This window comes from Akebia trifoliata, chromosome 4 (assembly GCF_017979445.1).
Source record: "Akebia trifoliata isolate Shusen 1 chromosome 4, ASM1797944v1, whole genome shotgun sequence".
Taxonomy (NCBI): domain Eukaryota; kingdom Viridiplantae; phylum Streptophyta; class Magnoliopsida; order Ranunculales; family Lardizabalaceae; genus Akebia; species Akebia trifoliata.
Genome location: NC_141378.1, coordinates 23,202,959 through 23,347,137, shown reverse-complemented (window position 1 = coordinate 23,347,137; position 144,179 = coordinate 23,202,959). Strand labels below are relative to the sequence as shown.

Genomic DNA, 144,179 nt, shown 5'->3' with positions numbered 1-144,179 from the left:
GATCAAATTTTAAAAACCCCAAGTATGGGAGCATTGTCAAGATGACCTAGTTTTTTTTTTATTATTTAGTTGGATTTATTTTATTTATTTTTTCTATTTATTTATTTTTTGTCTTGATTGTAGATGATTTTGGATATTGCATTTTTTTTCCAATTAAGGATCACTTTTTGATGACCCCTAAATAATAAAAGATTCAAATTGACCTATGAAAATGATGGAATGATGAAGGTTGGACAGAAATATTAAAACGTTTTAGAGAATATTCTAGTGAGAATTAAGTCTGGGAGCCTATTAATAAAACATAGATCTCGTCGAGTAGATTAATTTAGAATCTGAGTTCACTCAATTTCGTTATCGGAAGCCTTAGATATCATCGATGCAAGTTCAATCTGTAAATCTGGAATTATTTCTGAATGAAAGTTGGGACAGCAATGTTAAAACTTTTTTAGAGAATATTCTATTGAGAATTAAGTCTGGGAGCCTCTTAATAAAACATAGATCTCGTCGAGTAGATTAATTTAGAATCTGAGTTCACTCAATTTCGTTATCGGAAGCCTTAGATATCATCGATGCAAGTTCAATCTGTAAATCTGGAATTATTTCTGAATGAAAGTTGGGACAGCAATGTTAAAACTTTTTTATGGAACATTCTAGTGAGAATTAAGTCTGGGAACCTCTTAATAAAACGTAGATCGCATCGAATAGATTAATTTAGAACTTGAGTTCACTCAATTTCGTTATCGGAAGCCTTAGATATCATCGATGCAAGTTCAATCTGTAAATCTGGAATTATTTCTGAATGAAAGTTGGGACAGCAACGTTAAAACGTTTTTACAGAACATTCTGGTGAGAACTAAGTCTGGACACCTATTAATAAAATATAGATCTCATCGAGTAGATTAATTTAGAACTTGAGTTCACTCGATTTCGTTATCGGGAGCCTTAGATATCATCGATGCAAGTTCAGATTGTATTTTCCTAATTCACAGAAAATCTGAATTTATCTAATGTTGGCACAATTAATGTTCTTGAGAGTGAGCTCATCTCAACCATTGTCATTCTATCATCAATGTAACACCTATTGGAATCTCGATTTATTTTGGATCACCCAAAAGTGATCATTGATTGGACCTTAAAAATTATAAAAATTATGCCTATTGCAATGTTTGTTTGATCATTATCATATGCCATATTTATTGATTAATTTACCATGATCTTGCTTGAAATACATGATTGATGTTGATCGTAATGTTAATGTGCTTATGTGATGGGAATAATGTGATCTTAATTGAATATTCATATGATTTGAATGATTTTGGTTTTGATTAAATGTATGATTGGTTTGATTGGATCCATGGGCCCATTTGTTTGAAAAAGGTCCCGGGCACACCCCACCCTGTTTTGCACACACCACATGCACGTTTACTGTTTTACTCACTTACACGTCCCATTTAGCCAACGTGGCACTAGTGCGTGGCCCGGTCTCTTCGGAGATGCGACGTCATTCATGAAACCCACAACTCCAGTCACGTACCTTAGGGTATATCAAACTGGGGGCATCAATACCATCTGATCAGGTGATTCTGAGAAGTATGTTGATGCACCCAGGCTGGAGCGACCTGAGCCTTTGACCTATTGTAAGCCACACAGTCACATGTCCCGATTGCCAACGTAGTACTAGTACGTGGTCGGTCCCCTCGTGGGATGCCAAACCATTTATGAAAGCTACAACTCTTGACTCGTACCCGTAGGTATAAAAGATAGTCTAAGTATATCAATTGCACTTCTTGGTCAAAACCGGTGCCTAAGCAAGATCTTGCCCCGCTGTACCCTACTGTACGAGGGGGATAGACTACGTCTATTCTAGACGAGAGGTATTTAAGTGGGCCCTTGCTCAGCATTGTGCGCCATCTCTCAACTGGAGATCAAACTGGCTATTTTTGACTTCAGAGAAGTGAATTGAGGTTTTAGATTATCACCTATACGGTATATCAAACCAAGTCACCACGTATCGAAAGGTATATAGGTATGCTTGGGCAAGGGTGGCTAGATAAAAATGCATTGCACGTAGTAAGCTTAGAGTCTAGAAACCTTCCCAGTAGGTCACGACTCGAACATATCGTGGGTGTTCCCAGGTTGTTTATTGAATGAATGCATGTGATTGATGAATGTATGTGAGTGATGTGAATGATGAGATCAAGAATGTATGGTTGTCCTCAAGGATAAAATTTTTTTTTTTGAAAATTAAAATGGGTGCACCGACCCAATAAAGAATCCATTTTTTGCAATAATTTATAATGACCCAGTCCATCTCGATCCAATAATCATGATGGGTCGGACCATTTAGATCAAAATGGAAATCAAATTCTTTTCTAAATTCGGGTTTCAACCCATTTTTAAAGAAGAGAAATGGTTTACAAAAGGAAAGTATTTTCTAGAAGAAATGTTCTCTAAAAAATATATATATATTTTCCAGAAAAATGTTTTCCATAAGAACAAGATTTTTCAAAAAAAAAAATTTTCTAGAAGAAAAGAGAATGAAGGAAAAATGATTTACAAATGATATATTCAATAAAATCTCAGGATTCTTAAAAATGTTATCAAGGGGTTAATACCGAAATTGACTAAATCTACCTTTGATGGGGTCATATAGGATTATCATTGCGCCCAAACTCAAGCGTCCACCTCCTAGTTGGAGTCGTAAGTCCAGTCGGTTAGAAAGAACCACAGTACCAAGTCAACAAGCAGAGATGGCTTCAGAATCTGAGCTCACAGAGATCCGTAAGATCTTGGCAGCCTTTGCCAATGATATCAGCAATATAAAAGGCAAAGTGGAAATGTTAGAACAGACCTCGGAATCAACGGGAATTCCCCTAGATGACCTAAAGGGGAAAAAGGTTGAAGAGAAACGTCCACGTGAAGTCTTCGAGCTCGACGGAGATGAAGAGTATGTTGATGAGAATCCGGCATTATCTAATAGAATGTCTCAATTGGAGTCAGCGATGAAAAGTATAAAGGGTATTGATGAAATTGCAGCAGGCATTGAAGCTTTAAATCGCATCCCTAGAATCCATTTGCCAGAGAAGTTTGTGATGCCTGAAATGGACAAGTTCAGTGGGACAGGGTGTGCAAAAACACATCTTAAGGTGTATGTTACCAACATGCGCACTATGGGGCTCAGCGACGAACAAATGACATTGTTGTTCCAAAGAACTCTATCGGGATCAGCACTACGTTGGTTAATGTCTCAAGATCCAGTTACTGTGGGTACATGGGAAAACATGTCAAAGGCCTTCTGGCATCAGTATAAATACAGTACTGAGATTGAGACCTCAAGAAGGGATTTGGAAGCAACTAAACAGAAAAATGGCGAGACATTCACTGATTTCATTGGTCGCTGGAGGGCCAAGGCTGCACAAATGTGGGATAGACCTTCAGAGAAAGAACAAGTGGCTATTATCTTAAAAAACCTCTCGCAAGGGTATGCCCGACATCTAGTTTCCCAATACCTTCCTACATTCAAGTCTCTATTGCAAGTTGGTAGCCAATTGGAAGATGCTTTCGCTTCCGGAATCCTTTCCAATCCTTCTAAGTCTAGTACTGATCATGCCTATGTAGCCAATACGTCTACTACACCCGTCCAATCTACTATCTTGCCTAGTAACCAAGTTAACCCTAATCAACCTCGACTGCGTAGGAAATTCACCAATCTTTGGATGCCTTTGAGCATTGTCCTTCAAAAACTATTAAGTAAAGGGCTCATTGCACCTCTTCAACCTCGACCTTTACCAAATCCACTCCCCACTTCTCACAATCCCAACCTATTTTGTGAGTTTCACCAAAATCCCGGTCATCTTACTGATCGTTGTGTCGCTCCTCGTCATACAGTTCAAGACCTCATCGACGCCAAAAAAATTACTGTCCCTGCCCCTGAGCAACCGAATGTTACTACCAACCCTCTACCCAGTTACCAACCTCCTCAACTCAACTCTTGTTTGACCCAATCCTTCTCATCCGATCAGTCAATCATAAACCTCCTAGCCCTCCTTTTACCAAAGTGACGGTCCCTAATGAGGTTTTCACCACCAAATGCAGTCTTGGCCAAGAGAGAAGAAGTAAGTCTGAAGAATGCAAAAAATCTGAAGAAGAAAACTCAGTCTAACCGCTTGGAAATAGTTTCTCGAATTCTCAGTCTGTAATCAAGCCCGTTGTGGGTAATTGTCTTTAGTTGTTTATGAGTCTTGAGTCCGGTTCTTTCTATCAAGTTAGTAATCAAATCTGTCTTTTTATTTCTTATTTTGTTCTAGTCAAGTTAGTTTGTTGAGTCTGCAATGGTGTCAGTCGCCCCATCTAAATTTAATTGAATAAAGAAAATTTTTGAATACCTTGAGCGCATTAACGAGTTAACTAATAACTGGCTTCAAAGAGAAATTCCTCTAATAAGGAACCCCCTCTTGAATGAGAAGATAAATGTCTTGCTCGAGGAACTAAAGGTCATTGACCTCGGAACAAAAATAATTCCCAAGAAATTCATATTGGAACTAACTTATCCCCAGAGGATCACAAAGAGATGATGAATTTATTCAGAAAATTCAAAAGACTTGCTTACATGGTCCTATGAGGATATGTCAGTTAAATTTGGAGTGTTGTTCAACATGAAATATATACCCATCCTATGAGAACACCACATATACAAACCAGAATTGACTAACATAGTCAGAGGAGGGATTATAAAATGTATCAGTGCTGGAATTTTAAAATCGATGGAATAGTTGAAGCAGCCAGTAAAAATCTCAAGACAATCATCGTGAAAATGTGTCAATCACATATCACACCGGGATTGGCCAGAAAAGTTACCATTCGCATTATGGACATATTACACTTCAATACAGTCTTCTACTAGAGTCACTCTAGTATGATATGGAAGCAATCTTACCGGTTAAAAGGGAAAATCCTGTATCTCAAGGTCTTGATAGAAGTTAATTGTTAGAAACAGATTGGGTCTGTCAATGGAGAGGAGTCACTTGCATGTTTGACAAGAAAGTCAAAGTTCATCACTTATAAGTCAAAGATCTAAGCATCAGACTACCCAAAATTTTTTTGAGTATTCTTCTCGATCATAGAAAGTTTGAACTCAATTGGAGAGATTCAATCATCAAGGAAATATTATCTGGAAAAACTGTTAGACTTCAAGATCATGATGGAATCGAATTACCAGAATCAACCAACCTTGACCAAATCAAACGGTACTACATTTAAGGAGGCCATCTTTGGCCGAATCAATTCTCTTATTACCCAGTTCAATATATCCTTTCTCAACCCTTTCGCAGCCTTTTCAAAAAGAAAAAATTATGCCTTCTTCTTTCTTAGCCCGATCACCTAACCTAAGGGAGGGAAAAATATTCGAACTACGTTTTGGTCTGATCCCAAAATTCTGGGGTACGTAGGCAACCTGAGAAGTTACTTCAGGCCCGACCATATCAAAAAAATAAAAATAGATTCCCCGACAAAGAAAAAATCTAAAAAAAAAAATTCAAAAGAAAAAAATTGTCAAAGTGGGGAAGAAAATTCAAGGAAAAAGAAAATAATTTAAAAGGAAATGTCACACAAGGGGCATTTGGGTTTTTTGAGCCTCAAAATCCCTTTCTTTTTATACCTAGTCCTAAGCTTACCAATGAAAGTCCTCCTAAGTACCGTGCGAGAAGTCAAGGAAGATAGCAAAGCATAATCAGACAGCAACTCCAGAAGTTCAGAAGGGAAGAAGAAGAAAAAAATCTGTTAAGTTGAAAACCCAAAAAGGGCGTCTTAGGCAAAAATTAAAGTAAGCTCGCAAGGTTGAAGATCTGAAAGGATGACCTTGGCAACAATCAAAGCAAGGAAAAAAGAAAAAATTGTAAGCTCGCTAGATCGAAAACCTAAAAAGGCGATCTAGGCAAAAGCTAGAGCATGCTCGCTAGATTGAAAACCTGGATAGGCAATCTAGGCAAAACTTAGAGCTATCAAAAAATAAAAGAAAATCTCCGTTGAGTTGAGAAGCTGAAAAGGTAGCCCGAGCCGAAATATCAGAAGTCCGAATGATAAAGTTTCAATACCCAGTTTGAACCAAATATAGACTCAGTGGATACAAGTATCTCGTCTATGATTGATCTGAAGGGTTTCATGTCCCTAAGCGAACCGACGGAGAGAAAGAACAAATTCTATGATGAATTTCAGAAAGAAATATTTTGTTCCAATGTCTTTGAGCCTGACTCAGAATCTTCAATATAAAAAGTCAAAATTAAAAGTTAAACTTTTATTGCGCTTGCGGTAATCAAGGATTTCAAACTTTCATAACAAGGGCACTTCCTTTTTTCTAAAGAGTACAGTTTCCCCCCTTACACTAGGGGCATTTATTTTCAAATTATATTCAATTATCCCTAGTGCAATGTTCCTTGTCAAACTAGGGGCATTTTTGTTCTGATGCCTGGTCAATTTCAACTCCAAAGGATAAGGTTAACTTTGCATTAAAGGTTACCCTCTTGATAGCAATTTTGAAAACTCCTCAGATTCAAAGAGAGTTAAAATATTTACCAAACCTTCATAAAATCCAACTTTTTATTAAAAAAAAGTCAAATGCGAGGTTAAGCCCCCGTTTGTTCCCTCAAAGCTTAGTTCATTATTCTTGCACCCTGGGTAGGTAGAATAGAACTTCCTAAAAAAGAAAAAAATTAGTTTATTACTCTTTCACTCCAAGTAGGTAGAGTAGAACTTCCCAGAAAAAATTAGTTCATTACTCTTTCACTTCGAGTAGGTAGAGTAGAACTTCCAAAAAAAAAAAATTAGTTCATTACTCTTTCATTCCGAGTAGGTAGAGTAGAACTTCCAAAAAAAAAAATTAGTTCATTACTCTTTCACCCTGGGCAGGTAGAGTAGGACTCCAAAATAATTAGTTCATTACTCTTTCACTCCGAGTAGGTAGAGTAGAACTTCCCAAAATAATTAATTCATTACTCTTTCACCCTGGGTAGGTAGAGTAGGATTCCCAAAAACAATTAGTTCATTACTCTTTCACTCCGAGTAGGTAGAGTAGAACTTCCAAAATAATTAGTTCATTACTCTTTCACCCTGGGCAGGTAGAGTAGGACTCTCAAAAAGCTTGGTTCATTACTCTTTCACTCCGAGTAGGTAGAGTAGAACTTTCCCAAAAAAAAAATTAGTTCATTACTCTTTCACCCTGGGCAGGTAGAGTAGGACTCCTAAAAAATTAGTTCATTACTCTTTCACTCCGAGTAGGTAGAGTAGAACTTCCCAAAAAAATTAGTTCATTACTCTTTCACCCTGGGCAAGTAGAGTAGGACTTCTAAAAAGCTTAGTTCATTACTCTTTCACTCGGGTAGGAAGAGTAGAACTTCCCAAAAAAAATTTAGTTCATTACTCTTTCACTCCGAGTAGGTAGAGTAGAGTAGAACTTTCCAAAAAAAAAAATTAGTTCATTACTCTTTCACCCTGGGCAGGTAGAGTAGGACTCCTAAAAAATTAGTTCATTACTCTTTCACCCTGGGCAGGTAGAGTAGGACTTCTAAAAAGCTTAGTTCATTACTCTTTCACTCCGAGTAGGTAGAGTAGAACTTCCAAAAAAAAAAAAAACAAAAATAGTTCATTACTCTTTCACTCCTGGTAGGTACAGTAGAACTTCTCAAAAAAAATTTAGTGCATTACTCTCACTCTGAGTAGGTAGAATAAGACTCTCAAAAAAATATAAATTTATTACTTTTTCACCTAGAGTAGGTAGAGTAGGACATTTAACTTTCTCCCAACTTTTGCTCAGATTTGTCTCAAATATCATTCAAATTTTCTTGAGTTTTGTTTTACTCAGATTTTACTCAATTTCACATAGTGCACACACTTGCACTTTTTAGTTAGGGAGAATTCTCTAAAATTCAAGGATCTGACACTGTCAGTGAGAGCTCTCGCTCAAGGACCTGACAATCTTTTAATTCGGGGAGAGCTTTACCCTCAAGGATCCGAACACCCTGACGAATTGCTAAATCAGGCTGCAAAATGAACTGTCACTAGCTTTGGCATTCAGATATCGCACTATCTACCAAAATAGATTTGCTATCTAGTTTGCTTCAACCCTCTGCCAAAGAGGGGCATCTGTAGACACCCCATTTTTGCACTCGCCTGATTAATCAACTCGTCAATCCAATTGCAATGATTCCCAATGATGGATGTGTATTCCGTTGCTTTATTTTGTTACCAGATGTGTTTCAGAAATCCGGATGAGGTATCTCAAATTGACAAAACCTTAGAAACCACGCTACGCTAGGAAAATACGACCCCAGAAACATAGAAATCATCATCTTGCAGACCAAAAAGAAACTTCACGATAAAATCATTAAAAATTACCAAATTACCAAAATACCCCTAACGTCAAAACAACCCTAGAGCCTACGTTACGCTTAGGAAAACTCTCTCGAACACATAAAATAACAAATCGAAACCAAATAAATCATTTCACTAATTTTAACAGAATTTGACAAAATTACGAAAATGCCCTTCATAAAGTTCACAATCATTTCACACAAAAAATTTCATAAATAATACAAAATAATATTTCCATTGAATTCCTTACGAAAAATCGATTCTAAAACATCCTAGAACATTAAAAACCGACTTAAAACGTGAAAAGTCCTCTCCGGGGGTAAAACGGTAATTTCACAATTTTCATAATTAAAAAATTTCGAAAATAATAAATAAAATATTAAATAATTAAAGTGAAACATTGATGAAATTAATTTAAAATTTTGAATTAAAAAATCGATCAATCGGACTTTCGGGTAAAATTGTTGAGGGTTCGTGGGATATTTCTTTAAGGACCCCTCCATTTGGGGGTCCAAAGAATTAAAGAAATAATGGAAGGGGGTTCTCCAAAAATTTAAAGTCAATCAAGCAAGACTGTAGTCAAAGTATTAAAGTCAATCAAGTGAGACTAAAGTCAAAATTAAAGTCAATTAAGCAAGACTGAAGTCAAAATATTAAAAGTCAATCAATTAAGACTAAAGTCAAAACATTAAAAGTCAATCAAATAAGACCAAAAGTCATAATAGAATTCTAATTAAATAATAACTCTATCTAATAGAGTTCTAACTTAAAAACAATTCTACCTAAAACAATTCTAATTAAAACACAATTCTACCTAAAACAATTTTAACTAAAACACAACTCTAATTAAAAGATCTCTAATTAAACACTAACTCTATCCAAATCAACCTTAAAAAAATTCTATAAATAGAGGTGCTCACACCCTATTTTCGTATCAAATCATAAACCTAAGAGAAGTAGGTCTAGAAGCTCCCTAGCCCCCCATAAACCCTAGTTTTGGAGCCCCAACTCCTTACCTAACATCCCTCCTTCAATTTTAGTCTAGAAAACACCTAAAATCCCTCCAAAAAACATCCTCAAATCCACAAAAAACTTGAAGAGTTCAGATCCAAAAACAAGGAGATACCTTGATTTAGGACATCCGAAGTCAAATTCGGAGACAGAACGAAGCAAGGGGAGTACAGTACAAGGAGCTCTTTTTGTCAGATCTGAGGGAACAAAATCCTTGCTATCGGAAAGGTATGTAATTTTTTTATTTTTATCTAGGTTTTTAGCAATGTGATATATTTGGGAAGTTAGTAGAGACCGGCTTTGGCCGGGCGGGGTTGGTGCCTAACACCTTCCAACCCCGTAACATGATCCCCGAATTCAGATTTTTTGTGGTAGATTAGTTCTTTTTATCCATGTTAGAGTCAGTTTGGTTCCTAGACCACAATAACTAGGTGGCGACTCCCAAACCTCAAGAGTCAAAAGCGGATCCGCGCACCCCGCGGATCGAGGGCGTTTTCACCCGGCGTGAATGTTAACTTTTAATATCAATCTCTATGGAATTGACGCATCTTCTTGATGATTGTTTTGAGATTTTTTTATTGGCTGCTTCAACCTTTCCATTTGTCTGAGAATAGTAATCTATTATGAGAGCTCCTCCATGTTGGAAAGTCCAGCACTGATACATTTTGTAACATCTTTTTTGATCTCATTGGTATTTTCATTTCATCAATGCGACTATCTATTCTGTGTTGGACAACACCTAAGTTTGCACCTAGCATATCCTCATTAGACCATATGAACAAGTCTTTTGAAATTTCTGAGTAAATTCAATATTCCCTCGTGTTCCTCTAGGGATAGGATAATTTCTATCTGATTTTCTCTAGGAATTATTTTCTGTTCTAAGGTCAATAACCTTTGTTTTCTCAATTAAAAGTTAAGTCCAACTCTTTTCTTCTTGTTCAGGAGAGAAATCTATCCTTGAAGCTAAATTAGTAGTTAATTCGTTAATGTGCTCGAGGTATTCAAAAATTTTCTTTATTCAGACAGACGATAGACACCATTGTAAACTTGACAAACTAACTCGACTCAATAAAAAAATAGTAGACTTGATCTAAAGAAAACATGATATTGATAAATTGATAAAAAAAAATTGGACTCGAACTAACCCAAATGAGTCATGAAAACTCAAGACAAGTACCCACAATGAGTTTGATTAGGATTAAGGATTGAGACATTGCTTACAATTGGTAGGACTTGGCACTGTGATCGTCAGGGAACAACTGTGTAATTTTGAAAGATTTTGGGGTTATTGCTGACGATTCACTTGGCGTTGACATTCGTTCTAACTGATCAAACTAGTGACCCTAGCAAAACGGTGAGCGATTGAGCTTAGGTGTAATGATAACCTTATAACCCCATCCAAGGACAAAACTGTAACTTCCTGAACTCAATAATTTATGAAATCCATTTTCAAAAAGCAACCAGGGAACACCACAAAAAATTTCAAGTTGTGACCTATAAAGAGGTTTCTAGACTCTAAGTGTAACACCCCGAATTTTTAATTCGTATCTCGAGGAAAAAATAAATAGTGAAATTTTAAGAAAATCTTGAAAGTGGGATTTAGGAGTAAAACTTTAGGATGTTTTTAATCATTTTAATGGAATCTGACCTCACCATTAGATTCAAAATGATCAAAAAACATAGTTTAGCCTGTAAGCACGCTCAAATGCGAGTCCGAATATAAAAGTTGCAAAATCCTCGATTACCGGGTCGGACCAGACTAAAACAGTGACTTTTTGTTAGAGGAATAATTTTTAAAATTCGATCATACCATTGGGTTCATAACGAAAAATTATTCAACATAGACTATTTATTTGTCATTTTTGGAGATCAGGAAGTCGAATTATCGCCAAAAATGAAAACGACATCAAGTTTAGGGGTCACGTCAGGCCAAAAATGTAAATTTTTGATGGAGACATAATTTGTAGAAATTGACTATACCATTAGATCCGGAACGAAAAATTAGGCGAAATAGTATATTCGTTTGTCAGTTTTGGAGACCGAATGACCAAGTTATCATCGATCAAAACAATAAGCGAAATACCGAATTCGTCCCAAATATTATTTAAATAATATTTTTAATTTTTTTTATATAACTCATCTTCCCCAACGCGTCATTACAGCCGAGCCAAATACGAAAAAAAAAATTCGATTTCTTCCGATTTTCCACCTCAGATCTCTCGCAAACGGTCCACTTTCGACGATCGCCGCAGAAGAGAAAAAGATCCGCAGCTACGTTCTCTACAAAACCCACCCAACCTTTCTTCGTTTCACTTTCTATTTCACCCGATATCGTCAAAAATCAGCCGTATTTAGATACGGAAATTTCGAAACTTTGACCTCGGATTTCGTCCGTTTCGGGGTCAAATCGCTTTCCGACGCAGAAGGGAGAAACGTCCGCAGCCTCATTCTCTACATAACCCAACCAAGTTCCTTCCGTTTTCTCGTATTTTTCATCCCGTATAGTCAAAAATCAGCCGTATTTTTATACGAAGATTTTCGTAACTTCGACCTCGATTTTCATCGGTTTCGGGGTCAAACCGCCTTTCGCCATAGAAGGGAGAAGAGACGAGCACATCGAGATCTTCAAAACCACCAGGTCGGTTTCGAAAATCAGCCGCTTCGAAGTTCGGTCCGTCTCGATTTCCGCGCCGTTCGCCTCGATTTCCGCGCACGTGCTTCAATTCCGTCGCCTAGTGATTGTAAGGAACTCTGAATTTCTATTAATAATCATAGATTGTGAAATTGCATTTAGGATTTTATTGGAAAAATTTGGAAGTATTTTCGAAATATAGAATTCTTTGTTTATTTCAAAATTCACGCCAGAAATTGCATGTTTGATATGTTTAATTGTATTTTTAACAAATTATACGTGGGTAGAGTATTTTAACGGGTTATTGCCATAAATTGGGTCTTGTGCACTGCTCGGACCCCGTTTTGATATGAAATTTGTATTTTTTTTCAATATTATTGATAGAAATAAATTGTATAGTTGAAAAGTGTGATTTAATATTCAATGAACTCATATTGAGTTGATGAATATCAGAAAATGGATATTTTATGAAGAGATTGAAAACTGTAAAAGTCGAAAAAAAAGGGAAAAAGGGTATGAAATGGTAAAATGTCAGAGTCACACCCGAGGGGTGATGTTTGCATTTTACGTTGTTGTGTTGTATGCAGGTTGGTGAACGGATATCCAGGGATAATGTTACTGGTTGCATGTTTATTTACTTTCTGTTAGCGCGAGGCGCTCTGTTATGTTATTTATTTTAGGCCGGGTGGCCACACTTGCATGGTAGGAAACTGGATATCTATTCTCAACCTTGTATTGTTAATTTTTCTTTTGTTTTCAAATGAAAATAATATATATAAGTAGCTATTTTGTGAGCTGTTAAAGAGTTTGTGAATGCCTGAAGGGATAGTGCATCATATCATCCGGAGTGGTGTACTATCCTGGGATGTACGGTAGGGACCACCAAACTCATACGTGGTATGGGACGCGTATGAGAGTGGAGTCACAACTGGAATCCGGGTTATTCCTCTCTATCTTTACCAGTGAACTTGTAATGTAAAGGTGGTCGTATACGAATGGTTTGCATTTGGGAATCACATGTACGCCTGATAGGCATAGACGAAGATGATTGGTCAGTGATCACTAACAATCTATAGTAGTCGAACGTTCTGACACATCGAAAAGAGACCCATTGCTTACGATCACGTCAAACGGCCAGCCTGAGCCGGATAAATGGTCAACCAAACGTGGTAAGGGCAGCGACCGGCCACAAAATCAGGAACTAAAAGCCAGAAAGGAATTGTAACATCATGTCCCGACTGGGAGCGATCCAGTCGTGAATCCCAACTCTCTAATTCCAATACTCCACCATCGTGTATTATCTATCTGTTGCTTATTTTGATATATAAAATGAAATGCATGTTTATTGTTTCCATTTGATCAATTAGATTTGTATAAAAAGAGAATGTTATAGTGAGTACTGCTGATCGATGTAATATGAGTTTTAAAATATTTAGTTGTTCATCCCTGGCTATATGTACCAATTAATCGTAGTTTTCTTCTGTAAAACTTGTTTATTTTAAAATGATTCAGTATGTTTATTCGTTCATGTTAGGAGAGGTTATTGGCAGAAATTGTTGTTTCCTTACTGGGTAACCATTGTTACTAACCCTTTCATCCTCCATTTTTTAGTTTCAGATCCGAAGCTTAGCGAGGCAGGAGTAGAACATGAGTGAGAATCATCTGGTGGGTCAGATAGACAGCCAGAGTCCGTCACCTGGTAAGTATTGGAGTTATACTCCATTTGTCTAGGGGTATTATAGATTTGTATTGAGCGTTAGGACTCTTGTTAGAGTGAGAAAATTTTGTATAATCCCGTAAATTTTTCTTCTTCCGCACTCTGATAATTCGTACGTTATTAGACGTGTATAAGCTTCCGCTAGTATTATATTTTGTATATGTATGCAGGATTGTATGTCGTTTATCAGGTGCAGGTTGAACGCCTTGGAATGCTAACATAAACAGAGGAGACCATGCCGAAATTTCGAGGTGCCACTTAGTACCTCGAGATCTAACATGGGGATTTGTGTTAGCATTCGGCGGGGCGCCACACTAAGTTTATTACATGCAATGCAATTTATCTAATCACCCTTGTCCAAGTGCAACTATATTGAAAACGCCCTCGATCCATTGGGTGTGCGAATCCGCTTTTGCTTTTTGAATTTTACGAGTTGCCACCTAGTTATTACAGTCTAGGAACCGAACATCGACTCCAGATAGATAGAAACAACTAATCTACAAAAAGAAACTAAGTCCGGGGATCACGTTATGGGGTTGGAAAGTGTTAAGCACCAACCCCGTCCAGCAAATCCCCGTCTCTACTATTTCCCAAAAAAAATTACATTGCTAAAATACCTAAAACAAATAAATAAAATAAATAGAAGAAAAATGTACCTAAATGTTCGCGACGATTTGTTCCCTCAGATCTGATGGAAAGATTCCTCGTATGAGATTCCTTACTTCATTTTCGTAATTTAATCTGTTTCTGATATCCAAGATGAAGTATCTGCTTCCTAAATCTAAGTGTTTTCTAATTTTTTGATGGATTTCTGGGTATTTTTGAAGGGTCTCTGGGTGTTTATCAAGTAAAAGTTAGGGTTTGGATGATAGGTAAGGGGTTAGGACTTCAAAATCATGGTTTTGGGAAGGTTAGGGAGGCTTTTTGATCAGTTTTTTCTAGGATTTTCTTTGACCTATGAAATTAGGTTGTGGAGGCTCTATATTTATAGATTTTTTTGGAAGAATTAGGGTTTGACTAAGTCTCCTTTTAGATAAGATAAATTAGGGTTTTGACTTTAGTCTTATGAGATTGAGTTGGTCTTTTTAGATTAGGGTTTTAATTAGGATTTTGACTTTAGGCTTATGAGATTGACTTGGTCTGTTTAGATTAGGGTTTAATTAGAGTTTTGACTTAAGTCTTATGAGATTGACTTAGTTTCTTTAGATTAGGATTTTAATTAGGGTTTTTACTTAAGTCTTATGAAATTGACTTTGCTTCTTGAGATTAGGGTTTTGACTTAAATCTTATGAGATTGATTTTATTTAGATTTTTAAATTAATTTTATTAAGGTTTTACTTTACGTTAATTAATTTTATATTTATTAATTTTAAATTTTAAAATTTTTAAAATTAAAAAATTACCGTTTTGCCCCCAAAGAAAACTTTTACTTTTTACGTCGATTTTCGATGTTTCGGGATGTTTTGAAATCGATTTTTTGTAAGAAATTCAATATGATTATTGATTTGTGTTATTTACGAATTTTTTGGCATGAAATGATCACGAACCCTATGAGGGGTATTTTCATAATTTTGTCAAATTTAGTGAAAATTGGCGAAATAATTTATTTAGTTTCAATTTATTATTTTATGTGTTTGAAAGGATTTTCCTAAATGTACTGTGGGCTCTAAGCATATTTTGAAGTTAGGGGTATTTTGGTAATTTGGTCAATTTTTTATGATTTATATCGTAAAGTTTCTTTTTGTCAGAAATGATGATTTCTCCGTTTTTGGGTCATATTTTTCTAGCGTAGCATGGTCTCTACAGTTTTGTTAGTTTGAGATACTTCATCCGAATTTCTAAAACATATCTAGTAACAAAATAGAGCATTAGAATAATCATCCATCATTTGGATTGACGAGTTGATTAGTCAGGCGAATGCAAAAAATGGGGTGTCTATAGATGTCCCTCTTTGGCAGAGGGTTGAAGCAAACTAGATATCAAATCTATTTTGGTAGATAGTGCGATATCTAAATGCCAAAGCTAGTGACAGTTCATTTTGTAGCCTGATTTAGCAATTCGTCGAGGCGTTTGGATCCTTCAGGGTAAAACTCTCCTTGAACTAAAGGTATGTCAGGTCCTCGAGCGCGAGCTTTCACTGTTAGTGTCATATCCTTGAAGTTTAGAAAATTCTCCTTGACTAATGGAACAAATGTGCACGTGTGTATTTGAAATTTGAAATAAATCTCATGTGGTCTGAGTAAAAACTAAGCATAATTTGAGTATAAACTGATCAAAATCCGAGATAACCCTCGGCAACATCTGAGCAAAATCTGAGATAACCCTCGACGGCAACTGAGCAAAATCCCAGATAACCCTCAATGACATTTGAGCAAAATTCGAAAAAACCTTGGTGACAACTGAGCAAAATCCTAGATAACCCTCGACGGCATCTTAGCAAAATCTGAGAAAACCCTCGGCGACAATTGAGCAAAATCTGAGATAACGCTTGACGACATCTAAGCAAAATCTGAGATAACCCTTGGCGGTATCTAAGCAAAATCTGACATAACCCTCGGCGACAACTGAGCACAATCCTAAAAAACCATTGGCGCTATCTAAGAAAAATCCGAGATAACCTTCGACGGCATCTGAGCAAAATCTGAGAAAACCCTCAGCGACAACTGAGCAAAATCTAAGATAACCCTTGGCGACAACTGAACAAAATCTGAGAATACCCTTTACGGCATCTGAGCAAAATCTGAGAATACCCTCGACGGCATCTGAGCAAAATTTGAGATAGTCCTCGGCGGTAATTGAGCAAAATCTGAGATAAACCTCGGCAGCATCTGAGCAAAATTTGAGAAAACTCTCGGTGGCATCTGAGCAAAATCCGAGATAACCCTCGACGGTAACCGACCAAAATCCTAGATAATCTTTGACGGCATCTCAACAAAATTTGAGATAACCTTCGGCGGCATCTGAGCAAAATTCGAGATAACTCTCAACGACAACTGAGTAAAATCCGAGATAACCCTCAGTGGCATCTAAGTAAAATCTAAGATAACCATCGACGACAATTTAGTAAAATCTGAGATAACCTTTAAAAACAACTGAGAAAAATCTGAGATAACCCTCGGCGGCATTTGAGCAAAATTCGAAAAACCATCAGCGACATCAGAGCAAAATCCGAGAAATCCTTGGCGGTTTCTGAAAAAAAAATCTAGGAAAGAATGGATGAATCTGAGAAAGAATGAACAAATCTGAGAATGAATCTGAAAAAGAATGAACAAATCTAGGAAGAAATTAATGAATCTAAAAAAGAATGAATAAATTTGGAAAAGAATGAATGAATCTGAGAATGAATAAATAAATCTGGGAAAGAATGAATAAACATGGGAAAAACATTAATGAATCTGGCAAAGAAAGAATGTCCTATCTCCTATTCTAGATTAAAGAGTTATAAGTTAATCTCTGGGCAAAATCAGCTATGAAATCAGAAACGCTTCTGTTTGAACTTCAAGGTTTTTCAAAAAATTTATGAATTTTTTTAACTTCTTTGTACCTTAGGGGTTTTTAAAAAAAATTGCTATCAAGAGGGTAATCTTAAATTTGGGGTTCCCATTATCCTTTAGGATTAAAATTGATTAAGTTTGAGAACAAAATATGCTTAATTTGATAGGAAACATTGTATTGAACATATCTTATAAAAAAATGCCCCTAGTATAAGGGGGAAACTATATATCAAAGAAGAAAGAAAGTGCCCCTTGTATGAAGGTTTGAAATATTTGATTACCACAAGCACAACAAAGATTCAACTTTTAATTTTGATTGAAGATTTTGAGTCAGGCTCAAGAGAGCAAAACATTACCTTTTTGAGATTCATTGTAGATCCACCATTTTCCCTCTTGGTTCACTTGGAGAAGTAGAAAATTTTTAGATCAATCATAGACGATGCTCGTGACTTCTGAGTCTTTGCTTGGTTTAAGCTAAGTACTAAAACTTGGTGGCTCAGACTACCCTTTTAGCTTTTCAACTTCCTGGAAGTTTTCTTCTATTTTTCTTTGTTGTTCTAAGTTTTGCCTAGATTGCCATTTCAGATTTTTAAATTAGAGAGCATGCTCTAGCTTTTGCCTAGATCGCCTTTTCCGATTGTCGATCTAGCGAGCTATTTTTTTTTGCCAAAGTTGTTATTTCGGATTTTCAACCTTGCGAACATGCCTTAATTTTTGCATAAGTTGCCCTTTTAGATTTTTAACCTATTAGGCTTTTTTATATTTGCTCTAATTGTTACTAAGGCCGTCCTTTCAGATTTTCAACCTTGCGAGCTTGCCTTAATTTTTGTCGAAGTCACCCTTTCGAATTTTCAACCTAACAGGTTTCTTTCTTTTTCTTCCCCTTATGAACTTCTAGAGTTACTATCTGATCATGTTTTTCTACCTTTTTTACTTTCTCACACGGTACTTAAGAGGACTTTCATGGGTAAGCCTAGGATTGGTATTAAAAAAATGAATTTTGAGGCTCAAAAATCCGAATGCCCCTTAAATTTTCTCTTTTTCCTTTAATTTTCTTTCCCATTTTGACAATATCTTTTTTTTTTTGGATTTTTTTTATTTTGTAGGGAAGTTTATTTATTTATTTTTATGTACCCCAGAATTTTGGGATCAGATCAAAACGAAGTTCGAATTTTTCCCTCCCCTAGGTTAAGTGATCAGACTGAAAAAGAAAAAGGTTTTTTTTTTTTTAAATATTGCAAAAGGCTGAGAAAGGAGATATTGAATTAGATAGTAGGAAAAATGATTCGACCAAAGATGGCTTCCTTGAATGTAGTACCGCTTAATCTGGTCAAGGTTGATTGGTTTTAGTAGTTCAATTCTATCATGATCTTGAAATCTGACAGTTTTTCCCAGTAATATTTCCTTGATGATGAACGGACCTCCCAAATTTGGTTTGAACTTCCCTCTAGGGTCAAAGCTAGGTGCCTGATTCTCTTTGAGTACTGAATCCCCGACTTGCAAGTGATGGGCTTTAATCTTTTTATCAAACGCACGAACGACTCTTATTTGATAAGCTTCCACGTGGTATAGAGCTCTTAGTCATTTTTCTTCTATCAAATTTAATTCCTCATACTGTTGACGAATCTAATCCGCTTTTGACAAATAATTTTCCAACAAAACTTTGAGAGACGGTGTAGACACCCTATTTTTAAAATCACCTGATTAATCAACTGTTAGCCCAATCGCAATGATTCCCAATGATAGACGATATTTCAATGTTTTATTTTGTTACTAGATGTGTTTCAGAAATTCGGATGAGGTATCTCGAACTAACAAAACTGTAGAAACCATACTACGCTAGGAAAATTTAATCCCAAAAGCCTAGAAATCATCATTTTTTAGACAAAAAAACTTCACGATAAAAATCACTAATAAATGACCAAAATACCCTTAATATCAAAACATCCCTAGAGCCTACATTACGCTTAGGAAAACATTTTTCAAACACATAAAATAACAAATCGAAATCAAATAAACCATTTCCCCAATTTTCATAAAATTTGACAAAATTACAAAAATGCCCCTCATAAAGTTCAAGATCATTTCATGCGAAAAAATTCTTAAGTGACGCAAATCGATAATCCCATCGAATTTCTTATGAAAAATTGATTTTAAAACATCTTGGAACATTGAAAAATGACTTAAAACGTAAAAAATCCTCTCCAAGGGCAAAATGATAATTTTATAATTTTAATAATTAAAATTTTTAAAATTGATGATTAAAACATTAATTAATGTAAAATGAAATCCTAATTAAAATTAAAGTCAATCAAGTAAGACTTAAGTCAAAATTCTAAAATCTAGTCAATCAAGTGAGACTTAAGTCAAAACCCTAATCAATCTAATAAAACCAAAGTCAAACCCTAACCCTAATAAAATTCTAATTAAACTCTAAAACTATTTAATTAAACTCTAAAATTATTTAATAGAATTATAAATAAACTCTAAAGTTATTTAATAGAATTTTAATTAAACTCTAAAACTATTTAAAAGAATTCTAATTAAACTCTAAAATTATCTAATAGAATTCTAAGTAAACTCTAAAACTATCTAAAAGAAACATAATCTAATTTTAACTCTATCTAAAAAGCTCTTCAAAAATCTATAAATAGGAGTCTCCACACCCTAATTTCGTATCAAAAAATAAATCATAGAAAAAGTAGGTCAAGAAGCCTCCTCAACCTTCCCAAAATCTTAATTTTAAAGTCCTAACTCCTTACCTAACATCCATACCCCAACTTTCTCTCAAAAAACCAAAAACCCTTCTAAAATACATTGAAATCCATAAAAAATCAGAAAACTCACAGATCTAAGAAGAAGATACCTTAACTTGGAGATCAGAAATCATATCCGGTGACAGACGAATAGCAAGGAAATATTTTTGAAGATACTCTCCGCCAATGCTATGGGAATCGTTGTAATTTGCAAGGTAATTATTTTTTATTTTTTTATTATTAATTATTATTTTTTTGGTCTATTGTATAATGTAATCATTTTGAGAATTAACAGAAACCGGCATTTGCTAGGCGGGGTTGGTGCTAACACCTTCCAATCCCGTAACGTGATCTTCGGACTCGTATTTTCTTTCGTAGATTAGTGTTATTTACCTTTTAGAGTCAATGTTCGGTTCTTAGATCGTAATAACTAGGTGGCGACTCCCGAATCTCAAAAATTAAAAGCGAATCCGCACACCCCTCTGATCGAGGACGCTTTCAGTGGTGACTCCGCTGGGGACAATTTTGAGGATCAAACTTGAAAAATTCTGAAGATCAGTGCATTGTAATTGGCTTAGTTTTCCTTTTTTTTCTTTCCTTTTATTTTTATTTTTTTTCCTTTTGACATGTTTGTGGAATAATTGTTTGATATTTGAGTTTCCCACAACTTTTGGGGGCATGTCGCTGCAACCCTTAGGACGAATGTAATTGCTCTAGTGCTTCAATTAGAATTTCCCTAACAGTGATTTTGTAGGACATTAATAAATTGGGATTTGTAGTAATCCTAATGATGGATTTCTTAGAAAAAAAATAAAAATAAACTTTTTCTCTCGAACATCTGTCCAAGCCTTTCTTTTATATCTTTCTAGACTCTCTCTTCTTCTACCTCTTTCGTTCATTCTTTTTTCAACAAATATCGAACAAGTCGTCAAAAATTGTAGGATTTGTAAATCAAAACCCGAGGTTCCTCGAATCTCAAGTCGGATCCATAATCTACATATCTCTTCAACTCTGTTCTCTATTTCTTTTTATTCGATCAGTTTAGATTCTGGTTTTTTGTTAAAATTCACGATTTCTTCTATTTTCTTCTCTCTTTATAGTGAGAGTTTTCTCTCTTAGTTCTTGATCTCTCATTCTGTTTTTTTTTCTTTTTAATCGAGCTTTGTTAATGGAGGATTTCACTTCTGCGATTGAGAATCCAGTCACGTTGATGACACATCTTCAGGAACTGATCAAAAAGATTTCGAAGATGGTTGTTCTCTCTTTTTCTCTCTTATACTGTTTTGCTCTCAGTCTCGTTGCATTTGAATTTGCCAAAGACCCTTTAGAAACCATTAAAATTTCCATTGTGCCCCCTCTAGTGTTCATTTTCACTCTTGTTCTTGATTCCATTTTAAAATTTAATTAAAAAGGTTTGAAGCTCTCATAAAGAGCCATGGACGAAGCACCGCACAATACAATTATAGAACAGTCGAGGTGGTTCACGCAATCGGGATCTTAGTTCTCATTTACAAGCTCATCAAAGAGAAGACTGGTGCTGGACTTTCACTCAAGTCTCAAGAACTAACGGTTATATTTTTAGCCGTTAGATTGTTCTACAGTTTTGTTATGAAATATGATATGCACACACTTCTGTATTCTGCAACACTGGGTTATTTATATGATTCGTTTTAAATTGAAGTTTAGTTACATGGAGGATAAGGATAACTTTGCAATATATTATGTAGTGGTACCATGTGTTATATTAGCTCTTGTTGTTCATCCATTAACATCACACAATATTTTGATTAGGATTGGCTGGACGTTCTATGTATATATCTGAAAGCCATTTCGGTATTACCTTAGTTGTGTGTGATGCAGAACATTAGAATTGTTGAGCCGTTTACAGTTCATTATATATTTGCATTGGGCGTTGCAGGTTCTTGAGCTGTACCCATTGGGTTCTCTAGGTTCTAGATACCCAGGGATGCTTATTGACCGCTTTGGGTTGTAGATTGTGGCTTTCTATGATTTTTCTCTTAGAAACTATCCAAACTTTCATCTTTGCTGACTTCTGTTACTATTATGTGAAAAGCCTTGTAGGTGGATAGCTTGTTCTACGTCTTCCCTTTGAAGTAGTGTGATTTGGAAGTTTGTTTGTGCAACTTTATCGGCCCAACCCGATGCCCGTAAATAACTTAATTTAGTTCTGCGCTCTTCCTTGTTTCTATTTGTAATTCACGTGGTTCATGTACTTCACTTGCAAACTAGAAATGCTGAGTTTAGTAGGTGATTTTCCTTGAAATGTTGGCTTAAATCTCCTTTATATTGACTTGTCCTATTTGTTTCGAATGATAATGTGGGAAAGCTATTTTTAAAACTTCCGCACAGAAAAAAAAAGGAGGGAGTTGTTTTGAGTGCTATGATGGCAGCAATTCAATAATGTTAAAAAAAAAAAAAAAAAAAAAAAAGGGCCAGGAAGCCTCTTAGAGGGCTGTTGTTAACACATCGATTTTTTTTCTTGTGACATATCAATCTATGTGTTAACAACTATTGTTGTGTTGTAAGTAAATAATGACTGTGCTAATAATATCTCTCATTTTTTTATCTCTTTGTAAAAGACTATTGGCAGCCCTCTCTGTGGCCAAGAGATTTTTTTTGGCACACCAATTTTTTCTAATGTTACCTCAATTATACGCAATTACTTATGTGATTTACATAAAAAAAATTGGGGTGACATTAGTAAAAGGTGGTATGACAATAACAACTCAATTGTTGGGTGAATTTCTTTATTTTAGGATTTTGTTTTTAGTTTTTTTAAGTAGTTTTAAAAAATCACAAACATCATTTTATCATTAAATGTTCTATCCTCAATTCAATATTATTTGAGAATCTCAATTTTGTTTGGGTTACCCAAAGTGATCCTTGATTGGATCATATAAAAAAAATTCCTTTTATTTTTTTATGCACGTTTCAATATTGGATCTAATTGATTATTCCTTGTGCTATATTGATTGATCACCTATCTAACATATCATGATCTTGATTGATATATATTTTTATGTGCATGCCTTGATCTTAATTTTTGATACTATGGATTTTATATTTTCTGATCAACATTTATGATATATCCATATTTTGTGATTTAATCTGGCCTATGGGCCAATTTATTTGAAAAAGGCCTCGGGCACACCCCACCCTATTTTGCACATACCACATGCACGTTTACTTTTTTGCAAGCTTGTATGTCCCAATATAGTCAACGTGGCACTAGTGCGTGGTCCGGTTTCTTCAGAGATGCGACGTCATTCATGAAAACTACAACTCTAGTCATATACCTTAGGGTATATCAAACTAGGGCATCAGTACTGTCTAATCAGGTGACTCTAAAAGGTATATCAATGCACCCAAGCTGGAGCAACCTGAGCCTTTGACCTATTGTAAGCTGCACAGTCACATGTCCCATTCGTCAACGTAGTACTAGTATGTGGTCGGTCCCCTCATGGGATACCAAACCATTTATGAAAGTTACAACTCTTGACTCATACTCATAGGTATATCAAAGATAATATAAGTACATCAATTATACTTCTTAGTCAAAACTAGTGCCTAAGCAAGATCTTGCTCTGATGTACTACAGTACTAGGAGGATAGGCTACATCTATTCTAAAAAAGAAGGGATTTAAGAGTGCCTTTGTTTAAGCAATGCGCACCACCTTTGATCTGGGGATTATACTAGCTGTTTTTGGCTTCAGAGAAGTGAGTTGAAGTTTTAGATTATCACCTATACGGTATATCAAACCAAGTCACAACGTACCATTTGATTGAGTACACTCGAGAGGTATATTGGTGTACTTGGCCAAGGGTGGCCAAATAAGATTGCATTGCGCATAGTAAGTCTAGAGTCTAGAAAACCTCCCCATAGGTCACAACTTGAACTTATCATGGGTGTTACCGGATTGCTTTATTCAATCCAACCAACAGGTAAGTGGGCGAACCGATCCAGGCCATTCAAATTAAACCCACAATATCGATCTGACCCAATAAAATCAATTTAATCGGTTAACTATGCCGGTCCATTGGGTTGAACTTAGTTTATATCAAACCAACCAGTCAGCCCAATTGAAAATAGGTCTTATTGAATTACATTGAATTAATTAGACCGATTGGTTCTTAGTGATAAACTACTTTATTCCTCCCAATGGATTTGACTAGTTCGTAACTAATCAATTGGCCCATTTGAAACAAGCATTTTGATCAACTTTTACAAAATCAAATGGATCAATTGATTATAAGCAAGGTAAAGTCTAATTTAGTCCATTAGGTTAGAACAGTCTAAATAAAACTAACAACTTGATTGGACGTGTAGTTTCATTCATGGAATCAGTCAAATCAATGGGTTCATATTATTAAATTGGTCGCATCACTTTGTCCATCGGACTGTAGGTCATTATTTTAATTTCTTATTTTGGTAAACCTGGTAATGGTAAAGGATGCATCCGGATTCAATAAAGAAAGAAATATTTTATTTGATCGAAATTGCTCTAAGACATTCTACATCATCCTACTTTGTATCTTTACCCCAGTCATTCTATCAAGTTATCTAACTTGTCGTCTAAGCATAATCTCTACTGTTTGGTCAAATCCTTTGCCCTTATTGATCGTGATTTCTAATTTGTTTTCGGAGGATCATCAATTTTCAACACGGCTAATCTATGTCAAATCATACAAGATTTTGTTAACCAGATGAATCATGCTTACCAATGCCATTCGATAGGGACATGCCAAGATAACGAAGACAGACATAAAGGGGATTCAACGATTAAAATCGATACTTTAGAAAAATATGAATTACTAAGCATGCCTAAATACGATGGAACTTCCTGTCCAAAAACTCACCTATGCTCGTATGTCGGGGACATGTATCTTCGAGGTTTAGGGATTGAAAAAATGACACAATTATTTTGCACTACTCTCAAAGGACCCGCTCTTGAATGGCTTATATTGCTAATACAGTCTCGACTTCATACTTGGGAAGAAATCATGGAAGAGTTTATGAAGAATTTTAGTCTAAAGGTCGCTAACTCAAATCCAACACAATCGACAGTTAATGTTGTTAAGCGATCTAAGCCTAGAAGAAAGTTTGATAATTTTCAGATGACCTTGAGTATCTCTTTGAGGATGTTAACAAAGAAAGGACTATTACAGCTTAAGTCCGTACCCAATGCCCTTCAAAGTAATGACGAAAGTCACCAGTCTGCGAGTTTTAACAAGTTACAAGTCATTACACCGACAAATATATATCTCTCCACCATACTATTCAAGACATCATCGACGCGGGGAAGATAACCTTTAAGTGAAGTTTGAGTCTGTTGGATAAAATACCATCTAATTATCCTAGTCTTTCCATTATTTCTTGTCTCGTTAATTTTCAAGTAGTGTCAAGTTTCAAAAAGTATTTCTTTTTTACAAGAGTATTGTTCTAGGTTAATAATGGAATCCTTCCATTCCAATGAAATAAAAAGATTCTTTCGATTATCATGTGTGCAGCAAGTCTTCAAATTTTTAAAAATGAATTTGATTAAAAATTGGATCTAAGGATAATTCTTGAAAAGTGCAGATCAAAACTGTCCAATTCCTAGAAGAAAATGAGAAAATAATGGACTTACTTAAGGACTTCAAAGATGTTTTCGCATGATCCTATGATAATACGCCTAATGTGAGCACTAATATTTTTCAACAATGAATCTTTGGTCTAATGATATGGGTGCGGCATATATCTCTAGAATCGAAGGTTATTTTGACAGTTCGAAAATACATTGCACCTCGAGGGAGTCACGATCAAGAGATAGAAATTCAGAGCATGAATTACACTCAAAAGAATTGAATGTTACCAATGAGTTCAAATACTCAAAGTAATCCATCAAAGTTGATTAAACACTTCAAGATAATGAATTTTCCATTACAATGTTCAGAATTTATCATCCCAGATATCAAGGAAAGGAACATTATATAATGGATGCCAAAAAGGGACATCAAGCAAGGGGCAAAGATTTTTTCCTTTACTATCTCTAAGAATCAGAATTGAAAGTCAACACTATAAGAGAAGGCCAGCTCAAGTACTCAACATTGAAAATGAAATCACTCGTAGAGTTCTACTAAAGAAAGTTTGAGCCCAACTAAGACGGATCAGTTATCATCAAAGAGACCTTATAAGGCAATGTATTAACTAACCTCAATCAAATTATGTGATACCCAATTTAAGGAGGCCTTTCTTTGATAGATGCACTTTTTTCGATCTCACCCTTTTCAAAAAAAAAAAAATTAATTTCCTTTGCTAGCCCCTCTATCCAATATGAAAATATAATCATTTTTTTTCTAAACCACACCAACCAACCAACCTAGGGGAGGGTACTTCGAATTATGTTTAGACCTGATCCCAAACTAAATTGGAGTACGTAGGCAACCTGAGAAGTTACTTCAGACCCAGTTTTTTTTTTTTTTTTTTTTAAAAGATCTCTACTCCCAGAATAAACACAAAGAAAAAATGAATAAAGAAGAGAGTATTTTTCAAAGAAAAATCTTTCATCCAAAGCATAGAAGAAAAAAAAATCAAGAATGTCAAACTAGGGGCATTTTTTTTAAAATAAAAAAAATCAAAGAAAAAAGGTACATAGAAATGGAGAGTACATTAGACTAAGGGCATTTTTTTTGGGATTTTGAATCATATATCCTTTCTTTCTAAACCCTCCTAAGCCCACCTAAAAGTCCTCCTAGGTATTACGCAAAATGGTAAAGGGAAGTTCATGCTATCGCTAATAAGGGTCTCTTAATGAAGAAAAGTAAAAGCATGCTTGGTTGAAAATTTGTAAGGGTGACTTAGGCAGAAGTCAAGGCAAAAAGAAAAAAAATCAAAGCTCGTTAGATTGAAAATCCGAAGGGCAGTCTAAGCAAAAAAGAAGAACATATAAAAAATAAATAAATAATTGATAGCCTGCTAGATTGAAAACCCAGAAGGGCAATCTAACAAAAGTTAAGGCATCGACAAATAAGAGTCCGAGAGGAGAATCTAAGAAATTTCCTTCAAGGTTCATGCTGCAATAGAAAGATCAGACGAAGGACAATATCAAAGTCAAAGTTGATAAAAACTCAGAAGACATCGAAATCATCTTTGATTTTTGAAGGAATGCTCATCTGATTAAATGATCTGAAAGGGAAAAAACAGATTAATTTCAAACTTAAAAAAAAAATTCAAATTTTCAATGTTCATCAAATTTTGAGTTTTTCAAACAATGTTCATCTATTCAAAGTTGCACATATGATACTCTTAAGAGTCTCAGAGTTTCAAAAAAATGGGATCATTTAAGTCAAGCATGTTCGTCTATTATTTGTCATCTCTAAATAAGGACGTTTTTTATCTCAGTAGTAGAAGTTCTTGTTATGTTTCATGTGTTCAAGTTGTCCATTGAGCAATCTTGACCTAATAAAAATTGATCATCTCAATAAATCCAGTACTGTCAAACCAGGTTTATCAAAAAGAAAAAATTCTAATTTAAATATCGATTTGGAACATATGCGCAAAGAGAATGAGATGCCTAATATGTTTTGAACAAAAGTTTTCAAGGTTTTTCTTTTTAGATTTTCTTTTCATTAGTGTTTATTCAAATTTTTGTTTAGGGATAAAAGTATCACCAAACCTATTGATAACTCAGATTTTTCTTAGAGGTTTTCTCAACCTTCAAGTTTAATTCTATTTAAAACAATTTTAAATTCATTCATTCTTTCCCTAATTTATTATTTCCCAGATTTATTCCCAAATTCATTCATTATTTCCCTGATTATTTTCAAATTCATTAATTATTTTTCAGATTTATTCATTCTCATATTCAATCATCATTTTCCAAATTCATTTTCAATCATTCTTTTCCAGATTCATATTCAATCATTCTTTCTTAGATTCATCCATTCTTTCCAAGATTTATTTTTTCTCAGATATCGCCGGGGGTTATCTTGGATTTTACTTAGTTGTCACCGAGGATTATCTCTAATTTTGTTCAGTTGCCGTTGTAGACACCCCATTTTTGCATCCGCCTGATTAATCAACTCGTCAACCCGATTGCAACGGTTCCCAATGATGAATGATTATTCCAATGCTTTATTTGTTACAATATATGTTTCAGAAATCCGGATGAGGTATCTCGAACTAATAAAACTATAGAAACTATGCTACGCTAAGAAAATATGACCATAGAAACATAGAAATCATCATCTTGCAGATAAAAAGAAGCTTCACGAAAAAAATCACTAAAAAATAATCAAATTATCAAAATACCCCTAACCTTAAAACATCCTTAGAGCCTACATTACGCTTAAGAAAACACTTTCAAACACATAAAATAACAAATCAAAATCAATTAAATCATTTCGACAATTTTCACAAAATTTGACAAAATTACGAAAATGCCCCTCATAAAGTTCACGATCATTTCGCATAAAAAAACTTCATAAATGATAAAAACCAACATTGTCATTGAATTCCTTATGAAAAATCGATTTCAAAACATCCTGAAATATTGAAAAATGACTTGAAACATAAAAAGTCCTCTTCGAGGGTAAAACGGTAATTTTATAATTTTAATAATTAAAATTTTTTAATTAAGAAATAAAATATTAAATAATGTAAAGTGAAATATTAATAAAATTAATTTAAAATTTTTGAACAAAACAATCGATTAATCAGACTCTCAAGCAAAATTGTTGATGGTTGCCAAGATATTTATTCAAAGATCCCTCCATCTGGGGGACTCAAAGAATTAAAGATATAATAAAAGGAGTTGTCCAAAAAAATTAAAGTCAATCAAGTAAGAATAAAGTCAAGATATTAAAATTCAACCAAGTAAGACTAAAGTTAAAATCTTAAAGTCAATCAAATGAGACTAAAAGTCAAAATCCTAATAGAGTTCTAATTAAATAATAACTCTATTTAATAGAATTCTAACTAAATAATAACTCTTTCTAAAAGAATTATAATTAAACAATAATTCTCTCTAAAAGAACTATAATTAAACCTTAACTCTATAGAAAAAGAACTTAAAAAAGTTTATAAATAGAAGCCTCCACACCCTATTTTCATATTCAAAAATAAACCCTAAGGAAAGTAGGTCAAAAAGCTTCCCTAACCTCCCATAAACCCTAATTTTGAAGCCCTAACTCCTTACCTAACACCCATACCTCAATTTTAGCTTGAAAAATACCTATAAGCCCTTCAAAATACTCAGAAATCCATAAACAAATCCGAAGAATCCATATCTAAGAAAGAGATACCTTGCCTCGGAGATCAGAAATCAGATTCGGAGACTGAACGAAGCGAAGAGTACTGTACAAAGAGTTACTCTATCAGATCTGAGGGAACAAGACCGTTGTCTTCAGAAAGGTATTTATTTCTCATTATTTCTATTACTTAGGTCTTTTAGCAATGTAGTTTATTTAGGAATTAGTAGAGATCGGCGTTTGCAGGGCAGGATTGGTGTCTAACGCCTTTCAACCCTGTAACGTGATCTCTGGACCGTTTTTTTCTTTCATAGATTAGTAGTATTTGCCTTTTTAGAGTCAGTATTTGGTTCTTAGACCGTAATAACTAGGTGACGACTTCCAAACCTCAAAGGTCAAAAGTGGATCCGCGTACCCCATGAATCGAAGGCGCTTTCAGTGGCGACTTCACTGGGGATCTTTGAGGATCAGACTTGAAAAATCCCAAATACGAGAGCATTGCTAAAGCGACCTATAATGTTTTCATCTGTTTATTTTATTTTATTTATTTGTTGTTATTTTGGGTTCAATTATTGATCATGCGTTTGGACTTTGAATATTTGATATCTTGGCATATTATTTTTATGGTTCAATCAAACATTATTTTTGTGATTCAATTTAGGGTCGTTTAGGGTGACCCTAAATAATGCAAAATTTCTAAAGATTAGTGTTATTAAGAATGGATTAATGGTGAAGTAGGGAGATCGCTGATTTTTTTTAAAATTTTTAATTACGGTGCGTTGATCTATCCTTCGACGATTTAAAAAAAATAATAATAAAAAGGGGAAAACCTTTTGATTTATTTTTATTTGTAGGTGAGTGTTTGATCTTTTGGTTGACAGTTTTTTTAAAAAATTTTTTTGTTCTATGATCGATTTGTTTTGAAAAGAGAATTGTGTTGTCCGTTGACAGCAAGCAAGAAACAAAAAAAAAAGGGTTTTGAGGTTCTGTAAATAGCAACCCACCGTTTGTAATTTTTTTAGGGTGGTGTGCCCCCAGTAAAAATCTATTTTTAATGGGCAAACCCTTAATGTTTTTAATGTGGTGGGTGGTCTGCCATTAGCAAAAGAGTTGTTTTATACTCTCTATCTTCATCTCAAAGGAGAAAGAAGAGTACACCAGCAGACAGACGTCTCTCTCTCTCTCTATCTCTATCTCTCTCTATCATTCTCTCTCTCTCATGGATTCTCTACCATATGCAATCCTCCAATACATCCTCTCTAACATGAAGAACACTAAAGATGTATCAATCTACACCTGTGTCTCCAAACATTGGAAGGATTCGATACCTTACATGCATAGCTTCTACTTCTGTCTCTATCTTTTCGGTTTGATCTTCGGAATCATTTTTAATCCCTCTCACAAAAGAAACTGATTCTCAAAGCCTCCTCTATCAATCTCCTTCCAGACCCACAAAACCATTAATCCAAACCAGTAGCCTCTCCAACCTTTCATTTTAGTTCTAAAACTAACCTCCTTCTTCCCTTCGTTTCAGCACCAAAAACTAGTTCAAGTATCTTCTATTTTCATTATATTTCAATCGTTTAAACCACCTTCATTCTCATTGTCAAAATCGAACTGCACCACACCTCACAACTTTCTCAGTAAACTCATCATACGGATGGCTATGCACCATCTGTGATGGGCTCCGTTGACGGATTGACTGAGGTATCTAGAGAAAGAAATTGGCACATTGCCTAGGAATGTTCCAGGTGGTGGGTTTGAAGGTTGGGTTCATTGTGATTTGGCATCTGGTTCTATTGTGGATAATAAATGTGTGGGGGATTTAAAAAAAATATATAAAAATAAAATCAATTTGCTTAAAATACATAACATAAAAAATGGAACTGTGGGTGGTGTGAGTCGCATGTGCTGGCAGCAACATATAAAAATGAAGGGCAAGTTGTAATTTTTGTGTTGTGGCAGCAAGATAAATAGATTTAAGTGTTGGTTGTGGGTAGCCACGCAACTTTGAAAAAATTGGTTTTCTTTTCTAGCTTCTAGTGTGTGCATGTGTGCGTGATGCATATGTTGGTAGCAACTTAAAAGAGGTAGAAGGGGCTACTAACAGCCCCTATGTGGCTAAAGATTACACCAATTGTTACTAATATAATATCAACTAAGTGCAATTATTTTAATTAACATACATGAGAGTCAATCGGGGCGTTAGTAGAAGTTGATATGGCAATAGCAGTCCTCTTGTCATTTACATAAAAAAATTATGTGGGCAATACTCTGAATTTGAATTTTTTTTTATGATAAAATTTTTTGGATCTTAAGTGAATGTGATTAACTTACTAACCAAGTAGGATTTATATCTTACTAGGGGTCTTTGAGCTTGTATTGAACATGATTTAAAAGACAAATTCTTTTCATTTTTTAATGTGATTTCATATCCACCCATTTTCAAAATCTTGGATCTAAGTATTTTTTTTTTTTTTTAAATTGAATTGTATTCTTAGATCCAAATTCTTTTCCATCAAATCTATAAATAAATAAAAAAAACTATGAAATCAAATTATTAATGAGATGACTATATTGGCTTAATGACCTTTAGTAAAATTTGAAACCTTATGAGTTATTCAAGTTGGCCTATGTTCTCAAAAGATTTGCCATGTACGTCTTTAAAAAAAAAATCAAAAAAAAAGGGGGCATCATAACTTCTTATCTCAACAATTACCATTCTAATCTCAATTCAATATTCATTTAAATCTCGAATTATTTGGGTCACCCAAAGTGACCCTTGATTGGACCATAAAAATAACAAAAGTTATGGCTATTGCAACGTTTGGGTTTGATCCAATTAGTCTATGACATGCTTGTTAATTGATTAGACATCGATCTTGATTAGATATATAGTTGATATGTTTATTAGTGATTTTAATAATATTATTGGATTGGTATTTCTTTTGGATAATATTTATGTGAAGTCCAATGTATGATGATATGATTAGGCCCATAGGCCCATTTGTTTGGAAAAAGGCCCCGGGCACACCCCACCTTGTTCTGTACACACCACATGCACGTTTACTGTCTTGCACGTTTGCACGTCCCATATAACCAACGTGACACTAGTGCCTGACCCGATCTCTTCGAAAATGGGACATCATTCATGAAAACCACAACTCCAGTCACGTACCTTAGGGTATATCAAACTGGGGCATCAATACCATCTAATCAGGTGACTCTGAAAGGTATATCAATGCACCCAGGCTGGAGCGACCTGAGACTTTGACCTATTGTAAGTCACACAGTCACATGTCCAATTTTCCAACATAGTACTAGTACGTGATCGATCCCCTTGTGGGATGCCACACCATTTATAAAAGCTACAACTCTTGACTCGTACCCGTAGGTATGTAAAAGATAATCCAAGTATATCAATTGCATTTCTTGGTCAAAATCAGTGCCTAAGCGAGATCCTGCCCCGCTGTACCCTACTGTACGAGAGGATAGACTACATCTATTCTAGATGAGATGTATTTAAGTGGGCTCTTGCTCAGCATCGTGCGCCACATCTCAACTGGGATCAAACTGGCTATTTTTTACTTTAGAAAAGTAAGTTGGAGTTTTAGATTATCACCTATACGGTATATCAAACCGAGTCACCACGTACCGTCTGATTGAGTACGCTCGAGAGGTATATAAGTGTACTTGGGTAAGGGTGGTCAGATCAAAATGCATTGCACGTAGTAAGCTTAGAGTCTAGAAACCTTCCCTGTAGGTCACGACTCGAACTTATCGTGGGTGTTCCCGGGTTGTTTATTGAATGGGACCTTGTGATTGATAAATGTATGTAAATGATTAATCAGAATGTATGGTTATCCTCAAGAATCAAAAATTTTATTTTAGAAATTAAAATGGGTGTACCGACCCAATAAAGAATTCATTTTTCGCAATAATTCATAATGACCTAGTCCATCTAAATCCAACGATCATGATGGGTCGGGCCATTTAAATCAAAAGGGAAATCAAAGTTTTTTCTAAATTCGAGTATCAACTTATTTCAAAAGAAGAAAAATGTTTTTCCCAAAAAAAAAGGATTTTTACAAAATATTTATTTGTTTGCATGGAATTTGGAAAATTACTGAAATATGTTTTTCTAAAGGAAAAAATTGTTTAAATAAGATATTTGATGATTCAATAAAATTATTTTTCCTTTTGAAATGATCATTGCATGAATGAATTGTTTAATGGCTTGGTGCACAGAATTCAATAAAATCTCAGGGATCATTTAAAATGTTATCAAGGGATAACACTGGAATTGATCAAATTCACATTTGATGGGGACTCAAGGTTATCATTGCACCTAAGATCAATCTTCCATCGTTTTGTTAAGGTTACTAGTCCGGTCAGTTGGAATGAACGTTAATGCCGAGTCAATCCTTTGGAATTTCTCAACATCGCCCAGTGGTTCCCTGAAGATCATAGTGCCTCAGTCATGCCAGTTGTAAGCAATGTCTCAGTCCTTAGTCCTAATCAAGCATGTTATGGGTAGTCTTGAGTTTTTATTAGTCATTTGGGTTAGTTCAAGTCCTTTTTTTTTCAGCAAGGTCATGCCTTCTTTAGGTCGAGTTGACTATTTTTTTATTGAGTCGAGTTAGTTTGTCAAGTCATAGAGGTGTTAGTCGCCCCATCTGAATTTAATTGAATAAAAGAAATTTCTGATTACCTCGAGTGCATTAACGATTTAACTAATAAACTGGCTTCAAGGAGAAATTCCTCTAATAAAGAACCCCCTCCTGAATGAGAAGATAAATGTCTTGCTCGACCTCTAATCAAAAAACAAAGGTCATTGAACCTTAGAACAAAAAATAATTTTCAAGAAATTCATATAGAAACTATCCTATCCCGAGGAACACGAGGGGATAATGAATTTACTCAGAAATTTCTAAAGACTTGTTCGTGTGATCATATAAGGGTATGTTAGGTACAAGCTTGGGTGGTGTTCAACACGGAATAGATACTCGTCTATGGAATCAAAGAAGATGATAGAAAATATATTAGCGCTATCCCCACTACATCTCGAGTTGAAAAGTTCATTTAAACACATGTTATCAATCGATGTGGGGGTACCTTTTGAGCTGATATCTCTGATAATGGGTCGTACTTCAAAGCTTAGCTTATCGCTCCGTGTTCAAAGTTCAGGATTCAATATCACAAATCATCTCCCCACATTCTCAAACTAATGGAAAGGTTGAAACAGTCAATAAAAAAAATCTCAAGATAATCGTTGTGAAAATGTGTCAATTGCACCAAGATTGGTTAGAGAAGCTATCATTCACACTTTAGGTGTATCGTACTTCAATACAGTTTTTCATATGGAAGTAATCTTACCAGTTGAAATGGAAATCCCGTATCTCAAGGTCTTAATGGAAAGTCAATTGTTAAAAGCAGACTAAGTCCGTTATGGGTACGAAAAACTAAACTTAATTGAAGAAAAACAACTTAGATTCGGTACCACGTGCAAACTTATCAAAGAAAAGTCAACGCTTGACAAGGAAATCAAAGTTTGTTACCTACAAGCCAGGGATTTAACCATCAGACTTCACAAAAAATTGAGTACCCCTCATCGACCATAGGAGAAAGTCTGAACCTAAATGGAGGGATCCATCAGTAAGGGAAACACTATCCTGAAAAGCCATCAAAGTTCAAAATTGAGCATCCCTCCTCGACTATAGGAAGAAGTCTAAACCCAATTGGAGAGATTAATTCATTAAGAAAATACTATTTAGAAAAGCCGTCAGACTTCAAGATCATGATGGAAGTAAACTACCAGAACCAACCAACCTTGACCAGATCAAGCGGTACTACATTTAAGGAGGCCATCTTTGGTAGAATCAATTCTCCTATTACCTAAGTCAATATTTCCTTCTTCAACCATTTGCAGCTTTTTTCAAAAAAATAAAAATAAAAAACCCTTTTTATTTCTCAGGCCGATCATCTAACCTAGGGGACGGAAGAATTCGAACTACGTCTTGATCTAATCCTAAAATTCTTGGGTACGTATGCAACCTGAGAAGTTACTTCAGGCCCGACCACATCAAAATAAAAAAATATATTCTCCGACGAAGAAAAAAATCTAAAAAGAAAAAAAATTTAAAAGAAAAAGAAATATCAGCCAAAAATGGGGAAGAAAATTCAAGGAAAAAGAAAATAATTTAAAAGGAAATGCCACACAAGGGACATTTGGATTTTTGAGCCTCAAAATTCCTTTCTTTTTATACCCAGTCCTAAGCTTACCCATAAAAGTCCTCCTAAGTACCGTACGAAAAATTGAAAAAGATAGTGAAGCATAATCAGACAACAATTCCAGAAGTTCAGCAAAGAAAAAGAAAAAAGGCTTGCTAAGTTGAAAACCACAAAAAGGTGACTTAGGCAAAAATTAAGGCAAGCTCGAAAGGTTGAAAATCCAAAATGACAACTTTGGCAACAATCAGAGTACAGAAAAAAAGAAAACTCGCTAGATCGAAAACCTGAAAAGGTGATCTAGGCAAAAGTTAGAGCAACAAAGCAAAACAGAAAAAAAGTTAAGAACGGTCTAAGCTAAAACATCAGAAGTTCAAATAATCAAGTTCAATACTTAGCTTAAATCAGGCACAAACTCAGAAGCTATAATTGTCTTTTCTACGATCGATCTAAAATTTTTTACTTCCCCAAGTGAACCAATGGAGAGAAGGGTGAATTCTATGATGAGTCTCAAAAGGAAATATTTTGTTTAGTTAAGCCTAACTCAAAATCTTCTATAAAATTAATCAAAATTAAAAGTTTAATCTTTATTGCACTTGTGGTAATTAAATATGTTAAACCTTCATACAATGGGCATTTTTTTCCCTCTAAATATGTAGTTTCCTCCTTATACTAAGGGCATTTTTTTTTCAATACCACGTTTATTGTCAAGCTAGGGGCATTTTGTTTTTGAGCAATGTTAATCCTAAAAGATAATGGGAACCCCCAAACTTAAGGTTACCCTCTTGATAACAGTTTTTCGAAAAACCTTGAGGTTCAAAAGAAATAAAAACTCAGGTTTTAAATTCCTAAAACTTTTAGATAAAATCCCTTGAGGGTCAAACAAAAACGTTCCTGATCCCATATTTTGGTTTTCCCCAGAGAATAACTTATTTACCTAAAGTAGAAGATATGACATTATTTCGTTCCCAGATTCTTTTCCAGATCCATTCATTCTTTGATTCGATCATTCTTTTCTAGATTCATTATCTTCCAAACTTATTCATTTGTTCCCCGATTCAATCGTTATTCTCCAGATTCATTTTCAATCTTATCCAGATTCATTTTAATCATTCTTCTCCAGATTCATTCTTTCTTTTTCAAAATTCATTCATTTCCTCAGCCAATTTTACGCAGTTGCCGCCAAGGGTTATCTTGGATTTTGCTCAGTTGCTGCCAAGGGTAATCTTTAATTTTGTTCAGTTTCTGCCAAGGGTTATCTTGGATTTTGCTCAGTTTTCGTCAAGGGTTAACTTGGATTTTGCTTAGTTTCTGCCAAGGGTTATCTTAGATTTTTCTTAGTTACCACCAATGGTTAACTTGGATTTTGCTCAGTTTCCGTCAAGGGTTATCTTGGATTTTGGTCAATTTCCACCAAGGGTTAACTTGGATTTTGCTCAGTTTCTACCAAGGGTTATCTTGGATTTTGCTCAGTTGTCGCCAAGGGTTATCTTGGATTTTGCTCAGATGCCGGTTATCTTGGATTTTGCTCAGTTTCTGCCAAGGGTTATCTTGGATTTTGCTCAGATGTCGTTAAGGGTTATCTTGGATTTTGCTCAGTTGCCACCAAGGGTTAACTTAGATTTTGCTCAGATGTCGCCAAGGGTTATCTTGAATTTTGCTCAAATGCCGCCAAGGGTTAACTTAGATTTTGCTCAATTTCCGCCAAGGGTTATCCTGGATTTTGCTCAGTTGCCGTCAAGGGTTAACTTGGATTTTGCTCAGACACCGCAAGGGCTTTCTCGGAATTATGCTGAGATACCGCCAAGATTTTTCTCGGAATTTTGATCAATTTTTACTCAATTTCACACAGTACACACACTCACACTTGCACTTTTTAATCAAGGAGAATTCTTTAAAATTCAAGGATCTGACACTGTCAATGAGAGCTCTCGCTCAAGGACCTGATAATTTTTAGTTCGGGGAGAGTTTTACCCTCAAAAATCCAAGCATCCTGACGAATTATTAAATTAGGCTGCAAAATGAACTGTCACTAGCTTTAGCATTTAGATATTGCACTATCTACCAAAATAGATTTGCTATTTAGTTTGCTTCAACCCTCTGCCAAAAAGGGGTATCTATAGACACCCTATTTTTGCATACGCCTGATTAATCAACTTGTCAACCCGATTGCAATGGTTCCCAATGATAGATGATTATTTCAATGTTTTATTTGTTACTAGATATGTTTCAGAAATCTGGGTAAGGTATCTCGAACTTACAAAACTATAGAAACCACACTACGCTAGGAAAATATGACCCCAGAAATGTATAAATCATCATCTTGTAGATAAAAAAAAGTTTCACGATAAAAATCATAAAAAAATAATCAAATTATCAAAATACCCCTAACCTTAAAACATCCCTAGAGCCTACATTATGCTTACGAAAACCCTTTCAAACACATGAAACAACAAATCAAAATCAATTAAATCATTTCGGTAATTTTCATAGAATTCGACTAAATTACGAAAATGCTTCTCATAAAGTTCATAACCATTTCGCACAAAAACTTCATAAATGATAAAAACTAATATTCCCATTGAATTCCTTACGAAAAACCTATTCCAAAACATTCTGAAACATTGAAGAGCGACTTGAAACGCAAAAATTCCTCTTTAAGGGCAAAACGGTAATTTCATAATTTTAATAATTAAAATTTTTGAAATTAATAAATAAAAGATTAAATAATATAAAATGAAACATTAACAAAATTAATTAAAAAATTTTGAACTAACAAATCGATCAATCAGACTCTCAAGCAAAATTGTTGATGGTTCCTAAGATATTTATTCAAGGACCCCTCCATCTGGGGGTCCAAAGAATTAAAGGGGGTTCTCTAAAAAAATTAAAGTCAATCAAGTAAGACTAAAGTCAAGATCTTAAAGTCACTTAAGTAAGACTAAAGTCAAGATATTAAAAGTCAACCAAGTAAGATTAAAGTCAATCAAATAAGACTAAAAGTCAAAACCCTAATAGAGTTCTAATTAAATAATAATTCTAAGCAATCCTAATTAAATAATAACTCTATTTAATAGAATTCTAACTAAATAATAACTCTTTCTAAGAGAATTATAATTAAACAATAATTTTCTCTAAAAGAATTATAATTAAACCTTAATTCTATCTAAAAGGCACTTAAAATTTTTTATAAATAGGAGGCTCCACACCCTATTTTCGTATCCAAAAATAAATCCTAAGAGATGTAGGTCAAAAAGATTTTCTAGCCTCCCATAAACCCTAATTTTGAAGTCCTAACTCCTTAGCTAACACCCATACCTCAACTTTAGCTCGAAAAATACCTAAAAACCCTTCAAAAATACTTATAAATCCATAAAAAAATTCGAAGAATCAAGATCTAAGAAAAAGATACCGTGCCTCAGAGATCAGAAATCAGATCCAGAGACAGAACGAAGTAAGGAGTACTATACAAGGAGTTACTCTATCAGATCTGAAAGAACAAAACCGTTGTCTTCAGAAAGATATCTATTTCTTATTATTTTTATTACTTAGGTCTTTTAGCAATGTAGTTTATTTGGAAATTAGTAGAGACCAGCGTTTACCGGGCAGGGTTGGTGCCTAATGCCTTTTAGATTAGTAGTATTTATCTTTTTAAAGTCAGTATAACTAGGTGGCGACTCCCAAACCACAAAGGTCAAAAGTGGATCCGCACACCCCGCATATTGATGGCGCTTTCAGCCACCAAGGGTTTTCTTAGATTTTGGTCAGTTACTATCGAGGATTATCTCAGATTTTGCTCAGTTGCCGTCGAGGGTTATATCAAATTTTGCTCTATTACCGTCAAGGGTTTTCTTGGATTTTCCTCAATTTCCATTGAGGGTTTTCTCAGATTATGCTCAGCCACTTGCAACCAAGGGTTTTCTCGGATTATGCTCAACTAGTTGTCGCAGAGAGTTTGCTCGGATTATGTTCAACTAGATGCTATTGAGGGCTTACTCGGATTATGCTCAGCCAGTTGCCGCCGAGAGCTTGCTCTGATTATACTCAGCCAAATGCCGTCAAGAGTTTACTCGGATTATGCTCAGCCAGTTACCACTGAGGGTTTGCTCGGATTATGCTCAGCTAGATGCCGCTGAGGGTTTACTCGAATTATGCTCAGCTAGTTGCCACAGAGGGTTTGCTTGGAATATGCTCAGCCAGTTGTCGCCGAGGATTTACTTGGATTATGCTCAGTCAGTTGTCGTCAAGGGTTTGATCGAATTATGTTCAGCTAGTTGCCACCAAGGATTTGCTCTGATTATGCTCAGTCAGTTGTCATTGAGGGTTTGCTCAGATTATGCTTAGCCAGATGCCACCGAGGGTTTTCTCAGATTTTACTCAGTTTTCACTTAGACCCTCTCAGATTTATCTCATATTTTAAGTGCACACACTTGCACATTTATTTCATTAGTCAAGGTGAATTATCTAAAATTCAAGGATCTGACACTGTCAGTAAGAGCTCACGCTCGAGAACCTAACAAATTTTAATTCAGGGAGAGTTTTACCCTCAAGGATCCGAACGCCTCGACGAATTATTAAATCATACTACCAAATGAACTGTCACTAGCTTTGGCATTCGGATATCGCACTATCTACCAAAATAGATTTGCTATCTGTTTGCTTCAACCCTCTGTCAAAGAGGGGCATCTGTAGACACCCCATTTTTGTAATCACTTGATTAATCAACTCGTCAGCCCGATCGCGACGATTCCCAATGATGGATAGTATTTCAATGCTCAATTTTGTTACTAGATGTGTTTTAGAAATTTGGATGAGGTATTTCGAACTAACAAAACTGTAGAAATCATACTACGCTAGGAAAATATAACCTCAAAAGCCTAGAAATCATCAATTTTTAGATAAAAAGAAGTTTCACGATAAAAATTACTAAAAATGACCAAATTATCAAAATACCCTTAACATCAAAACATCCCTAGAGCCTAAATTATGCTTAGAAAAGCCCTTTTTAAACATATAAAACAAAAAATTGAAATCAAATAAATCATTTCCCAAATTTTCATAAAATTACGAAAATATCCCTCATAAAATTCATGATCATTTTATGCGAAAAAATTCATAAGTGACACAAATCGATAATCCCATCGAATTCCTTACAAAAAAATCGATTCAAAAATACCCTAGAACATTGAAAATGACTTAAAACACAAAAAGTCCTCTCCGGGGACAAAATGGTTATTTTATAACTTTAATAATTAAAATTTTCAAATTAATAATTAAAACATTAATTAATGTAAAGTGAAATCCTAATTAAAATTAAAGTCAAGCAAGTAAGGCTTAAGTCAAAATCTTAAAATCTAGTCAATCAAGTGAGACTTAAGTCAAAACCCTAAAATCTAGTAAATCAAGTGAGATTTAAGTCAAAATCCTAATCAATCTAATAAGATCAAAGTTAAACCTTAACCCTAATAGAATTCTAATTAAACTCTAAAGCTATTTAATAGAATTCTAATTAAACTCTAAAACTATCTAAAAGAAATCTAATTAAACTCTAAAACTATTTAATTAAACTCTTAAACTATTTAATAGAATTCTAATTAAACTCTAAAACTATCTAATAGAATTGTAATTAAACTCTAAAACTATTTAAAAGAATTCTAATTAAACTCTAAAACTATCTAATAGAATTCTAAGTAAACTCTAAAACTATCTAAAAGAAACATAATCTAACTCTAACTCTATCTAAAAAGCTCTTAAAAAAATCTATAAATAGGGGTCTCCACACCCTAATTTCGTATCAAAAAATAAATCATAGAAAAAGTAGGTCAAGAAGTCCCCCAACCTTTCCAAAACCCTAATTTTGAAGTCTTAACTCCTTACCTAACATCCACACCCCAACTTTAGCTCAAAAAACACCCAAAAACCCTTCTAAAACACTTTTAAGTGCATAAAAAATCAAAAAATTCACAGATCTAAGAAGAAGATACCTCAACTTGGAGATCAGAAATCAGATTCGGTGACAGACGAATAGCAAGGAAATATATACGAAGGTACTCTCCGCAACTACTAAGGGAATCATTGTGATTCGCAAGGTAATTTATTATTATTATTATTATTAATTATTTTTTTGGTCTATTGTGCAATGCAATCATTTTGAGAATTAGTAGAGACTGGAATTTGCTAGGTAGGGTTGGTGCCTAACACCTTCCAACCCTATAACGTGATCTCCAGACCCGTATTTGTTTCATAGATTAGTGTTATTTACCTTTTAAAGTCAATATTCGATTCCTAAATCGTAATAACTAGGTGGCGACTCCCAAATCTCAAAAATCAAAAATGGATCCGCACATCCCGCGGATCGTGGGCGCTTTCAGACGGAATTTCTATTTCAGTTAGCAAGACTGCTTTCATACCTTACACTAGGGAATAGGGAGTGGTGTTAGTGGAAGATCAAATTGAAATGTGATATGCCCATATCGTGAATGATAACTTCTCTAACCAATCCTAGTGCGATTGACACATTTTTCTGATAATTATCTTGAGCTTTTTTGTTGGCTACTTCAACCTTTCCATTAGTCTGAGACCGTAGAAATATGATTTATGATGCTGGATTTTGAACTTTGAACACAGAGTAATCCTTGACTTGAAGTGCGACCCATCATTAGAGACTAATTTTCAGAGGTACCCTATATAAACTTATGGCATTTGCTTTGATGAACTTTGCAACTTGAAATGTAGTGAGGACAACATTGACATGTTTTGTAACATCTTCTTTGGTCTCATTAGTATTTCCATTCTATTGAACGAATATGTATTCCGTGTCGGATAACACCCAAGCTTGCACCTAACATATCCTCATATGATCACGCGAAAAAATCTTTTGAAGTTTCTATCTGAATTTCTCTAAGAATTGTTTTTTGTTCCGAGGTCAATGACCTTTGCTTTTTCGATTAAAGGTTGAGCCTGACCATTATCTTCTTGTTCAGGATAAAAATCTATCCTCAAAGCTAGATTATTAGTTAATTCATTAATGCGCTCGAGATATTTAAAATTTTCTTTATCCGATCAAATTCAGATGGGGCGACAGACACCTATATAGACTCGATAAGCTAACTCGACTCAATAGGGAAAGAGTAGACTCAATCAAAATAGAACATGACATTGATGGATTGATAAAAAAATTGGACTCAAGCTAAACTACATGACTTATGAAAACTTGAGACAAGTACCCACAACGAGCTTGATTACAGATTATGGACTCAAAATATTGCTTACAACCGGTAGGATTGAGGCACTATAATACATCGGGACAGGATCTCGCTTAGGCACTGATTTTAACCAAGAAGTGTAGTTGGTGAACTTAGATTAACTTTGATATACCGTATAGGTACGAATCTAGGGTGACGATCAGGACATGTGACTTTGCGACTTACAGTAGGACAAAGGCTTAGGTTACTCCAACATGAGTGCATCGATATACCTTTTAGTATCACCTGATCAAATGGTACTGATGCCCCAGTTTTATACACCCTAAGGTATGTGACTGGAGTTGTGATCTTCATGAATGATGTCGCATCTCCGAGGAGACCGGGTCATGCACTAGTGCTATGCTGGCTATAAGGGACATGCAAGCGTGCAATGCAACAATATAAACGTGCTAGTGGTGTGTGCAAAATAGGGTGGAGTGTACCCGGGAAAATTTTCAAATAAATGGGTCCCTGGGCCAGATTAAATCATCACAATATGGATATCACATAAATATTGATAAGAAAATACAAAACCCATCACATCAACATTAAGATCAAGGTAAGCAGATCGAAAATATATCTATCGAGATCATGGCATATTAGATGTACAATCAATCAAGATAGTGCAAAAAAGAATAACGGTGATCGACCAATCATGATAGCACACCAAAACAATATCAATCATCAATTGAACATGGGCACAAGGACAACCAACAATTCTTCCTTTTCTCACCAGGTAGACTTGTTACATTCACCAAAAACTAAGAAATCCCTTGCTTTATTAAGTTTGTTACTCAACCAAATTTGTGAGCAAGAACTTATGTTATCCTAACCGATTAAGTAAAATTTGAAACCTTACTAAGGGTTATTGGGTTCATGTGGACCATCGCATTGGCACATCAAAACTATAGCCTTCTAGGTTTCACGAAAAAAGCTTGGATTAAAATATAAAATAAATTTAGAAAATAAATTCGTCTTTTTTCAAACTTAGACCCAAGATTTTGAAAGTGGACGACTATCGAAATTTAAAATTAAAATTCAAAATGGAGAATTTTTTTTTTTGTTTTCAAAATTTTTCTTTTAAAGCTCTTAGTACTTCTTCCTCCACAAGCTCATGATGTTGGATGGTGTTTTTTTTTTCTTTTTTTACGGGTGCCACGTGATTTTCTCAACACCCCTTAGTAAGCAAGAATTCTTACTAAACAAGTGAGGCTGGCCTTACTTTATTTAAATGTCCACTACTGTTGAACTCAGGAAGCTTTCTGTGGTAAGGAAATTTCCTCACTTATCAAGTCATGAAATGAGCCCACATTAAGTAATAAATTATTAATTTTCCACACTATTCCTTTTATGCAATGGCTAAAGGACTAAAAGTATCACAAGTAATTTATTTTAAAAGATGCGGGTTCACTTCAAAACTTTGTTAAGCAATAGACTTGATAAGTAAATCTTTTGTTCTTTTTTTTCCAGTAAATCAGAAAATTGAATCGAAAACGTGGTTGTGCTACCAATTCAATCCATCTAAACAAATTATCCACACTATAACACGCTCAAAGAACAATAGTGCAAATCAACATCAAAACCACTGTTCAAAACCATGAAGCAACTCATCCGATTCGGATCACCGAACTTGGAAGGTAATCTTACAACCACTGTTCTTCCTTATAATTCTGTAACCAAACATCAGAATAGTAAATTTCGAACCTAACTCCATCTAAAACCAAATTTCTATGACGATGAAGAGTAAAGAGTTAGGGAAAGAACGAAAAAAACGAAAACAATCAGATAGTGAAGATTAGGAACATTTGGCTTGATCTTCTTCTATAGAATTGGAAACATGACGAGAATAGAGAGGAATGTTTTGGATCGAAAATCCGTGAGTTCCTTTCCTAACAACCTCCTCCGAACTTCTTATACTTATTGTTTCTGTAACTAATTCGAAGAGAGAGAGAGAGAGAGAGAGAGAAAGAGAGAAAGAGAGAGAGAAAGGAGAGTGAGACGTCTCTCTTTTCTTTGCACATATGAAGAAGAAGATAGCCAACGTGTTGTTTTTTTTTCTTTTTGCGATATATATATATATATATTTTTTCATTTGCTTACTATCAATGGACATAAGCCCAAAAAAAATAAAATTAAAATACTACTAAAGGGCAGATCGACACACACCTAAAAATAAATAAATAAAATTAAAAAAAAAACTTCACGATTCAACGATCATTATTCCATCTTTAATTAACTTCTTAAAATCTTGAATTTTTTATCCAATAATTGAGCCAACAAGAATAATAAAAACAAAAATAAACATATAAACAAACAGCTAAAAATAAAAAACAAACTAAAAATTATTCCTTGTTGTTTTGGCAATGCTCGCATACTTGGGCGTTTTTCAAATTTGATCCGCAATAGTCTCCAGTAGAGTCGTCACTGAAAGCGCCCTCAATCCGGGGGATGTGCAGATTCGCTTTTGATTTTTGAGGTTTGGGAGTCGTCACCTAGTTATTACAGCCTAGGAACCAAATATTGACTCTAAATAGATGAAAACAACTAATCTACAAATAAAAAGAGACTATGGTCTGGGGATCACGTTACGGGGTTGGAAGGTGTTAGGTACCAACCCCGCCCGTCAAAGGTCGGTTTCTACTATTTTTCAAAAAAAATTACTTTGGTAAAAGACCTAAAACAAATAATAAATAAATAAATAAGTAAAAAAAAAAAAGTAAACCTAGATGATAGTAACGATTTGTTCCCTTAGTACTAGCGGGGAACGTCCTTGTATGAGTTTCCTTACTTTTCCTTCGTCATTGGATCTGTTTTAGATCTCTAAGTTGATGTGTCTTCTTCTTAAATATGAGTATTTTGTATATTTTTTGGAGGATTTCTATGTGTTTTTTGAGCAAAAATTGGGGTTTGGATGTTAAGTAGGGAGTTGGAGCTTCAAATCTAGGGTTTTGGCAAGGTTGGGAAGACTTTTTGACCTATTTTTTCCAGGATTTCTTTTGACCTCCGAGATTGGGTTGTGGAGGCTCGTATTTATATATTTTTTTAGAAGAGTTAGTGTTTAATTAGGTTTCTTTTAGATAAGGTGAATTAGGATTTTGACTTAAGTCTTATTTGATTGACTAAGTTTCTTTAGATTAGGATTTTAATTAGGGTTTTGACTTAAGTCTTATTTGATTGACTTGATTTTTTAAATTAGCGCTTTAATTCTTACGTACAATAAAAGAATATATTTTTAATTTTTGTGAAGAACCTTTTAATTATATCTTTAATTATTTAGGCCCCCAGATGGAAGGGTCTTTTAATAAATATCAGGAAACTCTACTTAAATAAGTGGGCAACCATCAATAATTTTGCCTAAAAGTTTGATTGATTGATTTTTTTTTTTAATTTTAATTAGGATTTTACTTTACGTTAATTAATGTTTTAATTATTACTTTGGAACTTTAAATTGTTAAAATAAAAAAATTCCTTTTTTACCCCAAAAGAGGACTTTTGTTTTGAGAAGTAGTTTTTCAATATTTTGGAATCAATTTTTTGTAAGGAATTCGATGAGATTATCGGTTTGTGTCACTTATGAATTTTTTGACGTGAAATGATTGTCGATTCTTATGAGGGGTATTTTCATAATTTTATTGAATTTGGTGAAAATTGGCGCAATGGTTTATTTGATTTCATTTTATTGTTTTATGTGTTTGAATAGGTTTTCCTAAGCGTGATGTGGGATGTAAAGATGTTTTGATGTTAGGGTTATTTTGGTAATTTGATTATTTTTTTAGTGATTTTTATCGTAAAGTTTCTTTTTGTCTGAAAAATGATGATTTCTACGTTGTGAGTCATATTTTCCTAATGTAGCGTGGTTTTTACAGTTTTGTTAGTTTGAGATACCTCATCCGAATTTCTGAACCATATTTAGTAAGAAAATAAAGCATTAGAATAATCATCCATCATTGAGAACCGTTGCAATTGGGTTGACGAGTTGACTAATCAGGCGAGTGCAAAAATGAGTTGTCTACATCAACCAAGAAAAATCTCGACACGTCTTCAAAATTGATCCACCATTAAGGATTTTCCAGAACTTACGATTTATCCCCAAGAAATCAGAAGCTTCACCTCGATAACCATCTTGCAAATGCAGAAAAATAACTACACCTGACATCTCGAGGCCTAATAACACTTCAAACTTTTCAATGGTGGGAGTCATTTCATGTTCCCCAAATCAGAAGAGATTGAGCTCGGGAATCCAACACCCTAACATTGCCTCGATTAAGTTCCATTATAATGGAACCTTGGGCAAAGAGAGTGTGAACCCCAACTTGTTCACACGCCATTGAACCTTCTCACCAAAAAAAACAAATTCAAAAATCAAGAAATATGAAAAATCAAAATCAAGAAAATGCAAAAATTAAAAATAAAAAAAATCAAATAAAAATATAAAAAATCAAAAATAAAAAAACAAAAATAACTTCAAAAACCCTTTCGAGTTGTACTCAACTCCGATTTGTCAAAGCATGATCGAAGAAATATCCAAATTTTAAAACTCATCGAATTTTTGTCAAAATCCGAGATCTCACACGAGCTCCACGCCATCGAGATCAAGGAATTCATAAGGTAAATATTGTCAGACCCCATGCTTGAGTAACCATTTTCTACAAAAGTCATCAATTCAATCGGTAGTCCAAAATTGTATTTTAACAAAATTTTCTTGTCCGTACAAATAGGAGTTTAGTCTATTCTTTACAGTTCTTTACACGCAATTCCTACAAAGAAGAGCAGCTGTAGACACCCCAATTTGAACGGGCCCTCACTAGAAAGGGTCCAAAAATATCGATTTTTCACCAAAATTTGTAACAGGCCTCAAAAGGTGGAATCAATGAAATACGACATTTTGATCAATTTGGAAGATCCTAAGACCCCCTAAGGGTCTAATGGGCCCACCAAAAAGAATTGTCGTACCCTCACCTTCACCGTTCCGTTTCCAAAACTAAAAATACTTGATCTTTAATAAATTTCACCAATGGGTCTAAAAAGCCCAATTTGTCAACATGTGGCATTTTGACCAATCCGATAATTTCCAAAATCTCTAAAAAGATGAATAAATCGAAAAAGAGACTCGGGATACCCACCACCTTCCCTACCTTTCACTGCTCCACTATCGAAATCGAAGTACCATGAGCCCATAAGTCTTCAACTCTCCAAAAATGCATTTTTCACCTTACCCCCCTAACCTAAATTTAATCTCATCAACTAAAATCGTACAACCTACCCCCCCTCAAATATCCGTTTTCAAAATGACCCTAACCAATCCCCAATAACATACAACCTTTCATAACCCAAACTCAATACACTAAAAGACCACAAACCATTATCCATATCCAATCCACCTCCATACCCATAATCCTAACCCACCAACCATTATCCACATCAACTAATCACCATTTTGATTATAAAAAAATGGCACATATCATCACCCCATCTCACCTCCCCCATCCAACTACCTACCCCCATCATCTTTCTTTAATAATCTAACTACTAATATTACCTCTCTCTAAAAATCATTTCAACCCATACCCTTCCCTAACCTACCCACCTCATTTTTTCTAACATAACCAACCACCCACATCACAACCAATACCCCTACATCCTAATCCATCACCTTTCTTTAGACACCTCACCAATTCACATCACAACCCACACTTCCCCTCATCATCACTTATAAATCTATTTTTACAAGCAAAACCCACACCCCTCATCTCTAATCTAACACTTATTCTTTCCAATCAATCCATCTAAATCACCTCATCTACCCATCTTTTTAACATATATCATCATCCTTTTAACCTGTTCAAAAACTCAAACATCTAACTCCTTACACAACCCATTCTCCTAATCTAAACACCTCACCTCTTCAATCAACTTAACACTCTATCAACACATCACACATCTCACCTCATCAAAAATTCCACCCAAATGGATTTGGTAAGATCCAAACCATTTGGATTCAAATACTACCCATTTACCCCTATTACATAACTATCCTTCTCTGAATTCTAAATTTTATACCCCTCACCTTCAAAAGCTATGCCATTCTCTACTCTCCCAATACTTCACCCCATTATATCTCTTAAGTATCTTCCTTATACCTATAAATACCCCCCTCATCTCCCAAATCAAATCCCTACCAAGTCTCACAAAAAAAATATACTCTCTACTAATCTCTTCTCTCACAATAGTCTTTTTAAAAATATATACACTCTCTCATATTATACTAAGGACTCAAAAAGACATAAAAGAAGAAAAAGGAATGAAAGAAAAATAACTATGAACCTTCAAGGTGGGTCGAAGGATCAATTCCCCCCTCTTTCTCTACACTCTCCATATCCATTTTTTACTATCCCCTTCATTTCTTTAATTTTTATTTTAGAAGGACTTAGGATGTAATTCACCCCCTCATTTATCTCCTGTAGATCGGACTTCGGTCCGGTTGAAAATATAAAAGTTGTTATCACTTTCAAAACAAAATCGATTTTAATCCCTAAACTGTTTTAAGGGAAATGGTAGTTGGTTTCTTCTCAACTCATGAGAATGGACTTTCAACCTTAGCCAATATTTTTCAAATCACATGTAATTCTCAATGCAAAGGTTTATAAGGGCCATCCCCTTTAATGAGATGAACCTATAATCAAGCAAAAAACGAATCCCTACTTAAGATACAAGTTAACGACACGTGACACTTCATTTTATTTACATTTTTATACAAAAAATTGATAGAGTTGAGTTGAGGTTACAACCATTTGGTGGGGAGAAAATGGTGCCTAATACATCCTTTTTCTCTAATCGAGCCACTTGTCCTGATCTTAAGGTTGGATTGGTACTTTATCCATCAAGAGTCACTAAACACTAAAAATGGTACTATTTTAAAAAATGTACATTCCGGGTGACCATTAACACCTACTTACAATATGAATGGTGGCGACTTTAAACCTTAGTATATGTGGTACTCGTAATCGAGAATCACATATCTACACTTGAAAAATATTGTTATAGTTAATCAAATTCGACCGAGTCAAAAGGATTTTATATATTTTGATAAAATAATTAATTTTTGATAATTTAAATATTTATTATCTTAAATAAATATGATTTTGTGATGAAATATATTCGGATCTGAGAATATCTATATCCGAATTTCTTATTTGGATCTGAATCTGATTCCAACTCGGATCTTATTAAGCTAAAACCATATCGAAATCATATTGATTACACAAAATCCATATTCAGGTCTATCCAACCAAATTACTTGATTCGGGCCAAATAATTTTGGATTGTTCAAGATTTCTTTTCTATTCACTATATTATTCAATTTTATTATTACAATTTATTTATTTTCTAAGAATTCATGTTATATTAAAATAGTAGATAAAAGATATTTTTAAAAGTAAAAAGTAATAATTTTCAAAGGAAAATATCATTTGGATCTAAGTGGATATAGAGATGCATCCGTATTTGACCTAAATCCGACTCGGATTAAAGAACATCAACCCATATCCGACCCATATATTTATTTGGATCTACTCCAAAGGGTCCAAATCCACTAAATTCATATTCGAATCAACCGAGTATTAGACAAAATCCGACCCATTTTCTTTTTGCAGACTACACGTACCAACTACCCTAACATGTGTTCAATAGTTAAATATAGTTACTTTTATGTGGAGGGGTATATAGAGAATCAAAAGTGTGACCTAAGGAGAAAATCCGACCTATTTTATGTCTTATTCTCATCACTTTATTTTATTAGAAAATTAAAATTATTTAAATAGAAATCTAAATTATAAATAATGTATAGTGAGTTGAATGATTTATGTACTAGATGATTCAAGTAAGCCAACTCGATTTTCGGGATTAAAGATATTTTTTTTGGAGTTGTAAATCCTACCTACATAGGTGGGAGTTACAACTCCTTTAAAAATGGGATTTGAGGATCTTCTTGGAATTTCAATTCCATGAAATTGGTGAACCTAACAACCAATTAGAATTTTAAGGTGGGAGTTGTAGCTCCAGCTCCCACCAACTACCATTTCCAAACATACCTGGCCTAATTGTAATAAATGTGTGTGCAATAGATGGTTATACAAAAGAAAATTACTAGTGACTTGAAAAATATTTGAAATAGTACTACCCGAGGACGATTTGTGCAAGAAAACTATCAATGCTTTTTCTCAAGATATGCCACTTATAAACTCGAGGAAAATTGATGGTTCTTTACACATGTAGTGCTACGTGTTATTTCATGTCACCCTAGCAAGGTTATATACAAAAAAAAAAAAAAAACCATTTTGACTTTAGATATTTAGACAATACTATTTTATAAATTCTAAAATAATTTTATTTACTTTTCACGAAAAGATAAAATAATAAATACATTAAAAAAGAAAATTATATATGATATAATTATGATCTTGCTTGTTGGTTAGTGTCGCTACTTCTATCTCCCAACAACAAAAGAAGAAAATAAATCTTTGTTTGTTCATTTTTGTTTTGTTTATTTTCAGAAACTCTTTTTAGAAGTATGGCTTTGATGAATGTTTGGGTCAAACTCAGATTTTCTCATCCCTGGCCGTTAGATTGATTCATGTAGCAAGGCAGCAATACCAATCACTCATGCACATCTTAATTTAAATTTGCATCACAGCTGCATCAATTAAAGCCAATCTTGTCATCGTTCGGCGTCCTTAAACTTCTTGTACAAGATCTACATCTCCAGATCTCGAAGAGCACATTTTCAATCTTAATCGTAAATCCTTTTCGCCATGAAATTGAGGGTATATCTTCAAACCCACATGCTTATGTAAGATTGAGAGTTTTTTTATCGTTAAGAGGGTGGTGTTTGTGACAAACCACCAACTTCGAATATATTTTTTTTTTTCTCACTGAATCCGGGTTCCACGAATCAGATGTGCCCGTGTATTTAATGGTATACCAATTTACAAAATTAGCCTCATTAGGCTTGATGTGGCACGCCCTCGAGAGTTTGTGAGCACTGTGACGAGAAATTCTGTGAGCAAAAAATCACTCATTTTCTTCTTAGTGGAGGTTTAGAAAAGTTAGTTATACTTCAACGCTTCTCACAACACAATCTAGAAAGTAATTTGCACCATGAAATTTTTGTTTGCTCTTAGTAATTCTTGAAGGTTAAGCTTATCTCATTGTTCCAAGCATAGATCAAGAAGCCCAATTATTTTTTTTCCTTTATCCGTTTATCACTTTATTGTAGAACAACTATTTGTTTTAACACCAGATTAAAATTCGTAAACCGATTATGATCCAAACGAGGTCCATTTGACTTGAGTGCCTCATCTTCTATACATATAGGTATGTCATCTATCATCCCCCAGGCAATCATCAAATACCCTCATCTTTAACTCTAGTTGTAACTAGGGCTAGCAATGATTTGAAGTATACCTTATGTCCAAATTGATCTTATCCAAAAAATATTAAAATTCAGATTTTCAGATCGGATTCGAATGTACCCCAATCTGATCTGAACATATTTCAATAATTTTTTTATTCTTAATTTATTATAAATATATATAGATAAAACATTATTAGTTTTTATTTTTTATCATTATTTTGTTTTATTTTCCTCTATATTTATAGCAGGAAAGTAGATTTTCTAAAATTTTATATGATTTTATATTTTTAAAATTTTTGAACATTGATAATTTGAAAATACGGCATGTGTTCGGATCGATTTCGGATAAAGGATGAAACGAAATGGATCAAATTTGCTTCACAGATTCATTAATCCGTTTAGATCGGATTAGATACATCTTCAAAAAAAATTTGGATTGGTATTGGAGTGGCACTGATCCGGTACTAAGGAGCTAGTGGGAGCAATAGCCCCCACAAAACTTTGAGACACCCCTATATTTTCAACTAATTACATGCTCCATTTATCCCCACTCCCTCACCTCTCTCCTCATGTGCCCCTACACCCTCACCTCTCTCCAATTTTTGCCCCCACAGAACTTTGAGATGACACCCCTATATTTTTAACAAATTAAATGCCCCATTTGCTCACACCCTCACCTCCCTCCAATTTTTGGCCCCACAAAACTTTGAGACACCCCTGTATTTTCAACTAGTCATACGCCCCATTTGTCTCCAGTCCCTCACCTCTCAATATTTTGTTGATGACATTGCCTTTTGATCGGGACTTCTAAAATATTAATTGGAGTTGACCTAAATGTCATTTTCTTCAACTTCTAACTAAAAACCTCTTTATTTCTCCCTAATCCATTCATCTTCATTACAACTAACCACAGTTTGCCCCCACTACAGGAAAAGCCTGGCTCCGCCCTTGTTGCTACTGAACTGATCCGTTGCTAGACCTATGCCTTTGTGTCTACTACCAATCATCTTTAACCTTAGAACTCTATCTCCTTCAACCTTTCAAACTTTAAGAATAAGACAAGAGATTCGGAAAAGTAGAAAGTTGGATTTTTTGGAGTGCAATTTTGGAGACCTTGGGAGACCCCACGTTCTCATTGTGCATGTTTATTGAAAAGCAAACCAACGTGATCTAAAACTTAATCACCGAATAATTTTCATCTCATCTGTTTGATGGCAGCAGCACGAATAGCTACAGCCTTTGATTCAGTTGACAGTGAAGATGGTGGATGGAGAGGACGCCTTTGTAATCTTCCTTCTACAACCCTACAAAGTACTACAAAAAGCCTTTTGGTCTCCAACTTTAGCTAGATAGTGTTAAAAGATAAACGATATGGGTGTTTGGAGCTGGTTTGGGTGAGGAAACTCGACCGGGTTCGGTTCATCCTCTACCACTGAAGAAGTCACTGATGGGATCGACGCAAACGGGCTTACTGCCATTGTCACAGGTTCACTCTTCCTTCCATTGCTCATTATTCTATATATGTTTTCTCTCATTCTCACTTTCATTTTATTTCAACTAGTGTTTTTTTTATTGAGAGCCTCAACCATGGTTTAGGCTTTAGAAGAAGTCCAAAATTTAGTATAATATATTATATTAACCAACAAAATATTCCAAATGATCGATCTGTTCATTATGTAAAAAATAGGGGGTCGAATTCGTTTAAAAACTATGTGAAAAAATGGTTAAATTAGATGGACGGCTAAATTCGAGAGACCTTGGAGTCCAATTTACTCACTGTTGAGAATATGTTTTTCCTCCACTCACCCCGGTCAAGTCCCATTAACAGTTAAATTATCTTTTATTTTTTATTTTTTAAACTATAAGATAATATTAAATATGTAGAATTTATACTGTTATATCCCGAGGGATGAGGATAATAGTTTGTTTTGTTTTGTTATGTCTTTTTTGTTTTGTTTTGTTTTTTTTACACCATCCACTCATTTCTTCTTCTTCGTGTCCAAAACATGCGAAGGGGAGAGAACTGTGTGTATGTGTTTGTATTTGTACGAGGGAGAATCTTTGAAGAAAATGAAAAGGAGTATTATGGATTTTAAGGGAGAGAGAGTGAGAGAGAGAGAGAGAGAGAGAATGATTGTGTCTGGTGTTCTTCAAGGAGGATCGATTTCAAATTATTGATAAAGAAATGATTTTTCATTTCTTCTCACTTAAGATTTTAAAATCTCTCTCTTTTCTATGTAATTCTTGAAGAAAAGTTATTTTTTCTAATATGTATTTTTTTTCTAAAAGAAAATACAAGGTAATTATGAAGAGATATAGATATTTAAGGTTCGTTCATATTTATTCTTATTTGATCTGTTTTGTTTAAGTCAAGGAGGCACATCATGTGGTCCTTTAATTTAAATCTTTCTGTCAGAAGATATTTGAGTAGATCTTATCTTTTATTTTGCAGGGGTGACCCTACTATTTCGTAGGGGGTATTACTGAAATTCCCTATAATCTAACCACAACAAATAAGCATGATTGGTGATCTATGCCACTTTGATTTGATTATTTCTCATTAGAATCATGATAATCGGACTACGTTCCTAGACTTAGGGCTATCAATGGTGAAAGTCAGAACTGAAATATGATATAACTTTGGGTCTAAATTGATGATTTAGATTTTGATAAGGGATCCAATCCACTATGTCTCGATTTGATAAGGATCTGATCCGATAAATGTTAGAAATTACATAGATTATTTTATATATTTATTTAAAAAGATGAAGTTTATTTAGATTTTTTGGACATCAAATTGGATTTGGTCCTATCCAAAGTCGATTCCATTATTATCAGATTGGGTTTGGATCTTAATATAATATTGAGATCCAATAATTTATTATAGTATCGGATCAGTTATGAATCCAATCCAATCCTCTTATCAAATTGGTACCAAATCAACCCCGATCCATTGACAACCTTACCTAGACTCTGAAAAGTCATTTTGCTAATTTTCACTATTCAATTCCAATTTACATGACTTTTTAAATTCTTCTATTTAAATAGATACACAACAAATCGTCCGGTCTGGTCCAATCCTAGCATCGAAAAACACATGCACGGGTCCTGCCCAGAAGTACTTATAATAAATTATATAATTTTTTTAGTGAAAACGTTAGAGTCGTAGCTTTAAGAGGGGCAAAAGTCATTATCCCTTGTAGAAATTTGGAGAGTGGTTTGAGGACTAAAGAAAGAATTCTAAAAGAGAACCCCAGAGCTAAGCTTGAAGTGATGGAATTGGACCTCAGCTCCATCAACTCTGTCACTTCTTTTGCTCAATCGTTCAATTCATCCAACCAACCCTTGAATATACTCATGTACATAAACTCACTTAACTAATTGGTAAAAATTACTTAAGAAACCCTGATGATGATGATGGAGAGATTTCTTTAAGATCATTAAGATCAAACCTTTGATTCATTGATATTTGAACATGAATTATTGAAAAATCAACAATTCAAATTGTCAAGATCGACTATTTCAATGGCTCATCTTTGACAATTTGAATTTAGGTTATTAATAAGACACCCCACAACTCAGGGTACATGGTAAGCGCTATTAAGTAATTTTCCCTAACTAATTTGTATGTTTGTATTTTCTTCTTCCATGCTAACTTGTTCTTTGTTTGGATAGTAACAATGCATGAGTTATGGCTAGCTCATTCCAACTATCCGTGGATGGAATAGAGTTGCAGTTTGCTACCAATCACCTAGGTAATTCAAATTATGAGTGGTTTCCTTCATAGTCACAAAGTTCGGATTGGGTAATTATTTAGTGAGGATTCAATTCCCATTAATTCAGATAAATTCGGTAAAATTTCATAAAAATTCGATAAAATTTTGGAGATTATACAAAAATAAATTTTAATTTGATTTCTTAACTAAACCTATCATCTTTTACCTCTCTAAATCCTATCTTTTTCTTGATGAATGTTGAAAAAACCAAAATTTTGGAGGTGAAGGGTAAAAATGTTACCATATTCCATGATTAATTTTCAATTCATCGAATTAATCCGATAACATCTATTTCAGAGAATTTTACAAATTTTTTGAAAAATTAAATGAATTTTGTAATCGTTAGCATTTTTGTTTTTAGTTAGCCGAGTGGTTTTGTTAACATGTGTCCAAGGGCACATATTAAGACGCACAAAATACACCCGTTCAAAATTTATTTTACTACCTAAAACGCCCTTACTTTTTTTTGGGAGTCTTGTACACGTTAAAGTGCAATAAATATACTTCAAAAATTGAATTTTGTATTGAAAATGCCCTTAAAAAATTACTTTTTACATAAATGTCCTCACATTCCAATTTCCAAAGGGTATTTACTGCACTTTAACGTTTTCCCTAAGGGACAGGACAACAAAATCCATTTTTTTACCTACCAAAAACACCCTCAGATGCTTATTTACGAGGTATTTTAAATAATCTGACTAGCCTTAGTAAATTAGTAAAGATTTCACCCTTACTAAGGGCACTTGGCTCACCTTTTGGCATCCTAAAATATGATTTCATGCTTAAGGTTGTAGGGGAAAAAATTCTATGAACTTTAAAATAAAAAAAAAAACTTTCTAAACAAAAATTTATTTTCACAATTGAATTTTAGTTTTTAAATTTAGGAGTTCCAAGAAAGTTCAATATTTGTCCATTTTCAAAATCTTAATGAAAGTGCCCTCGATCCACGAGGTGCGGATCTGCTTTTTTGATTTTTGGAAGTTGCCACCTAGTTTTACGGGTCCAGGAATAAACAGATAAATAACACTAATTTACGAAAAAGAAACTACAGGTCCAAGGATCACGTTATGAGATTGGAAGGTATTAGATACCAATCCTGTCCGGCAAATGCCGATCTCTACTTTTTCCAAAATTACATTGCTAACAAAATGACCAAAATAATAAAATAAAATAAAATAAAAACTAGTTCAAACCTGATGATTGCGACGATTGATTCCCTTAGAATTGACAAAGTGCGTTCCTCGTATGATTTTTCCTACTTATGTTTCCGTCACTAGATCTGCTTCCAATCTTTGAGAGGACGCATTCTTGTCCTACATCTGAATATTTTTTGAATATTCTGAGTGTTTTGAAGCTTTCTGAACATTTTTTTGAGGATTTCTAGGTGTTTTTTAAGTAAAAAATGGGGTTTAAGTGTTAGGTAAGTAGTTGGGAGTTCAAATTTAAGATTTTGGGAAGGTTGGGGAGAATTCTTGATTTCTCTTTCCTATGAGTTTTCTTGACCTGCAAGATTAAGTTGTGGAGACTCATTTTTATAGAGTTTTTTTTGAAGTCTTTCAGTTTAACTAGGTCTCTTTAAGATAAAGTTAATTAGTGTGTAATTAGGATTTTAAATTAGGATTTAGAATTAGGGTTTCAATTCTTACGTAAACTAAAAGAATATTTTTAATTTTTTTTTGAGAACCCCTTTTATTATATTTTTAATTCTTTGGGACCTCAAATGGATGGGCCTTTTAATATATATTAGGTTGAATCTACTTGAATAAGTGGGCCTCCACTTAAAATTTTGCTCATAGACTTAATTAATTGATTTTATTTGTTTAAAATTTTAATTTTAATTTATTAAGGTTTCACTTTACATTCATTAATATTTTAAATATTAATTTCAAAATTTTAAATTTTTAGGGTTGGAAAATTACGATTTGCCCTTAAAGAGGACTTTTGAGTTGAAAAATCATTTTTTGATGTTTTGAAATCAGTTTTTCGTAAGGAATTCAATAGGAGTATTAATTTGTATCATTTATGAGTTTTTTTGCATGAAATGGTTATGGATCCTATGAGGGGTATTTTTGTAATTTTATCGAATTTGGTGAAAATTGACGAAATAGTTTATTTGATTTTAATTTACTATTTTATATGTTCGCAATGATTTTTCTAAGCGTAACGTAAGCTCTAGGGATGTTTTGATGTTAAGGTTATTTTGGTAATTTGATCATTTTTTAGTGATTTTTCACATAAAGTTTCTTTTTATCTCACAATGATGATTTCTACGTTTTTTAGATCATATTTTCCCAACGTAACGTGGTTTCTAAAATTTTGTTTGCTTGAAATACCTCATCCGAATTTCTAAAACATATCTAGTAACAAAATAAAGCATTGGAATATTCATCTCTCATTGGGAACAGTCACAATCGAGTTGACGAGTTAATTAATCAGATGAGTACGAAAATGATGTATTTACACTTAAGTCCATTTTTTTTTCTTGAATTTATTTTTATCACCTTTTTAATGAAATTTAGAGGGTTGTGGTGTTGGATTTCCAATGTGGTAATCCAGTTTAGCAAAAAAAAACCCTTAGTAAGTAAGACTTCAAATCTTACAAAGCTAGTAATGAAAGTGTTTTTCTCTTTTAAATACCTCTTAACATGTGCCTAAGGCACATGTCAAAGTGTAATAAATACAATTTGGGAATAAGCATATGGGGTATTTTGGTAAAAAAAGACTTTTTTAATGTCATTTTCATTACAAAATTCAATTTCTCAGGCATACTTTTTAAAGAGTAATGATCACATGGGACAAGTTTGTCGAGAAATGAGAGAAGGGTGGGTATTGCGGTATTGTTAGCAAAATTCATTTTTAATTAAAATTAAAAAGTGGCATGTGCAAATGCACATGTATCAAAAGGACTTATTCATAATTTTAAACATTAATTAAAGTTTTTTTTGTTTTTTTTTTTTTTTCTGAAGATTGTAGAGTGAAACTAAAGTACTAAACAAAAGTACTCGTGAGTTGCAATTTTCTAGGTTTTTGGCCAAAATGACCTTTGATTATATTAAGTTTAAATGTGAAGATGGTGAATTCAAGTTTTTGTGTCCAACCACTTCTACTCCTTCTCTCATTATAATATAGAGATTTTAAAATACAAAAGTACCCTTGCAATTTTTATTTTATTTTTTTTGTGACGGGTTTTAGAACCGTAAACTCAATTAGCATGGGCTAGGCAACTGGCCTCTTAGAATATCATATCTCACCCAAATCCCCTAAGTACATAGATTAGTAAATACCCTTGCATATTACCTTTACATATAGGATTCTTGTTAATCTATTTTAATTAGAGTCAGGATATGGTGATTCATAAAAAAAAAAAGAAATTCCAATTGTTCAAATAAGAAATCCAATGATCAAAATCCAAATAACACATAACCTCAGGCATTGCACATGCCCCGGGAGTGAGGACTGGTTCTTCGACAAGACCATGGGCTATTAAAAAAAAACAATATAAACTTGAGAACTCCATAATTGAATTTCTTACTTTTACAATTGACCTCATCTGTTTTTTGATCAAATCAATCAGGTCAATAACAAATGTCAAACTTGTAAGATTCGTCGAAGCTTCTTATGTTTTATTATATTTTGATTCACATTTACAAAATTGTTTTAATTTTTTAGTTATTTGATATTAAATTCAATTGACTAAAACTTCATATATTTAAGTAAAATATATGATATAATTTACTTAATTTCTCACATTTTATTGGACTGTGACATTGCTATCAAAATCCAAATCCTCAATCAGGATTGAAATTTTTGGATCGGATCAAAATTTTTTATGCTGATCTGATCCATTGACAGTCCTATCATGACAAAAATAATATTTCTCATTTTTCTATATTGCATGATGGAGGGCATTTCTTACTAACAAATTTATTATTAGACAAGCTTAAAACCACAGCTAAAGAAACTGGGATAGAGGGTAGAATAGTCAATGTCTCCTCTCTTGCTCATGTGGCGTCTGTGAGATCATGGATGAGTCTTGAGGAACTAAACGACCCAACTAGGTAAAGCTCTTACACACATTTTTTATTTAAATACTACAAACTGTTTTTTAGAGCTTCTATTGCCACACAAACTTTTACTAAGAACATCTCACATACGTTATATTTTTATAAAATCATATCGGATTGGATAGGACCAATTCTGAAAATTTGACTATGACAATACATATCATATTGGATTAGGTCTGGATTTAAAATTGAATCAAAAATAACATATCTGGTGGTTGAAAATAGTTTGATCATGTTTACTTTTTTGGGCCCCTTCAACGTTGGGTTCTGATCCACTGTAGACTGATGTCAAGATATTGTAATCAAAGACACATTTTCTTTCTTAATTATGGCTTTTTTATCCTTTTATTTATTCTAATTTTCTTTTGGGGTGTAGGTACAATGGTTATGATGCTTATAATCGATCTAAGCTTGCAAACTTACTACGTGCTAATGAGCTATCCAGGCAGTTACAGGTAACTCTACCTAAGATCACTGTCACAAAATTGAGAATAAATGTCCTGAGTCCTCACCTATGTTATTGGATTCGTGCCTGCGAACACATGTCTCTATGTTGTAAGTGAGTCCCACTAGTGTTACTAACTTAGTAAGATTTCAACTCTTACTAAGGTTCGTTGAACTCACCTTGTGGCATCCAAAAACATGATTTGATGACACAAGTTTGTAGAGGATAAAGTTCTATGGACTTGAAAAACAAGATTAAAAATGTTATTTTTCACCATTGACTTTTAATTTTAAATTTTAGGAGTTCCGTAGCCATCCTTTTTCAAAACCTTGGATCAAGTTCAAAAAAAGAAAAAAAAAATTTGAACCTTTTTTTTTCCTCTTTTGATATGAGTTTTTCCATGAAATCTAAACGACTACGGTGTTGGATTGTCAATGTGGTTATCCATTTGAGCTCAAGGAACCTTAGTAAAAGTTAAAATCTTATTAAATTAGTAAGGAAATTATTTTTTTTATAGGAAGACAATTGTTAAAACTTTGAACTAGAATAGAAAAAATTCAGAAAAAAAAAATAAAATAAAAATCTTCTTTCATGATTGATCTAAGGTGTTTAAAGTTGATGGCTACTTCTTATAATTTTTTCCTCCAAAACTTTATGACACTTGATCATGTTTTTGGATGCCACAAAATGATGCGGTGAAGAAACTTTTTATAATGAAATTACTAAAGAAAGTATTTTTTTCTAAAATTTTAATGAGCAATTTACCAAACATGCATCACTTTAATTTTTTAATCTGAATTTTACCATAGAATTAGGAGCATTGGAAATTTCATTGTAACATCACTGTCACAAAATTTAGTAATTTAATTTTTGTTAATTAGGAAATTTCATAAAATAAGGGATCAGTCAAGTAAATCAAAGAATCAATGGACTAATCAACAATTTTCTGAAAAACAAAAATTACCAACCTTTAACCTTCAATCATAGGATTCTATCTAGTTCAACTTTCCAATCTCATGAATAAATTAAGAGTTTTTAGGGAGATTGAAGATGTATTGTGTAAATGTCTTGTATTTTGTTAGGGTACAGGGGGCATAGGGTCTTGTTGACCTATCAGTGGTTGAGAGTGTAGGGGAAGCACACCTCTGTCCAGAGACTTGGGGGTGGAGCCCCAAACCAATTATTTTGAGAATTTTGAAAAAAAGGTAATTATTTTAAATTTTCTTAATGTTTCTACTTTGGGGTAGATATACACGTTTTCTCTATTACTGTTTTTGTTAGAGATCTCTAGGATTGTAAAACTCAAAGAAAATAGTGTGATTGGATTTTTTTTTTATTTGATCTGTGGACTTAGGCATTCTGTTGAACCACGTATATCCTTGTGTTTTGTGTGCGATTTTCTGTTCTTTTTGCTATTTTGTTTTTCATAAAATGATTCTTTTTGGTTAAGAAACCCTGAAAAGAGTTATTTGTATAATCAATGAAATAATTTCAATTGTATTTTTTTTTTAAACTTTCTTAGACTTATCCAAATTAAATTGAAATGACCCCCACCAAATAATTGCCTAATCAAACTTTGTTTAATTACTAAGCTGAAGATGATATTTCAAGCAACTTAAACTTTGTTTAATTACGAACCATATATTTCATTGAACTTGACTTTAGTTGAACTATCTGAAATCGCCACTGGATGGTATCGTCTCTCCAAGCGTGTAGATTATATATGTCCTGACCCCTATTGACCCAGCAATTAATGGCCTTATTCATGCAATACATACACATCAAACTGGCCATGACATTAAGGCTTGACTTAGGCCCATTATGGGTCCAGAACTTTCACACAAAGAAAGCACAAACCACATTGAGATCGAAAGCAACAACAGACCGTATACAAACACATATTTTGTCCAATCCCATGAAGAGCACTAATGAAAGAGCATTTGAGTAAGAGTTTATAAATAAACGAAAAAAGAAAGAAAGAAAGATAGAAAGAAATGTGGTCCAAGGGCCAGACTATTAGGCCTTTAGTCTCATCATCTTTGCATCCTATAAGAACCAAATGGATAGAGAGTTATGGGCCGAAGTATCCCTTTCTCTTTACATATGAGACAAGTTGATTGGTTGCTGGACACTTTTTTGTACAAAGTAATTAGTCTAAGATAATCCTAACAAGTATTTATCAAACAAATTGAATCAGGAAGAAGGAGCTAATGTGACATCAAACTCTCTTCATCCAGGAGTTATAATTACTGATTTAATCCGTCATTCATCAAATTTAAAAGGTGAGTATGATAGAGCTTTAATTATTATTAATAAAAAAATGACCTCTAAATTTTATTAGTTATATCTTTTCTTTATTTATTTATTTATTTTTTTGTTTTCAGCATTTATTTGGGCTTCTCCGTTAATGAAGTCTTTTCTGAAAAGCATTGCCCAGGTTTGAAAACGCTTAATTTTTCACATTCATCTTCTTCTTTTTTATAATTTCCTAAAAATGATTTTCTAGAGAAAATATGAAAACTATAAGGGTATCACAAATATTCATCATAATGTGGGGAACCGAAAGATAAATGCTTAGCACCACTGTTCCTGACAGGAGCGTGGCACTAACTCTTCCCTCATTTAAGGTGAGTGGCTCTCCCTTGTGAATTTAAGGGAGATATCTCCTTGTATTTTCAAATCATTGACATGACGCTTGGACCCTGGTCTTTTCATACAGGCTAATGGTAAATGATATAAAAATCCTTTTTTTTTCTTCTTCCCCTATTTTTTTCAAACATGGACGTACCCCTTAACCTTGGTCTTATCTTATAGACTAATACAAAATGATCTAAAACAACCCTTGACTTTTCTTTCCAGTATCAATCATCTTCAACTTTTTTGATGATGGTGACATGACGATCATGGTTTCATTGCATAGATTTTAAAATCATCGATTTGAAAATGACTTGATAGGATTGGATTTTGTGGTGATTTAGCCCTAAAGAAATTTGAGTGAAATCATGGAATTAATTGACTTCAACTTGGAATATATCGAGTCAATTGTTAGCTAGGTAAAATCAACTCAAAAACTAAACTTGAGTTAAGTCAGTTAGAAACTTGAATGAGTTATTCAGCAATATATAATATTTTTGTGGAGAAATATTTCATTTATTTAGAATATTAAAAATTATATTTTAAATAATATAAATTTAATACTTTTTATTTGACCCATTCAAGTCGACATGACTCGATAGACATCCAAGTGAAGTAGAGATTTTGAGTTTTAGGGTTTTTAGTGATTCAAGCTCCTAACTTTGACAAGTTGAAATTTCAGATCTCATCTCTTATGACTTGGCATTTTACCCTTATACTTTTACTAAAACACCTAAATATCCCTCAACCTCTCTAGGTTTGTCATGGGAGTTGTTACCTAGACTTGAAATCTAGTATGTAGTAGATGGTATAGATAGTTTTACACAAAACTTCTCATTGAAGCTTACTTCATTATTTTTACATGAATCTTCCTTCTTTTCTAAAGCTACTAGTATATTAGTCGTCCATATATTTTTACATGATTAACAACAACGAGGCTCCATTATTAAGTAAAGAAACTCCATTGTTTTGTAACTAAGCTTTTGGTATTGACTCCAACCTCACTACGTCATAATGCGCCAAAAACGACTGTCCAAGACAGTCGTTTTTTTTTATAAAAACAACAGCCCCTACAATTGCAAAAAGAGTCGTTTTAAAAGGAGTGATTTTTTAAAAGCGACAGACCAAAACAAGTCCGAAAAAACGACTGTCCAAGACAGTTGGAAAAAACGACAGGGACTGCAGTAAAATAGGGATATAGCAATGGTCGCCGGCCATCGCTATAGGGTATTTAAAAAAAAATTATTTTACACCTGCCCCCCTCACATGTTGCTGAATATTGGAGATACCCCTATGTTTTGACATTGATAACCTAGACCCCAACTAACAACTTGAAAAGACCCAAATGCCCCTCGTCTTCAAATTTCATAAATCTAACTATTTTTGGAACCACCTGCGATAAAATACCTCATAGAGGTCCCAAGATACAAGAGAGATGCTGACATTTGCACAAACCAGTTCCTTCGTCTCTTGACTAGGTTCTTGATCAGCAAACCACGAACCTGAATTCGAGAGAGAGGTATGGATATTTGGTGTTGGAAAAAAAATAACAAGCCATTTTAGAGTGTGAGGGAATCTAACTTCATTGGTTGCTATTAAATGAATTTTTAAAGAAAAAAACTAAAATACGAAAATGAGTAAGATAGTGGCTAAGTTCATTGGTTGCTAATAAATGACTCGTTAGGAAAAAAACAACTAAAATATGAAAATAGACAAGATAGTGGCAAGGATACCGAAGGAATGTGAAACAATAGTCATGAATCTGAAACAAGGGCGCATTCCAAGTAGTGCAACAAACATGCTAAAGACAGTAGTAAAGGTATTTGATATGACAAATAAGGAATAATGCCATTCTACTGAGTGAAAGGAAGCTAATTTCCTTGGTTGCTATTATATGAATTGTCAAAAAGAACTAAAATATGAAAATAGAAAAGAGACGATGAATTAAAATGCTGGGGAAAATACAGACTACTCCAAGTTTATAACTTAATGACATAAATTGTATAAAACTAAAATATAAGAGACAATCAAGCGAAACGAAACAGCATTAACATTTGAAATTATCTAAAACTATATTTGTATCTTACCTTAAGAGTCATTAAGCCCCAATAGATGGGAAATAATATCTTTTCCAAATGGCTATTGATCTTAAATAGCTGCACTTTCCATTTGTAAGCTCCATAATCAAAATTATCGACACTTTCTATACACAAATCTGACATGTTTGTTCTCTACCTAAGCTAGTCTTGATATATCTTTCACTATGGTTGTTCTATAATAAATGAATTCTGAATTGCAGTCAACCAATAATGAAATACTTTATAAATATTAGAATTTTACCAAAGTTATTATGCATGAGAGATGAGTTAGAGGTACCATTTTAAAGTCGTCTCGTGGATTCTAGCACTTCATAATCCAGTACTCACATGTGCTCTGTGTTGTTACCCATATAGTAAGGTTCTAAGATCATCCCTTCTGTGATCCATATAGAGTAAGAATTCACAAGGCAATTTAATCAAATGGCCCATAAATTATATGATTTTATCTCTTAAAAAAGAATTATTGTGTTCAAACCTTCACATGACAAGTGGGTGCCTATTCTTTTATTTCATTGAACTGAAGGTCTGTGTCATACAACCCCTACTTGCGCACATTTATTAAATTATGATCTTAAGGTGGAAATACATGTTTTGGTAAATACCTATAGACACCCCATTTTTGCATCCGCCTGATTAATTAACTCGTCAACCCGATTGCAACGATTCCCAATGATAGATGATTATTCCAATGCTTTATTTGTTACTAGATATGTTTCAGAAATCCGGATGAGGTATCTCGAACTGACAAAACTATAGAAACCACGCTACACTAGAAAAATATGATCACAGAAACATAGAAATCATCATTTTGTAAACAAAAAGAACCTTCACGATAAAAATCACTAAAAAATAACCAAATTACTAAAATACCCCTAACCTCAAAACAATCCTAGAGCCTACATTACGCTTAGGAATACCCTTTCAAACATATAAAATAACAAATCGAAATCAAATAAATCATTTCACCAATTTTCACAAAATTTGATAAAATTACGAAAATACCCCTCATAAAGTTACGACCATTTCGCACAAAAAAATTTCATAAATCATACAAACTAATATTTCCATTGAATTCATTACGAAAAATCAATTCTAAAATATCCTGGAACATCAAAAACCGACTTGAAATACAAAAGTTCTCTTTAGGGGTAAAAAGATAATTTTATAATTTTAATAATTAAAAATTCTGAAATTAATAATTAAAACATTAATCAATGTAAAGTGATATCGTAATTAAAATTAAAGTCAATCAAGTAAGACTAAATTCAAAGTCTTAAAGTCAATCATGTAAGACTAAAGTCAAGAAATTAAAGTGAATCAAGTAAGAATAAAGTCAATCAAGTAAGACTAAAGTTAAGAAATTAAAGTCAATCAAGTAAAAGTAAAGTTAATCTTAAAGTCAATCAAATAAGACTAAAGTCAAAATTAAAGTCCATCAAGTAAGACTAATGTTAAGATATTAAAGTCAATCAAGTAAGACTAAAGTCAAAAATTTAAAGTCAATCAAATAAGACAAAAAGTCAAAACCCTAATAGAGTTCTAATTAAATAATAATTCTATTTAACAATCCTAATTAAATAATAACTCTATTTAATAGAATTCTAACTAAAATATAACTTTACCTAACACAATTTTAATTAAAATATAATTCTAACTAAAAGAATTATAATTAAATACTAATTCTATCTAAACAAACACTTAAAAAATTTATAAATAGGGGTCCTCACACCCTATTTTCATATCAAAAGATAAATCCTAAGAAAGTAGGTCAAAAAACTTCCCTAGCCTCCTATAAACCCTAATTTTGAAGTCCCAACTCCTTAGTTAATACCCATACTTCAATTTTAGCTTGAAAAACACCTAGAAGCCTTTTTAAAACATCCATAAATCCATATAAAAAAAATATAAAGAATCCAGATCTAAGAAAGAGATACCTTACCTCGGAGATCATAAATCAGATTCGGAGACAAAACGAAGCAAGGAGTACTGTACAAGGAGCTGCTCTATCAGATTTGAAGGAACAAGACCGTTGTCTTTGGAAAGGTATAAATTTCTTATTTTTTATTTTATTAGGTCTTTTAGCAATGTAGTCTACTTGAAAATCAGTAGAGACCAGCGTTTGTCGGGCAGAGTTGGTGCCTAACACCTTCCAATCCTATAACTTGATCCTCGAACTCAGTTATTTTTAAAAAAAATGTAGATTAGTTGTTTTTATCCGTTTAGAGTCCAAATTTGATTCCTAGATCGTAATAACTAGGTGGCGACTCCCAAATCTCAAGGGTCAAAAGTGCATCGGCGCACCCCGTAGATCGAGGGCGCTTTCAGTAGCGACTCCACTGGGGACCATTGAGGATCAAACTTGAAAAGCCCCAAGTATGGGAACATTGCCAATAGGACCTAGATCTTTAGTTATTTTATTTTGAGTTATTTTTTTTTATGTTTTTTTTTTATTTTTATCGTTCTTTTGGTTCCATAGTTGATCATTGATTGGGATGTTAAATATTTCTGTTTGACACATTTTGGTTATGGTTCAATTTGGGGTCATTCATAATGACCCTAAATAATGTAGGATATCGAAGGTTAATGACATGGGGAATGAGCCATTTGTATTATTTGGACTATTGGGTCTATATTATCCTCTATTAACAACATTCAATTTGATTTTTGAGTGCCTTGATTTGGTATATTCTTTCTTGTGGTTCGATCGAGGGTTATTTAGAATGACCCTAAATAGTTAAAGAGATCAAGAGATTTAATTGAGGATGGAATGAAGATTAATGAGCCATGAAGTTTTTATTCATTTTTTTTATTTTTTTAATTTCTTGGTTCTACCTTTAAGCATCGTTGTTAAAAAAATAATAATAAAGATAAATTTTTTGTTTAAAGGTGGGCGATGCATCCTTTGATAACATTTTTTATTTATTTTTTAAATAAAAAAAATGTTTAGATTCTGTTAACAACAACGTTGGGTTGGTAAAGTGGGTGTGTCACAAAATAAACCAATTCTTTAAAATTGTCATTTAAAAAAAAGAAAATTTAGGTTCTGTTCACAGCAATTTTAGGCTGGTGTGTAATAAGCAAAAATTGTTATTTTATACTCGCACATCATCTTCTTAAGATGTTGAATCACTTGCTTTCATTATTTTTAATAGAGACCGAATTCGTCTCTCTATTCTATCGACTGAAATCTCAGCCCGATCAGTTTTAATCTCAAGTAAGATCACCGATTCCTCTTGATTCAAAGTGTAGAGCTAGTAGCACTTTTTTAAAATCGACTCGAATTAAAGGATTTCACCGGGAGTAAATCAGTTTTTTCTCTTTTGTCGAAGAAAACTTCTATGTTCGCTAGTTCAGGTTGTGGTAAATTCAAAATTCGAATGAGATCAAATAGAAATACATTCTGATTTGATTCCTAATCGTACCTTAGGAGAGTTTGAACCTCGGTGATCAGGCCGATCGTTATTTTCGTCGCTTCATTCGATCAAATTGCAGGTTCGTTTAATCCAAATCAGCGATTGATGTTTCAATTTGTGAGAGTTTTTACAAATCTCTCTTCCCTGATCATAACTCGCTGAATTTTCTTTTTTGTTTTGGATTGATCGTTGGTGTTCTTGGGGTTTTAGGATCCAAGCTTTACCGATTGGTTGGTTTTGAACTTCAAAAGGGCTTCTAACGTTTTGGTTCAAATAGCACCATTGATTTTGTTAGCCGATTGGCTGATTCATTTCAGTCATATTATGTTAATATATTTGTTGCTTTTGGCTGAAATTAAACGTGAAATTTACGCCCGATTATGTTTTAGAGTATTAAATGGGTAAGTAGGCCCGGTTTTACCTTGCTATTTTAGGAGTCGAGTTCGCCGACTAAGTGATTTTTTCCTCGTTTTTTCTGCTACTTAGAATTAAGACTAACAGCCTACTCGGTGATTAAATAGAGAATGATTATGGATTCTTTGTGTGTTGTTATCAACACACCAACTGTTCTAATGTCATCTTAATTATGGTATTATTGATTTACATGGAAATTGGGGTGACACTAGTAAAAGATGATATGTCAATAATGATCCACTTATGGGTTAAATATTCATTAGGACTTTGTTTTCTTTATAAATAAAAAAAAGGGGTTATTTGATTTTAAAATCTCTATCCTAACGATTATCCATTTATCCTCAATTCAATGCTCTTTGAAATTCTGAATTATTTTGGAATGGTGTTTGAGTTGATTAAATATTCATGTGATTCATGTTTTAATGATTAGTTTAATTAGGCCCATGGGCCCATTTGTTTGAAAAAGGTCCCGGAAATACCTCACCCTGTTTTGTACACACCACATGCTCGTTTACTATTTTGAACACTTACACGTCCCAATTGCCAACGTGGCACTAATGCATGGCCCGGTCTCTTTGGAGATGCGACGTCATTCATGAAAATCACAACTCCAGTCACGTACCTTAGGGTATATCAAACTGGGGCATCAGTACCGTCTTATCAGGTGACTTTAAAAGGTATATCGATGCACCCAAGCTGGAGAGACCTGAGCCTCTGACCTATTGTGAGCCACACAGTCACATGTCCCGATTGCCAACTTGGTACTAGTACGTGGTCGGTCCCCTCATGGGATGCCAAACCATTTATGAAAGCTACAACTCTCGACTCGTACTCGTAGGTATATAAAAGATAATCTAAGTACATCAATTGCACTTCTTGATCAAAACCAGTGCCTAAGAGAGATCTTGCCCCGCTGTACCCTATGTACGAGGGGGATAGACTATGTTTATTCTAGACGAGAGGTATTTAAGTGGGTCTTTGCTCAGCATCGTGTGCCACCTCTCAACTGTGGATCAAACTGACTGTTTTTGGCTTCAGAGAAGTGATTGAAGTTTTAGATTATCACTTATACGGTATATCAAACCAAATCACCACGTACCGTCTGATTGAGTACGCTCGAGAGGTATATAGGTGTGCTTGGGTAAGGGCGGCCAAATAAAAATGCATTGCACGTAGTAAACTTAGAGTCTCAAAACCTTCCCTGTTGGTCACGACTCGAACTTATCGTGGGTGTTCCCGGATTATTCATTGAATGGAATCTTATGATTGATGAGTGTATATGAGTGTTGATTGTCCTCAAGGATCAGAAATGTTGTTTTTAGAAATTAAAAATGGGTGTACCGACCCAATAAAGAATCCATTTCATGCAAAAATTCAATAATGACCCAGTCCATCTCAATCCAACAATCATGATGGACCGGACCATTTAAATCAAAATGAAAATCAAATTTTCAAAGAAGAAAAATAGTTTACAAAAGGAAAGTATTTTCCAGAAAAAGTGTTTTCCCAAAAGAAGTGCTCCTTAGGAAAAAATGCTTTCCAAAAAAAAAAAATATTTTCATAAGAGCAAAATTTTTCAAAAGAAAAGAAATGGACCTTGGAAATGTACTAAAATACCATTTTGTGTCAAACCAAGATGCTAACCACAGGCGATAACCCCATCGATCAGTTAGTCAAAACAACCGTCATAGGGATGCATCTTGTAGAGAAGATCAATTTTGGGATATTCATGTTGAGGAGTGCTCTCTACTTCCACGAGTTTGAGATAGACTGGAACCTCTTACGTGCTATAGGTAAACGCTGGAACCCCTACCTTCACATATTCCATATTGGACATATGCACTTGTGCCCCACTCACGAGGATTATTTTGGTATCATGGGGATATCTACTATAGGACCTCTAGTCAGGTCCTTAATGAAGACCAAATATTCTGGTAACCTCGCCACAGGACTGAACATTTCAAAAGAAGAAGTCAAGGCCGTAGTCCATAATAAGAGATTGGACTTAGTACCATTACTGGGCCCGTATCACTCCCGCAGTCATCGCATCAATGTAAAACCTGAAGTTTGACGAGCCACTAGAGACTATCGATTGTGCCTAGGAATCCTATCCCAATACATGCTGACCTCCAAAAGTAATAACCAAACTATCCCTGAGTCCTTTATAGATATAGCCTCTCAACTTTCAGAGAAAGTCAACCCAATACCTCTCATCCTAGTTGAAACTTTCTCAGGTCTAGATGCCATAAAAAATGGTGAACGGGAAAACTTCAAAGGAAGCCCCTACTTACTTTATATGTGATTTTGTGATCGTCTCAAAATTGTAGATGTTCCTTCAAACCTCAAATATGGGCCAGAACACTTTTTCAAAAGAAACTTGTTAGTGCGTCATAACTCAGTTAAGGCTTGAAGTAAATGGTTAGGCTCTCGTCTTGCCCGTTATATCAATTTAAGATGCCCTTGATGGATGACAGATCCCCCTGTTCTAGGAACCAAAGGATCCTACTATGTCCATCTGATTGGTTTAAAAGAAACATCTTTTTACTATCCTAATTTGATCCAAGAACAGTACGAAGTATATATAGAGGTCTCTTTGCCTCAACCCAAAGCTTTCATTCCTCTCGAGCCATTGACTGAAAAGTTAGTGCATCTCATTGAGAATGCTTGGAACAAACGCAACTTAGGGTATCCAGATGGACCAGCAAATTCAAAAAGCCAGTTGTTAGAGCCAAGAGGATCAAACTTGACAGTAATCCTGATGACCATCAAGACAAAGCCAAGCGTCCATGTAAAAATAGTTCAAGTCAAATTTGTTAAAAGATGTTTTAATAAGAACATTTCTTTATCAATCATTTTCAATAAAGTTATTTTTCTTTTGAATAAATATTTATTTCCTTTTTGAATGTTTATTGTGTGAATGGATTAATTAATGGATTGGTGCACAAACCTCAATAAAATGATTCCTTAAAATGTTATCAAGGGGGTAATACTAAAATTGACTAAATCTACCTTTGATGGCGTCATATAGGATTATCATTGCGCCCAAACTCAAGCTTCCACCTCCTTGTTGGAGTCGTAAGTTCAATCGGTTAGAACGAGCTACAGTACCAAGTCAACAAGCAAAGATGGCTTCAGAATCTGAGCTCACAGAGATCCGTAAGATCTTGGCAGCCTTTGCCAATGATATCAACAATATAAAAGGCAAAGTAGAAGTGTTAGAACAAACCTCGAAATCAACGGGCAATCCCCTAGATGATCCAAAAAGAAAGAAGGTAGAAGAGAAACGTCCACGTGAAGTCTTCGAACTCGACAGAGACGAAAAGTATGTTGATAAAATCCGGTGTTAGCCAACAAAATGTCTCAATTAGAGTCAGCTATGAAGAGTATAAAGGGTATCGATGAAATTGCAGCAGGCATTGAAGCTTTGAATCGCATCCCTAGAATCCATTTGCTAGAGAAGTTTGTGATGCCTGAAATGGACAAGTTCAGTGGTACAGGGTGTGCAAAAACACATCTTAAGGTGTACTATGTTACCAACATGCGCACTATGGGGCTCAGCAACGAACAGATGACGTTGTTGTTTCAGAGAACTTTATTAGGATCAGCACTACGTTGGCTAATGTCTCAAGATCTAATTACTGTGGGTACCTGGGAGAGCATGTCAAAGGCCTTCTAGCATTAGTATAAGTACAGTATCGAGATTGAGACTTCAAAAAGGGATTTGAAAGTAACTAAACAGAAAAATGAGGAGACATTTATTGATTTCATTGGTCGTTGGAGGGCCAAGGCTACCCAAATGTGGGATAGACTTTCGAAGAAAGAACAAGTAGCAATTATCTTAAAGAACATCTCACAAGGATATGCTCAGCTCTTAGTGGCCCAATATCTCCCTACTTTTGAGTCCTTATTACAAGTCGGAAGCCAACTCGATGATGCATTTGCCTCTAGGATTCTTTCTAACCATCAGATAACAAGCCTAAGAAATCCTATCTTCCCAAACCTAGTACCAACCATGTCTACATAGCCAACACGTCAGCTACCCCAGCTCAACCCCTAGCCCGGACTAATAACTAGGTTCACCCAAGTCAACCTCGAACTCCATGCCAATTTACCAATTTAGGGATGATCCTTACCGTAGTTTTGTAAAAACTTTTGAAAAAAGGATTGCTTACTCCGATTCAACCCCGACCTTTACCAAATCCCTTGCCAACCGGACACAACCCTAACTTATTTTACGAATTTCATCAAAATCCTGGTCATCACACATATCAATGTATCACCTTGCACCATACCATTCAAAATTTTATTGACAACAAAAAGATCACAATCCCTAGCCTACCAAATGTCACCACTAATCCACGACCTACCTATCAACCTCCATGAACCTTGAACATGGTTTCTCACACCCCATTGCCATTCGATCCCGTCTCTCTTATCCATCCAATCCAAGTCAAATCGCCTAGTTACCCCCTTATCAGAATAGCTTTTACTGATGAGATTTTCACTAAGAACTATGAACCATTTGATCTAACCTCGGATGATACGTATTGTTTATTCCCGTCTCGCTACAGTAGTCCCGCATTCACTAGTTACCTGTTGGCTCAAATGAACCTGAAAAGTCTTGTATCTTTAACATATGAAGATCCATACTTGTTGACTGAAGAAGATGAGTCTTTCTCCCTCCCTTGTGATGAAGTTAGATATATGACTCGAGGAAGAAAAAATTTTAAGAAACAAGAACTCTACATTGATAATCTTGTAGCCTTGACAAGGAAAGAAGGAGAAGATCCCATCAAAGAAAACATCAAAGAAGATAACTATGTGATTAATCAGTTGAAGAAATCAGGGGCCAATATCTCAGTATGGGGTTTACTCATGGCTTCCACTGCTCATAAGGAGTTGTTCTCAAAGTACTGAACACAACCCAAGTCTCCCTTGATACTTCTCCAAATCAGTTGGCCAGTATAGTAGGGGAACTTACGTGGAGAATATCCTATCCTTCTCGGACTCAGATTCCCAAAAGAAGGGGCAAGCCACGTTAAACTGTTGCACATCACAGTTGACTGTAACGGGATGAGGGTACCTCTGGTTTTGATTGATAACGGGAGTGCATTGAATTTGTGCCCTCTGAAGAAGGTTACTTGTCTCGGGTTTAAGGCTGAAGATCTCAAGCCCACTAATCAAGGTGTTAGGGCCTATATAACACCAAGAGGAGTGTATTGGGAATTTTACACCTTGATTGTCCACAGGCATAGCTGAATTTCCTGTGAAATTTCAGGTTATTGATATCCAGTCTTCTTTCAATTTACTGCTAGGGAGACTATGGTTACACCAGATCAAAGCCATCCCTTCCACGCTATACCAGAAGGTCAAGTTATCAAGGATGAGCTATTGATTACTCTTCATGGAGATGCTGAAATTGTAGGAATTGTAAACAGTACTGAAGTCAAGAATGAGCCGTTGCTTGAGATTCAACCAGAACAACAAGGGATAGAACTTAGTGGGTTCGAATTCGAGAAGATTTGCTCAGTTCAATGGGATCACTCGATGAAAGAATATTTCCCTATTGAGAACATCTCTAACTGCTATATGGCCAATATGTTCAAAAAAATGAGATTTTTCCCCTGTATGGACCTAGGTCGCAAGCAACAAGGTATGAAAGAGGCACCGGTGATTAAAGAAATCATTGGCACATTCAGGCTAGGATATAAGTCTACTAAGGAAGATTGGGACCAATACTGGAAGACAAAGTGGGACAAGACAATTGTAAAAAGGCAAAGGGGCACTACAGATCTCATTAAAATGAAGCCCTATCATAAGACCCTTAATGACTATTTTGTGAAAGAAGGAGAAGACTTTCGTTATTGTGGGTTCCTAGAGTCGTTCATTGATCACATCACAGGTACTTGTCTGGCGAGGTTTGAAATCTTCTTTGGCATGGAATAGCCTGAAAAGAAAGCAAGCACAGAAGTTGAAGAGAAGGAAGTTGAATACTAGTAGCTCAATCTGGACTCCTTCAATATTGATCAGCTATTCATTGAAGATAATAGTGTCTTAGTATTGTCAGTTGAGAAAGGGATCCCAAATCCTTAGTTTGTAATCAAACCCGTTGTTGGGTGTCTCTCTAAATATCATGTAATTAGTCATGTGTTGCACGTCAAGGCTGGGTCTGTCAGTCCCATTAGTTCTGTTCCGTCTGACATGCCAATCGATTCCTTTATTTTTGTTGAGTCGAGTAAGTTAGTTGTTTCTACTGAGTCTATTATTTCTAGTGAGTCTATTTTTCCTGTTGAGTCAAGTGAATCTGTCAAGTCTACAATGAGTCCTGTTACCCCATATCTTTTTAATGAAATGAAAGAAATTTTTGATTACCCCAAATACAATAATAATTTAACTAATAATCTAACTTCGGAAGAAGAGTCTTCTGATGAAGAACCTCCCCCTAAAATAATCAAATTACTTGAACAAGAAGATGAACATCGGGCTCAACCTCTAATAGAGAAAATAGAGGTTATCAACCTTGAAACAAAAGAAAGTCCTCAAGAGATTCTGATTGGGGTCACTTTATCTCCCAATGAACGCAAAGGGATAGTAGACTTACTCAGAAAGTTCAAAGACGTGTTCGCATGGTCTTACGAGGATATGCCGGGAGTAAGCATAGACATTGTTCAACATTGGATTCCGTTATATCCTGATGCTTGACCAATCTAACAGAAACTTCAACGTATGAAGCCAGAGTGGACTCTAAAAATTAAAGAAGAAGTTACGAAGCAGATTAACGTTGGATTTTTGGAAGTAGTAGAATACCCTGAGTGGATTGTCAATGTCGTCCCGGTGCCCAAAAAAGATGGAAAAGTCAGAATATGTGTGGACTTTAGAGATCTAAATAAGGCAAGCTCGAAAGACAGTTTTCCTTTACCACACATATATGTTCTAGTAGATAGTACAACAAGGCACGCTTTATTGTTCTTCATAGATGGTTTTTTAGGGTACAATCAAATAAAAATGGATCCTCGAGATATGCAAAAAATGTTGTTCATCACACAGTGGAGAACATTTTGCTACAAGGTCATGCCTTTTGATTTGAAGAATGTTAGAGCCACCTATAAAAGAGCAGCCATGACTTTATTATATGACATGATACACAAGGAAGTCAAAGTCTATGTAAATGATATGATAGTCAAATCCAAGGAACGACTGGGACACGTTGCTACGTTAAAAAAATTTCTCACAAGGATTCAAAAGTACCAACTTCGCCTCAACCCGTAAAAATGCGTATTTGGAGTAACTTCTGAAAAATTATTGGGATTCGTGGTCAGTCAAAGAGGGAGCGAAGTAGACCCTATGAAAATTAAAGCTATCCAAGAGATGCCACCGCCTAAGACTGAAAAGCAAATTTGAGGTTTTTTGGGTAGAATCCAATATGTCAGCAGATTTATTGCTTAACTCACCAACGTCTACGAACCTATTTTCAAGCTTCTCAAGAAGAATGAACCAACAGTTTGGAATGAGCAATGTCAAAAGGTCTTTGACTAAGTCAAGGAGTATCTCTTGAACCCACCTATTTTGGTTCCACCTACACCAGGTGAACCACTTTTTCTTTATTTGTTAGTTACGGGAGAAGCTATGGGATGCATGCTTGCACAGTATGACAAAGATACTCACAAAGAAATGGCTATATAGTACATCAACAAAAAGATGTTAGAGTATGAACGAAAGTATCCAGCCCTCGAAAAAACTTACTTAACATTGATATGGGCTACTCAGAGACTTCGGCACTGTATGCTATCTCATTCAATTATCCTGTTATCTCGGATGGATCCTCTCAAGTATCTCTTCGAGAAATCGACGTTGACAAAGAGAATCCTGCGATGGTTATTGTTGTTATCAAAGTTTGACATCACGCATGTTACACAGAAATCTATCAAGGGGAAAATTGTGGCAGAATACTTGGCAGATCACCCTGTAGTAGAAGGGATAAAGCCTGTTGATCAATTCCTAGATGAGAACATCTTGCATGTTGAAGAAGAATCGCAGAATCAAACATGGCAGCTGCACTTTGATGGAGTCGCAAATCAGAATGGGTATGGAATAGGGACAGCCATGCTTTCTCCAGAAGGATACCATATTCCGATCGCCATTAAGTTAGTTTTTTCTAACACCAATAACAAAGCTGAATATAAGTCATGCATCGCGGGGCTCGAAGCTGCTTTAGACCTGGACATTACAGAAATTGAAGTTTTTGGGAATTCAACCTTAGTCATACATCAGTCATTGGAAGAATGGAAGACTAGGGACAAAAAGTTGAAGCCTTACCATGAGTATCTGTTAAACTTAGTGAGTAAGTTTAAAACTATCATGTTCCAACACTTGTCAAGGGAAGATAACAGATTTACTGACTCTTTAGCCACTCTATCTTCAATGATCCATTTGCCCCCTAGTATGAAATTGAAGCCGATCACTATCGAAGTCAATGACAAACTTGTATATTGTCATCAGATTAATATTGCTACACGACTACCTGATGAGAAGTCATGGTACACAGATAAAATGAGAGTGTTAGAAAAAAAAGAATTCTCGGAAAAAACATCGCGGAAGGAACAACAAACCCTAGTAAGATTAGCATCTCAATTCATCCTGTGCGCAGGAAGTTTATACAAAAGGTCTTATGATGGGATTAATTTTTCGTGTATTGATGAATATCAAGCTGAACAGATAATGGTTGAACTACATTCAGGAGAATGTGGTCCTCACATGAGTGGGAAAATATTAACTAAGAAAAATATGAGATAAGGGTACTACTGGCCCACGATGGAAATAGATTGTCACCACATGGTCAAGACCTGTCATAAATGCCAAATACATGTAAACCTTATACATGTGCCACTATCTCAATTAGTTAGTCTGACTTCTCTGTGGCCATTCTCAGTTTGGGGAATTGACATTATTGGTAAAATATCGCTAAGACATCAAATGGGCATGAATATAATCTAGTTGCTATCGATTATTTTACTAAGTGGGTCGAAGCTGCCTCTTATGCTGTCCTCACTGCGTCTCGAATTGCAAAGTTTATCTAAACAAATATCATCAGTCAATACGGGGTACCTTCGGATTTGATTTCTGATAACGGGTCACACTTCAAAGCTGAGGTTATTACATTGTGTTCAAAGTTCAAAATCTCACATCACAAATTATCTCCTTACTGCCCTCAGACTAATGGAGCAATCGAAGTAGCTAATAAGAATCTTAAGACTATCATCAGAAAAATGTGTCAATCACATCGAGATTGATCAAAAAAATTACCATTTGCACTATGGGCATATCGAACTTCAATTCGATCCTCTACTGGAACTACTCCCTACTCCTTGGTGTATGGCATGGAAGTAGTCTTGCTAGTTGAAATAAAAATTCCGTCTCTCAGAGTCTTGTTGGAAAGTCAGTTGTTAGAAGTAGATTGGGTTCGTCAACAGTATGAAGAATTAAATTTGATCGAAGAAAAACAACTAAGAGCTTTATATCATGCAAGCTTATCAAAAAAGAGTCGCCCATGCGTTTGACAAAAGATCAAGGCCCGTCACTTACAAGTCGGGGATTTAGTACTCAAAGAGAATCGGGTACCTATCTGTGACCCTAGAAGGAAGTTCAAACTAAATTGGGAAGGTCCGTTCATCTTCAAGGAAATATTACTAGGAAAAGCTGTCAAGCTTCAAAATCATGGTGGAATCGAATTACCAGAACCAACCAACCTTGACCAAATCAAATGGTACTACATTTAAGGAAGTCATCTTTAGCTGAATCAATTTCATATTACCTAATTCAATATATCCTTTCTCAACCCTTTTGCAATCTTTTCAAAAAGAAAAATTATGCCTTTTTCTTTCTCAACCCGATCACCTAACCTAGGGAAGGGAAGTCCGAACTACGTTTTGATTGATCCCAAAATTCTGGGGTACGTAAGCAACCTGAGAAGTTACTTCAGGCCCGACCACATCAAAATAAAAAAGTAGATTTCCTAACAAAGAAGAAATTTAAAAAGAAAAAATATTTAAAAGAAAAAAAAATATCATCCAAAATGAGGAAGAAAATTCAAGGAAAAATAAAACAATTTAAAAGAAAATGTCACACAAGGGGCATTTAGGTTTTTGAGCTTCAAAATTCCTTTCTTTTTTATACCCAGTCCTAAGCCTACCCATAAAAGTCCTCCTAAGTACCGTGCGAAAAGTCAAGGAAGATAGCAAAGCATGATTAGACAGCAATTCCATAAGGAAGAAAATAAAAAAAGAGAAAAAAAAAGCCTGCTAGGTTCAAAACCCGAAAATGACGACTTAGGCAAAAATTAAGGCAAGCTTGCAAGGTTGAAAACCTAAAAGAACAACTTTGACAACAATTAGAGCAAAGAAAAAAAGAAAGCTCGCGAGTTTGAAAACCTGAAAAGGTAATTTAGGCAAAAGCTAGAGCATGCTCGTTAGTTTGAAAACCTGAAAGTACAATTTAGGTAAAAGTTAGAGCAACAAAAAAAATAGAAAAAATCTTCAGGGAGTTAAAAACTAAGAGCGGTCCGAGGTGAAACATCAAAAGTTCGAATAATCAAGTTTAATACTTAGCTTAAATCAGGCACAAACTCGAAAGCCACAAGTTTTTTGTCTACGATCGATCTAAAAATTTTTACTTCTCCAAGTGAACCAAGGGAGAGAAGGGTGAATTCTATGATGAGTCTAAAAAAGAAATATTTTGTTTTCTTGAGCCTAGCTCAAAATTTTCTATATAATTAATCAAAATTAAAAGTTGGATCTTTATTGCGCTTGTGGTAATCAAATATTTCAAACCTTCATACAAGGGGCATTTTCTTTTTCCTCTAAATATGTAGTTTCCCCACATTTACTAGGGGCATTTTTTTTTTAATTTTTGCATGATGTTTTCAATTGTTTTCAATGCCATGTTTATTATCAAATTAGGGGCATTTTATTTTTGAGCAATGTTAATCTTAAAAGATAATGGGAACCCCAAACTTAAGGTTACCCTCTTGATAATAGTTTTTCGAAAAATCCTTGAGGTTTAAAAGAAATAAAAATTCAGGTTTTAAATTCATAAAACTTTTTGATAAAATTTTGAGGTTCAAACAAAAGTACTTCGGATCTCACATTTGACTATGCTCAGAAATTACCTAGAGTAGGAGATATGGCATTCTTTCGTTCCCAGATTCTTTTCTAGATCCATTCATTCTTGGATTCGATCATTCTCTTCCAGATTCATTATCTTTCAGATTTAATCATTTTAATCAGTCTTTTCCAAATTCATTCATTATTTCCCAAAATTCATTCATTCCTCTGCCAGTTTTGCTCAGTTGCCATCAAGGGTTATCTTGGATTTTGCTCAGTCGCTACCAAGGGTTATCTTGGATTTTGCTTAGTTACCGTCAAGGGTTAACTTGGATTTTGCTCAGTCGCCGCCAAGGGTTATCTTGGATTTTGCTCAGTTGCCTCCAAGGGTTATCTTGGATTTTGCTCAGTTGCTGCCAAGATTTATCTTGGATTTTGCTCAGTTGCTGTCAAGGGTTAACTTGGATTTTGCTCAGTTGCCGCCAAGGGTTGTCTTGGATTTTTCTCAGTTGCTGCCAAGGGTTAACTTGGATTTTGCTCAGTTGCCGCCAAGGGTTATCTTGGATTTTGCTCAATTACCGTCAAGGGTAATCTTGGATTTTTCTCAGTTATCGCCAAGGGTTTTCTCAGAATTATGTTCAATTTATGCTCAAATTATACTCAGATCATGCTCAGTTTATGCTCAAATTTTTATGCTCAAATTATATGCTCAGTTTATGCTCAGTTTATGCTCAGTCTATGCTCAGATTATACTCTGTTTATGCTCAGATTATGCTCAAATTACATTCAGTTTATGTTCAATTTATACTCACTTTATGCTCAGATTTTACTCAGTTCTAACTTAAACTCTTTGAAATTTATCTCAAATTTTAAGTGTACACACTTGCACAGTTGTTCCATTAATCAAGGAGAATTTTTCAAAATTCAAGGATCTGACACTGTCAGTGAGAGTTTTCGCTTGATGACTTGACAATCTTTTAGTTTGGGGAGAGCTTTTACCCTCAAGGATCCGAACGTCCCGACAAATTGCTAAATCAGGCTACAAAATGGATTGTCACTAGCTTTGGCATTTGGATATCGCACTATTACCAAAATAGATTTGCTATCTAGTTTACTTTAACCCTCTACCAAAGAGGGGCATCTGTAGACACCCATTTTTGCATTCGTCTGATTAATTAACTCGTCAACTCGATTGCAACGGTTCCCAATGATGGATGATTATTCCAATGCTTTATTTGTTACTAGATATCTTTCAAAAATCCGAATGAAGTATCTTGAACTGACAAATCTATAGAAATCACGCTACGCTAGGAAAATATGACCCCAGAAACATAGAAATCATCATTTTGCAAACAAAAAGAAGCTTTACGATAAAAATCATTAAAAAATAATCAAATTACTAAAATACCCCTAACCTCAACACAACCATTGAGCCTACATTATGCTTAGGAAAATCCTTTAAAACACATAAAATAATAAATCAAAATCAAATAAATCATTTCACCAATTTTCACAAAATTTGAGAAAATTACGAAAATACCCCTCATAAAGTCACGACCATTTCGTACAAAAAATTTCATAAATGATACAAACCAATAGTTCCATTGAATTCCTTACGAAAAATAGATTCTAAAACATCCTGGAATATCAAAAACTGACTTGAAATGTAAAAGTTCTCTTTAGGGGCAAAACGGTAATTTTATAATTTTAATAATTAAAAATTCTGAAATTAATAATTAAAAAATTAATTAATGTAAAGTGAAATCCTAATTAAAATTAAAGTCAATCAAGTAAGACTAAAGTGAATCAAGTAAGACTAAAGTCAACAAATTAAAGTCAATCAAATAAGACTAAAGTCAATCAAGTAAGACTAAAGTCAAAAGTTAAAGTCAATCAAGTAAAACTAAAATCAAGATATTAAAGTCAATCAAGTAAGACTAAAGTCAAAATCTTAAAGTCAATCAAATAAGACCAAAAGTCAAAACTCTAATAGAGTTCTAATTAAATAATGATTCTATTTAACAATTCTAATTAAATAATAACTCTATTTAATAGAATTATAACTAAAATAACTCTAATAATATAAACACTAATTCTATCTAAACAAACACTTAAAAAATCTACAAATAGGGGTCCTCACACCCTATTTTCATATCAAAAAAGAAATCCTAAGAGAAGTACGTCAAAAAGCTTCCCTAACCCCCCATAAACCCTAATTTTGAAGTCCCAACTCCTTACCTAACACCCATACTTTGATTTTAACTCGAAAAACACATAGAAGCCTTTCAAAACACCCAGAAATCCATAAAAAAATCAAAAGAATTCAGATCTAAAAAAGAGATACCTTACCTCGGAGATCAGAAATCAGATCCAGAGACAAAATGAAACGAGGAGTATTGTACAAGGAGCTGCTCTATCAGATCTGAGGGGACAAGACCGTTATCTTCGGAAAGGTATAAATTTCTTATTTTTTATTTTATTAGGTCTTTTAGCAATGTAGTGTACTTAGAAATCAGTAGAGACCGGTGTTTGCCCGGCAAGGTTGGTGCCTAACACCTTCAACCCCGTAACTTGATCCCCAAACTCAGTTATTTTTTTTAAAAGTAGATTAGTTATTTTTAACCGTTTAGAGTCCAAGTTTGGTTCCTAGACCGTAAGAACTAGGTGGCAACTCCCAAACCTCAAGGGTCAAAAGCGGATCCACGCACCCCGCGGATTTAGGGTGCTTTCAATACTTTCCCACCAAGTAACCATCTGTTGGTAAAATGATTTGTGCAATGATGAAATCATAAATCCACCGTGGTCAACATATTCCCTGGAAGGAAAGATATGACCTTGGGATGGCCTATCAACAATCTATAAAAATAAGAAATTGAATAAAAAAAATAGCAAGAAAGGAATGATCCTCGAGGCATAACGTTGATCACAGTGATCATAGGAAAGCAGTAACCAAAAAATAGCAATAAGAATAAACCCAGTAACTGTATATCTTAAGACATATATCATCAACAAATTAGAGAAGATGAGTTTCCACACCTGTAGAGCAGCACCCACTTTCTCCCTTGGACTAATAATGGAAGATAACTTCGTGTCTTCTCTGAAAGAAGTAATGAAGGTTCAGACATGTTTGGGAGATTAACTTGTGCAGATGGTATAACAGGATCAATCTATTTACTCAGCTGCAGCACTATGATTTGCTGCTCAAGCTGTCGGCAGCGTCTGATTTTGATTGGACGCAATGTAAAACCTTGGACAGCACCACAGAGATCCAACTGTGGCAGCACATCCAACCAACACCAGTCAGTGTTCCAGCAACTTGAGTACTAAACCAGTTGCGCTACTTGAACACTCCAACAGAAAAAAAAAAGCAGTCTCACAACCTATGTTACCCAGAATTTCAATTTTAACTATCCAACATTGACGTAGTGATAGTTTCATAAGATTTGTTGACCACATCAAAGTTTAGAACAAGAGTTGGAAGCCATGGAGAAATTTTGTATATGCTTATATTATTACTCATAAAATTTATGAATTTTGAAATGAAGGATAGACCATAACCCCCTTGCTTCCATGATGACGTAAAACAAAGTATTGACAAGTCTTACCATTTTGAACAACCCAATAGCGAGCAAGCCAACACCTCTTGAGAACAACTTCCTCCTGAGATGTAGAATTGGTACTGCTATTTAATCGCCAAAAAGTAAATCACACATATTGAAAGACTTCCACAGCAGTACAAATTACAAACCATCTTTTCCTGGGTCAAGATCATTCTCTGTGTCATTGAACGAAGAGCTTTTGTTTCATATTCTTCTTCTTGGAACTATTCTATAACAACTGCAGCCTCTTCTTTTGTACTCTGAATTCAAGCAAGACAAATGAAAGAATTAAACTACACTATACACCAGAAACATATGTTTAAGTTTAGCAACAATAAGAAATAAAAATAGAGTACAGGACTGCTTATATTTGCACACTTTACTTCAATTTTTGACTGAAGAGCTGAAATTTCCTCAACTCTCTCATCATTCGTTTGTATTGCAACTTTAAAAACAGCATGAAATAACGCATGTTCAATGGAAAACAAATGAGAATTATGCTTAATTATTAGTCATTTATGTATTTACAATCAAATATAATTAACTTGTTAGTACCTCTTTTTCACGCAGTGTTGTTTCCTTTCTGTTAATGAATAAATCACAATCAAAACATATAAAGAAATCAAAGAATGGCAAGGTGGACTATATCAAAACACCAAAGCTACCTACTCAACCATGTTGCTTCTAGAAATACATCTTCTCCAAGAGAAGCGACCTTTAAAATATGAGAATTGAATAGTGAAAGAAACCTCTCATCATTCTGACAGTATTAAGAATTCTAGAGGTATAAAGGAAAATTAAATCTGTAAAAAAAAAATTATAAGTCATGTGAATGGTGTATTGTAAAACCAACAAGAGGGAAACAGAGAAAATAGTTAACATATTCAAATCAAGCTTTCTGGGTTGGTATCTTGCTCAAAAATAGTCTACCATGTTATAAATTCTCAATCCAAATCATTCAAAAGAGGCAAACGATTTGCCACAATTGGAGAGGAAGCCAACAAAAACTAACAAAAAAGAGAGCAATTCAGAGGTAAACTACTTGATCCAAGTCCGGCCCCTCTTTCATTGCAAATACCAAATAAGAAACATTAATAACTAATGATAAAGACACCTGTTTCTCAAGTTCCCCAGCTCTAGCTTTTGCCCCCATACCAGACAAAACCTTCAATGCATGTGAATTTGAAATACTCAATCTATCAGAAGCAAAAGAATAGACCTCCAATAAACTATATTCCCATAATATTAATTTCTTTTTATTGTGATAATATTTAACAATCCGATTGAGGCATAATCCCACATGCATGTATTTGCCTACTTGCCCCTTCCCATGCACATAAACACATGTGATGCATGCACAAACATACATTCAAGTGGATTCAACATTGTGTAAAAAATGTAAGTAAATTGGTTGACATTCTGCGCACGCATACAAATGCATGCATTCAAAATTTGAAAATGAGGGCAGTCTAAGGCAAGATCTTAACCCATCTATGTTTCAAAGACTCCATTCTTTGCAAGAAACAAATTGTAAAACAAGATCGAAGATATTTCCTTACCTGTCTTTTTGACAGTAATAGCAAAGTGGGTCATAAACACTAGTGGAAGCGCAACCAATGAAAATATGGCTAGCTTGGTATGTCCAAAATGACATGGATTTTAATTTTTGTGAGAAATTCTTTGCCCTCTTGAATTGACTTTCTGGTTATAACACAAATACAGATTCTTGAAAGAGTTGTTTAGTTTAGTTGAAACCATCTATCATGTCAAAGTAGGAAAGAAGTTCATACCTTCCCAACATAGAGGTCAATCTTTCCAGGAGCACCAACTACATATCCAAAATTCGCGTTCGCCATCTCTCTTGACCCATTCACGATGCAGTCCATTATTGCAATCTGCCAAAGAAGACAACATTGTTTATGGTCAGTTCATTCTCTGTTAAACACTCAAATAGCCTGCATAGGTAGAGTCTCTAAAGAACCCTAGAAGAAACCCAATTTTCAAACTTCAGATTCATTATTATGAGGCTTTCCAGATCCACAGACGAAGTAAAACACAGAATCAGTTAAGTTTTTTCAAATCTTCTAAATCAATTATCCATGAAAAAAGTTCTAATTCATATGAAACACCATACCAATTTTAACACCCAAAAAAAAATAAAAAAAACAAGCACAAACGGCCATTTCAGCAAAGAGTGTCCCATTCTCACCCTCGTTAACATAATCAAGTTCCTAAAAAAAAACAAGTAGCCCATTCATCTACCAGTCCAACATCATCAATGGAGATCTGAAAACATTGAAAAACGTAACAAGAAAAACCATAATTACACCTCATATGTACTCCTTGGGAAACAACAAAACTGGTTGCTTCAAAAATAAAATGTGATGAATAAATCAATTAATTACCTGAGGAAACCTTCGAAGTACCAATCCCAAGTTCCGAATGATGAATATATCAACTGTTACAGTCTCATGCACAAAAGGCCGTTGTACTTTAACAGCCACTAAATCCCTATTTTCTTTCAGTTAGCCCTTATATACCTGACCCAAAGATACTACACAGAGAAACCCCACATCATTGAATCATCATAATAAAAGGCTACACATCGTTAATGAAACGGAGAAGCTAGGGTGGAAATAAATGACTATTGGCTATATGTTGATAGAACAACCCAATGAGCATCAAAATTAAGTACAAGAACAAAAATTATGCAAGACTACCAGCTGCAATTGGAGAGGAAGTAAGCTAAGAATAGATATTTTTGCCAAGGCTAGCCAAGTTCCTCATCAATAAGAGACATAGCCACATCATCTGGAAATGAAGGAACCTTCAATTATCATCAAATAGAACTCAATCAAATAAGGAAATGATAAATAGAGAAATTTGGATGTTGATTAGACAAGTTGAAATCACTAGTGTAATTGTAAAACTTTTAGTAAAATAGTCATTGTGTACTTTGGAACTATGAACTTGTCAGTGATTAAGTAATATTAAAATTAGTAGGTGTGTGATACCACAAAGATGGCAGCATATTCATGATTTTCTCTTGAAAAAAGGAACAAAAAATAAAAATAAAATAAGAACTACATTAAAGTTCTCTAATCAGCAGTACATTGGCATTATATGGATATGTCACAAATTATTTCAAAATGGTATCATGAGTATTCAAGAACCTTAAGAGTGACTCTGCCCCTGCACTCTTTAAGAACTGAGGACCACATGAACATAACACCTCAATGCTAAAAACAATAGCTTCGGATCTTCCATTTCTCGTTGAATACAAGCTACATTACTCACTAGTTGTAATGGATTTGCTTCTCTTAGGAAATTTTACAAACAATTGGTGCATATTAATCTGAAGGAAAGACAATATGAAGGAAAAACTTCAAAATTAGACAAAAATAATTTAAAATGTTGAATGCAAACTTCAAAACATTCGAAACCCTAAATTAATTAGATTCAATCAAAAACTTTAACATACCTGAAGATTCGATCACAAACCAAGCAAAGGGAGGGAGATCGAACAAAGTCCTAAAGCTTTCGATCAAACGCCGATCGATTATGTCCTAAAACTTGCAAATCGAAACTGATTGTGTCTTTAAAATCACAACTTCTGTGAGTGAGAGATCGAGCGAAGATCTTTCGATCAAACTCCGATCAATTTCTTTCTAAAAAAAAATAAAAATCTAAACGATTTACTTTCTAAAATGAAAAAAACTGATCGATTCTGAGAGAAAGAGAGTCGATTGAGAGTGAGAGAAATGCTAGATCAAAACTTAGAGAGTTGATTCGAGAAGAGAGATCCGGGAGAGAGATTTGAGAAGAGAGATCCGAGAAGAGACGAGCAGTGAGAGTGAGAGTGAGAATGAGAGAGATAGAGAGTGAGAGAGTGAGAGGAGAGACAGAGAAGAGCGTTCGACAATGGAGGAAGTCGAGCTTCTGTCTGAATTTGTTAGAATGGCTATTGGCACTCCGACTTTTACTTATTACACTCAGATGGTTAAACGACTTTTAAACGACAGCCAAAAACTGTTGCAATTAATGATAGCTTTTAGCAGTCGCTTTTAGTGCTATTCTAGTGTAGCAATAAACACAATATGACGTAGTGCCTCCATACTTTACATCCATTTGTCTCATCTTCCTCATAGTAAAAGAAGTAAAAAAAGTAGTAAATAGGATTATACAGCATAGCATGATAATATACACATGACACCTTTGTAAAGTCTGATATCATTAGATGATATATTATGTTACAACTAAATTAAGCTACTGTACAAAGGTAATACACTTCGTTACCATGGTGCTTTCCCATTTTTCCATTACATCTTCTTTATATCTATGTTTTCAATATTCTTTTAAAACATCTTTTCGATATGAAATCTTCATTTTCATTTTCTTCAACTATTTCGATGAAAACCTAAGGGAAAATGATGGTGTGATGAGAGAAATATATTATATTATGAAAAAGTATAATAATGAAACCTGCAAAGGAAATTATTTGACATCTGAAAAGATGTGTGATGGCTTAGCATGACATGATGATATACACATGACACTTTTATTAAGTCTGATACAATTCGATCAAGCACCATGTTATAAATAAATTACGCTACAGTACGAAGGTAATGCACTTCGTTATAAAGACACTTTCCTATTTTTCAATTACATATTTTTCTCCATTCGAAATCTTTTCTTCTTTCTCATATCTGTATTTTCAATCTTCTTTTGAAAGCTCTTCTCTATTTGAAACCTTCTTCAACTATTTCAATGAAAGTTTTAGCGAAAATGACAGAGAGGTAAGAGAAATACATTTATTATGAAGAAGTGCAATAATTACACTTACAATGGACGGTAGTAACAAGTTTAGCGTTAGATCAAGGTAAAGGGCATTTTGGATGTGAAAATATATTTTTTATTGATGTGGCAACTTTTGAGGGTAAACTCCCAAACCATAAAGAGATAAGGCCCGAACTCCTAACTTGTGAAAGTCAAGAGCCTAAATCACTTAAAACCCCTTGAGTTTTAAAACTAGGAGTGACATGACTCTTAGACCTTGGTCTTCTCTTATAAGCTAATGGTAAATGATATAAAAACACTTGTTTCTTTTTCCCTATTTTTTCAAATATGGAGATACCCCTTGATCTTGGTCTTCTCTTATAGACTAATACAAAATGATCTAAAATTCCTAGTTGCCATTTCTTAACCGCTGCAGAAAAGCTGCATGCTAATAGTAATAGTTTAGCACATTCTTTGTTGCGGGTCCTGAAACACAAGGTTTGTTCAATACGTTGGGGTCAATTAGGCGGTTTGTAGACATTTGTTGCTCTCCTTGACTTTTGTTTCCAAAATCAATTATCTTCAACTTTTTTGAGGATGATGACATGACGATCATGATTTTATTGCATTGATTTAAAACTCATCGACTTGACTTGATTGGATTGGATTTTGAGGTGGTTTAGCCCTAAAATTCGAGTGAAGTCATGGAATTAATCGACTTCAACGTGGAATATATAGAGTCAATCATTAGTTAGGAAAAATCAACTCAAAAAATAAACTTGAGTTACGTTAGGTTAGAAACTTGACTGAGTTATTTGGTAATATGTAATATTTTTGTAGAGAAATATTTTATTTATTTTGAATATTATAAATTATATTTTAAATATTATAAATTTAAAACATTTTTATTTGGTCCATTCAAGTTGACTTGACTCGATAAACATCCAAGTGAAGTCAAGATTTTGAGTTATAAAACTACGTTTTTTTTTACTTTTTTGGGGTGAGAGAGAAGTAACATTAGGATACCTTCAAAAAAAAACAAAAAAGCATAAAGATGTTGAAAAATCATTTTCTAGAGGAAAAAGGGAGAGGGGTGGTGGAAAGCTAATTTCCCTCCGAGAGTGGAAAATCACCCAAGGCAGAAAATTGAATTCAAAGGGAAATAAAACATTTTCCCACAAATTTTCAATGGGAATCAAACAAACCCTTAGCACTTGACCTGATTAAGGTTGTGAAATTTGATGTCTTATAGGGTGCATCCACAACTTGTTATGTCTTATAAATTCTAAAATAATTTTATTTAATTTTCACGAAAAGATAAAATAATAAATGCATTATAAAAAAAATTATATGTGATATAATTATGATCTTGCTTGCTGGTTAGTGTAACTACTTCTATCTCCCAACAACAAAAGAAGAAAATAAATCTTATTTTGTTCATTTTGTTTTCTTTGTTTTTTTAATGTCTTAAAAATATTTTAATCAAACGAGCCATCTCCAAGCTTGTTTTTGGAAACTCTTTTTAGATGTATGGCTTTGATGAATGTTTGGGTCAAACTCAGATTTTCTCATCCCTAGCCATTAGATCGATTCATGTAGCAAGGCAGCATTACCAATCACTCATGCACATCTTGATTTAAATTTAAAAAGAAAAAAAAAAGGAGGAAAAAAAAAGAAAAAAGAAGAAGGGAGTTTCATATATACATTGTTATTAAACTATGCTACCTAGGTGCAATTTGGTTCAGGTTGGTTCGGTTTAGAGCAAAATTAGAACTGAATCGATCAAGATCGATTCCATTATATGAGAATTAGAACCGAACCGAATTGGTCTAGAATCGAACCAATCCAAACCGACCTTAATTCAGTTTGGTTAGTTAGTTTTGCAATGTAAGAGAGAGAGAGAGATATGAACCAGTCACAGCCTTGCAGGTCGCAGACATAGATCGTAGTTCGTAGGTCGCATCCAGATGTCGGAGCTGCAGGTCGCAGCCACAAAGAGAGAGAGTGAGAGAGATGAGCTGGTGGCGCAGTCGTAGATCGTAGGTCGCATCCGGATGTCCTAGCCGCAGGTCGCAGTTGGAAGTCGCAGCCGCAGAGAGAGAGAGAGAGAGATGAGTAGTGGCGCGGTCGCAAAGACAAGAGAGAGAGAGAAAAAAAGATATGAGTCGGCCGGTGGTGCAACTGTAGATACGAGAGAGAGAGAGAGAGAGAGAGAGTAGAGGAGAAGAGGGTTAGGTTTTGAAAAAATATTAGATTTTATTTTTAAATAATATCTTGGTTCAATTTTCGATTTGGTTCGGTTATTTACAAACTCAGAACCAAAAACCAAATTGAATTCATCGGTTTTTATTTTCTTTAACCCAAAATCGAACCGTACTTAACTAAAATCGAACCAACACAATCCAAAATTCACGGATTGATTCGATTCTCAGTTTGAACCGAAGTAAGTTGCACCCCTAATACTACCTACTTTATCCATCAATTATTACACAACAATAATCCGTCTTCATCAGAATTTGCATCACAACTACCATCAATTAAAGCCAATCTTATCATCTTTCGGTGTCCTTGAACTTATTGTACAAGATCTACATTTCCAGATCTCGAAGAACATATTTTCAGTCTTAATCATAGATCCTTTTCACCGTGAAATTGAGCGTATATCTTCAAACCCACATAGTTATATAAGATTGAGAGTTTTTTATCCTTAAAAAGGTGATCCTTGTGACAAACCATCAACTTCGATTTTTGTGTTTTTTTTTTTTTTTTTTTGGCTCACAAAATCCGAGATCCAAGAATCAGATTTGCCCGTGTATTCAATGGTGTACCAATTTACAAAATTATCCTCGTTACCGCTTGATGTGCCACGCCCTAGAGAGTTTGTGACCACTGTGACGATAAATCATGTGAGAAAAAAAATCACTCCTTTTCTTCTTAGTGGAGGTGTAGAAAAGTTGGTTATGATTCAATGCTTCTCACAACATAATTTAGTAGGTAATTCCCCAAGAAATTTTTGTTCACTCTTAGTAATTCTTACAGGTGAAGCTCATCTCATTGTTCTAAGTATAGATCAAGAATTCCAATTATTATTATTTTTTTACTTTATTCATTTATCGCTTTATCGTAGAACAGCTATTTGTTTTAACACTAGATTAAAATTCATAAACCGATAATCATCAAATTCTTCAACAAATAAACAATTTAATTATTGTTTAAAGATCATGTGACTAATCGAATATAACTAATTGATATCAAATATAACTAATCGAATGTATTTTATTTAAAGATCATGTGATTGTTCGAGGGTACTAAAATATTGTATTATAATATATGGGGGTGCACCAAAGAAGCTCATATTATTCACATGAGGCTTGAGCCTAGAGATACCCCTTTTGTTTTCAAACAGATAATCTACCCCTTGACATAGGTTTTTACTAAAGGATTAATGTATGTGATCCAAATACCCTCATCTTTAACTCTAGCTGTGATTAGAGCTGACAATGATTCAAAATATACTTGATGTCCAAATTGATTTTATCCAAAAAATATGAAAATTCAAATTTTTGGATTGGATTCGGATGTACCCCAATCTGATCTGATCTGAACATATTTCAATAATTTTTTATTCTTAATTTCATATAAATATATATAGATAAAATATTATTAGTTTTTTTTTCCCCCTCAATATTTGTAGTAGGAAAGTAGATTTTCTAAAATTTTATATATTTAAAATGTTTGAACATTGATAATTTGAAAATACAGCATGTGTTTGGATCGATTTCGGATTAAGGATGAAATGAAACGAATCAAATTTGCTTCATAGATTCATTAATCTAATCGGATTGGATCAAGTACATCATGAAAAAAAATCCAGATCAGTATTAGAGTGGCATTGATCTATTACCGAACCGATACGTTACCAGACCTATGCTTTTCCCTCTACTGCCAATCATCTTCAACCTTAGAATTCTATAGATATCCTTCAACCTTTCAAACATTAAGAATAAGACCAGAGATTCGGACAAGTAGAAAGTTGGCTTTTTCGAAGTGTGATTTTGAAGACCTTCAGAGACTCCACTTTCTCGTTGTGCACGTTTATTGAAAAGCAAACCAACGTAATCTAATATTTTTGTAATTTTGAAATAGCTTTCAATACACACGGACCAATGAGAATGTTTCAACGGATTTCAAGGCTAGAGGTTGATCGAAGATGAGGGCATTTAAGTTATTTACGCTAGTCTCTGATAAAAGACCTAGGTGAAAGGGTATCTCTAATATTGACCAAAACATTGAGTGGGCATATCTAAAACTTAGTCACCCAGTAATTTTCATCTCATCTGTTTGATGGCAACAACATGAATAGCTACAGCATCTGATCAGTTGACTGTGAAGATGGTGGATGGAGAGGACCCCTTTGTACTGTTCCTTCTACAACCCTACAAAGTACTACAAAAAGCCATTTTGGTCTCCAACTTTAGCTAGATAGTGTTAAAGATAAACGATATGGGTGTTTGGAGCTGGTTTGGGTGGGGAAACATTACCCGGTTCGGTTCATCCTCTACCGCTGAAGAAGTCACTGATGGGATCGACGCAAATGGGCTTACTGCCATTGTCACAGGTTCACTCTTCCTTCCATTGCTCACTTTCATTTTTATTTCAACTAGTGTTTATTTTATTGAGAGCCTCAACCATGGTTTAGGCTTTAGAAAAGGTCAAAAATTTAATATAATATATTATATTAACCAACAAAATATTCCAAATGATCGATCTATTCATTATGTAAAAAATAGGGGGTCGAATTCTTTTAAACACTATGTGAAAAAATGGGTAAATTAGATGGACGGCTAAATTCGAGAGACCTTGGAATCGAATTTACTCAGTGTTGAGAATATATTTTTCCTCCACTCACCCCGGCCAAGTCCCATTAACAGTTAAATTATCTTTTTTTTTTTTTTTTTTTTTTAAACTTTTAAGACAATATAAAATATGTAGAGTTTATACTGTTATATCCCGAGGGATGAGGATAAAAGTTTTGTTTTGCTTTGTTTCGTCCAAAACATGCGAAGGGGAGAGAACTGTGTGTATGTGTTTGTATTTGTACGAGAGAGAATCTTTGAAGAAAATGAAAAGAAGTTTTATGAATTTTAAGGGAGAAAGAAAGAAATTAAGAGAGAGAGAATGATTGTGTGTGGTGTTCTTCAAGGAGGATCGATTTCAAATGATTGATAAGGAATTTTTTTTTTTCTTCTCAATTAAGATTTTGAAATCTCTCTCTTTTCTCTGTAATTCTTGAAGAAAAGTTCTTTTCTTATATATATATATATATATATATATATATATATATATATATATATAGGGTCAGGTTCAAACGACAACCATTTCAACACACATATAGACAACGTGTTTTGTCTTATATGGGCAAAAATGCTTGGAATGGACTGATTTTTTGTGAGGATGATCTCTGTGGTGAGAGATCATCCTACCAAAAATCAGCTCATTATGAAACTTCTAGACCGTCCAATTTTTGTTGAAAAATTATAGACCATCCAATTTTTGTAAATCAATTTTGATGGGGTTACAAGTTTTGGAATGGGATGATTTTTTGCCAGGATGATCCCCTCATCACAGAGATCATCCTCACAAAAAATCAGCCCATTCCAAACATTTTTGCCCATATAAGACAAACACATTGTCGCAATGTGTGTCGCAGGAACCCGACCCATATATATATATTTGAATAATTTACCAAAACGGTAGAGTTTTTGAAATTATTTACCAAAACGGTACACTATTCAAAATATTTCCGAAAATGGTAATTTTACAATTTTCGGAATTAATTTTTTTACCAAAACGGTAAAAATAGTAAAATGTAATTTTTTTAATACCGAAAATACCCTTTTTTTGTTTTACATATGTATTTATAATTTTAACATTAAAAAAATGAATATCCAACTAAAAAGATTCACTCTCTTTCGGTAATCCAATAATCATATGTATTTACAATTTTTTTTTTACCGAAATCAATTTTATTTTAGTAATTTTAGTCAAAAAATAAAAAGGGTATTTTCGGTATAAAAAAAAATATTTTACTGTTTTTATCGATTTGGTAAAAAAAATTAATTCTGAAAAAGGTAAAATTACCGTTTTCGAAAATATTTTGAATAGTGTACCGTTTTGATAAATAAATGAAAAGTTGTGCATGTTTTGGTAAATCTGCCTATATTTTTTCTAGAAGGAAATACAAGAAAATGATGAAGAGAGAGATATTTTGAGGTTCATTCATACTTATTCTTATGTGATCTGTCTTGGTTAGGTCAAGAAGGTACATCATGTGGGTGCTTTACTTTAAATCTTTCTAAGTTCGATATTTTCCATTAATCTGTGAGAAGAGATATTTAGGTAAAGGGCACATCATCAATTTCAACATAAAAATGGACATCTCAACATGCGCCAAATGAATTAAAAGGGCATGTTATAATTCTCTAAAACACCCCTCACCTTATCTCAGCCTAATATGAGAAATCAATAGTGTAAATTTGTTTTGTTTTGCTTATTTTTGTTTTGTTTCTCTTTTAGTTAGATTTTAGACAGTAGAAACGGACGTTGAATAGCATTTTTGTTAAATTAAATTCTGGAGGAGTATTTAGAAAATGCAACGTTATCTATACAAACATAATACAAGCTTCAAGTTGGGTCAAGGGGGTAGATCTACTCTTGCATTTTGCAGGGGTGACCCTACTAGCGTCAATTTCACAGGGGGTTTTACTGAAATTCCCTACAATCTAACCACAACAAATAAGCATGATTGGTGATCTCTGCCTCTCTGATTTGATTTGATTATTTCTCATTAGAATCATGAAAATCTGACTATATCTTCCTAAACTTAGGGCTATCAATGGATCAGGTCAGAACCAAAATATGATCTGTTCTGATAACTTTGGGTCTGGATTGATGATTTAGATTTTGATAAGGATCCGATCTAATAAATGTTAGAAATTACATAAATTATTTTATATATTTATTTAAAAAGATGAAGTTTATTTAGATTTTTTGGATATCAAATTGGATTCCGATTCAGAGTTGATTCCATTGGGTTTGGTACCAAATCAACCCTGATCCATTGAAACCCTACCTAGACTCTGAAGAGTCATTTCGCTAATTTTCACTATTCAATTCCAGTTTACATGACTTTTATTCTTCTCTTTAAATAGATACACATGAAATTGTCCGGTCCGGTCCGGTCCGGTCCAATCCTAGCATCGAAATACACATGCACGTGTCCAGCCTAGAAGTACTTATAATAAATTATATAAATTTTTTAGTGAAAAAGTTTATTTATGGATGGCAGGAGCAACAAGTGGGCTTGGAGAAGAAACCGTTAGAGTTATGGCTTTAAGAGGGGCAAAAGTCATCATCCCTTGTAGAAATTTGGAGAGTGGTTTGAGAACTAAAGAAAGAATTCTCAAAGAGAACCCCAGAGCTAAGCTTCAAGTGATGAAATTGGACCTCAGCTCCATCAACTCTGTCACTTCTTTTGCTCAATCGTTCAATTCATCCAACCAACCCTTGAATATACTCATGTACGTAAACTCACTTAACCAATTGGTAACTCTAGAAACCTTGATGATGGAGAGACCTATTTAGATTGACTTCTTCAAGTGCTTTTGGCTCTTGCAGGGAGCCAAAAGCACTATAACAATCGTTTGGATACATAAGTACTTGAAGAAGTAATTTCACAGGAGAGTAAAAATAGTACTTCTGAGAGAAGTACTGAGATCAATCCTTCTCCAAACTGTTTTTGCGCGGAACAATTTTGTCCATCAAATATAAATTACAGTTTCAATTATACCCTCACGAGATTTTACATTTTACTTGATATATCCCTCGTCAATTCATCAAAACACAGAACTCTTGTAGAAGTACTTCCCAAAACCTACATCCAAACACAAAACTCTATAAGAACTACTCCACACAGTATTTTTGAGAGTACTTATGTTCTAAGTACTTCTGACTCCTGTATCCACACGAGTTCTTTTCTACTAATCACACAAGTACATTTAGTTAACTTTTTCTTTCTTTATGAGAATGATGATTCAAATTTTCAAGGTCGATAAATTCAAATCATTAAGATCAACCTTTGATTCAATGACATTTTGACCATGAAGTATTGAAAAATCAACAATTCAAATTGTCAAGATTGACTATTTCAATGGCTGATCTTTGGCAATTTGAATTTGGGTTATTAATAACACACCCCAAAACTTAGGGTACATAGTAAGGGCTATTAAGTAATTTTCCCTAACTAATTTGTATGTTTGCATTTTCTTGTTCCATGCTAACTTGTTGTTTGGTTGGATAGTAACAATGCAGGAATTATGGCTTGCCCATTCCAACTGTCCGTGGATGGGATAGAGTTGCAGTTTGCTACCAATCACCTAGGTAACTCAAATTATGAGTGGTTTCGTTCATAGCTGCAAACTTTGGATTGGGTAATTATTTAGTGATGGTTCAATTCCCTTAATTCAGATAAATTCCGCAAAATTTCATAAAAATTCCATACAAATTTAGAAATTATACAATTTTTTTCTTTTAAATTTGATTTCTTAACTAAACCTATCATTTTTAACCTCTGTAAATCCTATCAATTCATCAAATTAATCGGATAGCATCTATTTCGGAGAATTTTACAAATTTTTTGAAAAATTCAATGAATTTTGTGATCGATAACATTTTTGTTTTTAGTTAGGCGAAGGGTTTCGTTAACATGTGTCCAAGGGCACACATTAAGATACATCAAATACACCTGTTTTAAATTTATTTTACTACCTAAAACGCCCTTACTTTGTTTTGGGTCTTGTACATGTTAAAGTGCAATAAATACACTTTGGAAATTGAATTTTGTACTGAAAATGTCTTTAAAAATTACTTTTTACCGAAATATCCTCACATTCCAATTTCCGAAGTGCATTTATTGTGCTTTTAACGTTTTCCCTGGGGCACACATCAACAAAAATCCATTCTTTTACCTATCAAAAACACCCTCAAATACTTATGTCTAAGGTATTTTAAACAGTTTGACTAGCCTTAGTAAGTTAGTAAAGATTCCACCCTTACCAAGACTTGGCTCACCTTGTGGCATCCTAAAATATGATCTCATGCTTAGGATTGTAGAGGACAAAATTCTATGAACTTTCAACAAAATAATTTCTAAACGAAAAATTATTTTGACAGTTGAATTTTAGTTTTTAAATTTAAGAGTTTCAAGGAAGTTCGATATCTGGCCTTTTCCAAAATCTTGGATGAAGCCTGAATTTTTTTTCTTCAATTTCTTTTTGTCATATTTTCCATGAAATTTAGAGGGCTGTGGTGTTGGATTGCCAATGTGGTAATCATGTTAAGCAAAAATACCCTTAGTAAGTAAGACTTCAAATCTTACAAAGTTAGTAAGGAAAGTGTTTTTCTCTTCTAAATGCCTCTTAAGGCACATGTTAAAGTGCAATAAATACACCTTGGGATTAAGCATTTGGGGTATTTTGGTAAAAAAAGATTTTTTTAATGTCATTTTTAGTACAAAATTTAATTTCTGAGGTGTATTTTTTAAAGAGTAATGATCACATGGGATGTGTTTATGTAGAAATGAGAGAAGGGTGGGTATTGCGGTATTGTTAGTGAAATTCATTTTTAATTAAAATTAAAATGTGGCATGTGCAAACGCACATGTATCAAAAGGACTTATTCATAATTTTAAACATTAATTAAAGGTTTTTTTTTTTTCTCTGAAGATTGTAGAGTGAAAATAATATTTTTATAAGTGTGAAAACTAAAGTACTAAACAAAAGTACCTGTGAGTTGCAATTTTCTAGGTTTTTGGCCAAAATGACCTTTGCTTGTATTGAGTTTAAATGTGAAGGTGGTGAGTTTCAAGTTTTTGTGTCCAACCATTTCTACTCCTTCTCTCATTATAATTTAGAGATTTTAAAATACAAAAGTTCCCTTGCAATTTTTATTTTTATTTTTATTTTTTTTTATGATGGATTTTAGACCCGTAAACTCAACTAGTATGGGCTAGGCAACTGACCTCTTAAAGCATCATATCTCACTCAAATCCCTCCCCCCGAGTACATAGATTACTAAGTACTCTTGCATATTACCTTTACAAGACCATGGGTTATGGATTGGGCAAAGCCTAAATATTGGCCCGGTCCGCTGTCTATTCGGATACCTGGTTATTAAAAAAAAAAACAATATAAACTCGCGTTGAACCCCATAATTGAATTTCTTACTTTTACAATTGTGCTCATCTGTTTTTGGATATAATCAATCAGGTCAATAACAAACATCAAACTTGTAAGATTCGTCGAAGCTTCTTATGTTTTATTATATTTTGATTCACATTTACATTTTGAGTTACATGCATCCCATATTAAATCTAGCACATTCTTGGTGACCGTATTAAAAAAAAAAGCTTTTCATCGTCCATGCTTACCAACCATGTTTACAAACCTATCTAAATTAAAACAAAATTGTTTTAATTTTTTAGTTAATTGATATTAAATTCAATCGACTAAAACTTCATATATTTAAGTAAAATATATAATATAATTTACTTAATTTCTCACATTTTATTGCACTGTGACATTGTTATCAAAATCCAAATCCTCAATCAGGACTGAAATTTTTGGATGAGATCAAAATTTTTTATGCTGATCTGATCCATTGACAGTCCTATGATGATCAAAATAATATTTCTCATTTTTCAATATTGCATGATGCAGGGCATTTCTTACTAACAAATTTATTATTAGACAAGCTTAAAACCACAGCTAAAGAAACTGGGATAGAGGGTAGAATAGTCAATGTCTCCTCTATTGGTCATGTGGCTTCTCTGAGATCATGGATGAGCCTGGAGGAACTAAACGACCCAACCAGGTAAAGCTCTTTCACACATTTTTTATTTAAATTCTACAAATTGCTTTTTTAGAGCTTCTATTGCCACACCAACTTTTACTAAGAGCACCCCAACATACATTATATTTTTATAAAATCATATCGGATTGGATAGGACCAATTCTAAAATATTGATTTTTGGGATTGGACCAAATCTATAACAATCCGTATCATATTGGATTGGGTCTGGATTTAAAATTAACAGATTCCATTGGGTCCAGATTAAGTCCGGGTCAAATAAATTGCTTTTTGTATCGGCACCAATTTGGTACAATCCGATCCATGACAATCCGATCCATGACAACCGTACCAATCATTCAACTTTACTCCTTTGGGCTGTAAGAAAAAATAAGATATCAGGTGGTTGAAAATAGTTTGATCATGTTGATTTTTTTTGCCCAAAGATCTCCTATTTTTGGGCCCATTCAGTGTTGGGTTCTGATCCACTGTAGACGGATGTCAAGATATTGTAATCAAAGACACATTTTCTTTCTTAATTATGGCTTTTTTACTCATTTATTTATTCTAATTTTCTTTGGGGGTGAAGGTACAATGGTTATGATGCTTATAATCGATCTAAGCTTGCAAACTTGCTACATGCAAATGAGCTATCTAAGCAGTTACAGGTAACTCTACCCAAAATCACTGTCACAAAATTGAGAATAAATGTCCTGAGTCCTCACCTATGTTATTGAATTCATGCCTACGACACATGTCTCTATGTTGGAAGTGAGTCCCACTAGTGTTATTAACTTACTAAGATTTCAACTCTTACTAAGGTTCATTGAACTCACCTTGTGGCATCGAAAAACATGATCTTATGACACAAGTTTGTAGAGGATAAAGTTCTATGAACTTGAAAAAAAAAATTAAAAATATTATTTTTCACCGTTCAATTTTAATTTTAATTTTGGGAGTTTTGTAGCCATCCTTTTTCAAAACCCTGGATCAAGTTTAAAAAAAAGAAAAGAAATTGAATTTTTTTTTTCCTCTTTTGATTTGAGTTTTTCCAGGAAATCTAAAGGATTGCGGTGTTGGATTTCTATCCATTTGTGCTCAAGGAACCTTACTAAGAGTTAAAATTTTATTAAATTAGTAAGGAAATTAAGTATTTTTTTTTAATTTATTGGAAGATAGCTGTTAAAACTTTGAACCAGAATAGAAAAAATTCAAATAATAAAAAAAGAAACATATTTTTTGAGATTGATCTGAGGTGTTTAAAGCTGATGGCTATTGAAAGTTAATAGTGAAAGATAATTTTTTTAAGAAAAATTCAAAGTTCTTATAATTTTTTCCTCCACAACCTTGTGACACTAGATCATGTTTTTGGATGCCACAAGATGATACGGTCAAGAAACTTTTCGTATTGAAATTAGTAAGGAAAGTATTTTTTTTCTACAATTTTAAAGAGCAATTTACCTTACAGGCATAACTTTAATTTTTTTAATCAGAATTTTACCATAGAATTAGGATCGTTGGGATTTTGTATTCCCAATGTGATCCACATTGCCAACAATGTCGTTTGGACATAGAGAGTGGATGTTGAAAGGAGAGAAGATGTCATAGGTATTTGATATAAAGAAATAAAAGTATTATAAGTGCAGACACACCATTTTTGCCTAGACCAAGCCCGAAAGTACCGAAAGCCTTTCGAGAAAGGATTTGACTTGAGTCGATTTTCAAATCATCACGAGGGCCCCACGACGAGTCAACAGATAAACTGCATTTGTGATTTGTACCTGGTATGGAGGTAACCAATGGCTAAGCTTAATTTTTAGCCTGGTCATAAGTTACCATTAGCTAGAGTAATAAATTGCATAGTATGGTGGTAACCAACGGCCAGACTTATTTTTTAGCTTGGCCAAAGGTTACCAATGGCTAGAAGGAACCTCTAGATGGTACGGAGGTGAACAATGGCTATAAGAAAATTTTTTACTGGTCATTGATCACCTAAGGCCAATTCTGTTAGGTAGTTAGAAGGCCAATATGCATTCGAATTTGTTGAAGGCTAATTACTCTTGAAACCTCATTTAATTGCTTTTTCCTCAAGAAAATCCTCTTATTTTAGTTACTTACCCATAGTTTAATTTCTTAATAAACCCACCACTAAGGTTTTCTTGTAAATTCTCATTTTCTTCTAACAATGACCTTTGGTCAAGTTGGTCCCTACTTGAGGTCAATTACCTTAGTAACCTTGATTTGTTGAGACACATTAGAGGCAAATCCCCCTTCTACCCCTTTTACTTCACCATTCAAAGTGTTATCATAGCATTCAATGTAAAATAATTAAATTCTAAAGTTTTTGACTAATTTGATCACTCAAGAGAACTTTCTAGAATTTATACCTAATGACCAATCTATCCCTGATTTGTTAGAGGATCTCTCAAGGGAAATGATTAAAAAAGTCAAAATCCTACCATCTAATTATATGACATTTGGGTTGTTTTATTCACATTTGACTCAAGGTTGAGGTCTTAGAACCATTTTAAACTTCATCAAGAATTCTCTAAAACTTTTGGGATGTTTACCATCATATCCATTGATGATCAAGATTGGTAAGACTCAACTAAAGGATAAAGACCATCAAGGTCAAGGTTAGGAGATGGAAATGACTATTTGCATAGAGGTTTTGTTAAAAATAATGAAAACTATTTGATTTTGGACAAATTTATCCCCAAGGGTCTCTCAAACTCCTATAAATAAGACTCCTATTTAAGGTAAAAGGGAAGGAGGAGAAGGAGAATCCAAATTTCTCTTCAAAGGAGGGTGCTCTAGAAAAGAGAAAACTCTATCCAAATTATTTTTTAAAGCCTTCGAGCTTACCTAAAATTTATCCAAATCCATTCCTAAACCTTCAAGAAGAAGAAGAAAGAAGATGTAAAAGAAGAGAACCAAGGTGGGATTGAACCCTATTCTCTTCCTTTTTAAACCCCCATTCTATCTAACCCCCCTTTTTACATTCTAGCAAATTTATTTCATGTTTGCTTTCCTTATAATAATATAGATCTTATACTTATTTTGTGAGGCTAGGAGGTAGAGTGTAAGACTTCCTAGAGACAATCTCCTTTCATAAGCCCTCAATAAGCTCTTTAAGAGCATTAAAATAGGCTTTACTTTTTTATTTATTTATTTATGCAACTTAAATTTATAGTGTCGATGTTTTAATCTCTTTATTTTACTTGCACTTTAAGATTCTTAAAATAATAATCCTTATTTATCTATTTTGTTAGCAATAGAGCTAGAGAGTAAACTTTCTTTGGAGGTAATCTTCTCTTGATAAGCCACACTCACTTATAAAATAGCTACAAGCAAGAGTGTAAGTCCTTATGAACTTATATTCAACCTTTAGAGCCAATAAAAATAATCCAAAATGGATACATTGCATGCATAAAGTCCCTAGTCTTTCCATGGTGGTGCCCAATTCATGGACACCTCCTAAAGGCTAAACCAACAAAAAGAAGCTTTTAAGTGAGCACATAACCTTCCAAAAGAGCTTTGGATCCAAGAAGGTGAGATCTACATGGATTTTCATCAAAATCTTAGGCTCAAATTTTTTTTCAACAAGCTACATTCCCATTTTAGCTTGTTTATTGTCTCATTTTGCTATTTTTCTAAGATTAGACTATAGATCTTTTAAAAATAGCCTTTAGATAAAAAATAAGATGAAATCCTCATGGATTCTCACCAAAATCCTAGGCTAACAAAAAATTCCTATAAGCAGTTACTTCTAGTGAGGGCTTGCTCATCATATCGATTTGTTCATTTTTTTAAAACAAAGTTATAATTGATTTTCCTTAGATTTCTTTCTTTTCAAAATCCAATTAAGAGTTCTTAATTTCCACTTATGGTCATATATTAGTAACTATCTTAGGATGGGTGGGACAAGAAACTTCCTTACCATAGATCTCTAAGTAGACCACTCCCTTTATCTTTTTGATATGTAAGTCATTACAAGTCAAAAATCAGATTTCAAAATATATTTTCTTATAGTGTCCATTCACACGTTAATTGAATGGTGGCAACTCCTAAACCCGTACAGATGAGCTCAAACCTTCCCAAAGGAATTTGAAGCTTGCGTATCTACAGCATGGCGATTCCACAAGGGAATGCCAAGGGTTCAAACTAGAATTTTAATGACCATAGGTGAATTTTTGAAACATTAACTTGCTGTTGGTTCTTCTTTTGAGTCTAACTTAGTTTTGTTTATTGTGTTTGTACTAACATGACGCTAATTTATTTTTACTTTGGAAGTGATTGACTTGTGAAGTTGGCACACCTCTTTTTCAAAATGCACTTGTGCATATCTCGATCATAATCAATGCATAAACCACCCATCCTACAAAAAACTTTCTAGCCCCAGATCCAAATAATCTTACGCCTTAATGTTATTCACTTTAAGACACGGAGACAAAAATATTCAACTCAATCACCAACCTATGAAATACTTACTTCGACTTGTGTGGAGGTTTGAAGATTTGAAAACCTTCAACCTATCTATCACCAATCATGCATAGCCTTCGACTAGAAGTTTAGGACACGTTTTTTGAAAAAAACAAATCCTAATGGATTATGTGCCAACTCCTTAAAGCTTTCTAAGTCTGAGTCAACCCAGGAAGGTTAAGTTGTAAGGTTGTGTTTCGATGGTTCATGTAATAGAATAGAGAATCCCACCCTTGATAAGGGGGAATCTTTCCTTTTTCTAGTGCCTTTTAACCTTACGATATTTTCAAACAACTTAAACTCTCCAAAGTCAGCTTCCAACTTGAAGAGGGTCAATCCCCATGAAAAGTAGTTGAAATTAGATATTGGAAAGGAAAGAAAAAAAAATTGGTAAAAAAATAGTTCTGGTCCGTATGCCAGCTGTTCCTTACTGAGGGCTAAGGCAAAAATTTTGTTCTGGCCATTCCTAACTTTTGGCCAGAACAATTTTTTTTTTCTAGTCATTCTTTACCTTTGGCCAGAACAATCTATTTTGCCTAACCATTCCTTACCTTTGGACAGGAAATTTCCAAGCCTAGAATGGCCTCACCTTGGACTAGAGGCTATTTTTGGTGCTCTATTCCCTCACATATGTTAGAACAATTGTATGGCCTAATTTTAACCTCAGCCATGGACCGGAACAAACTTTGATTTTGTCAAACTCTTCTAACTTCTCGTGGTGAGTTTAGATCCAAACCCAGTATTCCTGCACATTCCCACTTGGTACTAAAGTTGAGCCAAGGGTTCGTTAACGTCAAAAACAACTTTATTCTTAGATACAAACCCGATATCCGTCAGAGTTTTCTGAATTTCTCAAGTATAGGATTAGGCCTCAATATCACTTCTATCACTATAGGTTTTCTCAAGCATTTAAGTGGTCAATCCTTACTTGTGTGCACTTAACCGAATAACTCAAACTTAGAAAATCCTAAATGAAATTAAAAACCCATTCACATCTCGATCAAACCAACTTCCAAGATTTGTAGAATTTTTTGTAAACCAGACTTAAGGTTTTGGTTCTTTAAACCTAGGCATGTCCATAGGTCTAAGAGTGCTTATCCTTTCAAATTCAACCCGAATTCCTAAGTCTAAGTTTCAAGTTATCCTAAATTATGTTTCAACCCAAAGGTAGCGAAAAACCTAGGCATGTCCATAGGTTTTTTTTTTTCCTTAGAACTTTGAAATTTTTAGGAAGCATAGTGCCATCATTTTTCATATATTTAAGTTTTGTTAGAACGTCTCATGACCGACCCCACATGTAGGTCACCTCAATTATTCCTCGTTGGCAAGGGTCATGCAATGCCATCAATCCTAATCTATTTAAGATTTGTTATAACCTCTCATGATCGACCCCACATGTGGGTCACCTCAATTATTCCTCACCGGCAAGGGCCGTGCAATGCCATACATCCTTATCTATTTAGGATTTGTTAGAATCTCTCATGAACGACCCCACTTGTGGGTCACTTTCTTAATCCTAGCTGACAAGGGCCGTGTAATCTTATCAAAATAAATTCATGGTTTCAAATATCATACATCCAAGATGCCCATTTCCAAGGTTCAAGGGTAAAGCGACCCTATACAGCGAACCTATTTCAAGAACTTTTGGGTTCAAATCTTATACATTTGAGATACCCACTACCAAAGTTCAAGGGCAAGACAATGTGACATTTTCATAGATCAGATCTCTTAAAGACCTTTGAACCTCTTAAAGGTCAACCTAAAGCGTAGATCGAGTTTCTTAAAGACCCTAAGATCTCTCAAAGGTTAAATTAGTTGCATTTTTTTTCCATAGATAGGATCTCTTAAAGATCTTTGGATTTTTTAAAAGTCAAATTAGTCACTTTTCCTTTCGTAGAGTGGGTTTCTTAAAGACCTTTTGACCTTTTAAAGATCAACTTAGTATGCTTCCTATTTGTAGTTCGGGTCTTTCAAAGACCTTTAGACCTTTTAAAGGTCACCTTAGATCGTAGTTCAAATCTCTTAAAGATATCTAGACTTTTTAAAGGTCACCCTACATCGAGCTTTAATGTTAGAAGGTCTGGGAAGGGACTTATCTTCATTTTTATAGATCAAATTCACAATTTCGCATTTCTTTTAGGAGTTCAGGTCTCTCAAAGACTTTTGGACCTCTTAAAGGTCAAATTAACCATATATTTTTTTTGTATTTCAAGTTTCTTAAAGACCTTTGGACCTCTTAAAGGTCACTTTAACATTCATTTCATTATTTTCCAGTTCTTTTATCGTTTAAGGGTCCTTAGTAAAACATTTTAGACTCATCTAGGATAGTTCCTCTACATTCCTTTAAGTGTAAAAAAAATAGAGAAATAGTAAGGGGATACAATTAGGATCATCCTTTTTCCCAAGGTTTTTAGGTTTTTCTGATCTCACCATAAGAAGGCTTGTTATTGATTCAAAACCAAAAAACAAATAAAACTTTACAAAATTGTCATTTCTCTAGAACTAAAATCAAATCTTTTGTCTTTTTCTTAACCAAGATAGTTACGCTTCAAAGTGATTTTCTATACTGAGGGTACAAAAATTGGGTGTATAAGAAAAGGGGCTACAACACAATTTTGGTATTACAATAGATTCAAGACTGATACCATGGAGCAAACAGATATAATTGAGCCTTTAGTTACAAAAAACCCATTTGTTGCAAACAATCTAACTAGCAACCGTCTAGTTAGCAAGGAAGCATTTAAGAAGCTAAAGGATCATGTAATATTAATTGGGATCATGCTATCAACACTGTCGCAGGTACTAGGGGTTACTCTAGATATTCAGAACCATGCCAACAGTTAGGGATAGTCTAGTTAGTAAACACCCATAACAGCCAGCCCGACAGTGGTACCCTTTCCAATGAAACTAATCAATGACCCTATGTTAGCTCCGGCTCAGCCAACACCAATGCAAACACCAACTCAAGTTGCAAATATTCATCCCCTAATCTTTGCTCAATGTCCATAGCTTCAGGTTTGAAGAACTATGTTTATACCTAGACTTCATACCACCGATGGATTTCAAGTACCTAAAGTTTGAGAAATATAATGGCATTGGATGCCTTCTCACCAATTTGAAACTGTACTATGGTGTTATGTGCCAATTTGAAAGAAATGATAAGCTCTTAGTGTAAATGTTCTAAAGGAGTTTGACTGGGGTAACACAAAGATGGTTCACTCAGTTGGACCATAATAAAATCTGATATTGGAGAGACTTGGCCACCATTTTCATGGATAATTATAGATTTAATATAAATGTGGCATTGGACAGGCAGAGTGTAGCCAAGATGACGAGGAAGCCCAAGGATATTATCAAAGACTACGTTCAATGATGGAGAGAGTCTTCTTCGCAAGTGAAGCCTCTCATGATAAAAATTGAGATGAAGACAACGTTTATCTCAATACTAGGACGTCACTACCATACCCATCTCATAGGGCACACCACGTCTAATTTTTTCTCACTGGTTCAATTTGTTGATAAGATTGAAGATGGTTTGAAGTCAGGGGTGATTATAGCTTAGACAATTCCACAGCAAGGTGTTTTGTCTAGTGGAACCGTACAAAGGAAATCGGTAGCTGTAACAAAAAACAAGGATAAAGGGCAAGTTAACTACGTACAACCAACTCAAGTACCAGTTCATTTCCCAACTGCAGCATCGAAAGCACCCATGACATTTCAAGCACCACCAAACCGTTCATATCAAGCACAACAACCCCAAGCAATGCCTTACAGAAATCAACAATAGTTTCAACTCCAAGCACAATCGTAGTAGCAACAACAATATCGTCAGCCTTACAACAACAACTAGTAACAAAGAAGAAGAGATTTCACTTGATTGCCGATGAAATTGTCAGAACTTTTGCCTACCCTTGTCAAGGGAGGTTATATTACACTAAGGCAACCACATCTTGAAGCTAAGAACACATTTCGTTACAACCCTACTACCAACTGCGAGTTCTACATGGGAGTTTTCGGTCACCCCACAAATCGGTGCTGGTAGTTAAAGAATGTTGTTCATACTTTGATAAACAAGAAGTTCATAGTTCTGGATCTCGTACCAGCATAACAAGATATCAATCAAAACCCTCTTCTAGCTCATAATAGGAATGATACAGGATTAGCAAATGCAATAAACATAATCTCTAAGGAAGAGTTAGATTTTTATCCCTCACAGTTGATCGTTCCTTTGGGATCAAAGGTCAGAGTTTACCTCAAACCCAACACCTCAGGCAATATCATTCACTCTCAAAGTCAAAATAATACTCCTATTCACATCACCACCAAATTTAGAGGTCTCATCCTAAACCCCCTACCATCTTTTCCAAACTCACCGCCTCTCATTTTATCCTCAAATCCCATTACTCCACCCAATATCATACCCCTCCCATTACCTTCCAATCCACCATTACTTATCCTTCGCATACTTACTCAATCCCTACCCACAACACAACCACCACCACTCATCTTTTGTGTGGAACTAGAACTCCCCCAACTTACTTTGAAAACTCCCAAACCCTTTTTCCTTATGTATCCAATAAGATCGTGCCTTAGAATTACGAAACCAATTTGGTATTCTTGAAAAAAGGGCAAAAAGTTGAGGAGACAAAAGGAATTGAGAAAAAAGAAGAACCCAAGGATGTAGACCACATTACTAGGGCTGGCAGAGTGGTGAGAACGATCGTAAAGGGGACTACATGGAGAATAAAAGACAATGAGAAAAAATCTAAAAAAGAGAAGGAGAAGTAAGTAGTAATAGAGTTAGGGTAGAGTAGGAAAAAGGTACAGAATGAACATGCTTAGGGAATTAAACAGGCATTTGACAAAGATTTTATTATTGAGACAGAGCAAATGAAATAGGCAAGATAGATAGTCGAAGTTGAAGTTATAGTTAATCGAGAGTAGGCAATAGTCAACGAAGAAGCAATAACAGATGATGTAGAAAAAGTGATAGAAACAGAAGTAATAGAAGTAGTGGCAGAGATAAATGACAAAAGAAAAGGAAAGACAAGCATCACAGAGGAGCAAAGCAAATAGGTAGAGAAGAAAAATAAGGTAACAAACAAGGAAGTGGCAGATTTTGTTAAGCTAATTAAGAAAAATGAATATAGCCTTGTAGAGCAATTGAACAAAATACTAGCCTAGGTATCGATACTAGGGTTGCTACAAAGCTTAGAGAAGCATAGAAAGGCATTATTCAAGGTTCTTAGTAAGTCACGTGTGACATAAATCACTTCACCTGAGCAATTAGGTAGGATGGTGGAATGATCACATCAACGTAAGTCATCACGTTCACAGATAATGAATTTTCTCTAGATGGTTGTGATCACATAGAACCATTACATATCATAGTGATGTGCAAGGATATGATCATTGCTTGCGCGTTGCTTGATAACTGATTTACATTAAATGTTTGTCCTTACACTACTTTGAAGAAATTTGGCGTAGACCAATTTTTTCTTAAGAACTAATGTTAGGCAAATTTGAACTTTCGATAGCTCAATGAGAGAGTCAACGGGTGAAATTGATTTACTGGTCACAACTGGACCTTGCACATTTCTAATCACTTTCGAAGTGATAAACATGCCAAGTATCTTCAATTTTCTTCTCGGTAGGCCATGGATCCATTCAACCGGGATAGTACCATCATCTCTTCATCAGAGGGTGCAATTCATTATCAATCAAGAGTTGGTTTCAGTAAAAGCAGATATTGAGTGGTCGAGTGAATATCTCATGTATCACTCCTTCCAGTTTGAGCCAGTTAATCACATTTTGAAAGTAACAGAGGTTAAGAAGGCAAGTCTATTACCAACTGTGATGATGATAAGAGGGGTGATGAAGCATTCTAGAATTCATCTAGGAAAAGGGCTAGAAAAGAAAAATCAAGGTAAAGCCAAGACCATCTCAGCTCAAAAAGTCATGCCATGGTTTAGCCTTGGTTACTAGCCCACCTGGAAAGACAGGCAAATGATGGACGCAACTAAAATAAAGTTGAAGCTAGCAAGAATGGAACATTGAGAACTCATGATCTGGGATCACAAGAAGGTTCCTCATATCAAGAAAACTTTTTATGTGCTGGCTTATACGATGATTAGTGATAAAAGCATATCAGTTGACCAACAAGTGCATCTACCACAACAAGGTTAGAAAAAGCCAAAAGTACTCCCTGAACATGAGCTGCCTTTTGAGTATGACAATAGTAGCCTATTCAAGGAAAACTTTCGACCATGGTTTTAAAACTCGTTTGAGACTCAAACGTATTGCCCGAGTTAACTTGGTATCGAAGCTGAACGAAACTAACTCACAAAATCACTTTTTGATTGAGATTTAGGACTCAAATTCATTTTTTTGATTTTTTGAACGAGATATCTTAAATGTATCAAAAAAACTCTTCCAAGACGACTCAGTATCGGGCCTGGACGAGACAAGACGCGAAATCGAGTTTTAAAACCATGCTTTCGGCAAAGAGAGCCCGTGAAAATGGATGATGCCAGTAATGGTGATTTTTACTACATACCCAGTGATGATTGGCATTCTGCTGTAACCCTACCTTTAAGAGTGGTACTACTATCAGATAACCGTTATGATTCTTGATAGTTATCACGTCTGAGTTGGGAGAGGCTCCCTCCCCTTCAGTAGTCTACCCTACGAAAGAAGCAAATGTTCTTCGCAACTGGGACATCGTTTCGATTACTTTTAAGGCTTTCATGGCCTAAAAAATACGTTGTTAGATTCTTGCTTTCCCCTCGAGAATCCTAATGGATCTTCGTCCTCGGAGGGCATTTTTTAGAAGATACACCTTTATTAATAAAATTTCAAAAAAATTTAAAAAATCAAAAGCTTAAATGTGGGATTAAAGAATTGCAACCTCAAACCCAAATTCGATCTCATAGAACTTGAGGAAGAGTTTGATGCACAAAAGGTCGATGTGCCAAAAGAACTGAAAAAACTTGTAGAACGTCAAGAGGAAGAGCGTCAAACAAATGTTAAGAAAATAGACTCAAAAACCTAAGATCTAAAGATGAACAAAAAATAGTAAAAATTGGATCCCTTCTAACCCCAATCTAGAAGGTAAAAATGATTGAATTCCTTCGACGGTACAAAGATGTGTTCGCATTGTCCTATCAGTATATGTTGGGACTCGATATTGATCTTGTAGTACACCACGTATACCCATTCTTCCTAATGCAAAACTGATCAAGCAGAAACTCAGAAGGTCAAAACCAAAATGGACTCTGAAAGTCAAGGATGTTAGTAGTTTCAACTTATCCAGAATGGCTTGCAAACATAGTACCAGTACCTGTAGACACCCCATTTTTACACTCACCTGATTAATCAACTCGTTTACCCAATTGCGATGATTCCCAATGATGAATGATTATTCAAATGTTTTATTTGTTACTAGATATGTTTTAGAAATTCAAATGAGGTATCTCAAACCAACAAAATTATGGAAACCACACTACGCTAGGAAAATATAACCCCAAAAATATAGAAATCATTATTTTACAGACAAAAATAAGTTTTACGATTAAAATCACTAAAAAATGATCAAATTATCAAAATACCCCTAAAATCAAAACATCCTTAGAGCCCACATTACACTTAGGTAAACCCTTTCGAACACATAAAAAATAGATTAAAACTAAATAAACCATTTCACCAACTTTCACCAATTTTGACAAAATTACAAAAATGCCCTTCAAAGGGTTCAAAATCATTTCATGTAAAATTTTTTATAAATGAAATAAACCAATAATCCCATTGAATTCCTTAAAAAAAATCGATTATAAAAATATCCCGGAACATCGAAAATCGACTTGAAACGCAAAAACTCTTTTCTGGGGTAAAACGATAATTTTTCAATTTTAAAAATTGTAAATTTCAAAATTAATAGATAAAATAGATAAAATATCCCTAATCTCAAAACATCCCTAGATCTTACGTTACGCTTAGGAAAATCCTTTCAAACACATAATCGAAACCAAATAAATCATTTTGTCAATTTTCACAAAATTCGACAAAATTATAAAAATGCCCCTCATCAAGTTCACGACCATTTCGCACAAAAAAATTTCATAAATGATACAAATCAATATTTTCATTGAATTCTTTACGAAAATTTGATTCCAAAACATCTTGGAACATTGAAAAATGACTTAAAACGTAAAAAGTCATCTCTGAGGGTAAAACGGTAATTCTATAATTTTAATAATTAAAAATTCTGAAATTAATAATTAAAAGATTAATTAATGTAAAGTGAAATTCTAATTAAAATTAAAGTCAATCAACTGAGACTTAAGTCAAAATCCTAAAATCAAGTCAATCAAGTAAAACTTAAGTCAAAACCTTAAATTCTAATAAATCAAGTGAGACTTAAGTCAAAACCTTAATCAATCTAATAAGACAAAAGTCAAACCCTAACCTTAAAAGAATTATAATTAAACTCTAAAACTATTTAAAAGAATTCTAATTAAACTTTAAAACTATCTAAAAGAAACATAATCTAATTCTAACTTTATCTAAAAAAGCTCTTAAAAAAATCTATAAATAAGGGTCTCTACGAACTATTTCATATCCAAAAGAAAATCCTAAAAAAAGTAGGTCAAAAAGTCTTTCCAACCTTACCAAAACTCTAATTTTGAAGTCCTAACCCCTTACCTAGCACCAAACACAACTTTTGCTCAAAAAATACCTAGAAACTCTTCAAAAACACCTAGCAATCCATAAAGAATTATGAAGCACTTAGATCTAAGGAGAAGATACTTCATCTTGGAGATTCGAAGCGGATCCAGTAACAAAAATGAAGTAAGAAATCTCTCCACCAAGTCTAGGAAAATTATCATTGTGATCATCTAGTTATTTTTCATTCTTATTTTTATTTATTATTTAGGGGTTTTAGTAATGTAGTTTTATTTGAGAAAAGTAGAGATCGGCGTTTGTCTGGCGGGGTTGGTGCCTAACACCTTCCAACCCCGTAGCGTGATCCCCGGACCCGTATTTTCTTTCGTAGATTAGTGTTATTTAATTTTTAAAGTCAGTATTCGGTTCTTAGACCGTAATAACTAGGTGACGACTCCCAAACCTCAAAAATCAAAAGCATATCCGCACACCCTGCGGATCGAGGGCGTTTTCACTTTACTATTTTATTTTTCTTACATGCCAATTCCTATGGTACCTTGGCTTTCTTGAAGTGGTGTGAAGCTGAGAATCAGGTAACTACTTTGATTAAAGAATATAAGGAAAAAATTACTCTGCTCTCTAAGTTGAAATGGCCTCATCTAGCCAATTTTCTCAAAAGGCTAAAGAAGAGATGGAGACAAACTTGGCCTAGTTTTCTAAGGCAAACTTGGCCTAGTTTTCCAAGGCAAACTTAGTCTTTGAGACTAATAATAAGAAGTTGAAAGATTTCTAGGGTATTCTTCAACTGGAACTGGCTAGCTATTAGGAGAGAGTGCAGAAGAGAAATGTAGAGTTGGAAAATCTCTAAGAGTGAGTACAGCAGCAAGAGTGTGAGCTAGGCTCCCTCAAGGTTGGGTTTGAGTCAGTCAGGGCAATGCAGGCCAAGGAAGACGAAGTTGAACCAAGAAACTACTAGGGCAACTATAGGCCCAATACTTTTGGCTGGTAGAGAAAGCTTCTACCAAGGCTTACCACGAAGGCTTTGAGGCATCTTGGGTTCAATATGAGGAGGAAGAGGATGAAGAAGACAATGAAGACTATGATGGTCCTGCTGTTCCTCTACCTAGGGAGACTCTCAATTGGTTAAGTAACTATGGACTGGTCCCACCTTTCCAATTGGATAAAGAAGGGAATTTAGTTGCTATCTTGGATAGAGTCCCTTGTGAGCTCATGGAGGTTGGGAGGGTCATTGACTTGAGTCAAGCCAGACCGATCGGCTTGTTTGCCCCTGTCAGTGATCTCTTTCTTGTCTCTATTATCGACTTTGATCAGAACAACACAGCTAATCCTCCCAATCCTATTGAGGTCTCATCTCCTACCAACCAGTCATGTACCATCGAGTGAAAACATGTTTCTTAGTTTTTATTGTACTCTGTTATCACTTTGCTTTTACGACTTTTTGTTGTACTCACTCATTTTTGAGATTTCTTTTGTACATCTTCTATCATTAATGAAAAAAAGTCATTTTTATGTCAACTGTTATTATATTTTTAGCATAGACTTTACCTTTTCACATTATTTGCATTATACACTCAACTGTTACTCTGCTCTTAACTTAACACATCATTTACCTTTTTGCACTATTTGTGTTGTACATTTTGCTTTACTTAAGCATTTCAGCAAAAATCTGATCTATTTTCTTGCACTGCTTACACTTTATCACCTTGTACTGCTTGAACTGTTTACACGTTATCTCTTTACATTGCTTGCATTACTTGCGTTTACACAATATATATCTACTTTTTCTTCCCCCCAGGTTTTACCTTATGCTTTCCTTACTTAGGTAGAACCTTTTTTCGAAATCAGACACTTAGTAAGATATCACTTAGGATTTTAAGTAATATGAACTTCTGCTTTGGGGTAGTTCTTATGAGTTACTGTCCTGTAATAAGGCTCTAACTAAGTATAACGACCATTAAGACAGTGTAGGATATTGTTTAATGCTTTCAAGGCATAGTCGTATCAGGTACACCCTTATTCATAAAAGGGATCTGTTATAGTACTTTGTCATTCTAAGACAAACTGTAGTCGTCTAGTTCTCTTCTTTTTTACTATAGGTAGAGGAGGGTTGCGAGTATCTGCCTCTCAAATGTACCAATCTCTGTACTTTGTCATTCAGGATAAAGTGTGGTCATCCAACTCTTCACTCTACTTTAAGGCAGAGGAGAGTTGCAAAAATCTAACTCTCGAAAGAGCCCATTTCTGTACTTTGTCACTCAAGATAGAGCATGACAGTCCAACTCTTCACTCTACCGATTAAGATAAATGAATACTGTGAGGACCTAACTCTTGAAAGAGCCCAATTTAGTGTTATGTTACTCATGCCAAAGCATAGCCCCAGCCAGCTCAATACTCTGCCAACTAAGGTAGAGTAGAACTACGTAGACCCAAACTCAAATGGGATCCATTTTAGTGTTATTATACTCGTGGTAGAGTAGATCCCCGACCAGCTTCTTACTCTGCCAATTATGACAAAAAAGACCCACATAGGCCCAGGCCTAGGTGGGATCCATCTTTAGTACTATTGTACTCATGTTAGAGTAGGGCCCCAACTAGTTCTTACTTTGCCAATTACGATAGAGAAGACCTACGTAGGCCTAGGCCCAAGTGGGATCCATCTTTAGTGCTATTGTACTCTTGATAAAGTAGGGGGTAAAACATTTTGACACAAACTTCTTTGGTATCTCCCTAGCCAAGATCTCCACTGTAAAAGGGGATCTCTGAATATCCTTGATGGCTTGTACTACCACTGTATGAATATCTGTACTCTTCATCATCTCTTTTTCTTTCTGGATCATCTCTCTGATCTCCTCTTGGGTTAAACCCATTGTGGGTTCAACTCGAGTAGTAGTAGTGGTAGCTTCCGTTTCTCCCTCATCAGTTAGGATCCATGGTTGAGAACTGCCTTCTGCATTTGATACGCGATCATCTCCCATAAGAGGTTGAGGATTTCGCGGTGGGAGATCTTGTCTAGCATATTGCTGATTCTCAAGACGCTATCTCAGATTTCGATTTTGTTCAGCTATATTGTCCATCTTCTTCTACATGTCCTATTATTTCTTCATGGTTTTTAACATTGCCAAAAGTTAAGCATCTAGGGCTGGTGTCATGGGTGGGGTGTATTGATTTTAGTGGTTCTAGTGGACCTCCATATTGTTTCGACTAAAATCAATATGCTATTGGATTTTCACGGATGGCTCTAGATTTGTAGGGTCAGATTCCGGTGAACAATGTTGATAGACTCTGCCTCACGAATCTGAAGTCACTCCTTCCACCCCCTAGCTAGTACCAACGTGGTACTTACCAAAAACTCTTCAACACTCAAGTTAGAGTAGCAAAGGAATAATGAATAATACTAGTTAGACTCTCAATTGGCCAAAAAAATCCTTAAGTCTGTGCATATTGTGCTATTTATAGATCCTTCATCTGAATTAGGATTTCTTATTGTCACTGGAAGTAATCTCGGAGAATTTCTTGATTCTTAGGATCTTAAACGGAATGGGGATTTTTGGCATTGGATATGCTATATTGGGGAGATCTTCTCTGAGATCTCTGGGCTTGACATTCGTACATCAATATTACATGTATTATTTGACCAGGTCTGTCCTGCTTGGCAGCCAGGCCTTATTCAATGTTGTGATGCCTTTCTAGCCAGGCCAACCGTTCTCTACCTTGGCCTGCCCTTCTGTTGGGTAACACCCCGTATGATTATCTATGCATGGTACCACTTAACCGACCTGGACACGTGTACAGTTTAGATGACTGTGCAGTTAGTCCCTCTATAATCAATATTTTTTAATAATCAAAATTATATTATCACATAGCAAGATTAAGATTCAAGACTAAAACTCTCCCTGACTACTATAAAATAAATATTTTTAAATAATAAGAAAAGTGGCCTTTAGAAATACTAAATATGCTTATAAATTAGAGAGAAATATATAATCAGATAATTTTAAAGATTGGAATAAGTGTTATCATTTAGATTTATGTAATAATCTAATATTCACAACAAAGTTTATTTAGGGTAAAGTTAAATAATTCTAACTATAGCTTACCAAAAATAATATCTAAATGGTCAAAGGAATAACCTATTGAGCCTTTAAGCTCATGACCTTTGCATAAGAACCCAATAGACTGGGAATTATGGGTCCAAGTAGGGTCCATTTCTCTTTTTACACATGCAATAAGTTGATTGGTTGATGGACAACTTTTATGTCCATCGATACTGGATACTATAATCAGTATTACATAATCCTAATTAACCTAGTTTTGCCAAACAAATTGAATCAGGAAGAAGGAGCTAATGTGACAGCAAACTCCTTACATCCAGGAGTTATAATTACAGATTTAATCCGTCATTCGTCAACTATAAAATGTGAGTATTATAGAACTTTTTTTTTTCTCTTTTTCAAAATAAAATATTACCTCCAAATTTTATTTGTTATATCTTTTTCTTTCCTTTTTTTTTTTCAGCCATTCTTTGGGCTTCTCCCTTAGGGAAAGCTTTCTTAAAAAGCATAGCACAGGTATGTAAACACTTCATTTACACATTTCTCTAGCTCTTTTTATTAGGGATTCTCATAATTGTGTAAAATAAATTTCTCAAGAAAAAATGATTTCTTGGACGTCTGATTATGCATTTTTGTTAAAGAACCACTTTTACCATATATATTTTGATAGAGTAAGACTAACTTTACCAACTTATTAAGTTTTGAAATCTTACTAAGGGTCCTTGAACTCACCATCCAAAAACATGATCTCATGCTACAGGGTTGTAGAGGAAAAAAATTTATGAATTTCGAAAAAAAAAAGTTCAAAAATGTTATTTTTCTTGATTTAATTTTAATTTTACATTTGGAAGTTTCCGTAGTCGTCCAATTTCAAAACCTTGAATCAATCCCGAAAAAATGTTATTTGATTTTTTATTTTTTCTTTATTTTTTTATTTTTTTATTTTTTTTTTGGATCTGAGTTTTTTACATGAAACCTAGCAAAATGACCCATGGTAAGATTTAAAATCTTACTAAGTTAGTAGGGAAAATATTTTTCAGTTTGATATGCTCTTATGAGCAATCAAATACTGGCATGTATTTTTTTCTCAAAATCTATAATCCAATGATCATTGTCCTCGGAAATTGATTTTTCTAAGAAAATACTTTTTCTCTCCAAAAGTTCATGCACTTTATCATTGTTTTTCTAATTTTCACTCATTTTGTAGAGAGAATCTTCCTTTAGTTGGTTTCATAGATTCACCATAATAATCGTCAAACTTTATGCCACATATTTGATGTCAGCTAAAACAAAATATGTTCTGCCATCCAATTCAATCAAAAGACATATCTAAGTTAATTCCTCATTGCATTTTAAAAATATGTTGTTTTAGTTTTGGGATGGGGGTAAGTAGTGAGAGAATGACATTACGAGGTGGAGAAATCATTTCCCGAACGATTTTTCATACGCAATCAAACAGACCATTAGAACTTGATCTGATTGATTAAGGTTGTGGAATTTGATATCTTGTAGGGTGCGTCAACAACTTGTTATGTGGCTCTCCATCCTGACTTAAAAGGTGTCACTGGAAAGTACTTTGCCAATTGCAGTGAAACTCAACCTTCTTCTCAGGCTCAAGACAAGGATTTGGGCATCAAACTCTGGAAATTCAGCCATGACTTGCTTAAGAAAACTAGTGGGCCAAAATGACACACCAAATCACAGACCTTTGACTTTATATATTTCCCAATCTTCCAAGTTATAATTGCTAAGTTGAAGGAACTATGTTTTATATTTTTGATTTAGAAAATTTGTATTTGGGTGGTTGTGATATAATATTTAAATTAGTCCCTGGATATCTAATAAAGCATCAATATGGATTCATCCATATCTCCATGGGAAAGACAATCAATCCAATTAGTTGATACTATTAGGTTTAAGCGTGAAGGTGGGGCTTTATCCTTGGTCTATGGTATTACGAGACACAAACTTTAATTACCACCTCACTGAAGGAATGCCTTTGATTCTAATAATTCAATTTAGTGTGCTTGTGGAGGGCTTTCTGGGCTTTCACTCCTCGAGATGAACCTTGATGCTAATGATGATGAAGATTTTGATCAAGAGGCTTGACTTCATAATTACTTCACCTTTTGGATGGCAGAAGGAAAAAAGAATTGAGGCCGAGGTGTGGTGCATGCCAACAACCCTCAGATGATTTTTATAGTAAACTAAGTAATTTAAAAAAAATAAAATTGAAGGATAGAGAAGAAGATGATTAAGGATATTGCAGAGAGAATTTTCTCCAAATTCCTTAGATCCAACTTTTTTTCTCTCTCTCTCTCTCTCCTTCTCTCATTCTTAGATGGGTTCTTATAGCTGAAATTCAGAGACATGTGTCACCATACGACCAATCTAAGTATAAAAAATGAGCTGGCAATTGAGACACAATTATATGCTTCGAAAGATGGATTCATCACTTGTCAATAAAAACTTAAGTCTAAAATGTAAGTGTTGCAATTCATTAATGCAAAGTGAGAAAGGAAATAATCTCTAAGACTTTATGTCTCGTCAATTTGATAAGACCTATTCTGCATTTTACTTAATATGAAAGAGAACATTTGAATTTAAATACTTGCTCAAGATTATTTATGTGTTAGGGACTTGGTTAGGTAGGAGCTAAGGATTAGATCGGATATGAGTTAGGGATTAGATGCGATTTTGGATCTAGGTCTGATATGAGCTAGGGGTAGGAGTGGCAATGGGTTGGATCGGGTCATGTTGAGGTAAGGGTATTATGAAAATTTACCAAACCTAGACCTAACCCATGTAATAATCATGTCAAAAATTTAAACCCAAACCCAACCCATTCATAAATAGGTATACCTGACCCAACCCATATATAACCTATTTAATAAAATTCTAATATTTATTAGAAAACATAAGTTCCATTTCCACCTACAAAAATAAATATCATTACTAAAAATAAGGTCACATTAATGTAAACTAAGTTCAATGATGAAAAATAACCTTCTTTTGAAAACAAAATCAAAGTTCATAGAATTTGTCCTTTATAATCACGTGGCATCAAATAATGTTTTTTGGATGCCATAAGGTGATGTGGTCAGAAAATTACCTTACTAACTTAATAAGAAAAGTGTTTTTCAATATTATTATTATTATACCTTACAAAACAAAATTATTATTATTACTACTATTATTATTGGCTAAGCAAACTGTATTTTATTATCACATGAGACATAATAGCCTTACTTGGTGAGATCTTAAATCTTACCGAGTGTTATTTTGCCAATATTAGGAATCAAACACTATATATCTCTAGATTTTAATGAAAAAATGAAGTAAAAAAATATAAATATAAATAAATAACTTATTAAGAAATGTTTTTTTTCTTTCCCAAACTAAAGCTTAACCATTTATTAATTTTAAGATAAACGCCATTTATATCTTATAGAATTTGATAAAAAATATATATTATGAAAAAGTTTTAGGGAATTCTAGAAAAAAATGAGTAATTTAAAAAATTCTTAAATAATTATTAATATATTTAAAATTACACGTTAATGAGAGAATAACTAAATGGGTTAGGATGGTTGACACACATAACTCAAACCCAACCCATTTAATAATCATGTTAGACGGGTTGACACTATTATGACTCAAATCCACTAATTTCGTGTTGTTTTTAAGTTGTGTTTGTGGGTTGTGTTGAGATTGCCACCCCTGTCTAGGGGTCAAACACGAACTCGGAGTTAGATTCCTACGTGATATCACTTAGACATGAATAGATCTTAATAAGCTCTGGAGTTCAGGTTCCACTTTTCTTGTGAGGGTATATATTTATTTATATATATATATATATATATATATATATATATATATATATATATATATATATTCTTTTCTTTTTTTTTTCCGGGGGGGGGGGGGGGTGGCGAGTTAGTGTGTGTCACTTTCACCTATCTTTGATAAGCTCAACATACATTGTCGTGGATGATGAGGCTTGGTGTATGAGAGAGCTCTTATCTTATTAGAGTTCGTTTTTGTTAGTTACAAAATTTGAGTCCAAGCTGAGGTTTGACCGATCTGATTGCTTTTCTTTAAACAAACAAAGCTTATCGTCCTACACTTATCAACCCAAGATTTTACCCATACTCTATATAGATGAGCTCGGTTTGTACTGAACTTACTTTGAATCTGACGGGTTAGATTCAATTCTTACATTGTCGTATTTGTCTCTATTAAGACGTTTGATTGCGTTCCTTCATCTCTTACCTTGATCTGTAATAGTTTTTATGAAATCGTTCTCATAACTCGATCATGGGTGATGATCCCTTGATACCTTATGGTGTCCTGAGAAAATGATGGTTGTACCTCTTATGTTCAGTTTGAAAATTTACCTCGTACCCCTTTCTACAGGAAAATGAATTTCTACTCTCTTCCTACTATAATATAATTTTGTTCGGGACGTAGAGCTCGATAATTTCCTTTTTCTTGATTTGATTTTAGATCTTGATTTATAACTGTAATGACTTGAAAATCCTAAAATGTATCTCAAGGAAAGAATTTTAGATCCGTGCATTGATTTAAAAGTATAGATTCTTAATTTTTAATATTTGAGAAAAATTAACTTCACCAATAGATTTAGAAGGATTGAGAAACATACTTTAGCCTATAAGCACGCCTAAATTTGAAATCGATTGAAAAAGTTATCAAATCCTCGAGTTTCGCATTAAATATTTTCCCAATAGGTAAACGACACTTTAGAGACGTAATTTGAGGAAACTGATCATACCATTAGATTCGTGTCAAAAAATCACCTGAAATAGAGTATAAGTTTGTCCAATTCGATATTTGGGAAAAATAATTGTCAAAATGACAAGTACGTCCCAACTTAAGTTATATAAATATCTAAATTCTATTAGAAAAATCAGATTTTTCTTATTCTCCTCTCCAAACAAATCTCAATCATTTTCCTTCAATATTTGAAACTCAGATCTACACCAAACGAGAACGATCCGAGCTTAGGCGCAAGAAGAAAAGTTATTCCTCTTACCGAGGGTTACGCGTGGACGTAAAGAAATTTGATTTTCGTCTGAAGAAAATTTTAGAGATTGGCCGGAGGTGATTTTTTAGTCCATTCAACCGTTGAAAATAGGTTGCCTTCCCTTCTACCTTCTAGTTATGCGATAATTTCATAGAAAATCCATATGATTGTTGATAAATCGATTGTTTAATTAAGTTTATACATATTTGAACGATTTGAATCATGTTTGCATGCTTATTTATGATTGATTTTAATTCATTTGATGTAATATAAGCATTTTATAGTTAATATGATATTTGGATCGATTTTGGTCGAGTTTCAATGAAAAATCAACAATTCAGAAAAGTATCTGAATGTTGAGTTTGGTTCTAATTTTTTTGTGTTGCTTCCATATAGTATGTATACCCATTTCCTACCTTTATTTCATTAAAAATAATTAAGTATTACTTTAAGTTCTTTAATAAATAAATAAATAGTTCGTTTTCAAGTTCGACTTTGAAAAATCATTTTTTCAACACTTAGTTAAATTTTCACAGATTTTCAGTTTTTATGTCTTATGATTTTATCTTTGTTTTCGAGTCTCTCGACTCAACCAAAACCATCGAATGGAATTGGTTGATGCTTTATGGATTTCAAATTACTTTAAAGGTAAAATTACTTTAATAAATATGTAGGAAATTAGATGATAGATTGATCAATTTAATTGATGGATAGATTGAGAGAACATATGTTCTCGATTGATTGATGGGACAATACCTCCAGTTCTACGTAGTGGCCATGCCACGTAAAACGTGATAGATAGATAGAGGGATGAGATGGTTGATGGATGAAAATGACAGATAACTGTCACTAGAGGGCACTACCAGACTTTGTTTGTATTTTCAATTAAAAGAAATGATATATTATATACAAAATAAATTATTTTATTTACCAGTAAAGATTTGTAGAAAACCATAAAGAGTTACGCGTTGCTGTGTATCCGGAAGCGGCGAGTCAATCTAGGATGACACTAGATGTCCTATGCTCTTCGGTAGTATGTGATACCTTAGAGCATATTACAACTTATGAAATCTGGGAATTTCTCCTACTTATTTCCTGGGAAATATTGTGTGTAAAGGCGGTTTCTGTATAGTGTAGAGGTAGGCGGGGTTCACATCTATTGCCTCTTGATAGGCTTCGACGCGAGGGGTCTCCTGGGCTAGTTAGTGATCACTTTTAGTCTGTAGTCGTCAAACGGTCGACCTCATCGTTAGTTGAACTCAGTATTGGGTTCTTGGTCAACGGCCAGTCTGAGCCGGATAAATGGTCATCCAACCGTGGTATGCTAGACCGACCACAAAATCAGATTTATAACGATGGGATTTCACATCGAAGGTTAAGTTTGAAATATCGTATTACCATAGTCGAGGTGATTATATCAACGTGTTCCTTTGCTCTCTTATCGATTACACTACCGTGTTCTTATTATGTATCTTTTTCTTATTTTGTAATGATTGATAGATGTTTTTATTTAAAAGATGCATATGTTACTTTAAATGATTGAAAATAATAGATTGAAAGTTATTATAACTGTTTGCTGAGTATGCTTAGACATTTATCGTATGTTACATCATGAAAACTTGCATTATTTAATTGTTCTGATGATTACTCATGCATGTATGACTCGCTGTTAGAACAGCGTTCATCCTGCTGAGTTACATTCCCCTGTTACTCACCCTATCCTTCCCCTTTCAGATTATTCAGCTATTGAAGAGCCGTTCTTTGAGGAGTCTTTTGAAGAGGTCCTCGAGGAAGAACAAATTGATGTCTTGCCACCACTGTGTCTTTGAGGATTAGTAGGGAATCCTAGTGATTTTTGTTTGTAGATAAGAAATATGTTAGTTTAAAAATTTTTGTAACCTGATGAATTATGAGATTTAGGATCTTGACTTATATCAGTATTTGTCGATTTCTTTCGCTTACTCTAGACTCTCGTATAGATGTTAGTCAAATATTTATTTCGCTGCGTATATTTTCTTTTCATAAGTATTATATTTGTAAATGTTCTATCAAGTTGTGTGATTGATTACCTCACACCTCGAGATTCTGACTGATGAATCATAGGGATTTGTGTTGGGATTTCGGGGCGTGACAATAACTTTTAGTGGGCCCCCTTTGTTTCTTTATGGTATGTGTCATTATCGTGTTGCGTGACAGAAATGATCTCTACAGTGCTTATAAAATCTGTTCCTTGAGAAATTGATTCTAAAACTAATCGACTTTCCATAAGAATGTATCTCTAAATAGTTTATTTTTGAAGCTGGATAATCATGGTAAAAGATAGGATGGAATTTTAATGTCTAGATGAAAATTAAAATCATTTAGCCGTGGGTTGATTCAATTTTTTTTCCATTTTGATGAGAAAAACCATGGTATCTAGAAAATGGTCCCCCTCTCCCCTCCCTCCTTCCCAAATATGCATCCTTCCTTCCCAAATTTGCATGGTAAGTTGCATATGTTAAACAATAGATGATGAGAGATAGTGATTCAAGACAAAACAATCTACAAAAGCTATGTACAAAAGGCATTTTGTTTTTTAAATATTAATATTCTTTTTTCTATGAAAGTTATCAATGGGGAATTGGGATTGTCTAATATAAGGAGGGTTAGGGCCTGAACTATTTTGGGGTTATTCGGTATTGTTTTTCATCTATTTGTAGGTGTTTCGATATCAAGTCTGACCTTATTTTGAGGACTTGTCACATTTTGGATTGAAAATCTGAAATTTTGTTTTCTTTTGGATGATTCAATGGCTTCTGATAAGGGTGATGTTATCTTGGTTAAATTTGATGGTTCAAACTAGGCTGTTTTGTGCTTCCATTTTAAGTTCTTCGTTGAAAGAAAATGATTACGGGGTTATTTAGATGGATCTAAAGTTGAACCAACCGCGATCGATCGATGCTAAGGGTGTTCAGCAATGGAAGATTGATAATGCCAGGATTGTTTCTTGGATCTTGGGTTTACTGGGTACAAGCATTGGGATTCTGATGAGAGGGTTTCAAACAGGTAAGGAGATCTAAGATTATTTAGCTAAAGTATACTAGCAATTAAATCTTTTTAAATTGAGCATGATATTTTTATTTTAGTCAAGGAGAAAAGAAAATACAAAAGAATTATGCTGGTAAGGTATGGCCAGGCAAAATTTTTGCCTTGGCCATGGGTAACTCATAGACCAGAACTATTTTTTTGCAAATTTTTTTATCTTAACATCAAATGTCAACTAGTTTTGCTAGGTTTTGGCCATCTTCAAGTTGGAAATTGACTTTGGGGAGTCTAAGCCATTAGGGAATGTCGTGTAAGGGTTAAAAATGAGAAAAAGAGAAAATCCTCCCTTACCAAAAGTAGGATACCTTATTCTATTACATGGACCATCAAAATGCGACCTTACAACTTGACCTTCGTTGATTGGCTCAGACTTATAATGCTTTAAAGAATTAGCGCACAATCTGTTGGGATTCAAAACGTATCATAAACCTCTAGTCGAAGGCTATGCATTGTTGGTGATAGGTAGGTTGAAGTTTTTCAAATCTTCAAACCTCTACACAAGTCGAATCAAGTGTTTCGTAGGTTGGTGATTGAGTTGAATATTTTGGTCTTCATGTCTTAAGGTGAATGATCTCAAGGCGTAAGATTACTTGGACCCAAGGCTACAGAGTTTTTATGGGACAGGTGATTTTTGCATTGGCTATGACGAGAGGTGCACAAGTGCATTAACTTTACAAGTAAATCAACCCCCCATTATTACAGGCATTCACCACTTGACAAGAAAGAACACAAAAGAAATAAGAATGTTAGTTAAAAAAGGAAAATAACAAATTAAGGTTTTCAAATCAACACCCATGGTCATTAAAATTCTGGTTTGAACCCTCGGTTTCCCCAGCGGAGTTGCCAAGCTATAGATTCGCAGGCTTCGAAACTTTTGGGTAGGTTTGAGTTTATCTATATGGGTTTAGGTGTCGTCACCATTTAATTAAAGTATGAATGGACACTATAAAAGGTTTTTTTTTTAATTGTATTTTATTGGCTTGTAGTGACTCTCATTTTCAAAAGATAAGGGGAAATGGTTTTCCTAGAAATCTAAGGTATGGAGGTTCGGCTGAGGGTCAAAGAAGGTGGTAGGCACCTTGTCTTTCTCATCCTGAGATAGTTACCAACAAATAATCAAATGGTGTGCTTATGAAACCTTTTTTAAGGATTTTGAGAGTAAGAGAAATTATAAGAAAAAGTAAGGGTTAAAAGAACTATAACTTAGTTTTAGAAAATTAAGAAATTAAACTTATGAGCAAGCTAAAATAGAAATGTTACTTGCTAGAATTTTTTATGAGCCTAGGATTTTGATGAGAATCCATATGGATTTTACCTTATTAGATCCCAAGGCTCTTTTTTAGGTTTATGTACTCACTTGGGAGCATCTTTTTGTTGGTTTAGCTTTTAGAAAGTGTCCATAAGTTGGACACCACCATGAAAAGACTAGGGCCTTATGCATGAGATTTTTTCCATTTTTGAGATTGTTTTTGTTAGCTCTAAAGGTTGAATATAGGTCTATAGGGACCTACACTTTTACTTGTAGCTATTTTAGAACTGAGTGTATGCAAAGTATATGCATGTGATGGACTTGTCAAGAGAATATTACTTTTCAATGAGGGTTTACTCTCTAACTCTATTGCCACTAAAGAAGGTAAAACAATAAAAGATTATTATTCTAAGAAATTTAAAATGCAAATAAAGTAAATAAAGTAAAGCATTTACACTATAAATTTAAATTGCATGAACATAAAGAAAGAAATGAAAACCTAATCTAATATTTTCAAAGAGCTTGTTGAAGGCTTATAGGAGGAGATTACCTCTAGGAGGTTTTACTCTCTACCTTTTAGCCTCACTAATGCAAATAAGGATCTACATTGGTACAAAGAAAAGAATGAAATATGTTTGCTTAATGTAAAAAAAGAGGTAGTAAGAAATAGGGGTGCGGTGCACATGATTCGGATTTTGGCAAAATTGGAACCGAACCAAACATGATCGGTTCTACAAATTTGGAACCGAACCAATCCTAACCAACCTTGGTTCGGATTGGTTCAGATCGATTCTCGATTCTCATACTTTCAAAATAGAAAAACTAGTATTTTTTTTTCAAAAGAGGAACCCTTTGGATCAGATCATAAATAATGCCTATTTTTAAAATGAAAATGATTTTATGATTAAATTTTGACTGAAATCAATAAAAATTGAAAATTAGAGGAAGTTCAATGAGACTAAAAAACATTATAATTTTAAAATTGATTTTTTGGATGGATTAGTGAGGAAACTAATCCATAAATGGTAAATTAACGTATCCAAGCCTAGGTTCATATAGTATATTTCATCTAACAAATACGACATAAAGATTCTCATAAAAAAACAAGGAATCAAACTCTTTGAAAATATTTTTCCATAAATGAGTTGATTCATTTGAGAGTTGAGAGAGAGATTTGTGTACATTTTTTATGAGTTTTTGTTAGAAAAAAATAGAGGAGATAAAGTTGAAGACTTTGATGAATTACCTCTACATAACATATATATATTAATAGATACTTCGAATTAGTTCAGTTCTCAGATTGGTTCGGTTCTATTATACCCCTAATCAGGAACCGAACCAAATCAATCGAATTTTTTAATATACAATCCGTACCCGAACCAAATCATGCTCAATCCGAACCAATCCAATCCAAAAGGCTTCGGATTGGTTCGATTATCGGATTTACCCAATCCAATGTACACCCCTAGTAAGAATGGGGAGATTAGAGAGGGGAATGGAGGGTTTAACTCCACCTTAGTTTTATTCTTTCCTCCCTTCTTTCATTCATTCATTCTTCTTCTTCTTCTTAATTTGTTCTTCTAAGGATTTTTAGAGAGATTTTGAGAGAATAGGAAGGCTTATAGAGGTTTTGAAAAGTTTGGACAGAATTTTAAATTACCAAAAATAAGCTCTGCCCTTTGCCTTGGATGGGATCCTATTTATAGAATTTTGGAAGACTCTTGGGGACAAACTTATCTTAAATCATAGGGTTCTCAATATTTTCAATAAAACCTCTAGAGAAAACTCAAATTACCTATCATCTCCTTAGATTTGATGGTCTTTCACTCACTTATAGGTCTCACAAATCATAATGATTAAAAGAATATGATTATAAAAGTAATAGTTTCTAGAAAATTCTTTGAGGATAGTTAAAGAGTCCTAGGTCTTTGATTTTGGGTCAAATCCTAGATAATTAGGCTAGCTGTCATGTAAATATGGACTTGGATTTTGGATATTAAAGTCATTTAGCATAACTAATCCTCTAACAACCTAAGATTAAGAATGTCTTTGTTCACAAGTTCTAAAGAATTCTTTGAGTTGGGTAAGCTTGTCAAAACCCATTGAACTTGGTCTAATTACATTGACTCTTCTTAGATTGAGGATAGACTTGGAGGTCATAAGTATAATTTACCTTGGTTTAGTTCTAACAAGATGAGGTTAAGATAATAATTACACGTGAGGACCAATTTGACCAAGGGTCTTTGTTGGAATAATATAAAAATTAGAAGGAGACCATGATGGTGGGTTTATTAAAGAATTAAAAGATGGTCAAAAGAATGAAATGGAGGGATTTTCTTGGGAGAAAATTCAGTAAGAGGTGGGTTTAAAAGTAATTAACTTTAACCAAATTTGAGTGCACATGGGTTAGAAACTACTCAACAAAATTGGCCTTGGGTGAACCATAGCCAGAACAAATTTTATGCCTAGTTGTGGGTCACCCTTGGACTACGCTAAATTTCCTTTTGGCCGTGGGTGACCTTTCGTTAGGTTTAAAATTTGTTTTGATTGTGGGCCACCCTTGGCCAGGTCAAATTTTCCTTTTGGTTGCGGGTTACCCTTGGCGAAGTCAAATTTTGTTGAAAATGGTCTTCAGACCTTGGTTGCTTGCAAATTTTGTGTTTTCAAACCCTCTGAAAATTTTCTTTTGTCAAGCATTTTCTCAAAAAGTTTTGGTGCTCTCGGACTCGACCTAAGCAAAAATGGGGTGTCTACAAATCCCTCAGACGATGAAAAATTGAAGAGATAAATGTTGTGATTTACCTCGTGATTCAAGATTCTTGCCAAGCTCTTCTCTCTTGCTCTTTTTGCTCCAAGGGGACATGCACTACAAAGTCTCTAATGCCTAAGTTAATTTTAAGAGAAAGCTTCCCAAAGTTAGTATTCAAAAAATTAGTGTATCCCTTAGTGGCATTGGCATGCCCCTTTTATAGAGATGGGGGAAATCCCTCTTTTTGGACTTTTCCTTATCCCTAATTGGTTATTTCTTTTTCTATTTCGATTTTTCTTCCCGTTTTATCCCAGGATTATTTCGATAAGGAATATTACTAAATCCATGCGCCAATCCTTAATTCTTAGGGATTTGACCGTTTATTGTGATTCTTGAGTAGGTCCCAACCTTCCACTCTTGGGTCCATTCTTTTTTCGATCGACCCTAAGCATTAATTTTCCGACCCAAATCCCCCTGAACCTTGAGACTAGTATGCCCTACCTTTAGAACTCCCCTTCCATGACACATGCCATCCTCTTAAGGGTTGTAGATTTTTACCCTCCACACGTATCACGATAATTTATGTCCTAAAGATACAGCCTTAATATTGGATTTCGTGTTTTGTGATCATATATTTTTTCAAGAACCATTTTTCCTGAAGCATAGGATCTTGGCCCTTTAACAATTTTCTTTTAAATATAAAAAAAATATCCTTAATTATATATTGGTATCATTCTCTCTCTCATTTTAGATTTTCTAAAATCTACATTTTCCTCTTTCTTGATCTCATAGTCATGTTAAATCCCCTATTTCCACCATCCTTTTTCCTTCATTGAATCCTTTTCAACTCTCTCCTTTGGCATCATCGTTGATGATTATTATTGAAATTTCATTGAATCAAATCTTTTTATCAATTGATGATGCTGGGTCTAAAACAAATAAGAACTTGTAAGATTTATCGATTTTTTTATAGTATATTGTATTTTAATTTACATTTCTATATTTAGTGCATCACATGTGCATTAGGCTCTTCGGCCTGTTTATAGGTATGGCTTAATGAAACCAAATTTGTTCTAATTTTTAGTTGTCTATCAAATCAACAATAAAGAAACATGTGACATGATAGAATTTTTTTCTTATTCAATTATAAAAAAAATTTAGCATTTAAAAAGATAGACAAAAAAATACTACATGTGCCTCTACATGATTGGTTCAATAGCTAAAAATATAAAACAAAAATAAAAAATTACTCTAATTTTATTTTGGTATCTTATTTTGCAGGGTATTTCTTACTAACAAATTTATTATTAGACAAGCTTAAAACCACAACTAAAGAAATTGGCATAGAAGGAATAATAGTTATTGTCTCCTCTATTACTCATAGATATGCTAAGAGATCTTGGATTAGTCTTGAGAATATAAACAACCCAACTAGCTCTTTCACACATTTATTATTTAAAATTCTACCATTTTTTTCTCTTTAAAATCTATCAGATGTCAAGATATTATAATCAAAGACACATTTTGATTCTCATTTTATTTATTTGAGATAGGTGCAATGCTTACGATGCTTATGCTCGATCTAAGCTTGCAAATGTGCTACATGCAAATGAGTTGTCTTGGCATTTACAGGTAAGTTAACATCACTGTCACAAAATTTAACATTTTTTTTTGGTCAATTAGGAAATTTCATAAAATAAGGGATCAGTCGAGTACATCAAAGAATCAACAGACTAATCAACAACTTTCTAAAAACTCAAAATTGCCAACCTTTAACCTTCAATCATAGGATTCTATCTTGTTCAACCTTCAAATCTCAAGAATAAATTAAGAGTTTTTTGGGAGATTGAAGATGTATTGTGTAAATGTCTTGTATTCTGATAGGGTCCTATCAGGGTCTTGTTGACTTGTCAGTGGTTGGGAGTGCAGGGGAAGCACGCTTCTGTCCAGAGGCTCGAGAGTGGAACTCTTGGCCAATTATTTAAAATTTTCTTAAGGGTTTCTATTTTTGGGCAGGTAGACATGTGTTCTCTACTCCTATTTTTATTAGAGATCTCTAGGATTGTACAACTCAAAGAAATAATTCCAATTGTATTTTTTTGAAACTTTCTTAGATTTATCCAGATTACATTTAAATGACCCCCACTGAATAATTGCCTAATCAAACTTTGTTTACTTACTAAGCTTAAGATGATATTTCAAGCAAATTAAACTTTGTTTAATTACGAACCATATATTGCATTGAACTCAACTTTAGTTGATCTATCTAAAATGGCCACTTGATAGTATCGTCTCTCCAAGCGTGTAGATTATATATGTCCTGTCCCGTATTGACCAAGCAATTAATGGCCTTATTCATGCAATACATACACATCAAACTGGCCATGACATTAAGCCTTGACTTAGGCCCACTATTGGTCCAGCACTTTCACTTAAAGAAAGCACAAACCACATTAAAATCGATAGCATCAACAGACCATATACAAACACATTTAGTCCAATCCCATAAAGATCACTAATGAAAGAGCATTTGAGTAAGAGTTTATAAATGAACTAAAAAAGAAAGAAAGAAAGATAGAAAGAAATGTGGTCCAAGGCCGGACTATTAGGCCTTTAGTCTCATCATCTTTGCATCATAAAAGAACCCAATGGACACAGAGTTATGGGCCCAAGTATAATCCCTTTCTCTTTACACATGAGAAAAGTTGATTGGTTGCTGGACACTTTTATGTCCTTGGGCATTGTAAAAATTAATTAGTCTAAGATAATCCTAACAAGTATTTGTCAAACAAATTTAATCAGGAAGAAACATCAAACTCTCTACATGCAGGAGTTATAATTACTGATTTAATCCGTCATTCATCAAATTTAAAAGGTGAGTATGATAGAGCTTTATATTTCACATTCATCTTCTTCTTTTTATAATTTCCTAAAATTGATTTTCTAGAGAAAATATGAAAACCATAAGGGTATTACAAATATTCATCATAACGTGGGGAACTATGTGCCATATATAGTTGAGGGTCCCCCGACGCAGGCAAAAGTTGAGCTGGTCGCTCCAAAGTTTGTTGTTTATTTAAGAGAGAGAGAGAGAGAAGGACACAGATGGTTCATGGTGGAAAAAAAGTTCCATTAATTCCCCACCCTAAGTACTCCCTTGTATAATTTATTAACGTGTATGTACTTAAAATGAAAAGTTTTAGACTTGATAGGCATCTCGGTATCATCCATGAATGGGGTGGATGGACACGACATCTCATCCGTGCCAAATCTTGCGAGATAAGCAGAATGACTTGGATGATATTTTGAAAATCTCGTCAGAATCAATAAAGGAAACTCAATCCCGTCCATGGATGTGCCGAGATGTCAAACCATTTGAAATTATGTTTCGAAAAGTTGAAGCCAAAATTCAAAATGTTGGTTGCATGATTTTACAAAGAAAGATGATTTATTCTTCATTAGGGTTTCGAAAGGGACATCTATCATTAAATGATGCCTTACCAAAATTGAAAGAGAAATGCTTAGCACCACTATTCCTGACAGGAGTGTGGCACTAACTCTTCCCTCATTTAAGGTGAATGGCTCTGCCTTGTGAAATTATTTGAGATATCTCCTTGTATTTTCAAATGAGTGACATGACTTTCAAACCCTGGTCTTCTCTTATAGGCTAATGGTAAATGATATAAAAATCCTTGTTTTTTTTCTTCTTCCCCTATTTTTTTTCGAACATGGATGTACCCCTTGACCTTGGTCTTCTCTTATAGACTAATACAAAATGATCTAAAACAACCCTGGACTTTTGTTTCCAATATCAATTATCTTCCACTTCAACTTTTTTGATGATGATAACATGACAATGATCATAGTTTTATTGCATAGATTTTATGCTCATCGACTTGAAAATGACTTGAATGGATTGGATTTTGTGTTGATTTAGCCATAAGAAATTTGAGTGAAATCATGGAATTAATTGACTTCAACTTAGAATATATCGAGTCAATCGCTGGCTAGGCAAAATCAACTCAAAAACTAAACTTGAGTTAAGTTAGCTAGAAACTGGATTGAGTTATTTGGCAATATATAATGTTTTTGTGGAGAAATATTTTATTTATTTAAAAATTATATTTTAAACAATATAAATTTAAGACATTTTATTTGACTCATTCGAGTCAACTTGACTCGACAGACATCCCAATGAAGTAGAGATTTTGAGTTTTGGGGTTTTAGAAATTCAGGCTCCTAATTTTGACAAGTTAAAATTTCAAGGCTCATCTCTTATAAATTGGAATTTTGCCCATACACTTATACCAAAAAACCTAAATATCCCTCAACCTTGTTAGGTTTGTCATGGGAGTTGTTACCTAGACCTGAAATCTAATACATAACAGATGGTACAGACAGTTTTATGCAAAACTTATCATTGAAGTTTCCTTTGTTATTTTTACATGTATCTTCCTTCTTTTCTCCATGAAATTTTGGTTGTAGGTATTTTGCTCTCTGAAAGCGCCCTCGATCCGTAGGATGCGCGGATCCGCTTTTGACTTTTGAGGTTTGGGAGTTTCCACCAAGTTATTACGGTCCAAGAACTGAACATTGACTCTAAAAGGCAAATAACACTAATCTACGAAAGAAAATACGAGTCCAGGGATAACGTTACGGGGTTGGAAGGTGTTAGGCACCAACCCCGCCTGGCAAACACCGATATCTACTTTTTCCAAATAAAACTACATTCCTAAAAGACCTAAATAAATAAATAAAAAATAAGAATGAAAAATACCTAGATGATCACAATGATAATTCCATCAGAACTGGCGGAGAGATTCCTTGCTTCATTTCCATTACTGGATCCACTTTGGACCTCCAAGATGAAATATCTTCTCCTTAGATCTAAGTGTTTCCTAATTTTTGATAGATTTATGGATATTTTTGAAGAATTTTTGGGTATTTTTTGAGCAAAAATTGATATTTGAATGATAGGTAATGGGGTTAGGGCTTCAAAATCAAGATTTTGGGAAGGTTGGGGAGGCTTCTTGACCTACTTTTTCTAAGATTTTTCCTTGGATAGGAGATTAGGGTGTGAAGGCTTCTATTTATAGACTGTTTTAAGAGCTTTTTGAAAAGAGTTAGGGTTAAATTATGTTTCTTTTAGATAGTTTTAGAGTTTAATTAGAATTCTATTAGGGTTAGGGTTTGACTTTGGTCTTATTAGATTGATTAGGGTTTTGACTTAAGTCTTACTTGATTGACTAGAATTTAGGATTTTGACTTCAGTCTTACTTGATTGACTAAATTTTAGGATTTTGACTTAAGTCTTACTTGATTGATATGACTTAAAAAAAATTTAATTTTAATTAGGATTTCACTTTACATTAATTAATATTTTAATTATTAATTTTAGAATTTTTAATTATTAAAATTATAAAATTATCGTTTTACCCTCAAAGAGGACTTTTTATTTTTTAAGTCGTTTTTCAATATTTCAGGATGTTTTGGAATCGATTTTTTTTAAGTAATTCGATGAAAATATTGGTTTGTGTCATTTATGAAATTTTTTATGCAAAATGGTTGTGAACTTTATGATTGACATTTTTGTAATTTTGTCAAATTTTGTGAAAATTAGCGAAATGATTTATTTGATTTCGATTTGTTATTTTTTGGGTTTGAAAGGGTTTTCATAAGCGTAATGTAGGCTCTAAGGATGTTTTGAGGTTAGAGGTAGTTTGATAATTTGGTCATTTTTTAGTGATTTTTATCATGAAACTTTTTTTTGTCTGAAAAATGATGATTTCTAGGCTTTTGGGGTTATATTTTCCTAGCGTAGCGTGGTTTCTATAATTTTGTTAGTTTGAAATACCTCATCTGAATTTCTGAAACATATCTAGTAATAAATAAAGTATTGGAATAATCATCTATCATTGGGAATAGTCGCGATCGGGTTGACGAGTTGATTAATCAGGTAAATGCAAAAATGAGGTGTTTACAGATACCCTTCTTTGGTAGAGGGTTGAAGTAAACTAGATAGTAGATAGTACGATATCTGAATGCCAAAGCTAGTGACAATTCATTTTGCATTCTGATTTAGCAATTCGTCGGGGCATTCAGATCCTTGAGCGTAAAACTCTCAACAAACTAAAAGTTGTCAGGTCCTTTATCGCAAGCTCTCAGTGGCGGAATCAAATCCTTGAAGTTTAGAGAATTCTCCCTGACCAATAGAACAAATGTGCAAGTTTGTATTTGAAATTTGAGATAAATCTCATGTGGTCTGAGTAAAAATTGACCATAATTTGAGTAAAAACTGAGCAAAATCCGAGATAACCCTCGACAGCATTTGAGTAAAATTTGAGATAACCCTTGGCAACATCTGAGCAAAATTCAAGATAACCCTCAGTGGTATCTGAGCAAAATCCAAGAAAACCATTGCTGTCGACTGAGCAAAATCCGAGATAACCCTCGACGGCATCTGAGTAAAATCCAAGAAAACCCTTGATGGTAACTGAGCAAAATCTGAGATAACCCTCGACGACATCAGAGAAAAATCTGTGATAACCCTCGGTGGCATCTGAGTAAAATCTGAGAAAACCCTTGGTAGCAATTGAGTAAAATTTGAGATAACCCTCAACGACATCTGAGCAAAATTCGAGATAACCTTCGGCAGCATCTGAACAAAATTCGAGATAACCCTCGACGACAACTGAGCAAAATCTAAGAAAACTCTCGACGGCAACTGAGCAAAATTCGAGATAACCATCGACGGCATCGGAGCAAAATCTGAGATAACCCTCGGTGGCATCTGAGCAAAATCCAAGAAAACCCTTGGTGGTGTAGACACCCCATTTTCGCATCCGCCTGATTGATCAACTCGTCAACCCGATTACAATGATTCCCAATGATGGATGTGTATTCCAATGCTTTATTTTGTTACCAGATATGTTTCAGAAATCCAGATGAGGTATCTCGAACTTACAAAACCTTAGAAACCACGCTACGCTAGGAAAACACAACCCCAGAAACATAGAAATCATCATCTTGCAGACCAAAAAGAAACTTCACGATAAAAATACTAAAAAATGACCAAATTACCAAAATACCCCTAACCTCAAAACAACCCTAGAGCCTACATTACGCTTAGGAAAACTCTCTCGAACACATAAAATAACAAATCAAAACAAAATAAATCATTTCACCAATTTTAACAGAATTCGACAAAATTACGAAAATGCCCCTCATAAAGTTCACAATCATTTCACATAAAAATTTTCATAAATGACACAAACCAACATTTTCATTGACTTCCTTATGAAAAACCGATTCTAAAACATCCTGGAACATAAAAAACCGACTTAAAACGTGAAAAGTCCTCTCCAGGGGCAAAACGGTAATTTCATAATTTTCATGATAAAAAATTTCGAAATTAATAAATAAAATATTAAATAATTAAATTTAAACATTAATGAAATTAATTTAAAATTTTGAACCTAAAAAATCGATTAATCGGACTCTCAGGCAAAATTGTTGAGGGTTCGTGGGATATTTCGTTAAGGTCCCCTCCATTTGGGGGTTCAAAGAATTAAAGAAATAATGGAAGGGGGTTCTCCAAAAATTAAAAGTAAATCAAGCAAGACTAAAGTCAAGGTATTAAAGTCAATCAAGTGAGACTGAAGTCAAAATTAAAGTCAATTAAGCAAGACTAAAGTCAAGATATTAAAAGTCAATCAATTAAGACTAAAGTCAAAACATTAAAAGTCAATCAAATAAGACCAAAAGTCATAATAGAATTCTAATTAAATAATAACTCTATGTAATAGAGTTCTAACTTAAAAACAATTCTACCTAAAACAATTCTAATTAAAACATAATTCTACCTAAAACAAGTCAAACTAAAACACAACTCTAATTAAAAGATCTCTAATTAAACACTAACTCTATCCAAATCAACCCCTAAAAACATCTATAAATAGAGGTGCTCACACCCTATTTTGGTATCAAATCATAAACCCTAAGAGAAGTAGGTCTAGAAGCTCCCCTAGCCCCCCATAAATCCTAATTTTGGAGCCCCAACTCCTTACCTAACATCCCCCCTTCGATTTTAGCATAAGAAACGCCTAAAAGCCTTCTAAAAACACCCCCAAATCCGCAACGAACTTGAAGAGTTCAGATTCAAAAACAAGGAGATACCTTGCCTCGGAGATCCAAAGTCAAATCCGAAAACAGAACGAAGCAAGGGAGCACGGTACAAAGAGCTCTTTTTGTCAGATCTGAGGGAACGAAGTCCTTGCCATCGGAAAGGTAAAGTTTTATTTTTATTTATTTTTATCTAAGTTTTAGCAATGTAATTTACTTGGGAAGTTAGTAGAGACCGGCTTTGGCCGGGCGGGGTTGGTGCCTAACACCTTCCAACCCCGTAACTTGATCCCCGAATTCAGATTTTTTATGGTAGATTAGTTCTTTTTATCCATGTTAGAGTCAGTTTGGTTCCTAGACCACAATAACTAGGTGGCGACTCCCAAACCTCAAGGGTCAAAAGCGGATCCGCGCACACCGCGGATCGAGGGCGCTTTCAGTGGCGACTCCGTTGGGAACCATTGAGGATTAGACTTGAAAAACCCCAAGTATGGGATGCATTGCTAGTAGGACCTTTTTTATTTGATTTTTAGTTTATTTGTTTATTTTTATCATTCTTTTTGGCTTAATTATGGATCATTTGTTTGGATTCCGAATACTTTGTTTTGGCACATTTTCATGGTTTAATCTATGATATTTCAGAATGACCCTAAATAATGCAGGATGTCAAGAAGATAATAGTTTGGAAAAAATGGTTGTTGAACCATTCTCACTATTTGATTTATTTTATGGTCGAATTATTTTTTTCTTGGCATTATTTGGTTTGATTTTGGATTGGTCATTGTGGAGTATCCTTTTTTATGATTCAATCTAGGGTTGTTTTGGGATGACCCTAAATAATGAAATATTCAAATTAACATCAATTGAGGATGGAATGATGGTGATTGAGATGAGAGTTATGATTATTAAAAAAAAAATTTGGATGATTATTTTTGGCACGTTACTAGGCATAAGCGGCAAGTTATAAAAAACAATTATTTGTGAGCGATGCACTAAGAAACAAAAACAATTTCCTTTTTTAATATTGTTCGTGATCAGGAGAGGATTCCATGAAAAAAAAAATCAGAAAAAATCGAAAAAAAAAAAAATTCGCTTGGTGTGCCATTAGCAGAAATCTGTTTCTGCTGTTTTTATCTTCTTCTCCACAAAGAAGAGGACAAAAAAACCAGCAAGAAAAGAGGCGTTTTTCTCTCTCTCTCTCTCTCTCTCTCTCTCTCTCTCTCTCTAAGTATTGAAGGCTTCTTTTCTAAATTTTATAAGAGCATTGATGTGTACTGAAGAAAAAAAAAAGATCACGCACATCTCTGTGGATCCAGTAGGCGTTGCAAGAACAAGGTTAGAGTCGCCACTTTGGGATCGAACCAGAGCAAACAGTTTTGGTGGATCAAGATCACGCCTAAATTTCAGTTCTCCCAAAAAGTTCTTCATACGTCTTCGAGGTACGTACGTGAGTGGATGATCATCGAGATCTACAAATCATTGATGGCGCAAGGACAGTTGGTTCCTTGTGATGCAAGGATTCCAAGGGGGTCGACTTCTTATCACCATTAAAAGAATTATTATTGAGGTAATTTGTTTGGTGGTGGTTCTCACGAGAAGAGAGGATGCAATAATGGATGATTTAAAAAAAAAAAAAAAGAGAAAAAGAAAAACTGGAAGAGGTTTTGGTGGAAGAGGAAGCTCTCCATAACCATGTGCTAAGAATCTGATGTACCGATCTATTCCCCTTAGTATCTGACTTTCAATGCTCTTAATCCTACTCCTTTCGACAGAGTGCAAGCGGTGATCATTGGTAAGGTGAGAAACCATCAGTTAAACTCTTATACAAAGAAAGAGTGGGAACCTTCTACAAATGAATTTTGAATGTGTGTTGCTAACATTAACTTATACAAATAAGGATTTGTTTTGAGTATGCGTGATGGCAGCAACCATGTGAAAAAAAAAAAATTCCTTTTATGTGCTGACATGCAATTTTTATTATAAAAATCTGACTTTATTGATTTTATTACACAACAAATCAACCATGGTGAGGGACCCACATTACCTTAACAAACTTTATTTGTAAGTTTGTTATTCCAAAAACTTTAAGTTGGGAACTCATATGTTTTAAAGGGTTAAATTGATGTTGTTGGCGTGTAAAATGTTTTTTTTTAGGTGATTAAATTTTCCAACTTTAAAATTTCTTGAATCCAAGTGGTAAAGTTATTCTTACTAATTTAGTAAGATTTCAAGTCTTAATAAAGGTCATTGACCTCCCTACATGCTTTAAAAAAAAAAAAAAAGTAGTCACTTTCCATCTCCACAACTATCATCATATTCTCGATTCAACGTTCATTAAAGTGTCGATTTATTTTGGATCACCCAAAAGCGATCCTTGATTGGACCATGAAAAAAATATATATATTATGCATGTTTCAATGTTGGATGTGATTGTTTATTTTTGATTGCCTATCTACTATGCCATGATCTCTACATATATATTTTTGATGTGTTTACTTTTATCTTAACTTCGATGTGATGGGTTTTGTATCATTTTGATTGATATTCATGTACTACCCACGTTGAGATAATATGATCAGACCCATGGGCCCATTTGTTTGAAAAGGCCCCGGGCACACCCCACCCTACTTTGCACACACTACATGCACGTTTACCGCTTTACTCACTTACACGTCCCATTTAGCCAACGTGGCACTAGTGCGTGGTCCGGTCTCTTCGGAGATGCGACGTCATTCACGAAACCCACAACTCCAGTCACGTACCTTAGGGTATATCGAACTGGGGCATCAATACCGTCTGATCAGGTGATTCTGAGAGACATATTGATGCACCCAGGCTGGGGCGACCTGAGCCTTTGTCCTATTGTGAGCCACACAGTCACATGTCCCGATTGCCAACGTAGTATTAGTACGTGGTCGGTCCACTCGTGGGATGCCAAACCATTTATGAAAGCTACAACTCTTGACTCGTACCCGTAGGTATAAAAGGTAATCTATGTATATCAATTGCACTTCTTGGTCAAAACCGGTGCCTAAGCAAGATCTTGCCCCGCTGTACCCTACTGTATGAGGGGGATAGACTACGTCTATTCTAGACGAGAGGTATTTAAGTGGGCCCTTGCTCAGCATTGTGCGCCACCTCTCAACTGGAGATCAAACTGGCTGTTTTTGGCTTCAGAGAAGTGAATTGAGGTTTTAGAATATCACCTATACGGTATATCAAACCAAGTCACCACGTATCGAAAGGTATATAGGTGTGCTTGGGCAAGGGTGGCTAGATGAAAATGCATTGCACGTAGTAAGCTTAGAGTCTAGAAACCTTCCCAGTAGGTCACGACTCGAACTTATCATGGGTGTTCCCGGGTTGTTTATTGAATGGAGTCCGTTGATTGATGAATGTATGTAAGTGATGTGAATGATGAGATCCGAGTGCATAATTGATCTCAAGGATAAAAATGTTGCTTTTGAAAAGTAAAATGGGTGCACCGATCCAATAAAAAAATCCATTCTTTTACAATAATGACCCAGTCCATCCCGATCCAACAATCATGATGGACCAGGTCATTTAAATCAAAATGAAAATCGAATTTTCAAAGAAGAAAAAGAAAGTATTTTCTAGGAAAAAATGTTTCCCAAAAGAAGTGTTTTCCAGAAAAAGTGTTATTCTCTAGAAAAAATGTTTTCTAAGAAAAAAATGTTTTCTAGAAAATGTTTTCCATAAGAATAAGATTTTTCAAGAGAAAATATTTTTCAAATAAAAACTATTTTTCAAAGAAAAAATATTTTTCAGAAGAAAATGTTTCCAAAAGAAAAGAAAATAAAGGAAAAATGATTTACAAAAGATATATATTTGCATGAAAAATTATTGAAATATGTTTGAAGTTGTTATTCAATGAAAACATTATTTTTCAATATTTTTCAAGAGTGCAGTAAAATTATTTTTCTTCTGAATAATCATTAAATGGATTGGTGCACAAAATTCAATAAAATCTCAGGGTTCATTTAAAATGTTATCAAGGGGGTGACACTGAAATTGGTTAAATTCATCTTCAAAGAGGTTTAAGGGTTATCATTGTATCTAAGCTCAATCGTCCATCGTCTAGGTAGGGTTGTAAATCCGATCAGTTAAAGTAAACGTCAATATCAAGTCAACAGTCAGAAATGACCTCAAAATTTCTCAACATCATCCAATTGTTCTTTGAAAATCATAGTGCTTCAATCCTACCGGTTGTAAGTAATGTCTCAGTTCTCATCAAACTCGTGTGGGTACTTGTCTTGAGTTTTCATGAGTCATTTGGGTTAACTCGAGTCCTTTTTTCCAGCAAGGTCATGTCTTCCTTAGATTGAATCTACTCTTTCCTATTAAGTCAAATTAGTTCGTCGAGTTTATAGAGGTGTCTGTCGCCCCTTCAGAATTGATCGTACAAAAGAAATTTTTGAATATCTCGAGCGCATTAACGAATTAACTAATAATCTAGCTTCAAAGACAAGAAGATAAGAGTCGGGCTCAAGAAAGCAAAGGTCATTGACCTCGGAACAGAAATAAATTCCTAAAGAGATTCAAATAGAAACCATCTTATCTCTAGAGGAACACAAGGGATAATGAATTTTCTCAGAAATTTCAAAAGACTTGTTCGTGTGATCATATGAGGGTATGTTAGGTACAAGCTTGAGTGTTGTTCAACATGGATTAGATACTCGTCTATATCAATGGAATTAAAGAAGATGTTATAAAATGTATCAGTGCTATCTTCACTACATCTTAAGTTGCAAATCGCATATTATCAATCGATATGGGGATACCTTTTGAATTGATATTTGATAATGGGTTGTACATCAAAGCTTAAGTTGTTACTCTATATTTAAAGTTCAAGATCCGGCATCACACATTATCTCTCTACCGTCCTCAAATTAATGAAAAGGTTGAAGCAGCTAGTAAAAAATCTCAAAACAATCATCAGGGAAATGTGTCAATCACATCAGGATTAGTTAGAAAAGTTACCATTCACACTAGGGGCACATCTTACTTCAATGCTATCTTATATTGAAGCTATTCCCTACTCCTTAGTGTATGGCATGGAAGCAGTTTTGCCAGTTGAAATGGAAATTTCGTCTCTCAGGGTCTTGTTGGAAAATCATTTGTTAGAAACAGATTGGGTTCGTCAGCAGTATGAAGAATTAAACTTGATAGAAGAAAACGAGTTAAAGCCCTGTACCATATGCAAACTTATCTAAGAAGAGTCACCCGTGCATTGGACAAAAAGGTCAAAGCTCATCATTTACAAGTCAAGGATTTAACTATCAGACTTCAAAGAAAATTGAACACTCCTCCTCGAATATAGGAGAAAGTCTGAATCCAATTGGAGAAATTCATTCGTTAAGGAAATATTACCAGGAAAGACTGTCAAACTTCAAGATCATGATGGAATTGAATTACCAGAACCAACCAACTTTGACTAAATCAAACGGTACTACATTTAAGGAGGCCATCTTTGGCCGAATCAATCCTCATATTACCCAGTTACCCAGTTCAATATATCCTTTCTCAACCCTTTTGTAGTATTTTCAAAAATAATTATGCCTTTTTCTTTCTCAGCCCGTTCACCTAACCTAGGGGAGGAAAAAATTCGAACTACGTTTTGGTCTGATCCCAAAATTCTGGGGTACGTAGGCAACCTGAGAAGTTACTTCAGGCCCGACCACATTAATAAAAATAAAAAAAAATATATATTTCCCACATAATAAAAAAAAATCGAGAAAAAATTCAAAAGAAAAGAAATATCATTCAAAGTGGGAAAGAAAATTTAAAGAAAAAGAAATAATTTAAAAGGAAATGCCACACAAGGGGCATTTGGGTTTTTGAACCTCAAAATCCATTTCTTTTTATACCCAGTCCTAAGCCTACCTATAAAAGTCCTCCTAAGTACCGTGCGAAAAGTCAATGAAGATAGCAAAGCATGATCAAACAGCAACTCCAGAAGTTCAGAAGAGAAGAAAAAGATAATAAAAAAATGATAAAGCCTGCTAAGTTGAAAACCCAAAAAGGGTGACTTAGGCAAAAATTAAGGCAAGCTCGTAAAGTTGAAAATCTGAAAGGACAACTTTGGCAACAATCAGAGCAAAGAAAAAAAAAAAGAGCTCGCTAGATTGAAAACCTGAAAAGGCGATCTAGGCAAAAGTTAGAGTAAGCTCGCTAGATCGAAAACCTGAAAAGGCGATCTAGGCAAAAGTTAGAGCAACAAAGAAAAACAGAAGAAAATCCCAAGTTGAGAGCGATCCGAACTGAAACATCAGAAGTCCGAATAATCGAGTTCAATACTTAGCTTAAATCAGACATAGACTCATAAGCCACAAGTATCTTGTCTACGATCGATCTGAAAATGTTTACTTCCCCAAGTGAACCAAGGGGATAAGGGTGAATTCTATGATGAAACTCGAAAGGAAATAATTTTGTACTCTTGAGCCTGACTCAAAACCTTCAATAAAATTAATCAAAATTAAAAGTTGAGTTTTTATTGCGCTTGTAGTAATCAATTATTTCAAACCTTCATACAAGGGGCATTTTCTTTCTTTTTTAATGTAACTTTCCCCCCTTATACTAGGGGCATTTTTTTATGTGTTCAATTATTTTCAAGGCCATGGTCATTGTCAAACTAGTGGCATTTTGCTTTTGAGCAGTGAGATAATGAGAACCCCAAATTTAAGGTAACCCTCTTGATAACAGTTTTTCAAAAAACTCTTCAGGTTCGAAAGAAATAAAAATTCAAGTTTTAAAACTTTTTGATAAATCCTTGAGGTTCAAACAAAAGCATTTCGTATCTCACATAGGAGATATAACATTCTTTCAGTCTCCAGATTTTTTTCCAGATTCAATCATTCTTGGAATCAATCATTTCTCTTCCAGATTCATTATCTTCCAGATTTATTCGTTCTCCGGTTTGTTCTAATCAGTTTTCTCCAAAATTCATTCATTCCTCTACCAATTTTGCTCAGTCTCCGCCAAGGGTTAATTTGGATTTTGCTCAGTTGCCGCCAAGGGTTATCTTGGATTTTGCTCAGATTCCGCCAAGGGTTATCTTGGATTTTGCTCAGTTGCCGCCAAGGGTTATCTTGGATTTTGCTCAGTCTCCGCCAAGGGTTATCTTGGATTTTGCTCAGTGTCCGCCAAGGGTTATCTTGGATTTTGCTCAGTCGCCGCCAAGGGTTATCTTGGATTTTGCTCAGTTGCCGCCAAGGATTATCTTGGATTTTGCTCAGTCGCCGCCAAGGGTTATCTTGGATTTTGCTCAGTTGCCGCCAAGGGTTATCTTGGATTTTGCTCAGTCGCCGCCAAGGATTATCTTGGATTTTGCTCAGTTGCCGCCAAGGGTTATCTTGGATTTTGCT

The 144,179-nt window shown here is 34.3% G+C and overlaps 2 protein-coding genes, 1 long non-coding RNA gene and 1 pseudogene across 11 annotated transcripts; 3 read left to right on the top strand and 1 right to left on the bottom strand.

The window, feature by feature from the left end:
• Window positions 1-21,142: 21,142 nt before the first annotated feature.
• Window positions 21,143-21,923, top strand: LOC147404531 (uncharacterized; annotated as a pseudogene).
• A 32,655-nt stretch (window positions 21,924-54,578) lies between these two features.
• Window positions 54,579-61,598, top strand: LOC147404530 (short-chain dehydrogenase TIC 32 A, chloroplastic-like). Its single transcript, XM_086440538.1, has 5 exons — window positions 54,579-55,466; window positions 55,783-55,862; window positions 59,788-59,941; window positions 60,324-60,402; window positions 61,475-61,598. Exons 2-5 carry the CDS (start codon window positions 55,799-55,801, stop codon window positions 61,499-61,501), a joined length of 324 nt encoding a protein of 107 aa, XP_086296664.1. The 5' UTR covers window positions 54,579-55,466; window positions 55,783-55,798; the 3' UTR covers window positions 61,502-61,598.
• A 20,693-nt stretch (window positions 61,599-82,291) lies between these two features.
• LOC147404529 (uncharacterized) lies at window positions 82,292-87,700 on the bottom strand. 8 transcript variants are annotated; one of them, XR_015177820.1, is made up of 7 exons: window positions 87,132-87,700; window positions 86,824-87,005; window positions 86,371-86,477; window positions 86,056-86,204; window positions 85,860-85,936; window positions 85,441-85,545; window positions 82,292-83,910 (listed from the first exon to the last, which is right to left on the bottom strand). It is a non-coding gene; the product is annotated as an uncharacterized LOC147404529 (long non-coding RNA). The 8 variants fall into 8 exon arrangements; XR_015177821.1 differs by lacking the exon at window positions 86,824-87,005 and having other exon boundaries at window positions 82,292-83,323; window positions 83,657-83,910; XR_015177823.1 differs by lacking the exon at window positions 86,824-87,005 and having other exon boundaries at window positions 82,292-83,148; window positions 83,657-83,910.
• A 5,053-nt stretch (window positions 87,701-92,753) lies between these two features.
• LOC147404528 (short-chain dehydrogenase TIC 32, chloroplastic-like) lies at window positions 92,754-118,384 on the top strand. 2 transcript variants are annotated; one of them, XM_086440537.1, is made up of 8 exons: window positions 92,754-93,044; window positions 95,775-96,006; window positions 96,786-96,865; window positions 99,232-99,355; window positions 99,921-99,999; window positions 116,828-116,912; window positions 117,011-117,063; window positions 118,060-118,384. In XM_086440537.1, the coding sequence occupies exons 1-8, from the start codon at window positions 92,930-92,932 to the stop codon at window positions 118,234-118,236; spliced, it is 945 nt and encodes a 314-aa protein (XP_086296663.1). In that variant the 5' UTR covers window positions 92,754-92,929; the 3' UTR covers window positions 118,237-118,384. The 2 variants fall into 2 exon arrangements, with proteins under 2 accessions (XP_086296663.1, XP_086296662.1); XM_086440536.1 differs by having other exon boundaries at window positions 92,756-93,044; window positions 99,202-99,355.
• The last annotated feature ends 25,795 nt before the right edge of the window (window positions 118,385-144,179 follow it).

Excerpts from the sequence above, each read along its gene's own strand:
- LOC147404530 (XM_086440538.1), top strand. The coding sequence starts at position 55,799 with ATGGCTAGCTCATTCCAACTATCCGTGGATGGAATAGAGTTGCAGTTT. Across the intron at positions 59,942-60,323 it reads GAACTAAACGACCCAACTAG|GTACAATGGTTATGATGCTT; the intron begins GTAAAGCTCTTA and ends TTTGGGGTGTAG. Across the intron at positions 60,403-61,474 it reads AGCTATCCAGGCAGTTACAG|GGTACAGGGGGCATAGGGTC; the intron begins GTAACTCTACCT and ends GTATTTTGTTAG.
- LOC147404528 (XM_086440536.1), top strand. The coding sequence starts at position 92,930 with ATGGGTGTTTGGAGCTGGTTTGGGTGGGGAAACATTACCCGGTTCGGT. Across the intron at positions 96,866-99,201 it reads GTTTGCTACCAATCACCTAG|GGCATTTCTTACTAACAAAT; the intron begins GTAACTCAAATT and ends TGCATGATGCAG. Across the intron at positions 116,913-117,010 it reads TCATTCGTCAACTATAAAAT|CCATTCTTTGGGCTTCTCCC; the intron begins GTGAGTATTATA and ends TTTTTTTTTCAG.